This window comes from Prionailurus viverrinus, chromosome C1 (genome assembly GCF_022837055.1).
Source record: "Prionailurus viverrinus isolate Anna chromosome C1, UM_Priviv_1.0, whole genome shotgun sequence".
In the NCBI taxonomy this organism is placed as follows: Eukaryota; Metazoa; Chordata; class Mammalia; order Carnivora; family Felidae; genus Prionailurus; species Prionailurus viverrinus.
This window is the reverse complement of record NC_062568.1, coordinates 83,485,223-83,629,401: the sequence shown is the minus strand read 5'-3', so window position 1 is coordinate 83,629,401 and position 144,179 is coordinate 83,485,223. Positions and strand designations below refer to the sequence as shown.

The 144,179-nt window shown below is 35.1% G+C and overlaps 1 long non-coding RNA gene across 1 annotated transcript; it reads left to right on the top strand.

Annotated features, from left to right (window-relative positions):
• The first annotated feature begins 34,039 nt into the window (after positions 1 to 34,039).
• Positions 34,040 to 81,882, top strand: LOC125173209 (uncharacterized). The gene is made up of 2 exons (XR_007154966.1): positions 34,040 to 34,133; positions 81,739 to 81,882. It is a non-coding gene; the product is annotated as an uncharacterized LOC125173209 (long non-coding RNA).
• Positions 81,883 to 144,179: the final 62,297 nt, after the last annotated feature.

Here is a 144,179-nt window from a genome sequence, read left to right as displayed (position 1 = left end):
GATAGTTTTCTTCTCATGGATAATTGAAAGTGATATGTACAACTCATTATGACTATTTTTACAGTTTTTAAAGAGAAAGTACTTAAATAAACCCTAAAAATAGATGAGGCATAACACTTCAGCCTTTCCCTTTAACTGACAGTTTCACATACATGTGAATGGTGACTTTTTTAACACAAAATTACATGACTAATTCTTTCTCACCACTTCATTAGTTAGTGATGCTAGCCCTAGCCTTAGAACTAAAATCAACCCATTTAATGAAATGCTTACTTAAACACCAAAATCATTATTACATATGTAGCAGTTTGGAAATACTGCACTACACTTGGAAAATGCCCAGCACCAGTGAATCAATTTTCTATCTGCTGTGTAAAAACAACTTCTGCTTTATTGCTTTTTGGAAACAGAACTGAAGCAATACTTCACAAAAGCCATTAAACAGAACTTGTGACATAAAATATAAGACTTCCGACTAAACTACATCATTTTTCGATTCCTTTTGAACACCTAATGGCATAATGAAAACTGATTACACTATTCATATGTTCACATTCTGAGCTATGATATCTGATAGCCTCATATTAAAAAGTTGATTTGTAAAAGGAGATGATGATACAGTTGAACAATCAACCTCATAAACAGTCTACTGCTGAGTAATGAAAAATTTTAATTGGTCAAATAAAGTAGCATTTAGTGCTGGAAAATATGGAAGATAGTCTATAATTGGAATAATTAACACAAAGATGATTCTTATATAGCAGCAACCCATTAAATATTTAACCATGAGGAAAGAAAACAATTTCAAACTGGTGAAGGAAAGGAAAATTCTTTGAGAGTTCTTTAGGGTTTTTCTTTTAATAGTTCATTTGAGACCTACTTGACAATTTTATACTGTTAATATTGCAAAAGTTATAGTAGGGAGGAAAATGAGCAGTATCCTTGGATTTTATACCGTGTTCCAAAAGAGCAAAATAGATATTGGGAAAGAATGGGTTTGTTAAAAACACATTGCTCCTAGTTGTTTTTTTTTCTAATATCTCTGTGGTTGAAAAAATATTTTAATTTTAAAGATCTGTATTATGTTTAGTTGCATCCAGAATTAAGTTGATATGAATATGTGATAGATTGTAATATGTGAAAATGCACATTATAATCTCTAAATCAATTACAAAAATCAAAAGTATACTAAAAAATCAGTAGAGTAACTAAAAATGTGTACTATTTAACACAAAAGAAGACAGAATCAGAAGAGTAAAGACAGTAGATATATAAAAACAAATGAAAATGGTAGGTGTAAAAAATAATATTGTCATAATATTAATTAGTGACAATACTAGTTAATGACAGTATTAATATTGTTGGTGACAAAGAGTTAATATATCAAGAAGGTATTGCAGTTATAAAGATCTTTGTACTAAAAGACAGAAACCTGAAATACATGGGGGAAAAAAATGACAGAATTGAAAGGAGAAATAGATAATTCAACAATAATATCTGGAGAGTCAGTATCCATTCTCAATTATTAATAAAACAACTAGAGAGAAAATCAGGAATTTAGAAGACTTGAACAACACTACCAAGGAACTTGAGCTAACTGATTCCACCCAACAACTCCAGAATCCTCCTTGTCAAGAAAGTTCTCCATGATTAACCATATGCTGGGTCACAAGAATAGTCTCAATAAATTTAATGTAAAGCATGTTCTTCGCCCACAAAAAATTCACTTAGAAAGCAACAGCATGTAAATCTTGGCAATCACCAAATATTTGAAAATTAAACAAGATACTTTTAAATAATACATTGATCAAAGAAAAAAATCATAGAAGCGGAAAATATTTTCACTGAATTAAAATGAAAACATACCAGAATTTATGAGAAACAGTTAAATAAGTGCTTAGAGGGGCGCCTGGGTGGCTCAGTTGGTTAAGCATCTTGGGCCTTTAAACATCTACATCAGAAAGCATGAAAGTCTCAGTCAAGCACCTAAGTTCTTACCTTTTTAGAAACTAGAAAAAGGGAGCAAATTAAACCTATAGCAAGCAGAAGGAAATAAATAGGTAAAAAATAGAAGAAATCACTGAAAATAGAAAAACAGTAAAGTAATAGAAAGAATTCTTGAAACCAAGATTTGATTCTTTGAGAAAATAAAATTGACAAACCTTTAGCTAGACTGAAAGAATTCTTGAAACCAAGATTTGATTCTTTGAGAAAATAAAATTGACAAACCTTTAGCTAGACTGAAGAAAAGCAAAAAGCACAAATTACCAAAATCAGTAATAAAGGAGAAGATAGCATCAAACATACTACGATATACATCATGGGAGTCCCAGGTGAAGTGGGAGAGAAAAGAACAGAGAGAATATACAAAGAAATAATGACTGAAAACTTCCTAAATTCCATGGAAATCCATGTATGTAAACATCCAAGAATCTTAACTTCAAATAAGATGAACTCCAAGATCCACACTGAGACACATTATAATCAAACTTTCAAACGCTGAAGAAATGGAATCCTGAAAGCAGCAAAAGAGAAGAAAATTGTCACATACAAGGGATTCTCAATAAGATTATTAAACTTCTCATCAAGAACTTTGGGTTCTTATAAGAAAAAATGTAACTATATGTGGTTATGGATGTTAACTAAATTTGTGGTAATAATTTATCAATATATGCATATATGAAATTATTTTGTACATCTTAAACTTATACAATGTAATATGTCAGTTATATCTTCATAAAACTGGAGGGTCACCTGCGTGGCTCAGTCAGTTAAGCGTCCAACTCTCCTGATTTTGGCTCAGGTCATGATTTCACGGTTTTTGCAATCAAGACCCACATTGGACTCCTTGCCAACAGTGCGGAGCCTGCTTGGGATTTTCATTTCTCTCTCTCTCTCTCTCTCTCCCCCCCCCCCCCACCTCTCTCTCTCTCTCTCCCTCTCTCCCTCTCTCTCCCTCTCTCTCTCTCTCTCTCTCTTTCTCTCTCTCTCCCCCCCACCTCTCTCTCTCTCTCTCTCTCTCTCTCTCTCTCTCTTCCTCTCCCCCATTTGTCTATACTCACATTCTCTCAAAAATAAATAAAACATGAATAAGAATCTAAAATTCGGAGTCCAGAAGATAGTGGGCTATTGTAATAAAAGGAAAAAAACAAACAGTGAACCAAGAATCCATTCATTATCTAGCAAAATTGTCCTTCTGGGAGAAATTTAGGGAATCCATGGTAACCAAAAGCTGAGGGAGTTTAGGACCAGTAGACCTGCCCTGCGAGAAATGCTCAAGAGAGTCTTCCATGGTAAAATGAAAGGACATTAGACAGTAACTCAAGGCTGTGTGGAGAAATAAAGGTCTCAATAAGGTAAATACGTGAACAATTATAGAAGTTATAGAAGTCAGTTAATATTGTAATAATGGTTTATAACTGTACTTTTTGTTTTCTACATGACTTAGGAGACAAATACATTTAAAGAAAACCGTTATTAGGGTAAAAGCTAGTATTACTGTAACTTTGTTTTATAACTTTAAATCCTGTCTTCTATATAATTTAAGAGACTAATGCACTTAAAAGAATTAATAGTTTATGGTTTAGGGGCACACAGCATATAAAGATTTAATTTTGTGACATCAACAACTGAAAGGGGTGGTATAGAGCTGTAAAAGAGCAGAAAATGTGTACATTATTGAAGTTAAGTTGATCTTAATTTAAATTACACTGTTATAAAGGTAGGATGTTAATATGATCTCCATATTTTACCGCTTTTAAAAGTCACAACGAGATTCCACTACACACCCACAAGAATGACTTTAATAGAAGAAAACAAAATGTCAGATGTTACAAGGACTTGGAAACACTCTAATATTTATGCCTTAGAGATGGAATATAAAATGGCATCAACCCTAAGGAAAACAGTTGGATGGTTGCTTGAAAAGTTAAATATAATATTATCCTGTGATCCAGTATTTACTCCTAGGTATCAAATCAGGAGAAACAAAAACCGTATTTCCAGAAAATAATGTGTACAGCAATATTCATAGAAACATTGTTAATAATACCCTGTAACTGGGAACAATCCAAATATCAAATCACTGGTGAATATAACCAAATATGGTCTTATCAGTGGACTCCTATTTGGCAATTAAATAGAAATTTTTCTCCCAAGAAGACATAAAAATGACCAACAAGCATGTGTAGAAGACTACTTACTGCATTATTCCATCTATATGAAACACCTAGCAAAGGCAATTGTAGAGACCAATAGCAGCTCCTCAGTGGAGCTTGTATCCTAAAGATACAAGTATGAATGGAGATTAACCATAAATGGGTATGAGGGAACTTTCTTGAATTATGAAACTGTTCTAAAACTGGATTATAGTGATGGTTACGTAATTCTATTAACGCAAAATGATTTAATTGTATACTTGGCAATTGCTATAGTTTATGGTTTGTAGTTATACTTTAAACTGTTATAATATAGAGGGACATATTGAAGAGGACAGAAGTTTGTCTTAAAGGGTTAAACAATAGGACATTCCTGTAAGGAAGTTATTTGTGACATATTTAAAAGAAATAAAGTAGATTAGAAGTTAAATATATCTTAAATTACAGTTTTCATATCAAAATAAAATAAGACCAATTGGTTTTTATAAATGTGTATATCTGGTTGTTCATAAATGTGAGAGAGGGGCGCCTGGGTGGCTCAGTTGGTTAAGCATCCAACTTCAGCTCAGGTCATGATCTCACGGTTTGTGAGTTTGAGGCCCGCGTCAGGCTCTGTGCTGACAGCTTGGAGCCTGGAGCCTGCCTCGGATTCTGTGTCTCCTCTCTCGGCCCCTCCCCAACTTGTGCTCTGTCTCTCTATGTCTCTCAAAAAATAAATAAATGTAAAAAAAAAAATTTAAATAAATGTTGAGAGAAAAATTTTTGGGTTTGGGTTTTTTTGAACCATAATGAAGGAATAATCTCTTGCCCTAGCTCTGAAAAGTAAATCATTTAACAAAGCAAGGAAGATTGTTTGAGAATACATTATGCCAAACATTTCCACTTCCAGAAAATGACAGTGACATTTAATCTTTGGATATTTATGTTGAAATTTCTTTCAATCATTTTAAGAAATCTTCTGAAATTCTGAAATTCTTCAATATGGAATGATAATGAGTAAGCAACAAATGGGAAACTAACACTATAGTGATAGGACTGAACAAATGATTGCAGTATAAGGAAATGTTTTCATTCACACATGGATTACTGTATTCAGCACCATGTATCACAAATCCCAGTTTACTTTTTTGTAACCTAAATTCTTTAAAATCAACTTTTATGCTACATTTTCCTCTTTCTCTTGGGGTATGGGGGAAGTTGTGACCATCCTTTCAACAAAACAAATCCCCAGAGGAGTTCTTTAGTCCTCTCTAATTTGCAAACATCCAGGGAACTCCAAAGCTGCAATCCACTCTCCTAAGAGATCACTCTAGTCACAGCCACTGGCAGTTCTCCAAGCCATACAGGCCAGCACAGGGCAGAAGGCTATGTCTCTGAGGATCTGAGAACTTAAGAACTGAGTGTTTTGGCTGCACAATCATTATCTGGAAAGTTCAGGCAGGGCCCATGCAGTCCCCTGAGATTTCACTCCCAGTCATCACTTACAGTACTCAAACACATCCCACAGGCAAGGATGCCAATGTTCCAGGATCCAAAAACAAGCAAAGGGAATCTGGCCACGATTTGTAGAGAGTCACTATTTTAAATATTCCTTTTTTTTTTTTTTCCCCATAGCATTTGGGAATCTCTGTGATAAAATGGACACTTTTCCTACATGTGGAATTTAAATGTGTGTACAATGTCTCAATATTGCAGGAGGGTAATATGCATTTTGAAATTTCATCCATATCATCCTTGTGTATTTACCAAGTCATGTCTTTGTTTTTTTTTAACAAGAGAAGATTTACCTTTGAAAGTGACCTGAGGCAGTGAAAATTAATCATTTGGGGGACAATATAAATTGCAATAATGAATTTCATAGTTGTTATTTCAAGTCAGCTCAGTTTCAAATTAAACTAGGAAAAAAAAACATCAGAAAGGTTTCTTTTGGTCTCTTTCTGTGCTTTAAAAAAAAAAACTAGTTTAAGGGAATGGGTTTTGTATTTTAATAAACACTGTTAGCATTTTCTGCTTTTTTATAGAAATGCATGAGGTTAAGGAACTCATTTGTTCTTACACTATTCAAAAGCAAAAATAAATAAATAAAATTATTCAAACTCATAGCTAATTTCAAAATGATTGCAAACTGAATGCCAAAATAAGGAGGTAACTCTTCACATAAAAAGGCTAATCATGGTTAATTGTTTTCCTATTCCTTTTGATGATAATAGCCATTATAAACTCATTTTAAGTATGTAGATGTAATATGCAATTACCATAAGACTCAGCATTCCAAAACTGAAATGGAAGACTAAGATAACTTTGAGCACTGTTTATTGGTAAGGCTGCCAACCAGTTCATTTTCAAAGGAAAAATAAGTGTGTAGCTGTAGTCCAATCTTGTTTACATGCACATATTTTCTCTTTATGTGTGCTGCTACAATGACTATCTCTAAATCAACCTGTTTACTGTTGTATAAAGCAGTAGGTGGCTGTCACTATTGTCTGGAAATTTTTGAAGTAATAAGACTCAAATCACAAAGCACTTAATTCCAGATCAGTTTTTTTTTTTTTTTTATTCTTATAGGTGAAAAATGTGAACCACTGGGCATTATAAAATACACGTAGCCTTCTTGAGGTCAAGCTTGGGAGACTTGTATATTTGACGCCTTCTAATAGGAATAAATACTTGACTGTATAAGAAATTGAGAATCTCTTTGTATAAGATATGAAATGAAGTTTTGAAGCTAACTTTTGACTTTCGTGTAGGTCATTATCAACAAAAGACCTTGTCTTATATTCAATCTATAGATTCTGTAGCCTTAGATAATATTGGGAGGATAAGTGATTATAGAATTCTATGAAAGGGAGTGTCAACTTTTCCAGAGAGTAGCCATCTTTTCATTAAGGCTTTTCTTAGAAATATCAAGATAGGTCTATGCCACTGTTGCTTTACATTTGTTGCTATTCAAACCTATTCCCTCTCTCTTCATTACTATTTCAATTACTGGATCTTCTTAGGCAATCTTGACTCCTTAGCCATTCATTTCACTCATCTCCCTCTTAGCAAACAAAACTTTCTTTACAGAAAACGCGTGGTTTCCTGTAACCCAATAGAGTTTCCATTGGCCTGCTTCCCTCTCAAACTTCTCTTCTCTTGTTCACCACTAAACTTCTTGAAATGTTGATCTTCAGTTACCACTTCAATGAAAATTAATCTCGGTTTCTTCTGATTTTAGCATTATTTCCAATTGTCTCCTGGAACACACTATTTTTTGTCTCTTTGGAACTATAGACTAAGTAACACCAAAATTCAGCTTATCTTCACCCTCAAATCTCTTCACCCACATAGTTCTATACATACTCTGTGTGATGGAGCCTTAGGGGGAAACACAAGAGAATTGTAGAGGCCTTTTCCCAGAAATACTTGAGTTGCAGAACCAACATAAAAACCCCCCTACATTAATATATGTAGAAGAAATGCTTGTCTAAACTACTGCAGTTAAATGCCAATTACTACTTATCCCCAAACTAAAAATAATTTTAAGAAAAGCAACTATTTAACACAAAGCAAACATAAAAATAATCAGTGAACTGAAAGTATATCCTGTTTTATAAAATAGTCACTTGGCATATATTGAGCTTTGTGATAGTAAGTTGGAAATAAATGAAAAATATTTGCTTTCTGAGAGAATGAATATAACATTTCATGTCATCTAAAGAAAACCCAATAGTTCATATGTACAATTAGGATTGTTCAAGTATTCTCCTCTACTGGGAAAAATGTCTTGGTTTAATGTAACATTTTCATTAAAAATTTCTAAATATTTTAGATCTGCTAAATGTAACCCATTAGAAACCTAAGTGTGAAATAAGCCATATTTCGATGTTTGTCTAGATGTAAGATTAAATTATTTTAATTTTTTTTTTTTTTTTTTTTTAGAGTCTGATCCAAATTTTATTTAAAAATCACATGTTTGTTTGGGAAGACTTTTATCTCTCCTTCTAGTCTAAATGACAGACTTGTTGGATGAAGGATTCTCGGCTGCATTTTTTTTTCTGTTCATCATATTGAAGATCTCCTGCCTTTCCTTTCTGGCCTGCCAAGTTTCAGTAGACAGATCCGTCACGAGTCTTATCGGTCTCCCTTTATATGTTAGAGCACGTTTATCCCTAGCTGCTTTCAGAATTCTCTCTTTATCCTTGTATTTTGCCAGTTTCACTATGATATGTTGAGGAGAAGATCGATTCAAGTTACGTCTGAAGGGATTTCTCTGTGCCTCTTGGATTTCAATGCCTTTTTCCTTCCCCAGATCAGGGAAGTTCTCAGCTATTATTTCTTCAAGTACCCCTTCAGCACCTTTCCCTCTCTCTTCCTCCTCTGGAATCCCTATTATACGGATATTGTTGCGTTTCACTGCATCACTTGGTTCTCTAATTCTCCCCTCACGCTCCTGGATTTTTTTATCTCTCTTTTTCTCAGCTTTCTCTTTTTCCATAATTTTATCTTCTGATTCACCTATTCTCTCCCCTGCCTTTTTAATCCAAACTGTGGTTGCCTCCATTTTATTTTGCAGCTCATTTATAGCATTTTTTAGCTCCTCCTGACCCTTTCTTAGTCCCTTAATCTCTGTAGTAATAGATTCTCTGCTGTCCTCTATACGTTTCTCAAGATCAGCGATTAATTTTATAAATATTATTTTAAATTCTTGTGCCGTTATATTGCTTAAATCGTTTTTGATTAGTTCATTAGCTGTCGCTACTTCCTGGAGTTTCTTTTGAGGAGAATTCTTCCATTTCGTCATTTTGGATAGTCCCTGGGGTGGCGCGGAACTGCAGGGCTCTTCCCCTGTGCCGTCAGGAGTAACTTGCATTGGTGGGCGGGGCCGCAGTCAGACCCGATGTCTGCCCCCAGCCCACCGCTGGGGCCACAGTCACACTGGTGTATACCTCCTCTTCCCCTCTCCCGGGGGCAGGACTCACCGTGGAGCGGGGTGGCCTCTGTCTGGGCTACTTGCACACTGCCAGGCTCGTGGCACTGCTTCGATGGGATCTGGCGTATTAGCCGGGGTGGACCCGCAAGGTGCATGGGGGCGGGAGGGGCAGGCTCAGCTCGCCTTGCCTTCAGTGGTCCGCTTCGGGAGGGGCCCCTCTTCCGTGGGCCTCTCGTCTATGCTTGGCTCCAGAGAGTCCGTTCTGCTAGTCTTCTGGTGGTTTTCTGGGTTATTTAGGCAGATGTGGGTGGAATCTAAGTGATCAGCAGGACGAGCAGAGCCCAGCGTCCTCCTATGCCGCCATCTTCCCCTCGAACACTTTTTAAAATTCCACTTTGAAACACTGGAAACAGTGAAAGAGGCCTTCCTGAGAATCAAAGGCTCACTGGGGCACCTGGCTGGCTCAGTTGGTTAAGCGGTTGAGCGTTCCACTCTGGATTTCGGCTGAGGTCATCATCTAGCGGCTCACGGGACTCAGGCTTGTGTCGCATTCTGCGCTGATAGCCTGAAGCCTCCTTGGAATTCTCTCTCCCTCTTCCTCTGTCCTCCCCACCTAGTGCACGTGTGCAATCTCTTTCTCCCTCTCGAGAAACCGTGAAATTCCGGACACCTCCGCGCCCAGAGACAGCAACTGCACACCTCCCTAAATTATTTTAATTTTTAAAATTATTTCTCTTGAAGAGAGGCATGGCATAAAGGAGATACACTATATGTGATAAGTTTACTAGGAAAATTTTAATTTCTCCATCTGGTTATGTTAATTTGTGTATGTGTGTATTTTGTTGTTTAGTGTTTTTGTTGTTTAGTGTGTATTTTGTTGTTTAGTCTGAAAGTTCACCCATATACTTGACTGCAGTAGTTTTCTTTAGTTCTTTGGTACAGCCATCACCTCACCTGTGACATACAATTATTGACCTTGTACTTTTACTTTTGGATGTATACATCCATGGAAGTTTTGTCTTTCATCTCAAGTTGTACAAATCTAGGCTTATATTACATTTATTCTCATCCATAGATTTATCTCTTAGTTTCAGATTCTGAGATTTTATTTATTTATTTATTTACTTATGTATTTTAATTTATATCCAAGTTAGTTAGCATATAGTGCAATAATGATTTCAAGAGAAGAATCCAGTGATTCATCCCCTACATGTAACACCCAATGTTCATCCCAACAAGTGTCTTCCTTAATTCTCCTTGCCCATTTGGCCCATCTCCCCACCTACAACCCCTCCAGCAACCTGCAGTTTGTTCTTTATAATTAAGAGTCAGATTCTGAGATTGTTTGTACTTTGCCTATATAGTCTTTGTAACAACAGGAACCTTACCTCCAGAAAGATAATACTGCAACTTTAGATAGCTGTGGCTTTTGTGGAATCCTTAATAAATAGAAAGAGATTTCATACATTCACCAGGTCAGCATGTGTGCTAATTTGCTCTAGCATGATCATGGAAATAAGGCTATGAAGGACTGTATGACTTAATTGCACTCAAGTTAAATAGGACATTATGTTATCTACAGCCTCTCCTTGGTGACTAACCAAGCTGTTTCTGATTGTATACCTTTAAGAATGACTCCCTATTCATCCTGTAGTATATGCTTATTTAGATTATGCTTTTATGCAAACTCAGTAGTTCCAAAATATTCTGTGTCTGATAGGGATTTACCTAAGACAAGGATCATTAAATGTTTTCTGTACAGGGTCAAGTAGCAAAATTTAAGACTCTGTGGGCCATACAGTCTCAGTAGCAACTGAATTCTGCCATTGTAGCAAGAAAGTAGCCATAAATAATATGTAAATGAATGGGTGTGGCTGTATATAAATAAATTTTTTTTTACAAAACCAACCAGTGGGTCAGATTTTACCAGTGGGCTCTAGTGTGCAGAACTCTGGCCTAGGAGAAGCTATTGATATGATACTTGTCTTTAATTCAGAAATTTACTCCCTGGGTATTATAGTTAGTTAAATTTCCTGAGGTGATTATTATTTTATTTCTTTGAATTTTTCCCCCTAATAATTCAAGATGGCTTATTTCTTTATATATTTGCTAGGAATAGGTATTGTTCATTCAGCTATTAAGCCCAATTTAAAAGTTTTAAAGTTTACATAACAAATTTTTAACATCATAAATTAATCATTTACAAGAACTCTTCTAATCTGAAATCTTTATACCTTCAAATATGATTAGGTCCCTCTGCTTCTTCTCTGACCGAAATGTGAGGGTGCTTCAATAGAAGTCTCCAATTAAAAAGTTAAAGAAAATAAGCATTTTATCTTAAACAGTTTGCAATGTGTATATTTGTAGGTTTCAAAATGAAAAGTGTCTAGCATGCCATATGGAAGATAGGGTAAAAGGTGAGCAGAACAGCATGGTTAAAAGAATAGGTTAAATGATTTGGATGCTAAAGTATGAGAAAGGAACGGGGTAGGCATATGCCCCAGGCACTGGAAATAAGTTTAGACTTTGCTATTATTTTCTTTACAATTAATAACGTAAGGTGAATTCATCCAAACAAACAAACAAACAAAATAAAATGAAAGCCACAGGGTAGAGAAGGGTCAAAATTATTCTTCATCTGAGAAGTTTCCTTGTTTTATGGAACAAAACTCTAGAGGAGACTTAAGATCATAGGAAAACTTTCATGCTTATAGGCATAACTTGCAAAATTCGCTTCACCTAAACCCCAAGGAGATCACTGAAGATTCACAAATAAGAAATGAAACCCATGGGAGATCATTAACAGCTTAACACAGTTTATGTGTTCAAATTCATTGCATTTATAAAAACAATAGAGTAGAGATGCCATTATTTTTATAATGACTTCATAACATTAAAAATGTAAAAATGTGAATTGTATAATATAAGAATGAAATGCAGATACTACATAGAGGGTGTGATTATTTGGGTCAGAGTCTCCTTTAGATCAAAGATGGAGGAGTCTCACATGACTTACTAACAGCTTCTCTAAACCTCATAAAAATAAAAACATAAAATTAGAATTTGCACAATTATCACACTTGCAAATGATGAAAAATTAACATGTTTTACAGTAGAAATAGAAAAATGTTCATGAGATAGTCTGACAAGATGGTCAGCAAATTTAAACACGTATCTAGACTTCTTTGGGTATAATTAAGTTGGTAGAAGGCATGAGGTCTGACTTACCATAAAACGTGGGAACGAAATTTCCAGCTATGAAAAAAAATGACAAATGCAAATATCACTTCAGTAAAGTTACAATATGGTGAGGTTTATTTGTTTTGTTACATGTGATAGAAATGCTGTTATAACAAGTATAGGCAAAACGAAACCTTTGTAAGTTCATGGAATTCAATAAAGTATAAAAAAACAACAACTTTTATAATATTGTGGAATGAAAATAAATGCAACTGTACTTCAGGATGAGTTGGAACTAGTAAAAGTTACCAAGTCATTCTGTATCTGTTGTAATTACATTCTGTTTCAACACACATAAGCTTTCTCTACATAAAAGGATTAACTTAGAGTTTTAATAATCTACCACAAACTTATTTTCTTGCTTCCTTGTTAACAGATCCTGGGTGTGATGATGTATGTGGCAGTGAATATCGTGAGAAGAATCTGTACTCTCAACCCTAGTGAGTTAATTCGGATTGCCTTAAGCCAATTATGTTAGTATTAATTCCTTTCATAGTGGATAGTTTAGGTATGGAATTAGGATCTAATTCTTGCCAATATGATGAAAAATTGGCTAGGTGGTTCTAAAAGTGTTTCCCTTGACTTTAAATTTTAAACACAATGGAGGGAATTTCTGTTTCTGAATAGCAGAAGTTCTTAACCAGTATAGCCATTTTACTGCAAACTCGAAGATGAAGCCAACCCAAGAGTGACAGAATGGAATAATAGAAAGAATTATGATGATATCGTTGAGTTACTGAATTAATATATAGTATAGCTGCACAGTTTTTTGAACTTCTATGTATAATAATAATTTCTTTGAAAGTTTTTAAATTGAATTTTCTGTTATTATCAGCTGAAAATATCCTCAATGATACTGGGGAAAACATTGCCATTGACAAAACTTAGGCCGTAACTTTAAAAATATTCTTTTCTTACTTGAAGAAGACTAAAAGAATACTGAATCTCAAGTTCAAAAGTCTGGCATTGGGTTTCAGTTAATCTAGATGAAAAATCCTGTGCCAATCGTTTGTGAGTTTCTTGTTGACTGGAATTAAGTGAGAACATGGTGTTCTTTGAGGGAATCAAATATGTAGAGCTGGGAAGAAAGCCATTCCAAAATAAAAGATGATTTTTCTAGGTGAAGAGTAGGAAAAGCTTCTACTATACAATGTATAAGCAGTGAGGTATATCCAGTAGGAAGAAATGATGAATTCAAAAAACAAGACTAATATGTAGTAAAAAGGAAAGGCGTAAGTAATGAGTTTAATTCATGAATTTTGTACAAAAATGTAACAGGTATGCTAGACCTTATGGAAAAAAAGAGCTAACAAGAAAACAACCACACAAAATCCATATTCTTTTATAAATGATATTTGAAGGTCTCTTTCAAGTTGGACTACTCATTACCCTGGTAATTAGGCTTCCATATTATGCTAATCACATTATATTTTAAGTGGAAATTGATCAGTAATTAGAAAGCCTACAGGATTCTAAATATTCCCTCTTTTGGAGAAGAACTAAGATAAAGTTTTGAAAGTTGTGTGCCTCATTGAAAGAATGATGTCATTGAACTTACTGTAAAGGGTGAATCAGTGTTTAGGAGAGAGATTTCTGAGTCTGCTAAGCTGCTGCTTCTTCCCTGGCCACAGTGTATACAATTGTTATGGATTGAATTGTGTCCCCCAAAAAAGATATATTGGAAGTTCTAACCCAAGTAACTCAAAATGTGACTTTATTTGGAAATGAGTTCTTCAGTCAAGTAAATGAAGTCCTTAGGGTGGGACGTAAAAACGGAGAGGAAATTTGGACACAGACACACAGGGAAAGTTGATGTGAACATGAAGGCAGAGAATGACATAATGCTTCTAAAGCCAAGGAAAGTCAAAGATTGCCACTGTCGAGAAGCAAGAATTTCTGTCCCCTTCCAGGGTTCTTTTATCTGGACTAAGAATCAAATTAACATGAGATGGATTAACAAGAGAAAAATAAAACTTCATATCATACATACAGGGAATCCTGTACAGACATGGAAATCCCAAAGACAGGCAGAAAGAGATACACGTGTCATCCTGAACTAAAGTGATAAAATGAAGGGGATCGAGGTCTGAGACTTAAGAGGAAAGAAATACAATCCACAGGGCAGTAAGAAGAGCAGATGTTTGATAATTAGATGTTTGCCCTGCCATATCAATGGGTCACTCAGATAAAATTTATCTCTGAGAATGACTCTTATTCTGAGAAAGACCCCAAATAAAATTTGTCTGTATATTAAGGGAGGGGAGAAGTTTCTCTTGAGGGTGTAAGGTTTTGCTTACCTTCAGCTCAAAATAATCTTAATGAGATAGTGGCCCATTGTGGAGTGACCTGCCCTCAGCCCCTGTATCACTAAACCACCATAAACTACAAGGGAGTCATGGAACTGATTTTCCCTCAGTCATCAAAGGAACCAGCTCTCCTGACACTTAGATCTTGGATTTCTAGCCTTTACAAGTGTGAGTCAATAATATCTGTTATTTCAGACACCCAGTTTGTGATACTTTGTTACTGCAGCCCTGGCAAACTAATAGATGTAGTTACATGTGAGTGTGTTATGTTGCCTATTCTGGCCATTAACATCATTTCCTGGAAGGATCCATGGATTGGGAAAAGATTGATGTTCACTCTGCTGGTAGCCTTGATTAGAGATTGCTCTACCTGTCCTTTACCTCATGGATAACAGAGGGAGTCAGCCTCTGTTTGATTTTAGTCCTACTTTTCACTAGCTCTTTAACACTGAGTAAATCCTTTAAAGTTCTGGGTATTCGTTTTCCCATTTATAAATTATACATTGGAAGGATAAAAAGATACTTAAAAAAATACACATGCCTAGGCCTTAGCTATCAAAAATATGTCAATAGTTGGAACATAGACACCTATATTTTTAAAAGTCTAGAATTAAATCTAGTGCCAAATCTTCAATGATAACCATAGGATTCAATATCAAAAGTTTCTCTGAACTCTGATTTCATTCATTCTATAATTATGCTACTATGTCATGAGTGATATAGGCGATGCTGTAACCATAAAAAATATCCACTGTACTTATTTACAATAAATATTTTAGTAAATGGGGATTGTAAGCAGCTCTACACAGAAAAGCATACTAGTACAATGACCTAGGAAACTATAGCCTGAGTTTGTCACAGTAGCTTAAATTCATAATTCTTGTATTTCATAATATTTTTATTTCATAATCCACTAGCAAGAGGACCTTTGTTACTCTGTGACAGTGATCATTTAATGTGGCATTCACATTATCTTCTAATTGCTCTAATTTCTTTTGTACAATGATATATTAAAACCAGCAAGTTTATAAAAATCTTAGCTTGACAAATATCATATGAATTCTTTCTTTAAATGCTGAGGGCTACAAAATTAAAGTTAGTACATATGAGCTTCTAGAAGCTATTTACCACTTTAACATTTAACAAGCCATACATTAACATTTAAAAAGTCATAAAAATTTTACATCTATAAGCGATTTTACTTAATAGGTTAGCAATATGCATTCTATGCAATAGAAGGGGAACAGCACTATAAAATGTATACTGAACTCAGTAAAAGTAATTTATACAGCTTGAGTTTAGTTGATGATTAGAGGGCAAGGTATAAGTTACATGTGATGGTTTTATCTGTCCCTTACAAATGATTCTTGCCACGTTGCTCCCAATAATTAGGAGTGACACTCTGCTTGGGGGCAAAGGAATGAGCAGAGTGACCTTTCAAAATTCCCTTTGAGAGGACCACAATAAATTTCAAAGCAACATCTAGTAAATGGTAGAATAAGCCACAGATCTCAGAGGTGAAACCATTTCAAGTTGAAATAATTGGGATATATACACACATATGTATATACATATATACATATGTATGTGCGTATACACACACACACACATACACTTGCATATATTTTCTTGAAATATAAGATAAACAAATCAATAATTATGCAGTGACAACAGTACATAGAGGAAAACAAAATCCTTGAATAAATAAGATCATGAGAATAAAACAAATCAGTCCTGCACAATTTACATCCTTCTTTCCTCTTTGAAATTGAAATGTACCCTGGTAAGTCATAGGAAAGTAGAACAATATATAACCGCAAATTTCAGCACATCGCATCCTAGTGTACACATTCTGTTTTCAGTGTGTGAGAATTTTGAGTCATTTCTGTAGAGACTGATTAACAAATGAAAAAAATAGAATTTGAAACAGAAAATGGAGATAAAGCAGATGGCAATAGAGCCGTGAAGATTTTTATAATAAAGTTTAGGAAAGAAGAAAAAAAAGATAAGAGAAAACTATTCTTAAGTTTTAGATATGCTCTCTGTGCTGAAAGAAGCAGAAGTAGGAAGGCAAAAATCAGCACCTGAGGCATTATTAATTAGAATGGCATTCAACCCTCAGTACAGAACCAGACCCAGGAGAACAACTTTGTATAATGTTTATTATCTACAGTAAGACACATTCCTAAGTCTCCTTTATATAGTTCTGGATTGAGTATCAGAAATAAACTAAGGGTGCCTGAGTGGCTTAGTTGGTTGAGCATCTGACCTCGACCCAGGTCATGATCTTGTGGTTCATGAGTTTAAGCCCCATGAGTGTCACTGCTGTCAGCAGAGCCTGCTTGAGATCCTCTGTCCCCCTCTATCTCTGACTTTGCCTCTCCCTTCTTGCATGCTCTCTCAAAAATAAATAAAGCATTAAAAAAAAAAACTATTAAGGATTGGTGAATAGAAATCACTAATATAATTATTATTAATTTAAGATGTTATAAACTGTCCTGATGTTCTTTTGTTGATTTATTATTTTATTTTAGCATATTAAGGATTTAAGCTAATGTTTTTAATATGTTTTCTCTCAACTTGAATCTCCAAAGGTCTCCCCCACCAAATTTTATCACCTAAACAGAAATAGTTTTACTGTACTACCTGGTGATGATAAATATAATCAATCCTTTTTGTTAAACATTCAGAAATAAAGTGTTAGTCTCATGCCTTCTGATGGGAATGCAAAATGGTACAACTCCTTTGAAAAGAATTTTGCAGTTTTTTAAATAAAATTAAATATATACTTATATGATCTAGACATTCTTCTCCTTACTAGGTATTTACCCAAGAGAAATGAAACATTTTTCTAAAACAAAAATCTGTGTGTGACTTTTTAGAGAAGCTTTATTTATAATACCTTCAAGCTGGAAACAACTCAAATGTCCATCCTTTTTTTTTAAAGAATAAACAAATTGTGATACAGCTATATAATGGAATATTATTCAGCAATAAAAGGGGGAATAAACTATTTATACATGCAAAAACATAAATGAATTTCAAAAGCATGGTAAGTGAAAAAAACAAACACAAAAGACTCTGTAGTCTATGATTCCATTTAGGAGACATTCAGGAAAAGACCGTGTAAGTGGAATCATGCTTTCCATTCTACCTTATAATCCTTTAAATGAAAAATGTGTAGTGCACATCATGGTAAAATCAAAAGCACTTTGATAGCGTAGTACTTTATGGATGTACCATAAAATAGCCTATTTATTTAAATAATCTATTAACATATTTAAGTTGCTTCCAGGTTTTGTAACTGTGAATGCATCTTCTCATATATACATTTATAACTATATGCAACATATATACTTTTCTTAGAATAATGTTTTACACATTGACTTCAGAATTTAGGTCTAGACACGTGAAAAGTTTTGATACAATGTACCAAATTGATATTCACAAAGATTGTATGAAATTACATTTCACAATGTCAGAAGTTATTAATTTCTATACCTTCCTCAAAAAATATTAATTATTATAAGTCAAAACATCTTTTAAAAGATAATAAAACACCCAGCCACTAATTCTGCATTTGTGAATAAAAATCTACTTGTGGAAAAGATCTTAACTAAATATTTGAAGAGCTCCCTATTCAGTGAAAAGTAACATTATTCATTTCACATCTGGAATTAGATGTTCAATATTTTAAAAAAGATTTTTCTGTGCTTTTTTAATAGATTTAAGTATTTAAAAAAAATCTTTATTTGGTTGTTTGGAGCTATTTATTCTTCAGATTCACTTTCTACCCTCTGCACTGACCTCCATGAACTTTATCACTTGGGCTCTTTTGCCCTGTGGCTTCCAGATGGTAGTGGAAACACTTGTCCAGAGATCAGGAGAGGGAGATCAGAGTAATTGTTTTCTCAATTCCCTTGCTGCCAAGCCACAGTTTGAGCCATAGTTTGCCTTTGTTCTAAGTGCTCTTCCCACTACAGGCAGACCACCAAACTAGCAGCAGGGTCCTTTTGCATTGCTTCTCTTCCAGGGCTACATTTTTCACTGGATTCTGGCTATACACCATACTTTTCAGGCATGGGAGTATTAACAAACGTTAGTTATTGCTAACAAATTATTGGTAACAAATGTTATTATTAGTCCCTGGGGACTTTGTCATTCGTCTTGGTTCTTTTAACACTGACTGCATTCTCCATAAAAAATCTTTTTATTAAAACTACCTTTATGTAATGATTTTGATCTGTCTCTTTTATGTTGGGACTCTAAGGGTTACAGGAACAAAACAAAGGGCAGTAAGGTACCTAGGGCTTCATTAATTCAGTGCTAGGCCATAAATAAATAGGAGAGTGCTTAGTCAAATTAATTGTATCAGATCAATAGTTTGTTTTCACAGCCATAACCTACAGAGTTATTTAAGAAGTACTAAACACATAAACAGAATGGGAAAAATTCATAGGAAGTAAATCTGATAGTTGAATACAGAATTGAATACAACAGAATCTAAGGAAGAATGAAGGAAAATTAAGTAATGTTATTATATTGAGATAAAAATTCTCTGTGTAGGGTTGCCAGATCAATAAATAAAAGTACATACCCTAGTCATATTTGAATTTCAGATAAGCAATAAATCATTTTCAGTATATTTACCTGAAAAGCAAATTGAACCGACTGTTCTATATTTCACCTGGCAACCCTATTTCTCTATCTTTTCACAGCATTTTCTGGTGTTAACTTTGTTCTTGGTTTTCGTGGGGTGGTGCATCTGCAATATCAAGTCCCTTTCTCACTTTATGGGTATCAAAATGAATATATTTGCTTGAGACCTTATATTTTTAGGCCATTCTAACTGGAAAGAAAGGGAAATGTAAAAGAGAAGCTTTGCTTCATAAAAGTCCTAGGAAATACTCTTTTGCATTTCATTGAGTCTGACCTGTTATGCCTACCTCTGGAAGTAAAAATAGGGCCAGTAACATTAAATAAAGACAAATAAGTAAGGGTAGGAAAGTTCCTCAATATCAGAAAGGTGGGAAGTGAGTGCTGACAGAAGAAATGTTACTATTGAAAAGAAATAATTTATTGCTTTTCATTCTAAACTCAAAACATTAGTTTTAAATTTTAACATGTCTAACAGATCAGCATTTGAATGTAACTAAGGTGTGACTTAAAATTCAAGTAACATTTTGGAGTGCCTGGGTGGTTCAATCCGTTGGGCAGCTGACGCTCAGGTCATGATCTCACAGCTTGTGAGTTTGAGCCCCACGTCGGGCTCTGTGCTGACAGCTGAGTCTGGAGCCTGCTTTGGATTCTGTGTCCCTCTCTCTCTGCCCCTACCCTGCTCACACTCTGTCTCTCTCTCTCTCAAAAATAAATAAACATTTAAAAAATTAAAAAAAAAATTCAAGTAACATGTTGACCCAATTAGGTAGTAAATATTGGACTCATGTTAAACCTTACAAAGCAGGTGGGTAGCAAACAAGAAGCTATTAAATTATCTTAATTGCTCTATATGTTGGCAATGGATTAATAATGTGATGATTGTCAGGTCAGGTCATTTTCCATTTTTGAAAGTAGGTACATTATAATCCTTAAAATAATTGGAAGAGATTAAATCAATGTTAAAATGAATGTCTGAATGTAAAAATTTGTCATATTTATGAATTGATTTCACCATGAGAGTTATGAAACCAATACAGAATCCTGCCATTTTAACATAATTTTACCTCCTGTGCATTTGCATTATACCTACACAAATGAAATTAAACTATGGTCAAACAACTGGAAGTCCAGCAAATCTGAATCATTTTATTTTTTGCTATAACTTCCGTCAGCATAAGCAATATATCCTTACCAATTTTCCTAGGGAATTTAAAGGAGAATACTGAAATAATTATTTATTCTTATTGCAATGTAAGAGAAAACTTTTAAAATAGTAAATATCAGGGATGCCTGGGTGGTTCAGTCGGTTGAGCCTCCAACTCCTGATTTTGGCTCAGGTCATGATCTCACAGTTTCTGGGATCAAGCCCTGCCTCAGGCTCCATGCTGACAGCACAGAGCCTGCTTGGGATTCTCTGTCTTCCTCTGTCTCTGCCCCTCCCCACTTGTGCACACTTTCTCACGTGCTCTAGTGCTCTCTCTTCCTCTCTCTGTCTCTCTCAAAATAAATAAACTTTTAAGAATTTTAAAAATAGTAGATATCAGTCAGGTTTTTCTATGAAAGAATTTGGATGCCATTGTATTTCATACCATAGTGAAGGGTCATATAAAATGTAATTCAAATAACAAGGCAAAATATTGGGTTTAAATGTGGAAGTAGAAGCAAAGTACTTGGAATAGTTTATTGGAGAAGCAGAATGGGGGTATATTTTCATGAATCAGAAACTAAATTGTTTAATTGAAAATAGAAGACATCAAAATTTCTTTCATAAAGAGAAAAGGAACCACAAGATCATAATCAACTGTTTTATAATATGATGCTAATATCCTGGTTAATTTTCAAGTCAAAGCCGTTAGTTTTTTTTAAAAAACACGCTAAATAGCCTCAAAATGACTAAACTATTTGTGATTTCCTGTCATATGCTATTCTAATAAAAGCTGAATACAACTTAGTATTCTGTATAAAACGTTGATGTCACCTAAAACTCCATTTGGCCTCTGTACTGTTTCAAAGCTCCTCAGTGGCAAAATATACAAATGGCAGCATAAATTACCTTCGTACTTTCTTCCACGTATGCCAGACCTTGCTTTTATATTCCTTGCTATGATTCTGCCTACTCTAACTTCTGAAAATCTGAATTTGGAAAAAAAAAATAAAAAGTCTGTAGATGCTGTAGTGGGGCAGCATATTTTGTTGTCTCCCTGGCATCCATTTCCTGTTTTCCTTTTCTAAAAAGTCACCCACATTGCCAATCCTCCTAGGCACTATGGTCCATTTAGTGGTGTAACATTAGCTAAGTCCTGACAATCAAAATCCATGGAATTTAATTATGTGTAAGTGCATTTGTGATTGTATGTGTGAGGTATGAGGATTGTGAACTTCTTCCCTGTGGGATGGGACATTGTCTCAGTCCATTTGGGCTCCTATCCCAAAATATCATAGACTGGGTAGCTTATAAACAGCAGGAGGCAGGAGTTCCAATCACAAGGTTGTGTGATGCTACCTCTTCTGGGTTTCAGATCATTTTTTCATCATATAATAGAAGGACCTAGGAGCTGTGTGGGAATTTCTTTTATAAGAATACTAATCCTATTCCTGAAGGCTCCACCCTCATGATCTAATCCCCCCAAAGTCCCTATGTGCTATAATCACCTTTGGAGGCTAAGATTTCAACATATAAAGGGGGTGGGGGGGACACAAACATTCAGACCCTAACAGAAATCTCTACAAATTTCTGTTACTCAAAGAGGAAATTTGGGGGGGGGTGGGTGTTAACAAAGTTAAGACATGAAGAAAGTGACACTAAGTCATGGATATATCAGTTGTTAGATAATGATTAGCATGAAACTTTATTCTTGGGCTGTGGGAGTACATGAGCAAATTAGATCTCCAACCCTCTTACCTCCTTTTCTTTTTGGCCACATCAGTGTAAGTTAGATTTTCAACTACTTGCAACTAAATGGATTCAGATGCTTATATTTTTTATAAATAAGTGTTTTATCATCTTATAGCTAATTTTTGTCTGTTCTCTTAGGGATTTTTTTTTAACCACAAAATTTTCAATTTAATGTTCTGGAATTTGATGTTTCACTGAACTGTTCACAAGTTCGGGAATAAATGCTTTTATGCAGGATATTTAACTGCCTTGTTACAATATCCCAGTTGAAAAGATAGGATGTTAGAGGTGGTAGGGGTCCTATGAATAATTCATTCAAGCCCTGTTTATACTGGTTAGGGAAAAATTAAGTGAATTGTGCAGGATCAAACAGCTATGGAGCTAGGAACCCATGCCCTGCTAACCTTGAGTTAGTGTGTGGTACCTCCCCAAAGCTGAAGACAAAACTTACCTAATTGCAATGAGTCATTTGCACCTAAATTAAGAAGCTGGTCTTTTTTCACTGGATAGAAGACTCAAAATCAGCCTAAGTTATAATAACCTTGGGAAACTTAAGAACCTAATCAATTCCTGACCAATTTGATCATATGCAAGGAAAGAGGTTTTGAATGAGCAGATTTTTGTCCTTTTCCTTCATAGCTAATAGAATAAGAATCTTTTTATCAATCAGAAATTCTCTTGACCATGGTCTTGTTTCTTATACCAGCTGCTAACAGTCCTAAATTTAGGCCTTTTGAGATTTGATCACTAAAATATCCAAGAGGAATGAATGTGAAAGATCATGATAAACAAAATGATCAGGAGAAGATAAGAATTGGATCTCTAAGGGAATAAAAATAAAGATGACAGCCATTTTTTGTCTTCTGAAAATATTTTCTTCACCCCACGCCCTAACTATACCCATCCTCCCTTGGTATAAGAATTTTGGTATTCAGTGAGAATAATGGAAACAGATTTGAAAGGGTTTTTTTTTTTTTTTTTTGAAATTTACAAAATCATGTTTCAAGCGTGTTTCTTTGAGCCTGCTTAACATGGAAAAACATCTTGGATCATGTTTAAATAATGCTATGTCTGAAAACTAAAACTAGAAGGAAAGCAGGGCAGTTTAGCCATTTGTATTCCTTTAGAAAAAAAATTATGGACATATACAGTATTATTTGGTTGATAATATTAAATTTTACATGCAACTTTATCAGAATGGAGAAAAATAAACACGTTATGATCTATCAGAACAATTAGATTTTTCCCCCTCTCAACTATATGTATATAAAATATTGTACGTTTTTTTTAAGTGATTTTAATTCAGACACATATTTAATTCAGACACAAATATTTACACATTTGCCCACTGTTCTTTCTGATTACAATGGACTCCTTATACTTTTATTCTGTGCATACCCTCTTTTTATGTCTGCCATCTACAAGTGTTTAACAAGGCTGTGGCCATCTCATTGTTCTCATCCCCTTCCACTTTGCACCTCATTGGCTTTCTCCAGTAACAACTGTCTCATTGTTGGTCTCAGGCCAACAAACTTCATTCTTATTCATTCTTAGATCCAGAGCCTAACATGGTGACTGTCATATGTTAGTTTCTTAATTAGTATGTGTTAAATGAATGAAAAAAATAAATGAACAGATACTTATTAGGTACTGTACCAGTTTGCCAGGGATTCTATAACAACATATTGCAGAGTAGGTGGCTTATACAATGGAAATTTATTTTCTTACAGACCTGGAGACTAGATGTCTCACATTAAGTTGTTAGCAAGGTTGGTTTCTTCTGAAGCATTTTTCCCTGACTTGTAGATGGCCATCTACTCCTTGTGTCTTCACATGATCTTTACTCTGTGTCAATATTCTAATCTCTTTTTCTTATAAGGACACCAGTCAGATTGAATTAGGGCTCACTCTTATAATCTCATTTCAACTTAATTACCTCTTTAAAGACCGTATCTCAAAATACAGTCACATTCTGGGGTCTTGGGATTAGAATTTCAACATATGAGTTTTGAGGGGGATAAAATTCAGCCTGTAACATACCTTATGTGTTAGATTGTGATAGCTAACAGTGCCACCCCATAACTCTTTGCAAAGTACTTCTTTTCCTCTATTAAATTAACCAAACCGAATCACCTTATCATAACTCTATGAAGAGTCAACAGTGGCCAAAGACACCCACGATTACTATCAAAACCATCTGCTCATCAGTACAGCCATAGTAGATGGTCCAGAGATGGTGACATATGCATGTGACATTGTTACAACAATGAGGAACATCTGAAAACACAACATAAAGCTAACATATAAGAGTAATAGATTCCATTTCCATTTCTAATTTGACCTTATCTGATTTCAGAGAAAAAAATGCAACTAGACTCTGGAAGAGATCACCTCAATTTCCTGGCTTTATAAAAACAAATCATTTTTGGTGTTAATTTAAACTCAAAAGAACCAGATATGTAGTCTACAAAAGTTATTTAAGTTTCTCTTGTTACAAACAGTCTCCAATGTATAAAAATGTCATGTTCCAAAGGTTCCTTTGTAAATCATGGTTTGGAACTCAGATTGCATTTCACTATGGAAACACTGTGCTCACTATAGTAGTCACCTTGCCCCACCCTTCAAAACCAAATATTTAACCTATAATGAAGTAAAAGGAAATATGATACTAGTAAAATCATTACCACCATGAATCCTAATTTTTAAAAGGCAAAATTTAGTCAGAGAACCATTTAAAAAATAGTCCCATTCTTTTGCTTTTCTTTTTTGGGGATACTAAGTGCAGGGATCTTTCCAGTTTCATAACTCTAATGAAGGATCTTCTGGCTGGGGCAGATGCTCTGAGAGGGAGGAAGCACAAACCTATGAAGACCTAGGACTACTTCCTTCTGGAAGGATTCAAAGTCATGTCTTGGTCCCAGACTATTTAAAATTCTTACCAGATATATTCCTAGAATCAATAGTGTGCCAAAGGAAAGGGTGGTACATTTTTTAGTATTATCATGCATATCCTGTTAATTATTATTTTTAAATTCTTTACAGATAAGAATTTAAAAATTCTTCAAGCCTGCACCAGTACACTTCTCTCATCTCCCAATTCAAATTCAGTATAATGGAAACTAGAGCTGGTTTGCTAACTAGTATCTTAGTTCCTAAATAGGTCACCAATTCTAAGGGCTCCTGTTTCTGTTCATTTCTCCTGAAAAGAAACATCCCTAGGTCCTTAACTTTCTCGCCATCCTTTGGGAAAAAATATGTAAAGATACATTATATATTTTTGAGGTATATGAACAACCAAATTAAAATTCAGGAGCCTAGAGCCTGCTTCAGATTCTGTGTTATCCTCGCTCTCTCTGCCCTTCCCCCAGGTTACACTCTCTCTCTCTCAAAAATAAATAAACATTAAAAAATATTTAAGGTTACTCATTTTTTATAAGTAAGGTCAAGTTTTTCAATCTTTTACTGAAAGGAAACATTTAAAGTACAATCTAATTCATATTGTCAACCTTTAAAATAGCAAAGTTATTTTACTAGCAAAATGAGTTTATTTGGGAATAGCAGAGGAATTGCATTTTGGGATGAGCAAATTATGGCAAACCATAGGCAAGTCTGAAGAGAAAGGGGTGATATGCCCCGATTCGAAAGACCCCCCGAAAACAAACCACCAGAGTCCAGAGTCAAAGCCAAGCGGCAAGGGTCGTTTATTGCAGGTTCGAACCCGGTCCTCCGCGCACTCGTTGCTGGTGATGCTGAGAGGCCCTGAGCAAGGATCTTACAGCTTCTTTTATAGACAGGCACAAACAAGTTAGGGATTTTTTTGAGGTTACAGAGCTGTTATTGGTTGACATTTAAATTTGAACACTCAGCAGAACTCGATTGGTTCCCGCCTTTATTTCAAACCATTCAGTAGAACTTGATTGGTTCCCACCTTTATGTCAGACTACAACCTGGTGTGCCCTGGCTGGATTCGGGAAGGGCGGGGGGAGGGGAAAGATCTTTTCTTTGCAGTTGTGAGTACACCTGGTAATTTTTCTCTTAGCCTCTCAGGGGAAATCCGCTTTTATTAGGTTTTAGGAGGAAATTGAGGAGTGTTGTTTTGAACAAAAGTTCATCAGAGAAGAACAAGAGTTTGAGGTTGTGGAGGCTTCTCATTGGCTGCAAGCAGTGGTTAGTAAGTTATTGTTGGGGCAGGGAAAGATCTTCCTTGTTTTTCCTAAAAACAGAAGATAAAATTCTTATATAAAAAGTGTTCTCTTTTGTCAAGATAAGAACTGTCTTCCTTTTCCTGCTGTTCATACGGGCTGCGAGAGTTACACATGTGAGTGCTCCCCCTACAGGGGCTTCCCAACTCCACTTTAAACAAGAATTCTTTAAATCATTTTCACAATATTTTTATCTAATACAAAGAGAATCTTAAAAAAAAATAATAATCTGAGAACTAGTATTGACTTCTCATGCCTCAGATGTTTTTCTGTGTTTTATCACAATGCAGTACAGATTCCACACTATTCTCAATAGGACCTGTTTGCTGGAACACAATTATGACTAAATAATAATAAATAAATAGCTCTACCAGTATCCTTTCCTTCTAAAATTTTGTAAACTTAATATTCGGAAATTTTCTATTTTCTTTCACTTGTTTCCAATTTTATAAACAATGAAAAGTAAGATTCAAAATGAATAAGTCTTTTTAGAATATATCAGTAGACCATCAATATCACAAAGCAAAAGGAAAACTAATATTTTAAGGTCTTTTATGTGCAAACATGGGGATTCTGTTAAGAAATAATTATTCAATGCTGTATAGGTTTTGAAGGAGTTCACTGAAGGAAAACAAATGAAAATTCCACTTATAGAATTTCTCAAGCTTGTATTGTAAGAGAGAGATCTATTTTATATGTGTAACATAAGGATCCCAAGTCTTCTAGGTTTCTAGAATCACACATTGTAACCAGAGCACAGGGGCGCAAGAGCACCTGTCTCTGGGGGTCCCAAACAGACCAGGTTTGGCCACTCACTCCTGACAAAATCCCAAGGCAGAGAGACAAGTGGTGGTGCAAGAAGAAAGGCTGTAATAAAGCAACACCAACACCAGGGAGACAGCTGACTAGCTTTCTGAAGACTTTCTCTCCAAAGTGGTAAAAATACTTCTAAGTTTACATAAGGAAAATGTGGGACAAAGGTCGATGGATATGTGTAGGTGGGCAGAGAAGGTCAAGTCCAATATTGTCTTGGGATCAAGCATGTGAGGTCTTGCTGGCATCAGGGCAGTTGTTACTGCTTGAGGGGTAGTTTCTGCCCCTGTCACAGGATGCTTTGCCCACCCAGTCTTTTGCCTGACTTGAAAGTTAAGCTGGAAAGAACTTAATCAGTTAGAAAGAATAGACTAAGTTCAAAACCCAGGCTTTTTAAGGCATGACTAGGTCCTCTTTCAACTTTTGTTTAATATCCTTAACAATTTACCAAATCATCTATGATGTGGAAAGATAAGCAACGTTACCAGTATTTCTAAAGATTCCAAAATGAAAGAATGGGAGCATAGGTGAGAACATCAATCTCATATTCTACTGGCTTTCCTAAGTACCTCTTTTGAAATTCCAGTTCCTGTTGAATTATTAATCCAATTTACCATTTTGCCACTGATTACCCTCTCATCCTACTCAGTTGTTCTTATCTTTTAGTCCTTGCAGCATTCTTATAAGGCATTTGAGTAAACAAAGGATTTTTCTGAAGGACTGAAAGTAACCAGCATGATTATAATGATTATAACAACACAGGGCAGAAAATAGCTTAATATTCAACCTTATATCCATTGGGCTTAATGTCCTTCAGTCATCTGCTATTGGAGTTTATTACTGAAAATAATTCACTTTGGCATACACTATTGTTGGAATTTAATCTTTAACTTAATCTTCTGTCCTTTTTTTATCCAGACCCTTCTCCCATTGTTTCATTTTTGTTATTTCCAGAATCCTTCACTCAAGTTTCCCTGTTTTTCAAATTCCAAATATTACATCACACCAAGCTAAAATATTACCTGTGTTCATAATCTAGATCATTATCATAAATACCTGTGATGGTACATCCCTTCTTGAAAACAACAACAACAGCAACAAAAAAAAACAAAGACGAAAACATTTTCAATTGTGTTCTCATACTTCCTTAGAACATACAGTCAGCAGCATTCTTAAAAAAAAAAAAATTCTCTGTTACAAATGCCCTAATTCTTTAAATCCTCATAACCACATTATCAAAGAAGTATCATCATTCTATTTTAAAAGTGAGGATGTTACACATCAGAGTATAAATAAATGACCCAAGGTCGTACATTTATTAACTTGCAGAATATGAAATTTATATCATCTTTATTTGATTGTAGAGCCTCTGCCCTTGACTACATAGTATTCAGTTATATTTACTGTGTAAAATTTGGATATACAACTATGTAGTTATAGTTACAGCACATTTAACATTAATATCTCAAGTATTTTCAGGGAGGATAATTGGCTTTGGTGAGAAATGTGCATAAGTTGGTATTATTTTTGAATGTTAATCCTCTTTTTTAAAAATGAAACCTACTTTGATTTTATGTAAAACATTAGTAGCAAATATCTCCTAAAACTTTGATCTGACAATATAATCCTAATTATGCCCAAGAAAACCTAGGATGTTTAAAGGTGTGATAATTGGAATCTTAAGTGGCAGCTTAAGAGAGTTCAAAAGTAACCAACGCACAAAAAGCAAAAAACAAAAAGATCCCTCTGCCCAAATCTGACTCAGCTTCCCCTTATTATTGGCTTGGACACCCTGCAGATTAAACTGCTATTTGTGCAATTTACTGAGCCTGAGGTGAACTCAAACTCCTCTACTTCACACAATTTTGCTTTCAAGTTATCTTGTCAGGGAAGCTGACAGTCTCAATGATGTTACTTTATAGACTTCTTGGCAAAAAATAGGATGTTGAAAATCTACCCATCAAAAACTAAACCCACAAAAGTTTGCTGTCCTTGGGTCAAAGAATATAAAATGCATTTGATCTCATATTGTTTGAGATACATCTGTGCATATAAACTCTTCAGGGACAGTAAATTAGACGCAGTAAGAAATGGAAAAAAAAAAAAGAACCAGTTATTCTAGCTCAAACCAGGGCTTTATGCAAAAAAAAAAAAAAAAAAAAAAAGCTAACATATAATATTCCTCTCAAACCTATTGGTTACATCTTTAATAACACTCACTTATTTAACAACCTTGTTAAATTGATCTGTTTGACGTAGATATTATTAAGAAAACAAAGTAAAATAAATACTACTCCCTAAGTTATATACACATTACTGCCAGATTTCTGAGTATTAGATTGATTTTCAGAAAATAGTAATTGCAAATGTGTGTGTGTGTGTGTGTGTATATGTCAGTGTGTATGTGGGTGGGGGTGAACTATGACATTCATCTCAGTTGAAAATAACCATTATAATTAACCACTATATTGATTGATCTTATCTTTTTTTCATTTGGTGCTCATGCTGTCCAACTTCTATTGGTGGAATCTTATTCTTTACATATTTTAAATTATTAAAAACAATTCACATCTAGTGCTGGGTTATTCATGCACATTGTTGAAAGCTGATTACAGCATTGTAATAGGAGATACAATTAGTACTGTAACATCAATACCACCAGCTTCCATTCTGTTTTTTCACAAGTGAATTAAAATAGTGTTTAATTATGATATTTCATGGTATTCATTTTCTGGTTTAATAAGGATTCTTGATAGATAACTGCACTGATTATGTGTGCATGATAAATGTTTAATAGCAGAAAATGAACTTAGTTATAAGCACATATTTTTTATCTTCTCAATAGGAAACAGTGCATATTTTTCTTGTTACTCTCCCCCTTTGTATTATTTATGTATAGGAACTAAAAATGTGTAAAATGCCTTGGCAGTGCCCTCCTTTTTATATAAAGAGAAGAAATGCATGTGAATGCATCCATTTATATATTATGATGTACATGGTATTCATGGTTTGCAAATCATTACTATTATTTGCAAGTGGAGAGAAATTCCTATAGCTCCTTTTCAAAACTTTAAGTATAACAATTGATGTGTCAGAGAGGGTCATGATTACGCAGAGTTAAAGGTGGTAAACCGTAGCCCAAGTTTTCTCTGGAAACATGAATGAGCCCTGGTGATTATCAAGTTAGTAGCAAGCCTCTTCCCAGTAGAGTCTCTTGACAAAAGTAGTTGAAAGGTGTGTGAATAGCAATTAATCACCCTGCAACTTACTTGCCCTTAACAGTTTAATTAAATATAGTTCACACCTCTGTACCTACTTTTATCATGTCTTTAAAAGCTCCAAATGACTTGAGTGGGCAACTTGCCAAGGAGGGAAAATTATGCTGGGGGGAAAAAAGCAAATGGACCTTTATTTTAGAAATGAGACAAAGAATCAGTAGCAGGAACAGTGAGCCAAATAAGTACATTAATATTTTAACACTGGGCAAGCTTAAAGCCCTATTTAAATGGCATCTTTTTGTAGAAATGCAGTGGTGGAATTTCCCCCAAAAGCTTAATACTGTCTTTATAATGAATTTTTAAGGACATTTTCCAACTCTTAATACTGTGAGAAAACAACATCTAAGGTCACCTTATGAGGGTGAGGGAATATACTTACTGGGTACAACAAATTGGATTTTATATATACTATCTGAGAGGATAATACTATAGTTCTTAAACAGTATCTCTCCTATAAATGTATTATTAAAATTGTTAATCCTGTTTCTAGTTAAGCCCTATATTGATATAATGATGGTTTTAAATTAATAAAGTTTCTCCCATTAAAATAACTGAATATTTTTAATATGTGAATTTGAAGAAATTTAACTATTTTTTTTTTTTTAATTTTTTTTTTTAACGTTTATTTATTTTTTTTGGGACAGAGAGAGACAGAGCATGAACGGGGGAGGGGCAGAGAGAGGGAGACACAGAATCGGAAGCAGGCTCCAGGCTCTGAGCCATCAGCCCAGAGCCTGACGCGGGGCTCGAACTCACGGACCGTGAGATCGTGACCTGAGCTGAAGTCGGACGCTTAACCAACTGAGCCACCCAGGTGCCCCAAGAAATTTAACTATTTTTTAAAATGGACAGGTTTCCCATATTTTCCCATGAATAAGTCTTTTTTTTTTTTTTTTTTTAGATTCAGTGGCTATAAAAGAGGATTTAGAGAGATAACACACATTTGTTGTTATATTATCCATTTTTACCATAAATCATCTGTTCTGCCAACCTTTTTTTTTTTTTTAATATTTATTTATGTATTTTGAGAGACAGAGTGAGCAGGGGAAGTTCAGAGAGTAAAGGAGAGAGAGAGTCCCAAACAGGTTCCACGCTGTCAGCTCAGAGCCTGATGTGGGGCTTCAACTCATGAACTGTGAGATCATGACCTGAGCCGAAATCCAGAGTCAGATGCTTAACCAACTGACGTATCCAGCACCCCCGCTAACTTTTTTCTTATGGCAAAAAGTCTAAGCTGTGCTGTAGGTATTCTAAATACATTTGGTCTAAATACATTCAGTATTTCTTCAGAATTGTTATTTATTTAATTCAATACATATTCATTGAACACAAATGCCTTCTTGGATGTTGTGTTGGCTTCTAGAGGGAATTCAAAATAAGTACATGTTTTGCTCTTAATTTAACAGGTCAACAGTTAATGTTAGGAAAGTCCATAAAGCAAGTGCATAGTACATAAAGCATGTGAATGAGAAGGGGAACTCGGAAAAGGAGAAGCCTAATATGGTGTACATTTTTCAAAGAAAAAGAGGAAGTAGGATCTTCAAGCCTCATTGATGGTAATCGTAGACAATACAGTTTACCATTTGTGAATAGAATCAGGTTAATCATTTACAGCATATTGAGAAACAGCTTGGAATTCTGCAACACTTGACCATGATGAAATGTAAACCAAGCAAGCATCCATTTCTACCTAGCCTTCTTTTCATCATCCATCTGCACAGACCTTGCTGCATTTGACACAAAGCAGACATTCTGGTCTTTGACTCATTTTTAGTTTTCCATCACATTCAGCATAGCCATCTATCCCCACTCACTCTCCTGCAACAGCCAAACACAACCACGTATATCATGCCTGTGCCTTCTCAGTGGGACGTATGAGGTTGACTACCCTTTCTCTTCTTGGTCTGCACATCTGTTCGCTAGACCACTTCCAAAGGTTTTACAAGTGTATTTGAGTTTCTTTAGACATTCTACCTCCTGTGATATAATTCTATATAATTTCTCCAACTTTTCAATAAATTTATGTCATAAATTTAACTTTCTATGTCCATTAAGACTTAAGACATTCAACTATCTGATTCCCTGGCTACCTTGTTGGATTCCTTATTCTCTCTCCCAATCTCCCCCATGAGATTTGCCACCCATCTTTGAACAATTGAGAACATTTATCGACACAATACATTTGAATTTTAGTCTGGAATAATGCCCCAATATGTATTTGCATGTGAGGTGGGGAAGACAGAACAATTTGTTGAGGAGAGAGCTATGGAAAAAAGGAGAGGAGAGCTTCAACATGATATTCAGTAATTTCTGTTGGTACCCCTAGTTACCCAGATAGGTTCTATTCGAATCTCTCTATCATCTTGAATTGTGGGGTAATCAGGTGACATTTGCTTTATTTTCAAATCTTTATTGTAGAACTCTTCAACCAAATGTGTGTTTGCACACATTCACATAAACACTCTCCTAAAGAAAAACGCTAATTCTCAAAAATACTGCAGGCTACACTCTGAAGGAGAAACAAATGTTTTCTGTCTCTTAGTTTGCTAGGCATTTATCCTTCACAGAAAAGTTATTATTTTTATGCAGAACACTTACAAATTAGTTCTCTTTGATCTTCTCTTTTCTAATTAGGCTATTTATATTTGAGCTAGGGATGGATGAGATCTTTGCTTACATTTACAAGAATATCCAATTTTATATTTCAGTACTTTTTCCATTTAAGGTCCTCAATTTAGGACTTTTTTTTTCTGAAAATTTATCTTATGTTCTTTTGAATGAAGCTTTTTCTGATTATGCTGGAAAAGACATCCATGGTTTAATTGCCTATCAGGTATTCATTTGTTCCTCACTTTCTCTCTTGCTGAAAGAAACACTGTTTCCTTTATAGTTACCATGTGGAAATCTGCAAGTGATGCATCTTGATGGAGTTCCCCAACTCCCCCAACTTTTATTTTAGTTAGAGGCGGTTCTGACCAGTGAGATAAAAACAAAAGTCTATTGTAATTATTTTGGGAAACTCTTGATTTCCCAATAAATGGAACATATATGATTGATGCCCTTCAAATTCTGGTGTGTCCAGTCAGCAAAATGATTTCCAGAAAAACCTGTTGATTACCCTACAGTGAGAGAGAATACTTCTTTCAGAGATTCCCAGCAGTGTTTTTGAAAGGGGAGGTTAGAAGAAGATATTTTTAGGGTTTTAGGATCTGAAATGGCAAGGCATATGACATGATAGTTCTGCATTGATGACCATTGTGAGGTGAGAGTCTTGAAGTAAGCATTGATAAGCAAGATTCAGTCTCCAAAGGTTATCTTATCAAGGAACAAGTATTTCCTGAAACAAATAGTTAACTTAGTTTTGCCTAATCTCAGTATTATTTAGCACAGAAATGTGAATATATGCTTCATCTTAGAATTGGCTAGCACAAATAAAGGAAAGCATATTTATTCTCAGGATTGTTTAGTATAAGGATAGGAATGCATGTCAACTGAGTTCCCACTACCTTTATGATGTCATATCTGCAACTGCATCAGAATGATGTGATACACAAGGGAAGGGCCACGAGAATCTTAGAGACAACTAATCAAAAATATTCTGCCACTGAACGAATTACACTTCTATATCTGGAGTTCTTATGTGAGAAAGAGAAAGCCTAACTTATTTAAGGTACTAATTAGGGTTTTCTATTACTTGTAATTGAGTATATTCCTCATACTATAAGTAAGACCAAGCATATGACTTTTTTTTAATATTGAGAATGCTGTTTATTGTTATTTTAAGTGACCTTTTAAAAAGAAATCATTTTTTCAGCCACATCTTGAATATTTCCATGATAAATATGTAGAAAGGCTTAAAAATCTCAAATGTAATCTCTTCATTAGTTAGACTCTTCATGAGGTAGTCACACCAATATGAATTTAATGTTTCTGTGTTGGAAAAAAAAAGTGGATTCCTTGAATCAGTCCATTTCAGAAGTGTTGAAATAAATTCAGAAAGATAGGTGTTTTTTAATTTTTTAATGTTTATTTTTGAGAGGTGGGGAGGGTCAGAGAGAGAGAGAGAGAGAGAGAAAGAGAGGGAGACACAGAATCTGAAACAGGCTCCAGTGTCTGAGCTGTCAGTACAGAGCCCAATGTGGGGCTTGAACCTGTAAACTGCAAGATCATGCCAAGTTTTACACTTAACCGACTGAGCCACCAGGTGTCCTGATAGGGTTTATTTTAAGGTTAAGGTTTATTTACATACTACCTATATTTCTGCTTTCACATCCTCACATTTGGTCAATCAAATTTAATATTTTATGTTAAATAAGCATTTGGTTCTATAGGTAAATTTGCCAAGGACTCTAGGGAATATAATATTATTATGTTTAAGAATAAAATTCTCCTCCAAGGAAGAAACTATATATTTTTTGTAGTTGTATCCCCATAAACTAGCATTGAGATCAGTACATTGTAGAATTTTAACAAATACATAAACATGAATAGGTAAAGGAGGAAAAGGAAAACCAAATCTCATATTCATCCCCTACCTTTACTTGTCTTCAGCCTGAAGGAGTTGTCATAATGGGTCATTAGTGGCCCTTCATTCCTACAGAGCTAATCCACCATGGTGGTACAGGTTTTGGTTAGAGGCTGTTTCCCTATGTAAGTAAATGTTTCCCATTCTTCCTTAAGAGTCCTGGCCCTCTGAGTCTCTTGTGTTATCACAGACTCAAGCCCAGGGCCAGCTGCATGGGTCTGTAACCAGTGCAGTCTGCACTGGGTTCTGTACTCAGAAGGGGACGTTGTGCTTGTGTTTAATATTTTATGGTCATTGTCTTGATAGTCTTAAAAAATTCATCTTTGAATTTGGGTTTTGTAAATGAAGTCTGATTGGACAATGTAGCATAGGTCAGGGTAGTTCATATGTAGTTTTGGACCACCACTGTCTGGTGGAGCCTCAGTTCATAGGTAGTTTTGCACTACCACTATCTCCATACTTTTCTGGTATAAGTTCTTGGCCACCTGCTCCCCAACTCTTTAGAGAGGAGAGCAAGGCTTCCCTGAAGAAGAAATTCTGTCTGTGCACAGCAATCTCATCCTGTACTCCAAATTCCCAGCCTGTCCTTCCTGGTGGCCTGCCCTGCAGATTTCAGACTTGCCTTGCCAGTTCCCACAATCTTGTAATATATCTCTCTTAGTATATAGTTCCTACTAATTCTCTTTCTCTGTTTGAAGTCTAAGTGACACAGCACATTAAAGTCTACAGTGTAAGTGCTATGGCCAGAATCAGATCAATGAAAGGGAAAATTCAGCTAAAGAATTCATTTTAGAGCAATATTAACCTTGAACATTTATCATTTGTTTTAAAAATTAAAAATGGCTTTTAGCTTTAAAAAAACCTAATTATTTATTGACTTTATTTTCTCTACCAACAGAATCTGTGCTTTAATTTCTTAAGTTAAATTAATGCATCGGGGTGTGATGCCAGGGTAGCTCAGTCAGTTAAGTGTCTGACTTTGGCTCAGGTCATGATCTCCCAGTTTTTGAGTTTGAGCCCTGCATCAGGCTCTGTGCTGACAGCTAAGAGCCTGGATGGAACCTGCTTCAAATTCTGTCTCCCTCTCTCTCTGCTCCTCCCCTGCTCATTCTCATTCTCTCTCTCTCTCTCTCTCTCTCTCTCTCTCTCTCTCTCTCTCAAAAATAGATAAACATTAAAAGAAGAGAAAAAAAAGAAAAAAATTAATGCATCAGGTGAGAAAATTGTGAAAATTCTCACTTACCAGAGGCCTCCTATTTTGCCAGTCACAGTATTTTGTATTGTCTCCACCTCCAGAAAAAGTGTGCTTTAAAAATATTATTTCTTAGAATAGATTACTATGTGTGTAATTTCTAACTTTGTAAGTTGGAAGTCTTGTATATTAGAAGTCAAGATGTAAAAATTCATCTACCTAAATCACCTAAGATTAAGAAAAACAGTGGTTTAGTAAAAATGATAAATATGTTAGAAAAATATCCAAATCGGAAAAATAATCTCTGGTAATAAATAGGATTAACTAATGTACAGAGAAGAAAAGGCAGGTGGCTTGAATATCACAGGAGAGTAATCCCACTTTAGGCAGATGCTGAAATTTGAAACTGAGTGTTTTAGCTTCTGGTATTTATATTATAGTCACACACACTTGAGTAAATAAAACCTACTTGAGTAAATAAAGCCTTCAGATAAGCCTTTCCAAGATCACACAATCAAAATCAGTCGTGAATTTCTGTAGTCAACTATATTTATCTATGCGAAGATACTGAAGTTTAGAAACTCATCTACAAGAGCAGCCATTTATTTCCAAGTATCAAGAGGCAGTCTAGGCTTTCTTCCTCCACCCATTTCCATCTCCCTTCTCTTCTCAAAGTCAAAAAGGTTAGAGGGAACAATTGGAGATAATGAAAAATGTCAACATTTGTTTTCAAATGCTTCATGATAAACATATCTTTTAGTGAGAAGAATTAATACATTTTAATTATGACTGTAAATGTGTACCTTAGTCCACAAATTCAAATCCTTTAAGGAAACTTGCTGGTAAACTAAATTAGTGAAGCAAATGAGACAGAGGACTAATGGCAAGTAGAACTTGCAATTTATGCATGCATATGCATTTAATTCTGATTATTCTGCTTAGGATTCATTGTACTTACTGAGTCTGAAGAGTCTGTTATTCAAAATTTCTGAAAAATTCTAATTTATTATAATTTCAAATATGGCCTGTCTCTAATCTTATTCTCTACTTCTGGAATGCTGATTAGACATATGTGATACTTCTTCATTTCATCTTATGTTTGTTTTTTTTTTTAATCTTTTTACCTTAGATTTTATATTTTCATCTCTTTCTGAGTGAGGCTTTGTGGTTTATTTCTTCACTGCTTCCTTTCATTTTCTTAATTCTCCCTTTAGCTTTGTCTTATCAGCAGTTTAATTATCAGTTTGATTTTCATATTTTAACAATTATGTTTTCTTGTCAGAAATTCTAATTTGTTTCTCTTTATACTTTTCTGGTTCTTTGTAATACTGTAATTCTTACTTTTCTGGCCTGCTATTTCTCTTGAACCTCATCTTCTATTACTGCCACTGTGGTGTTTCTCTGACTCAGTTTTACTTGGCTTTATGGGTCTTCCTCATTGCTTTTACAGTATTTCAGGGCCTTTGCATTTTTGACTCCCTGTGTCTTCCTCCAGATATCTGTCTGACTTGCTCCCTTATTCCTTTCACATTCAAATATACTTTTCTCAGTGAAGCCTTTCCTGATCTTTAAGGTAAAGTTGAAATCACACCCTTATTTGGGCTCTTGATCTATCTTCCTTATCTTCTTTTAATTTATAGCACATTTCACTATGAAACATATTACTTATTTTGCTTTTTCAGTCTCTCACAATTAAAATATAAATTCCACAAAGATAGTGATAGGGCTAGTTATGGTGATGGTGGTTAAATTTCATATTCCCGGTAACTAGAAAAACACCTGACATAATTGGTCTTCAGTAAATGTTAGTTAAGTGAAATAAATATGTTTTGTTGAGTGAATATCCCTTTTATTTCTTGTTTAATCCTTTAAACATAATTTAAAATCTAGTCTGACAATTATATGAAATTTTTGAAAGTCTAACTAACATTGCTATGTGTGTTTTAAGCTGATTATATTTGGTAGATTGTAACTATGTTTTGTGGGATTTTTGGTGGTCTTGTGATTGATTTTTCAATTATAATTAAATTTGAAAAGCTGTATTTACTGGGGCTAAAGCATTTTCTCTAAAGGAATCTTTCAAGACCTGAGTTGAGGATCTCTTCAGAGGGGTTTTGCTATTGATTCAAAAGTGTCATCCACCTGTGATCACTTGTTATGCTAATTTCTTAGCTTTCTTAGGTAATTACTTCAGTTTAATTCCAGGCCTAGACTCAGGGAAGTTATTAAGTGTGGTTTGCAATTCTCAGGTCACTTTTTCTTTTTCCTTGAAATTTTTGGGAGAAACAGACAAGTATCCTGTCTCCGTCTCTGTAATCTTTGCCACTGGAAAGACAGATCCTACTCCACTCTTTGATGTCCAAGGGTCACCTTTTGGTAGGGGTCATTTTTTCTTTTTTGTATCTTGCATATCCAAGGTTTTATCTTTTATCTATATGTATTAGATAAGTTTTTGTAGATGCATTATTCAGCATTTAATTGATTTTTTGTGGAGAAATTTTAATTGTCTAGTCAACCATATTGTCAGAAATAGCTGTCTGAAAATTCTATCTATATTAGTTTCCTGGGGCAGCCATTATAGAGTACCACAGACTGTGTGGCTTAAGACATCAGAAATACATCCTCTCATAGCTCTACAGGATAAAAATCCAAAATCAATGTGTTGGTAGGTTCATGCACCTTACAAAGCCTCTAGGGGAATGATTCTTACTTGCCTTTTCCAGCTTCTGGTAGCTTCATGAGTTCCTTGGCTTCAAGCTGTTTAATTCCAATCTCTATCTCCGTCTTCATATGGTCTTCTTCTCCCTGTGTTTCTCCATCTCTTCACATGGTATTCTTTTTATAAGGGCACTAGTCATATTTGGTTAGGGGTCTACCCTACTCAAGTATAACATCTTAACTAATTACATCTGCAACAGCCTTATTTTCCAAATAAGGTCACATTCTGAGGTACTGAGGGTTAAGACTTCAGCCAATTTGGAGTGGACACAATGACACCCACAACACTATCTAAAGGAAGAAGCTGCTATTTAGTTCCCACCTATCATTTTCACATTATTATATGTGCCTGGTATTGTCATACTTCCTGTTTTTAAAGAGAATCCAGATATTAAGCTTTATATTTCAAATATTCGGATTTTAACTGTTGGCTACCAAAACTTAAAAAAAAAATCGTTGCCACAGTAATAATTTCTTGGCCAATCAAAACACAACTGCTGGCTAGGTTTGGTTTGTTGGCTACTGATTTTCAACCTCTGCAGTAATGTGAAATGTAATTGATCATTTATCTAGTGGTAACTATGAATTAAACTAGAAAATGTTTAATGTATGAAAGGGCTTCAAGTACCCAGAAGCTGTTCAGAATAGACAACATATGTGTCACAAGGTCTGAAATTAAAATATATGTTCCTTTACTCATAAAATAGTTCCTTGAGCCATGATTTGGAATTTATTCATAATTATTTTATACATGCATCTGGGAAATTAGCCAGATTTTCCTGCTCAGAGTAGACTTAAATTAGATTCAGTTTCTGAGAAATTTGAGGGTTGTTGCTAGAGGAAAGTGTGAGGATAAAAATGAGAAGTGACAACACTGATAGGAAGAGACAGAATAAAAAGATTTTCCAAAGCAGATACAAGAATTCTAAAAATCATAGCAGTCTGGCATCATTTGGTACAGTTTGGAAACCTGGAAGGCATCACTATTATAACTTGCTGCAATAACTCATGTTCTAAACATCCACCTTAAACATTAAAAGAAGTTTTAGTTGTAATTTATTGAAATGAGCATGGCAGAAAAAAAGAATATGTTACTATGTTTAAAAAGATTTCCAACACTCAGGGGAAATATTTAATCAGTATGCACCAGGACAGCTGAACCAGTTGCTAAAAATACTGAATTTCTAACATACTGGTTTTTAATTTTTTTTTTAATTTATTTTTGAAAGAGAGAGAGAGAAAGACACTGCAAGCTGGGGAGGGACTGAGAGAGAGGGAAACACAGAGTCCGAAGCAGGCTCCAAGCTCTGAGCTATCAGCACAGAGCCAGACATGGGGCTTGACCTCGCAAACATGATATCATGACCTGGGCTAAAGTCAGATGCTTAACCAACTGAGCCACCCAGGCACCACTAACATAGTGGTTTTTACGTAGCTGCTACCCTGACCTCCCTCCCACAGGTGAAGCCAGACTGCACCACAATTCAGTAACTAACTGTAGAAATGATGGCTGGTGGAACTGGAGGCTGAAGTACTATCTTTGGGAACTATCCATTCTAGTTCCCATACTATTGCTAAATATGTTGTATATTATTCGTGCTGCTGCAAATATTTACCAAAGGAAATTTCTTCATCTTAATCTACAATATATATGACATTTGGAAAGACAATCAGAGATTAAATCAATACCTGAACAAGTAGCAAATTCTCTGAGCAGAGGACATGGTCACTAAGGAAATGGCTGGCTGCCTCACTTGACACCACTAAGTATTCATAATAAGTAATTTTTTGCTCTTGATTGATTTCAAATTATAGAATCAAGTTTCTGACTATAAATTAATAACTTCACTGTTTTACCTACAAAGAGAATGAACTATCCAAAAGATAGAATGCCTTAGTAGCCTTGGAAATTATATTTCAATTGTAAATTAATAAATTAACTTTCCAATTTTATATATCCTCTGAACTTAGTTCATTTGATTAGGTCTTGAGTATTTCTTAGTAACATGAGAAGGACAAGGATTTGGCAAATCAGTGTTCCAAAGTGGGGATAAATTCACCAAGTTAGTAAGATCCCATGAGGACCTTGGAAGTTAGCCATCTTGTCATCCTACAAAACATCCCTCTGATATATTGCAAAGATTTAATCGTATTCCTATTCGAATAGGTTCCTATTGGAACCTCCTGTTGGAAACTTCACATGATGAATTTGTATATTGGAAAGAACTTCATAAAGTAGTTTATCTTTAAGGATTATCTAAACTAAATTCAGTGATTAAAAATTTGATTAAAAATTTATTGTCAAATAATCACAAATACTGATTTCATTGCATCGATAGTTTTTTAATGTTAGATTTCTTAGAAATTCAAACAAAATCTCAAAATGCACCCTAAATCATATTCATATGTTATGGATAATTTAGACAAGAGAGATTAATTTATATGCATGTATAAATATTAATATATAATAATTAGATACATTATTTATTAAAATAATAAATAAACAATGATATACCTACATGTTCATAAATATAAAATAAATATATAATAAATAGATGTATTTAATCTACCCATTAGAAAAATGTTTAATTTGTAGCTCTTCAGCTAATAGACAAGTATATAAAGTTCCAATGTGTAGAAGTAAGCATTAGATTGAAATAATACTTGAGTTTTATTTTTTTCTTTTCCACTAATTCAATTGAACATCAGACAAGACCCTTTATCCCTTTGGAATGCTGTCTTTTCATCTGTAATATAAATCTTTCTATTTGTAACTGTGGTCCATTTCATCTCTAACATTTTTGAATCCTGTGAGACCATCTAGTCTATATTTTTCCTTTAACAGATGAAAAAAAAAACAAACTGAGAGAGAAAATGACTTGCTTAGGGTCACGCAGCTAGTTATTGTCCAAACTGGAAATAAAATCAGGTTTCATGCTTCTGTTACATAACAAAACTCAGTCAAGTAAATCTGAAGATATAATTGGCTTTATTAAATGATTCATGAATTGGGCAGTGCCCCATCTAGCAAGTAGAGAGGCAGTCCAAAGAGTTATACAAAATGGAAGATTTTAATCATTAGCACTGATTAAAAAATTTCTGACTGACCAGTTGAGACTACATTTCTGAGAGAAATTGAAACTGTATAAAACTGCAGTTAGATTATATATTAAGCACCAGTTTGGAGACTCTGTGTAAGTGACCCCATTTTGGACCTGTTTTGTTTTGTTTTGTTTTGTTTTGCTTTTTAACAACTCTTAGTGCAGTCCACTGTTCTACTATAGCTGATGTTACCACAGATTATATGAATGTTTGTAATCCTTGGAAGAATACTTCTCAACTATCAACAAAGAAATAAAAAACTAGTGATTCCAAGAAGAATGTAATGTTCTTACTTGAGTGTGTCCTCACCTTGAGGAATATATTTCTAGAGTTAAGTCAACTAATTATGCATTATTGCACATTATATAAGAACATTATACAAGTCAGTTAGAACTGACAATAAAATAACTTCCAAGCAAGATCATCTGAATTGCTTTTATTTCTCTTTTAAAAGCACTAAAGCAAAATCACATTCCAGTTCAAATGTTCTGTAAGTCTCCCCAGCCTATCATGCTTTCCCCACAGTATTAACAGTCTCTTCCTAGGTTTTAGCAAAGGAACATTTCTGTTTGTTTCTTTAATTCCTGAGAGGTCACTGAAATTTCAAATGCCATGATTTTTCAGGTAAGAGAATTAAGAAAATGCACTTTAAGAATGCCTTAAGTACAGAACTAGGGCTTCAATTTTTATTTAGAAGGGCATACCTTATTTAAAAGAATTAATAATGCTAATAGCAAATTAGTTTACATAAGTATCCTATTCTCAACAGAAAAATTAAAGATGCAAGAAAAAATCTTTAGCCTCTTCACTCATCTTTTTGAGGTATAATTATTTTAATTCCATAGCCAGCTGACCACTCACTAATTGTTTCAATGAAGATTTGTATCAGATTGCATTGCCTTTATCTCTGATTTACTCAATAAATGTTTGTCTCCATCTCTGTGAAGCTTTCTCACTTCTGCAGAGTAACAGAGGCAAAGAAGGGAATTCCTTTACTCTAAACCTAAAGAATAAACATTGTAAACTTGTTCCTTCTTTAATATGACTAAATGATGGGTATGTTTTACTGTCTAAAAATCGAAGCACATTTTATTTATTTCAAGAATGGTCCTTATCAAAATTTGGAGTCAGTCAGTGTTGAGTCCATTACATGTTATTTCTCAATTAGCTTCCTTTAAAAAAAATTCCTCTAACAAGCTTAATTATTTTTTTTATTTTTCTCATGTAACAGAAAATATGAAGTATATCTTGTATTAGCTAATACAACCTCTTAATTTCAGATTAATCAAATTGGAATCAAACTCCATAACAGTGCTGCAGAATGTCCAAACTTTGGGTTATTTGGGGGGTTTTGGTGGAGAGAGGGGGTAATGGAAGAAAAATGTGGTATACTCAAGAGTATTTTATATTTCATAAGTGCCCATTGTTTTAACATAGTGTCGTGTGTCCTTGGATATTCCTTCTGTGATTTTTTTTTCTTTTTATGCAGATGCGTAACTAGGGATACAAGAAACCATGGCAACACTGTGTTACTGAAAGAAAATAAGTTGAAAGTAGTAATCCCTTGTTCTCTAAGATAAACCAGTCTGTGGTGGGATGTTAAGTTGGGCCTTTCCCTCTACCATATATCAGTATCCCCATGATAGTGGTTTTTGTTGAATATCTACCTCAGATATATTCACAAAATTGGGAAAGTTTTAGAAGTTGTTTACCGAGGCCCATCAGATCTCAAATCACAGAGATAAATTAGAATTCATATGATTTATATAGTGAAGAAGGTACTAAAACATCAGAGATGATTATTATTTGTAAAATCTCATGTAAATACAGGATCAAGTTGTAAAAACAATTTTGCAAGAAAAATGTAACCAATTTCCCCAAAGGGCAAAAATATCACCATTCTTTTTGGAAGCTGTCACAATGTCCTCCTTTATGAAAATTGCTTTTCTATTAGAGGACAGTTACTACAGTGTGTTGGAATAAGAAAAAAAAAAATAAATGGTAAAAAAAAAAAAATAGAGGTGAAGCATACCTACTTTTGTATTTGTCCTCTCCTGATTCTTAATTACTGATGAGCTGTGTGGAAAGGGTAGTCCTAGGCAACATTTCAAACTGAAGCTTGTCTTCATCTCCTCTCTTACATTCTCCTTCTCTGCCTTTTTTGTTTTTATACTCTACTGCATCTGTGGCCAAAACAGCAATAATTCTACATTTCTTTCAAGTCAGGAGGGCAGGTGTCAACAATTGATTATAAAATTTATTAGCTGTATTAGCTTGTATGGCAGTCCAGTGAAATTAAATTAAAATATATGCCTGTCACATTAAGGAAGTGTGAGGACTAATAACGTATGAGCACTTGAGGTGCTTTTCCATCTGGCCTTTACTCATAACACTCACTACCTGTATGGTGGTACTTACCTCATGCTACATGTCCCAGAAGCACTCCCAATTTTTAAACTTTGTCTCTATTCTAATACCATTCCTGTGAGACTATGAGAAAAGTCTCAAACTCTGACCCAGTAAGTCATTAATCAGTGCAAAATCTGATCATGTGTTGTTCCCTTGTTTTTATCTCCTACAGATAAATTGTTACAGATGTCCCAGGGTACTGGTCTATTTTCCTATGATGTCTATTTGCCATAAGATCATTTGTTTAAGATAATAATTTAATGTTCACCCCTCTCTTACCTACAGACAGTGCTTCTCAATAATTTCCAAATTACCATCATGTCAATGTCATAAGTTTTTTTTTTTCTGTTTTAAGTTACTAACATGCCGACCCTACCCAGTTCTACTGAATAAACAGCAATATGAGACTACTCTACAGTCTGTATTTCTAACAGGGTCTCTAATGAATGTGTGAGAGATCTAGAGCATTCTATATTTTGGGTAATGAAACTGCCTTGAAGTCTCACATCATGGTTTGACACTGAATTGTATGACCTTGGGCACGTGAACAAACCTCTCTGAAATTCAATTATCATTGTTATTTTATATCCTAAAGGGAAAGTAATAATAACACTTACCTCATAGCATTGAGAGAATTAAGGGAAACAAACAAAATAAACAAGATGTTTCTTTGCAAAGTGCTTTATACATAATAGATAATAAAATAAATAATCCACATTGAGTACTTGTGTGCTTTAATTCTATTCCAAGCCTTTTTTTATGTATTAGTATTATTTAATCTTCATGAAATTCCTGTGAGGTTACGGAAGTATCTTTAGTCTCCCATGATGGTAGGCCTCTCTTTCCTTGTCTACTTCCAGTGGCCTGATAGTGAACTGTGTCAGTTAGACTGAACTGTGTCATGGAAGGAAAGCAAGATCTCAAACTGATACAATGCCAGTAATTTTACAATTCCCTAGGAGAGTTTGGGGCATCTCAAGAATCCTAGGCCAGGAAGACCCTTTTTTGCAGATACTAGGTGTACTTTACCCACTTTTAGTCTAACCAGTCTAGAAATAGTTAATGTGCAGGGATTCCTTCCACCAGAGGGCTCTCACAGCCACCTCAGCTCTGTGGCCCTACAGACCTTGGAGGAATTCTTTGGTAGGTTAGAGATATTCCTGTTTTTCTCCTCTGCTCTTAAGATACTCTCAAGAAATTTCATCATGCAGTAGGAAGGGCCACTGTGCACCTGTACAACAGAAGCAGGTGCTGGAATTATGATTTTACAGGAGAGAAACTGAGGCACAGAAAGGTCAAATAGCTTCCTGTATTATGACACACCTAGCAAATGATTCTACAAGCAGATGGCCGTTGTCTGTGTGGCTCCAGTTAACATGATTACAATGATTCTTCTTGCCATTATTGAGGCATTATGGGAGGCTTAAGGTTAAAATTTTTGGACATGTAGGGCCTTAAAGCTTCCTTCAAATCATGCTACAATTTTCAAAAAAGGCTCTTATGATTTTTTACATAAGTTAGTACATTTTTGGAGTGTGTTAATTTTGTAAATTTAATGCTAATCTACATTTTAAAGGCATTTAGAGATCATGTCTTTTTTTTTAAGATTGGTTGCTTCAGTAGGAAGAAAAATATTTTCCTCACCTATAAAATAACACAGGTGATTAAAATAGTTTTCCCCCAAAGAAAGTGTTGATCTATGAATTGACAAGAGTGGAAGCTCAGATGGAAGGGAAAAGAAATGAAGTAAGGCAAGGTTACCAGCATTGTTTGTACGTCTAGGTCTGAATCTGTCAGTGCAACTCAGGCATATTCTCTCACACCTACCCCCACTGGAGAGGTAACAGTGCAGGCCAGGGGACCATCTTGATCATTTTCTGAACCAGCAGGTTTACAGATTCTAATAAACTGGCCTTTTAGGCAGTGTCTGATTAGAACTGGATGCGTAACTAAAGCAGGTAGAGAGCAAAACATTCATGAGGAAACAAAATCATACCTTTACCCCTGCTTCTTTCTCACTTTCCTGAGACAGTCAACTCAGTGTTGAAAGAATATTCTATAGTGGACTACATTCTTGGCTTAATCATTGCTAGCTATGTACTTGGGCAGATCACTTCAACTACTTTGAATCGCTTTTCACATTAATTGGAATATGTGAATTTTATAATTTTATAATGTGAACCTCATAAAGCTAGAAATCTGAAAGATATTTTATATAGGACACTGAGTGCATTGTGTCTGTTCTCTTTACCATAGTTGACACAGCACATAGAGCAACTTGAGGGTAGGTCTCTGAATTTTACTTATTTGTTAAATTATTCTAAAGTCATTTTTTTTAATGCTTATTTAGTTTTGAGAGAAAGAGATAGTGAGCATGGGAGGGGCAGAGTTAGAGGGAGACCGAATCCCAAGCAGGCTCCATACTGTCAGCTCAGAGCCCAATCCAGGGCTTGAACCCACGAACGATGAGATCATGACCTGAGCCAAAATCAAGAGTTGGAGCCACCCAGGCACCCCTGTTAAATTATGCTAAAAAATGTCTTTTCAGAAGAACTTAACTATAAATTTACTCACTAACTCACTGAAGGCATGATTGAATATTTTGAAAAAGATATAAATAATATGATTTCAATAAGTTTTTCCTGAAAGAATATGGCAGTGTGAGAGAGAAGAGACCTAGTTTTCCTTCCACATTGCAGACATTAGCAAATGTAGAACAGCTTCTGGAAATTACTTCTGGAGATCTTGAAACTCTGTTGGTTGAACAAAATAGCTTGCAATATAGAAGTAGGAATAAATATTAATCTCTAACCATGTCAAAGAAATTTCTTGGGTCAGTTCTATCCTTTATAACTGCATACACACATGCTTTGGGATTTTCAATGAAAGCAAATATCACAACTGAAAGAATGGATTAATGATGTCAAGTATCTTTTCTATCTTAAGCAATGTGACATTGAGCTGATTGTTCCTTTATTAAGAATGAATCAGGGGCGCCTGGGTGGTGCAGTCGGTTAAGCATCCGACTTCAGCCAGGTCACGATCTCGCGGTCCGTGAGTTCGAGCCCCACGTCAGGCTCTGGGCTGATGGTTCAGAGCCTGGAGCCTGGTTCCGATTCTGTGTCTCCCTCTCTCTCTGCCCCTCTCCCGTTCATGCTCTGTCTCTCTCTGTCCCAAAAATAAACGTTGAAAAAAAATTTTTTTAATAAATAATTAATTAATTAAAAAAAAAGAATGAATCATAAGCAATTTTAAATTCTCATTGAATAATTTATTTTTGCATGTGTGTTTTAAAACTATTTGACTTGGTATCATCTATACTCATTTTCAAAATTAAGTAACATTTAAAATGTATTTTATAGTTACTTTCAATTTAAAATAACATGTTTTTTTTTTCCGTCTACAGGAGTGACATAAATTTTTCTTTGTAAATAAAGATATTAAGGACATAATAATGGAGGTAATGAATGGAAGTGGTTAAACTCATTAGTACTGTATGAACTTGTATAGGCAAGACAGGGCCTGACAATCTTTTTTTTTTTAATTTTTTTATATTTATTTATTTTTGAGAGACAGAGTGAGACAAAGTGAGACTGGGGGAGGGGCAGAGAGAGAGGGAGATACAGGATTGGAAACAGGCTCCAGGCTCTGAGCTGTCAGCACAGAGCCTGATGCGGGGCTCAAACCCACAGACTGTGAGATCATGACCTGAGCCGAAGTTGGATGCTCAACCGACTGAGCCACCCAGGCACCCCAGGACCTGACGATCTTAAAAGTCCTATGCATTTTAATATCCCAAGGATTTTAGAATGAGGACGTTATATGAAACATTGTCACCACACCTAGCTCCCTGATAGTAATTGATAAGACCTTTTCTTGCTCTTTCTCTCTTTTTCTTTTTTAAATTTTAGTTAACATACAGTTCAATATTGGGTTCAGGAGTAGGATTCAGTAATTACTTTCATGTAACACCCAGTGCTCATCACAAGTGCCTTCCTTAGTACCCATCATCGATCTATCCCATCTCCCACGCACCTCCCTCCCTCCCTAGTTTGTTCTCTATTATTAAGAGTCTCTTGTCTTTCATTTCCCTCTCTTTTCTTTTCCACTCCTTCCCATATATTCATCTGTTTTGTTTTGTTTTTAATTCCACATATGAGTGAAATCATATGGTATTTATCTTTCACTGATTGACTTACTTTGCATAATACATTCTAGCTCCATCCACATTATGGCAAATGGCAAAATTTCATTTTTTGATGGCTGAGTAATATTACAGTGTGTGTGTGTGTGTGTGTGTGTGTGTGTGTGTGTGTGTGTGTGTACACCACATCTTCGTTATCCATTTATCAGTTGATGGACATTTGGGCTCTCTCCATAGTGTGGCTATGGTAGATAATGCTGCTATAAACAATGGGGTGCATGTACCCCTCCAACTCTTTATTTTTGTATCCTTTGGGTAAATATCTAATAAGCCAATTGCTGGATCATAGGGTAGTTCTATTTTCAATTTCTTGAGGAACCTCCAGACTGTTTTCCAGAGTGGCTGCACCACTTTGCATCCCCACCAACAGTACAAGGGCATTTCCCTTTCTCAGCATCCTCACCAGCACCTGTTGTTATTTGTGCTGTTAATTTTCTGGCTATTTCTCTTGTGATGACAGTAACAATGATTATGTCAGTGGTTCTTAAAGAGTGACTTCAGAACCAATAGCATCAGCATCACTTTGGTAGACACTTGTTAGAAGTGCAAATTGTCAGGCCCTACCTGGACCCTTTCAATGGTTTTAATGCTTGCCAAAGTTTGATAACCGTTGAATTAGGGAAGCACTTCCATAACACAAATGACCACAGCTTTTACTGGAAAATTAGTCCTGTACTATTAACTCTAGTGACACTAATATTGAACATGATCTTAGCCTAATGAACAACAGTAAATGCTTAGAAAAAGAGAATGAGAAAATTGCACCTAGAAAGGAGTTCATATAGCTAGAGAGGAAATCTTGTCAGCAAAGACTTAATTGTACCAATAACATTGAAATACTTTGTTACCTTTTTTGCTGGAAGGAGATAGCTACATGCAAAGCCAACATGAAGAACATGGAAGCTACTTCTTTCATTGCAAAGAAAACCTGAAGTCTTTCTATAAATGTTACAGACCAAACAGTAGTACTTGTAGTGACACTTGGGCATCTGGTCCTCTTCCCTAGCAGTCTCCTTACATATCCTTGCTGATGAGGCAGATGGCTGACCCAGGGCCACTGCCAGTTGGGCCAGTAGTAAACAAACACCTAAGCCAACATGACTCAATTAGTCTTTCTTCAGAGACTTTGGAATTGGCACTGAGGCGTGCAGTATGTGTTTGTAGAACTAAGAGGATATGAAAGTTGAGGTCGAGGTGGCCATTTGAACTCAAAACTAGAAAAGGTAGGGCTTTTAGAGAAAGAGAAGAATAAATGAAGTAGATACACAGACACCTGGGTATCTGGCTGTGGAGTGGTGTGGGATGTGGAGGATGAAAAGCATCTAATACCTTCTAATTCTTGTTGCATTTTTTCTCCTTAGGTTTCCTATGACAACTCAATACCCATTCAATAAATTTTTGTATTTTGTTTGGATAAATAGGTCAAAAATGTTTTCTGTTACTTGAAACATGATTCTTAAGATTCCTATTTATCAGTGAATATCTGCATTCATTAAATATGAAAATAATTTTCTTATTAGCTATGCTGAAAACAAAGGCTAGGATTTGGTGTTTGAATACCTGATATCTCCTTAAGAATCACCCCAGATATTAACAGGATTAACAGGGTGGCCACTAGTAGAAATAGATACTTTCTTGGTCCCTAGAAGAAGAGAACTTTTACAGCATGAAGAATAGGAAACATTGTACTGTGTGACAGTTGAATTGATTTTCCTTTATTAGCTGAAGGGAAAGGAACACAAGAATTTAAATTTATAGACCAACCAACAGAAACTGAGATATAGATTAATCAAACTAAAAAAAAAAGAAATCAGCCATTCAGAGGATGCATACAATATGGGAAGTCTGGGGGCGCCTGGGTGGCGCAGTCGGTTAAGCGTCCAACTTCAGCCAGGTCACGATCTCACGGCCCGTGAGTTCGAGCCCCGCGTCGGGCTCTGGGCTGATGGCTCAGAGCCTGGAGCCTGTTTCCGATTCTGTGTCTCCTTCTCTCTCTGCCCCTCCCCCGTTCATGCTCTGTCTCTCTCTGGCCCAAAAATAAATAAACGTTGAAAAAAAAATTAAAAAAAAAAATATGGGAAGTCTGATAAAAGTTGGATGGGAAGACAGTGGAACAAGTAGCAATGAAACAAGACAACTGGAGTCCTGCTGAGGCTTTCCATACACAAGTACCAAAGAGAAGACTAAGTATCCATGCAGCTTGAATATAAAGCAAGCACTGGGCCAACACCATTAAAACACAAAACATGCTCTAGGACAAACCTGACTCCAATAAAAAGGCAGCAGAACGTGACACCAGGCTCTAGCTGAGGCCCTTTTTACCTTAAACCAGGGATTATACATCTAACGCTGGGGTTCCCATGTTAATGATAGCAGGGAAAAATTGAGAAAGGCATTTGGGAATAGGAAGGAGAAGGTGTTTTTTTGTTTTGTTTTGTTTTGGTTTTTTTGGCTCCCATTAAATGATTATGCACATGTTCTCTTCTTATGTGCCTAGGAGAACATAGAGAAATAATAGTTTGAACACTGAGGACCCATCTAAGTATTATGAAGAAAGAATCCACCCATTCAGTAGGTGAATTCTTCCCCCCAAATCGCAATAATTTCAATAAATTCATTTCAGTTGGTTTTAAGATTTTTTTTAATCACTTAAAATTAATAGTTAAACTCTGTAGAGTTTATTTACCTCTCCCCTCACCCCATCCTCTTCAATATATGTACTCAGGAGAATGAGTAAGAGTGGCATTCTCATGTTTAGATGGAAATAGTGATTAACTGACTTAATGTATTCATTAAGTGCACCCTTATTTTATCTTAACCATAGAACCCTTAGGATTACAGTTATAATTTAGGCAAATTAGGAGTAATTAATATCTCTGGTTTCGGGTAATTATAGAAAAGAGGAAAACATGAGTTCAAGCCTGGGAGATCCCTTGCTGCATCACTTCTACTACAAAACTAAGAGATTGCTTGGATCTAGAAAGATGGAATGAAAACTGAAATTCTTTAGTCATTTTCAGGGCAAATGATGTGTGTTCCTGGAAGGCTGAAAGTAAACTGAGTTAGTGTGAGAGGGCTTCAAAGAAAGCCCAGATATGCCTAAAAAGTTCCTTTTGTCCTCAAGTGTTCCACCTCTCAACCAATATCTAAAAATCCCTTCCAGTGCTATTCTAAATTTATCATGACTCAGGCATTATACTCTGGGTTTTGAGATGTGGTTAAATAAACTCTGCTTTCTATATTTTAGTCAGTGTTTTGTAGGAACAGCCAGTAGGAATGAGTCTCTTTAAGTCTCTTAAGCAGAGACTTAAATATGTGCATTTGATATGTCCATCAGCTCTCTCGGATTCCAAATGCCCTATAAGATGGGCTCACCCCCCAAGCAGCGATAATTCTGTATCAGTTCTTAGGCAGAACTGTCAGCTTGTCTCCCTTTCTTCTCTTCTTTCGCACAGTTCTTGATGATCATTTTAAAGTCAGTTCACTTGGGGAAAAGAAAAAGAAAAAGTGGACATGAGCATTATAGCTGTCCAGCTATTAAATGCTCCTCCTGAGCATCAGCTTCCTCGTTGGTGGAAGAGATGAAATGCTCAGAAGATAGTATGAAGTACAGTGTAGGCCCAATAATCTTATTGATAAACCAACCAGAAATTTTGGTTTTGCTGACAATGTGGCAATTTCTATTCAGAGATTTTAACATCATAACAATCACCACTTTACTATTTCTTTTTCTAAATAGGCAATTTCATGCATAGTATGATAGCGTGTACTCTGATATCTTCTATTTTTTTATAGTTTTTGCTTGAACTAAAAGCTATAACATTTTATTACCTTGATATATTAACTCTTAACTGGGGAAATTACAACCAAGCAGAGTCATATATAATATCCTATGGATTTTTCATTCTCATCTTGTTGGAATCAGTAGAATGAGGAGTTTAGGGAGATCTATTTTAACAATTACTCCAAGATGAATAATGCACATTTTAAAGGCAAAGAAATAGAAGTCAGACTGGTAAAAAGAGAAAACAATTATTTTGTGTCAGTCTGAAGTAAAGTAGAAACACTCCTGTTATGCAATTACAATAGTGATGATGTAAGGTTCAATGCAAGTGACAAACTCAGTTTTAGGAGTGGTCATGTTAGAATTTAGCTGATATTAGGCATGTCTGTATACTGTCATACCAAGTTTTAATTTATTTATATGTTTACTTATATTTCTAATTTCATTGTATTTTAAGATATTAAAAAAAAAACTTTTAGACTTACAAGGTAGTTGCAAAAGTAGTGCAGAGAGAATTTTCATGTATCCTTCACTCAGCTCCTCCCTTTTTTTTTTTAAATTTTTTTTTCAACGTTTATTTATTTTTGGGACAGAGAGAGACAGAGCATGAACGGGGGAGGGGCCGAGAGAGAGGGAGACACAGAATCAGAAGCAGGCTCCAGGCTCTGAGCCATCAGCCCAGAGCCCGACGCGGGGCTCGAACTCACGGACCGCGAGATCGTGACCTGGCTGAAGTGGGACGCTTAACCGACTGCGCCACCCAGGCGCCCCAGCTTCTCCCTTTTAATATCTAAAAATACAAAGAGTACGTGTTGAAAACTAAGAAATTAATCTTGGCTCAATAGTATAAACTATTATTGTAAACTATTTTATAAACTAAAACCCAAAACTTATTCAGAGTTCACCAGTGCTTGTCTAATAATGTCTTTCCTCTATGCTCCCTGCTCCAATTCCAGAATACAATTCAGAATCCCACATTCCATTAAGTTCTCATATTTCTGCAATCTGTACGAATTACTAGTCTCTTCTCATATTTTATGATCTTGATACTTTTCAAGAGTATTGGTTAATGATTTTGTAGAATGTCCCTCAATTTGTATTTTTCTGGTGTTTTATCATGCTTAAATATAGGTTCTGCATGAAAGTTAGGTTATGTGTAAGGGTACTAAAGAGGTGATGTGCCCTACTCAGGACAGTGTGTTAAGTATTACATGATGTTCATGTGTAATGCTGATTATGTTAATCTTGATCATTTCTCTACCTCCTATGAAGTTACTATTTATTCTTTTGTAATTACTAAAATTTGGGGGAGACATACTTTGAGACTACTCAAATATCCTGTTCTGCTTAAGCTTTTCTTCAGTAATTTACTATCCATTGGAGGAACTTACCTGCTGTGGTTTTCACTGTGGTATTCTAATGGTGATTTTCTATTCTGCTTATTTCTGCTATATATATTGATTGAATTCTTCAGTAAAGAACAGCTTTTCCTTCTTCTTTGTATCTTCCTTCTTTCATTCCTTTGTTCTTTTCTCTTTATTTCTTCATTCATTAATTTTATTAATTTATTATGAATATTAATTTTATTATTTGGTTTATAATCAATACTATTATTATTTGTTTTGTTGATCTAGTTGTTCTAACTTTGGCCATTGGGTATTCTTTCAGATTGGTCCCTTGCCTTTTTGATATATCTTCTTCATTTTATGTCTTCTTCATTTTGTTAGTTGTGGTTTTTGTTTTGTTTTGTTTTGATTTGTTGTCATTTCTTTACTTTGTGGGACAGATCCTCTGGGCTTTTCTTGTATTTTTTTTCCTGCCTCAGACCTGGTACCAACCAGCTCTTCAAAGAACTCTGGTTCCTTTTAAAAGAGTTCTTTTAAAATGATATTTAGAAACCAATATCCAGGTACTATTTATTGCTACTGAGTCAAAATCACTTCATGATAGAGTTTTAATGAAAATTTTGCTGGGTGAAAATCATTCTTAAAAATCTAGAATTTTTGGCAAAAATTCTTCCTAATCTGTTGTTAATAGATCCTATGCTTTTGGTAAAGGATTCCATTTTCTAATTACATACTCTGCCTCAGAGATTCATTATTGAAGATTTCAGTATGCTTAAAAAACTTGTTTGCTTTGTTATCTTTTGTTGACATCCAAAGTTATCTGACTTCAAAATACTTTTGGTTTGGTTTTGTTGCTTTTTGGCTTTTTCCACAACATATCTACCAACATCTAGTAGAGGAGCCAGGATCAGTTGAACACCTGATTAGGTAATATCATTTTAACCAAAAATTCCCTCTCCTAAATGTTGTCACAAGATAACAAGTAACAAAGTAACAGTTACTTTGCCTTTGGCTCTCAGTGGTGATAACCTAGCAAATGATCAAGGCTTCCTTCCCATAAGCCACTGGAAACGGACAGTGGAATTGTCCATATTGTCTTCTTGTTTACTTTTGCATTCCCCCATCAACCACAAAGTAGCACACATGTACTCACCCTCTTTCCTCCCTCCCTCCCTTCCTTCCTTCCTTCTTCCTTCCTTCTTATCTGTTTCTAGCTTAGATGAAACATACTGGCATTTTTTTTTCTGATGATCACCATATAACAATGGCTGAGAAACTGCAGTTTTCCAATATCAGCAAAAACACTATTTCTGAAGCTACTCTATTAGAAGAAAAAGCATGAATGACCTCTTTCATGCTCTTAATGTATTCTCATGCTGGCTGTTGTATTCATGCAGCGTTGGTCCCCTATTCTTTTCTTATCACTCTTGCGTGTAGAATAGTTTTGCCTGATTCTGGTCCTTCGTGGTTTAGTCATGCATTCCTAAGTACTGGCTCTTCATGCTTCTTCTTTTCTATCAAATTAGATTCTTGACTTTGTGTCTAAGATGGTGTAGTTACCTATTCAGAAATCAGAAATCAGCTTCCTGTGTTACCTAGTTTATGTATTGAACAAGAGATTATTGAAGAATAATGATTGAGATATAACTTTCATAGCAACAAATCCTACTCCCATGAAGTGTAGATCATGTGAAAGCGCTGTCAGCAACATTATGTAATCAGCAAAAAACAAATAAGCAAATTATCCTTTTAGAAGGACCCAGAGCTAACATTATGCAAACAAAAACAAAACCCAAAGGAAAACAAAACACCAGAACAAAACTCTTTCGTGATAATAGACCTAGAATTTATATACCACATTACTTATGTAAGCAGCACTTACTAAGCACCTACTGTCCTAAATAACATACTTTGTGATGTGGATACAAGCTAGAATATGATATAGCTCCAGCCCTCAAATATTACTTTTAAGTCATAACAAATATAATGTAAGCCCAATTTTGATATAATGTGAATACAGTAATAATGTTATAAGAAATTTGGGGACCACAGAGAAGGAACATTTTATACATAGCTAATTGGTGTATTAATCACCTTGAGCTGCCATAGCAAAATACTACAGGCTGGGTGGCTTAAACAGCATAAATTTATGTCTGTCATATCTGGAGGCTGGGAGTCCCAGATAAAGGTTGAGAAGGGTTTGGTCTCTGGTGACAGCTCTCTTCCTAAATTACAGATAGCTGCCTTCTCACTGTGCTCTCTGTGTGCATACAGAGATAAAGGCTCTCTCATGTCTATTTTTATAAAACACTAATTCTGTTGGATTAGTTCCACACCCTTATAACTTCATTTAACCTGAATTCCTTCCTTGTGGGCCCTAACTCCGAATAAAGTCACATTGGGGTTAAAGCTTCCACATATGAATTTTGAGGGGACACATTCAGGCTATAACATTCAGAGCTCTTAAAAATTTCATTTTATTTAAGAAAATAAATTAAAGGTAATTATTGTCGTTGAGCATAAAAATGATAAAGAAAAGTTAATTTTTTTCTGAGAATATGTTTATCAGTTATTCATGCCAATAAAAGATATAATTTGTTAAAAAATTTTAATTTGTAAAGCACATTGACTTTTTGTTTTGTTTAGTTCCGCCAGTACGTTGGAGATACCTGGAACAATATTACTTTATTTAATTTTCATATGAAAAACTTGGAGATACTGTAATTTGTCCAAAATTATACCGTACATTGGTAGTAAAACTTACATTATTTAATATATAACAAGTCTGCTGACTCTATCCTGTGATATATCTGAATAATCAGTAAAGCTAAGGTATAAATGATTTTTAATATAGAAAATAATACAAAGTATATTTATATTTTCCTCAGTGATTTAATGCCTTCTCTCAAAAAATAATTGCCATGTGCAGGTATTTTCATTAACATCATAAGGTAGCTGACCATAATGCATTCTAGGGAATATACCAATGGATTATGAAGAAAACAATCTTTTTTTTTTTAAACTTTTTTTTTTTCAACGTTTATTTATTTTTGGGACAGAGAGAGACAGAGCATGAACGGGGGAGGGGCAGAGAGAGAGGGAGACACAGAATCGGAAACAGCCTCCAGGCTCTGAGCCATCAGCCCAGAGCCTGACGCGGGGCTCGAACTCCCGGACCGCGAGATCGTGACCTGGCTGAAGTCGGGCGCTCAACCGACTGCACCACCCAGGCGCCCCAGAATCTTATAACATATTTTAAGTAGTAGTAGGAACCAAGATATTTTCCTGTGCCTAGTGTTTCTATGCAAAAATTCTTTATGACATTTTTCTGGAAATGAAAATATTTTTCCAAATCCTAAATTCTATATTTCCCCCCACAAAAAGTCAGGAAATTAGGAAAACTGTTATAGTATTATAATTATCCTATAAAAAATAAAACCTAGCAAGCAACATAGAGTATTTCAAGGTATTCCACTGATGTCACATAGAAAATAAAAATCAGATGCACTGTCACTGAGTTGAATGTTAAGGCTGGACATTTCTGGGCTCTGGTCATGATCTAATCACTGTCTTGCTTATTATAGCCACCATTGGTGTTAAATGCAAAACTTTTATTTCTCCTATTAATATTAACTCATCTTTATGTGTACAACAATCTACAAAATAAAAGCTGTCGTCTCTGAACCCCCTTTTTCTTCCATTCCACACTTGGCCTTAACTTATAGAGCATCCGTAAAATTTGCTCTTAATGTGTTCGCAGCAAATATCCTCTATAGGTTTGATAGTCTCTGTAGCTGCTGTTACAGCCTTGAAAATCTGTGTTGCCTTCACCCAGAGCTACCATCATATATTCTCTTTCAGAGCCCAATATTAAATGAGGCTGGCCAAAATCACCCTTTGTATCTGCAGTGATTATTAGAGCAGCACGATAGATTGTGATACTTATGCTGGAACTTTTACTGCAAGTGTAGGCCAGTCTTACAAGAAAACCACAACAGAAAGAGGACAAAGATTAAAGTTCAAGCTAATTTGTATTTTTTCTTTTACTACACATGAGAGGGTAACTTCAAGGCCTGAGTCTTATCAGAGTTGCTCTAGGAATTCAGTTCATAGCTGCTCTGCCTTTTTCCTGCCATCAAGTGTGTTCATTTACTCCTGTCTGGATTACATGTAGATCTCTAATTAAGATTATTGCAGAAGGAAATGGTGTGCAATTTAAAGGCTACGTAGTAAAAGGAAACATCTCTGATGGTGGGTGGACTACAGCAGAGAGGCAGAAGTGAGTTGTTGTGGATATTCCACAGAAGAGTTGATATATAAGCTTATGGAACGTTGTCATAAAGTTCCATTATCTGGTCTTAAGGTAATGGTGGCAAGAAGGCAGCTGACACCTGGATCTGCTCAGATCCCTACTGATGCAAGGCCCCCAAAGGAACATCTGTTCATTCCTGAGGAAATCTCTTTCCTGAAGATATTAAGTCCTGGTAGGATAAGCACGTAATGTTTCATAGAGGTTAAGATTAGACTAGCTGATTTGGGATACTTAAGGCAATTGAGAAACAACTCTAGGTGCTGATTGTTCCTATATAAAAACTACCCTGCTGGAATTATTCCTGGTATAGTTCACTCTTTTATTTATGTTTCCAGGCTTGTTTTATTTCTTCTTTCTTCTCTGTTATTCGTGACCATGATTGGTGCCTCTGTGGTGCATTGACTTTGATCAACATATTGTTCAAATCCCACATGACCCACCTTCTTACTACTCTAGTTAACAACTACACAAAAATAAAAATTAGGTTTATCAGTATTCCTGGAGATATATACACATATCTAACTATATTTCTGTATCTATATTTATCTTTGTATAGATGGATATATATCTGCATAGTCCACAATATTATGTATGGTATGTTAAATTCTTCACAGTGACATTTTTCCTAGTAAGTTGTCATTATGCATATGTTTTTTTTTTTCTCAGTGAAAATATCTTCAGCCTATTCCTCTGTGATTTGTTATTCAGTGAATTTCTCGTCACATTTGTACAAAGGTAATTTATTTGGGATCAGCTTTTTATAAAATATTTTTCTAGCCAAAGACCTGTGTGCTTTGATAGACTGAGACTTAACATAAAACTGTTTCTTCTGGGGTTCCTGGTTGGCTCAGTTGGTTAAGCGCCCAATTTAGGCTTAGGTCATAGTTTGTGAGTTCGAGCCCTGTGTCCAGCTTTGCTGTCAGTGCAGAACCTGCTTCAGATTCTCTATACACCTCTCTCTCTCTCTCTCTCTCTCTCTCTCTCTCTCTCTCTCTGTCTCTCTCTCTCTCTCCCCCCCCTTCTCTCTCTGCCCCTAGCCCACTTGCTCTTTCTCTCTCTCCCCCTCTCAAAAATAAATAAACATAAACAAAAAAAAAACATTTTACTTAACTATGAAAGGAGGTAAACAATACTTTGTCTTATTTTAGTGCCTCTACTATACTATAAAACTGTTGCTTTGGCAGGATAATTCACTAAATATTTCAACTGTATTTGAAGTGATTTGGGAACTTTAAGCCACAGGAAACACTTTGTCTCTATGCATAATGTTCTTGAAATGTTAATGCTTATGATTACTTTACTTACTGATTATATCATTTTACTAATTAATATATTGTTTCATTTTATTCTGTGACATCTTCATTATGATCATTGCCATTAAATGATAATTATTAAGTGTTTCCATTTGGAAGTTTAAAAGTATTTAGGCAGAACTATTTGAAAGCTGCCCTTATTCTCAAGAGTTACAGTATTAAAAACAGATGGCATTAATGTCTACAGTTAACAGCAAACAAGATAATCACACAAAGAACATAATAACCGTATTAATGGTACGGTAAAATTAAATGGTAAATTAAATTAAATGGTAAATATTAGGGCTCTTATGCAAGGGTCATACAAATTGGAAATAGGTTATAAGTTAGGTGATAAGTGACAAAATCAGAATTTCTCTAATCCCACCAAGATGTGTGACAAAGTTAATCTTTTCTCATTGACATCAGTTGCCCTGACCTAAATGGTCATGCTGTGATCCACACAGGTCAGATGAGTGAGAAAGCCAAAGTGATCCCATCAACTGTGTCAAGACCCTTTCTTAGAATAGAAAAATATAATCATACAGGGAATGTTACAAAGATATCTTGAGAGAACTTTGAAAACAAGATATTTTAGGCATAGAGGTCATAACTTGCATAGATAACAAAAGAAGGTACAGGAAATCATTTTCTTTCTCTCTCTTCTCTCTCTCTCTCTCTCTCTCTTTTTTTTTTTTTTTTTTTTTTAGTATTCTGTTCAGGGTGGTTCTCAGTTGACCTCAGATCTTAAAACAGAGAAACACAAACCTATGTTTATATTTTATGAGGACCTGATCACATTGCTTGGGCCAAGAGTGGAGGTTTAACTAAAATGAGGAATTTGGTGTTCCTTTTCAAGAAAACTGAACTTAATACTAGACTATCTGTCCTTTCACGTTGACTTAGTGATGTAAACTTGGAACCCTTGAATTACCATCTTCTGCCTGACAGGCGGAACAAATAACAGAGAAATTTCATGGAGTGAGCTAGAATTATACAGAGTGGTAGAGATGAGAGATTAGTACTAATGCAAGTGCCTGACATCTTTACATTTCCAGATTTCATTCTTCTGCTATCTGACCACTTTGCTTCCTTTTTGTTTCCAAAGAAGAGTAACTTAGTATATTTCTGGCAACAAAGAGTCCTAACAGATAAAGTAAATGCATAAGATAGTTAAAGTAAGTAGGCCAGGAATTTGTAGAGAAAGGGGCATACAGGCATAAGATAGCCCAGTTCCAGTTATCATATTTATTTCTCATTTATTTTCTAAACGACTCTTACTTAAAATGCAACTGCAGTGTGATTCTGTCTTTATTACTACATTGGGTATATGCAAATATTAGGTTGAGGAAATCAAAGCTCTCTATATGCTGACAGATATGGCAAAGAAACATTTTACTTGGCATTTCACACTCTGTAGTGTGTACAATTAGACTTTGCAAACAGCAGCAAAGAAAAGATTTGGCAAGGGATGCACGTGCTCATGTGCTTGAGTATTAACATCAGATCCCAGCCTCTTCATCGTCTACTGCTCTGTCAGTACTTCAAATGCATGGAGTTTTTGAGACTAAAATGTTTTGATTGCTTTTCTGTGGATCACATTACCTCTTGATGCACTTTTAGTACTCTGTCCTGCCTGAACTGACAAACAATGTGCAGAACATCAAATATATGGTTTACAAGCACTCAGTGATGAACAAACCCTCTAGTTAGAATGAGAAGTAAACATTTCACAGAAGTCATAGGAAAAGACTAAGTTATGGAATTGAACAGACTTAGATTCCACCCTTACCAGCAATGTGACCCTGTGGGAGTTACTCAGCCTTCTGAGCCTCAGCTTTCTCATCTGTAACTGGGGATAATAATGTTCATATGGTAAGACTATTAGGATTATAATGAAGTAACAGATGTAAAGTGTAGGACAAGGACTCTGTCACATCAGAGACACAAACACAATGAATGCTATTACTGCTTGTTAGAGGGAAATCCCTTAACACCCTGATTCTGAACTTAGTCACGTTATAGATGACCGAGATCCATTTGTACTCCGTATGTACACAGAAGCTTTCACACTTTATTTCCAGCAGTGGAGCTGCACTCAGGTAATAACTCAGCTAAAGAGATTTTTTTCCCCTTGAATGAATTATGCTTCTGGTGTGCTAAATTTTCTCAAGGCAGTCAACCATAAAAATTATATTATGTATTTCTCTTGTGTAACTTGTGTGAAGGTAGAGTTTGTCAAAACTGGCTGCTCAGCATTTAATGAGACCCTCCACTGCATTTGATCCAGAGTCAAGCTGTATATAAAGAGGGTAAGCAGCAAGGTTGGAGAGGGAAGCTAAAATTAACAAAATAAGGCAATAAATAATAAGGGGATTTTTTTTAATCTAATGAAGAAATTGGTAGAGAAAGTCAACTAATTGTTACTTTTTTTTAACATATGAAAGGCTAACTTGCTTTGTGTGTGCCAAGACCTAAAATTCAGGAACTTCATTTCCATTGAAGTCCTCATTGGTGAAATATGAAGCAGATGTCTCCCTGACCTCTACCTAATTGAACAGGAATGCCAGGGGGGGCAAAGTCATCAATCTCTGGATTGTCTAGGAGAAGGTCCTGAGGATTTTCAACAAATGATCCTGTTATATAGAGACTACATAAGATTATATAAAATTGAGAAAAAATATGGTAGCATCCCCGCCTTCTGTGAATCTAGATTTAGATCATATAGGTTTTACATTGAAGATAAAATGATACTATTTGATACTATCAAAGAAGTTTTGCTTTCTTTGACTTTAATCTATTGCAATGTTAAATGGTATTGTGTCTTTACGTTTATTCAAAGGTAGTTCAAGATTCTGAGCTCATCTTACATTCCAGCCTCCTTGATTTGAGTGTGAAATTCTCATCCTGGGTTCCTCTAATTCTTGCTCTGACAGAGTTGCAACGCATACCAGAGTGTTTCTGAGTGGGTCCCAGCCTTTTGCAATCATTGTAACTTATAAGTACCATTAGCACAGTACATGTTGCACCGCAGCAGGATGACCATCTGCTTGTCCACCCGCCTATTAAACAATGAGAAATGATGCTTCTTATTGCCTGTTCTATCCTGAGTGCCCATGACCACCTTCAGTACTACTCTTTAATACATTAACTAACCATCCCTTACCTGGATTGTTAAAACAATCTCCAAAAGGTTGCCTCACCCCTTATCTTGCCCTCCTTCACAGGAAAGTGATCTTTATAATCAGCAAAAAAACATGGTGTCTTTTTTTTTTTTAATGCATTTCTTTTTTTTTTTTTAATTTTTTTTCAACGTTTTTTATTTATTTTTGGGACAAAGAGAGACAGAGCATGAACGGGGGAGGGGCAGAGAGAAAGGGAGACACAGAATCGGAAACAGGCTCCAGGCTCTGAGCCATCAGCCCAGAGCCAGACGCGGGGCTCGAACTCACGGACCGCGAGATCGTGACCTGGCTGAAGTCGGATGCTTAACCGACTGCGCCACCCAGGCGCTCCATTTGGATGCATTTCCATTATGTTTACCTATTATGTAGGAAAAACAGAAACAAATCTGTACTGAATTCTTATATAAACTTTGTTAATAAGAATGGCCATATTCTAAATGTTGCATTTCTTTCAACTATGTTTTAGTTATGTGAGACCTGTATCCCTAGTATCTCTCACAGTTTTGGGCACCTACTAGTTGGATGAATGACGAACTAGCAGGAGAGTAAATCAATGACAATATAGAATCTGTGGAATAGCTCAGGACAGTAGCCCCGAAGGCCATGTTCTTCAGCATATCCAGAGAATTACCATTGTTCACATTACTTGTCAAAATCAAATTTCTAGGTCCTGGCCCATAATCAAGCCCAGAATCCAGGTGTCTATGATGTAACATAATATCACCAAGTTAACACAGTCTCTAATAATGTTTATGTTTGCTATAGTTTGAAACAACAGCCTTAGGCCATAGGATGAGTAATGGCTGTGAGGTGCAGATTGCAGGAATGGAATTCTATGATGTTGAACTTCAGTAGCACCTGAAGGCCCTACATTATGAGGGCATACTATATGAACTGTTCTAAAGGCTAGTAACAAACCCGAAAATGCTCTATGAAACATTTGTAACTGTTATCTATGGTCTGTGTACTGAGTAGCATTATAAATTTTCTTTCTTACTGTGGGTTGTGGTAAAAAATATTTGAAAGTCCTTGTGCTAATGAAATAAAGTAAAACAGTATAATTTTGATATCTATATATGCTTTTAAAAAGGATGAACACAGGAAAATTCAGATGGTTATTACATAGTTGAATCTCTTTTGTACCAAGTCAAGACCTGGACAAGGTGTGCATATTCTTGTAATGCTGAATCACCGTGGAAGCTGTGGATCAAGGTCATGTTCCACATAAATTAGAACCCTCCATGCACACTATTTCCCATCTGCTAAATTTCCAGGCTTCAACAAATAAATATATTGATTGAAGGCAGAGTAGTAGGGTAACCAATTCATCCTCATTTTTTCTGGGACTTTCTCCATTTTAGCACTGAAACTCTTGTGTCCTGACAACCCCCTCATCTAGGCAAACTCAGATGATGGTCACTGAGCATGCAGTAAGTTTTCTAAGTTATTTATATTTTATTCAAACAGGTTTTCACTGGAAATTCCAACATAAATCAGTTGCAGTCAAGCTGTTTTGCTCTAAATGAGGATAGATGCTTAGGTTTTGCCCAGTCACTTTGACCCTGTCATCTCTAGTTCTTATCCAAGAACTCCATGAGACACTGCAATTATAACATAGCCATCCTGCCTTACTTACCTTATTGGTTAGGTGTCCTTGAGTATGAACATTTTTCTGATCCTCAATTTCTTTTTCTGTAATATGGAAATAATATTCTTCCTACAAGTTGATCATGGTATTTAAATTTCTCTACTTGAGGACAATTTGATTTCTAGACTTCTAGAGTAGTATGCCTCATAATGAAATTGCTTTAATACTTTCAGTACTCTCCTATGGAAAGGGATTATTACAAAGGGCAATCACACCTGCTGAGTCACCAGCCTTGCGTGGATAGATTTATACAATAGTATTTAAAGACTGAAATTTAAGTAACAAATGTAGTGGAAATAACAAATGTCAAAGAGTATAGTAAATGCCTGCAATTTAATGTGTGGATGTTGAGCAGACACCAATAGAAAGATCAGAGCTCTTTGTAAGTATCACACAGCTATGGAAATTAAAAGTGACTCAATAAGCAAACTTTTGGCCAAAGCATATTTACTAAAAAGTTTTATTTCACCTGTAAATTTGAAGGTGTATGGTTTTGGTGTTGAGATGTGTATTTGTTACTCATCAGAGTTGGGCTCCCATGAGGGAAATTGTCATTACATTTCTACTTCTTCTTCAAAAATGTAGATATTCTGAATTGGTATGACAAACTTTCCCATTGATACATCATTAGAACTAAAGACTTCCCAATATGTTCAACTTTATGGTAAGACTTCCAAGGTTATTCTTAGTGATAAGTTTAATTTTTTTAAAATGTATCCGAAATAGTGATAATTACAGAATGTACACTCTTATCTTTGCATAGATCAATACTATTTTATTAGCCTTAATATTATATAACGTATGTTCATTTCACACTTAAGTTCTCTCAAAGTTCTTTTTATACACATTAAGATTTCTTTTAGACTAACATAAATTAAAATAAACTCTCAGAAATCTGTAATCCAGAACTGTGGTTCATCTTAACTCTTCAAGGTAGAACGTGAAAATGTTGAGGAAAATATTCACCATGGAACTAGCAGCCATTTTAATCACCCTTCTCTCAGAAACATCTGGCTGAAGCCCAGATACTTTAGGCCTATGTTTAAAATGGGAATTGATTCCTGGAAAGAACCCAACTCCATCCACAATAAAATCCAGTGCTTTGTGGATGAATTCAATTAGTGTCCCCAGTTGAATACAAGGAGAAAAGATAAACCTATGGTTATGGATATGGCTCCACAATCACATAGAATTTTACCCATCGCAATCAAATGGTTTAATAGCCTTCACAATTAAATAAATCGTCAGCTGCAGGAACATGTTGAGGCTTGTTTAAAACTGTTTCTAGGGATGTAGTTTTGGGCCAAATTAATTTTACTTATGATTCTTATAGTTGTGTGGCACTTCCTACATTTCATGGATGCCTTACATATCCTTCTTCAGCTTATTCTCAATGTTGTATCTGAAAATGACTTTCTACAGCTCTCCAGTATTCCACCAGGACTCTGGACAAAGAACAGTTAATCTGTGTCAATTTGCAGACAGTCACTGGGTTACTTTTCTCCCTGCGTGCTCTCTGCTAACAGTTGCTTGGACAGTGAGGCCTGTGGTAATGAGATTTTCCTAGACAACCTGACTTGCTGGCAAGTCTCAAGGGCAGGGGTGGAGAGATTATAATATTTTGGGTCTTCAATGTAGGTCACCCTGATGGATTTTAAAAAGTGATCTCACAAAAGCAAAACATAATTTAAAATTATCTGCCCTTCACTTTGAATATGCCAATGTCTTCTTCTTTAAAAAATTACATCTGGGCTTAGAAATGAGAGCAGTATGTCATTTCCTTGAAAAAGAATAAGGATCTATACAGAGTGAGTAAATTACTACGGTGGTAGGGGTATACTAAAAGGAATATAACAGTGTTAGTGGAAAAAGCAAGCGTGTAGGCAAGGTGATGAATGAGTGCTTTATACATTGAATCACATTTGGCTTTTGACACTGACCAAAATTCATCCTTCAAAGAGTTCACGTTTTTTTCATCAGTTTACCTTTTCCTTTTCTTCCTATAGGACTCCCCCATTTCCCCAGTGCAACCTCCCCCACCAAACACACACACGCGCACACACACACACACACACACACACACGTACACACACATTCACGCACAAGGGAGCTATGGGGTGACTTGAGGGCAAATAAAAACAAATTGAACAAAAGACTTAAAAATAACTAAACAGCCTTCTTGATTTTATTAGAAAAAAAGACTTTTACATAAAAACTTACAGCTCCTTTTTAAATTATTTCTCACAGTATTTAAGAGAACACTACATTCTCTTAAAAGTAACAAAAAAGAAAATGCAAACTACAGTTTATTCTAGGCTACCTAATTCTATCCACACACGACTCTTTCTGTATTTATTTCACTCTGTATAGTACTGGCTTCTCATTCATAGGACCTTCAAAGTTTCACCTTCAGAACCACTAGCCCAAGACAGATTGGCACAGCAGGAAGTGATAGTTGGTCTGTGTGACTCAAGAGGGAAAATATACATTATTTCTTTCTAATCTACTGAAGCACATTTGACTTGATTCCCATGTCGATTTTCATTTTGACAAGATAGATGGCAAAGGAAGCGCAATTGTATAGATTTGCACATTTATTCCCATTTTCAAGGCATGAGTGGAGAAATCTTTCCTGGCTGATGACTTAACGTGTCCTGTCACTCTGTTCTTAAGTCTGAACGTATTCGGAGATCAGGATGCTGTAATTTGCCGTCGCAGTGTCCCATTAACTCAGTGGGCTGAACAGTACTTTGAGGTGTCAAGGGCAAAGAATTCTAATCCAACTGCCGCTGATTTGTTATATCCACCAATGAGGCAAGGCACACTAACGCCGGGGGGTTAATTTTAAAAACTACCTTCAAGCTCAGGAGGAGATGAGCTCATATAGTAGGAGGGATGGATTTGTGAGCCTCCCTTGCCACTGTCTTTACCCACCACAACCAAGACATGTGCTGACAAGCTGGCTGCTGTTAGAACTGAGAAGTCTGGCACTGGGGAAGATTTTGCCTTTATGGAGTCACATAACTTATGTCTTAAAGTCTTACATGATCTGTTCATTTGGTTATCAGGTAAACTTCCATAACCAAAAGAAAGGAATAGAGTCTAAAATTCTTTTTCACAAATCTGCCCCTTATGCAGGCCAAGAAATTGCTTTTAAAATGCCAGTAGACTATGATCCAGTGCATTTTGAAATTTAAAAAAGAAAAAAAAAAGCAAAAGCATCAGAATATGGTTTTGTATTTGAGAAGAAACATCCCATTTTATGAATTCAAAATCTAAATGTCTTAGGTAATGGACATTGCATAATAGTGGATTTCATTCTCCAGAATGTCTGATTTCATCATTCAGGGATGGATTTTTACAAACGTGCCATGTGCCGTGGTTTAGGGCTCACATAACTCACTTAGCTGTTTTACTTAATAGTCACAGACTATAGGTATAAATCTTATTGGCAAACTTTCTACACACCATTGATGAAAAAGAAAGGCAAGAGGATGATTGACTATGTGAAAATCTATCACAACTCCAGAAATTACCTGCAAATTATCAATCTCAAACTGGAATTAATCTAACCTATTTTATTTATACTGTCATTATGTATAAGATACTTTAGCAAAATTTAGGGAGGAATCAAACAATTTATGAGGCATGGTGCCTACCATCCTAAAGTTAACAAAGTTGAAGGAAACAAAAATAAGTAGTCACACACACACACACACACACACACACACACACACATACACACACACAGATATAAACAAGACATTCCATTTAAAGAGGTAAAGATAATATCATGAGGCTACAGAAGAGTAGAAAGTTACATAGGTGAGATGATATAACTAGAACATCAATTATGAGAAGATATAAAAGGTATGACAATATGCAGAGACTTCTTGTATACCCAGCTTGTGCTAATGTCGACATGTTTTATAACAATGGTGCTTTTATCAAAACTAAGAAATTAACCTTGGTTCGTTACTTTTAGCTAAATCAGAGACTTTATTTGGATTTCATTAGTTTCTACTGATGTCCTTCTTCTCTTCTAGAATTCAATCCAGAATATAACACTCTATTTAGGATATAAATAATTTTAATTCATAACTTCCATCATCAATTATAATCTTGATATAGGTTGTATGGTAAGATAAAATTAAGTTCTAAAGTCAAAAATGCCGTTTTTTTGTTCATAAATATTTTGTTTGTTTATAAATATTTTGAAGTTTATGTATTTATTTTGAGACAGGGAGAGTATAAGTGCATGCACACACGAGCGGGATACAGGCAGAGAAAGAATCCCAAGCAGGCTCCATGCTGTTCTCACAAAGTGTGATGCAGGGCTCGATCCCACAAACCATGAGATCATGACCTGAGCTGAAATTAAGAGTTAGATACATAAGCCACTGAGCCACCCAGATGCCCCCAAAATGCCTGGTTTCAAAATATTCTCTTGCTAATTATCTTACAACTGTAACACTGGCTGTGGAACTTAATCTTTCTATGTCTAAGGGTTCTCACTAATGAAATAGGAATAATAACATTTCCAACTTCTAGGTTGTTGTTTTAAGCAAAGAAATGTATTTAAAGTGCTTAACTGTTGTCTGGACCTAACATTGAATGGCTGTTAGTAAATATTATGTTTGATCATACCGATTCACTTAAACAGTGGAAGTGTGCATAACTGAAATGAACCCAGTAATTTAAAAATATCTAATATGATGCAAGAATGGCCATGTAGTTTAAATGTCAAAATAACATTACATGTCCTAAAAGCTGGAATTCAAAATAGAGACAAGGTTTTGTAGGGATCCTATCTTAAGTTGGATAGGAATAATTGAATAGGATTTTGATACACAAGAAAAAAGGGTGAAATATTTTAGATGCCCAATTAAAAGAGCACAGAACAAATCTGAAGAAGGAGAAGGAGATGGGTTGAACAATAACAGTAGATTCATGAATATGGGTAGTTATGGGAAAGCTGGAGATGGAAACTGGGACCAGGCTTGATGGACCTTCAATGTCAGGGTAAAAAGGTTAGACAATTCTGTAGGCAACAAATTGCCATTGGAGATTTGGTTTCATAAAGGCATAGTTTCATAAAGCAGAATTTATTGGTCATGGGATGGGTCCTTTTGGAAGCACATTAACTCTCGTTAATGGCCCATTAGGGAGATATGTGAAGTACCAAAAAAATTTTAGGCTATATAACAGGATTACTAGACATGTGGACAGGTACTGAATTTATACTCAAGTACTTTGGAATAGATATACTTTGGAGCTTTTTAATGTAATTTTAGCTCTTGTGCAATAATCACATGAAACGTTTCTGGATCAATTTTCATTTGGAAACCACCCACTTGGTTAATTGCAGATAAGAGAATTGTTGAAAATCCTCAACAGTTTATTGCAAATGTAAGATATTTTGGTCTACATCCTATTGGGTTGATATGAGAAACATTTATCAAGATTTTTATTGGCATTTTCTCAGTCATAACTTTCATATTTATTGTTTTAGGTGTAACAGGTGTTATTGCACATACTCCAAGATTTATTTGTGAATATTCTCCATAGATCCACAGTATAAAATAGTGATATGAAATACTAAGGATAATTCCTTTGGACTTGGTATCAAAAGGTTCATGTCCTGGCTTTAGGACTTTTAAGTTATCATCCATGTGACTTGGACAAGTCTAGTTCTTTGGGCTATATTTTCTTCAAAGAGAAAATATGATATATAATAACAACTTCTCAAAGTTAGTGGAAGGATCAAATTAAATACTGAATGCAGTAGTACTTTGTCAATTGCAAAAACTTATACAAATATCAGTCATTATTTTATCATACTCTCCAACTGTTTCAGTATGCTACAATTTCCAAGTTTGGGATTAAGAGAGGTGAATAATTCATATCTATGAATTTCATTGTATCAAACTCCTTTTAGCTTTATTTCCCATCAGTTTGTCATTTATGTCATAAAAGAGCCAATGAAATACCATGAATTTTACCATGGATATTGTTTTCTCTGGATCCATTTCCAAATAAAGGTGTCAAGCAGGTGTAAAATAACAAAAGGGGTAAAATACTGGGGAAAATGTGAAATTAAATGACTTATATGTCAAAAGAAGTGAACCATTTATTCTTCCCATTAAGCTGATGATAATCTCTTTCTTTTTACCCTGGGGTTCAAAACATATCCTTCTTTCATTTCTCATAAACATTCCCTAATGATGTTCTCAAATGAGAGAAAGGATTATAAATGAGATAGTCTGACTCATGAAGAGAAATGAAGAGCTCTTAAAAAAAAAAAAAAAAAACATCTTCTAAAGAAATGGATTCCATAGTCAGGCAGTTGTCCCCAATTCCCAGAAGTTCAAGCCCAGTGATTAGCAAGGAAAGCCAGAGGTGATAAATAGATTTGTAGAACCTCTTGGTTTTGGTGAAATTTTTTCAAATGAGTAAATGATTAAAATGGCTCAATGAAAATCACACGCAAAAGGGTGAAATATAATGACTATCTGATCTGTTAAAAGGAAAAAGCTTTTAAACTAATCGATCTTTTCCACAACAATTTATGTCATAGCCTTTTAAGATGATCCCATCTTAAATGGGGAAGTGACAAAGAAATATATATCTAATATAGTTGCTCAATGGATAGATTTTCAGTACCCTAAGAAAATGCCTTTGAGAGCTTTCATTTTTAAAGGAGAATACACATTAGATTCTTGTGGATGATCTTACATTTAGTTTTATCCTTGTTATTGCTAAAGGTTAGAAAGTAGGAAATTGAGACCAAGACTTTTTTCTTTAGACTTGATGGGCAATTGTGTAGCAATCATTTAACCTCCATGTGCTTCATTGCTAGCATCTCTCAAAGGAGTACACTAATGTATGTCACACTAATGCTTGCCATCCATCTACTTCATGGACACATTACAAGGGTTAACTAATAAGGCTGATAAGCACTTTGCAAATTCAAAGTACAAAGTGGAAGTGCTAAGTAAGCTAAATAGAAAGAAAAGACCCACCTGATGGTCAAGTGATTTGAACTTTCAGTGATTAATGGATTTCATGAATACTTTGATCCATTCTTTGCAATAAAGTAAAGCCATTTTAGTATTTTTTAAACTCATTTTGAAGATGTAAGGAATAAACATTGTATGCATTTTCTAATTTGAAAAAAAATGTTTCGTATTACTCAGGTGTTTTAGTTTTCAAGATAAATTACAGTTTTGCATCACTTTTTATATAGGAATCACAAGTTTTTTTTATAACTCTGCTATGATATTTTCTTGAAATCGAATATGTCATAATGACAGAAGAATAAAATACTCTAATTGGTCAGAAAAACCAGAAGGACAAAGAATAAGTTTCCCTGGGCTTCTGAGGAAATCTATCTCAACCGTGAGAAAGAAAGATCAACTCTGAGGGAAAGAACGTTTTTTGTTTCCATCTTGGATTAATATTCAGCCCTAGTCATACCTACTTCAGCTGTCAGGAAGGAGACTAATTAGTGCCAGTGATGATGGGAGTTTTTGTGATGCCAACTTTTGTCTTTTAAGAACTGGATTAAACTCAAAATCATTTCCCACACTCTGCAAAATGAAATGCTTTAACTGTGTCTCAGCAAAGTCACAGATGAAATCATTTCCATCAGACGTTGACATTATGGTTATAACTAGAGGTGGACAGCAAAGTACAAAGTAAGGTAATTATATAGGATAATGCATACCAATCAAACTTTGCGCTGTGTATGAGTCTGCTCGGGCTACCATAACAAAATACCACAGACTAGGTGGTTTAAACAACCAGACATTTATTTTCTCACTGTTATAGAGACTAGAAATCCATGATCAAGGTGCCAGCTAATTCAGCTTCTGATCAGAGCTCTCTTCCTGACTTCTAGATAGTTGCCTTCCTGCTGTATCCTCACATGGCCTTTCCTCTATGATCATGTAGAGACAGACCTTTGGAGTCTCTTTCTCTTCTTATAAGGACTTTGGTTCTATCTAATTCAATGATTTCACTGAACCTTAAATACATCCATAAAGTCCCTATTTTGAAATACAGTCACATTGGTGGTTGGAGCTTCAAAATATGAATTTTAGGGAGACACAATCCAATCCATAACACAATGACATGTTAGATAACTAAGACCTAAATTTTCTTTACTTGCCTATTCTAGATACTTGCAGAACTATAACTATATACTTTATAAGTGTCTAAACTAAGCATGAAACAAAATTCTCCTCTTGTATTAATTTCTGTGTGCAATAATGTATATTTTATTTAAATGACAGTGATGTAGTTAGGAGCAGTATATCAAAATCAGACTGTCTCCAATCTGTAAACAGTTGTTTGAGGGTCAATAAAAATGTCCCTTATCTCTCTAAGGATCAGTCATAGAGCTAGTTGAATCAAGTGAGTAATACGACTTTACAGATGTCACTTTTCTCCCTCCAATAAGCAACACATAGTACCTGGTTTGTTTCAAATTCAACCAGAGAGAAAATAATTTCAGTCCATAATCCTAAGACTAAAACAAGACCTTTTTTTAATGTAAAAGTGACTCCCTAGAAGCCTTAGTATTGAGTTAAATTATGCAAGATTAAATAATACAGAGTCTTCCCAGACTCTGTCATCCCCATTTGAATGCAAATGAAGCAACATACTTGCCCTGCCCCCCCGCTGATCCTAAACTTGAAAGTACTAAGTTTGTTGGTCTTGAACATTAATTGCATGATTTACTTAATAGTTTACACTCTTTCCCAAATTTTTAAGCGTTTATTTATTTTGAGAGAGAGAGCATGCATATGAGTGGGGGAGGGTCAGAGAGAGGGAGAGAGAGAATCCCAAGCTGGCTCTGCACTGTCAGCACAGAGCCTGACATGGTGCTCAATCTCAGGAACCACAAGATCATGACCTAAGCTGAAATCAAGAGTTGTATGCTTAACCAACTGAGCCACCCACATGCCCATCTTTCCCAATTCTTAATTGATTTTTAAAATCATATTAGCATCCAGTAGTACCCCTTTTGTTATTCTAATAAGGAGAAAGGAACAGAGTTTGCATGAAGGAAAGACCAAATGCCAGTATTGCCCAGCATATGAAAAAGATGGGGCACTCATTTGGATGGAGACAATAGTGAGATAATCCCCAACACACAGTTCTCAATATCTTACACCCTGAAGAATCTACATTCACTAATCAACAATCACATTTCTCTCACCAGTGGTGATTTGGTTGCAGAAAATAATCATCTGTCACTTTCAATTTGTGCCAAAATTTGAATTTTTTCTATTTAGCTTTATTATTTAGCTATTTATTTTTTCTATTTAGCTTTAGTTTTATTATGATTTAAATTATGTATGTATTCTGGCTACATAGTAAAATGAAACACCCAAATACAGGAAGCTCATACTAAGTTTTATGTCTGTATACCTAGCAGGCTATAATCTTTCAATATTAAAAAATATACATATGAATGTGTTAAATATCACCACCTTTGACTTATTTTGACTCTCTCTCTTTTTTTTTTTAAATGGGAGAGCAGTTATTCAGCCCTTGACTGAATGTCAACTTCATTGTGTTACTCACAAGGGAGGAGATTCAGAGGAGTTTATTCTGTGACTCTCTAGGCCTCTATTTCTCTAGGGTCGAGTTTTCAATTGCTTATTATTCGGACTCCAAATAAATGCTCTATTGAAACTTTTTCACAAAGGTTACTATGAGGGAAGAGAACAAATACAGCTTTTGGTACAGTGAGGGGAAAGTTGGAACACAGAGCAGCTGTGGAAGAGGGATCCATTGAGGATCCTGAATATTAGTCTTCCCGAATCTGTCAGCTAGTGGGTTCAGTTGTAATCCCCCAAAAGATATGTTTATGACCCAGAATCTGTGAATCTGGCTGTTTTTGGAAAAGAAATTTTTGAAGTTGTAATCATCCTGGATTACAGTGGTCCTTAAATCTAATGACAAAGTATTTATAAGAAGAGAAGGAGATACAGAGGAAAAGGTCATGTAAAGATGTAGGCAGAAATTGTAGTGATGGAGACACAAGCCAAGGACACATGGAACCACCAGTAGCTGAAAGAGGCAGGGGAGAATTCTCCCCAAGAAAGTTCAGAGGGATTGTGACCCTGCTAACCCTTTGATTGTAGATTTTTGGCCTTCAAAACTTACGATGCGATAAATTTCTGTTGTTTTAAGCCATCAAATGTGTGGCAATTCATTATAGTGTCTCTAGGAAATTTATACAGCTAATAAGCCAGGTAAGTGATTTGGTAAGAAAAGATCATGACTAGGAACTATGGGTGAAAGAGTTAAGAGAAAAACTGCATTATTTCCGCACCCAGAAGGCAGGTTGGACCAGAATTCTCATTGGTCAGTTAACTGCACTGGTGTCAAGTCCATGGGAACTCTGACTTCCACCAAGTGGCCTCCATGGATAATCCCAAGGGAACATGTACTTATTCCATCTTTTGAGCTTTGCCCTTTTGCTCTTTATCAGCAATGTAGGAATATTTCAGTGGAAGGATAAGCCCAAAATGTCCTGTCTGTAATGACCACATAATAAGCCAGCTTCACTGAGCTATTTCAGTACTTATTAAAGTAAAACCTAGGCAGTGTAAGAGATAAAAAATTAAAAGAATATGCATGAGAGAAATAACAGAAAAACCATGGTTTGTGAACACAATTCATTCCAAAAAACATGCTTGTAATCCAAAGCACTTGTATATCAAAGTGAATTTCCCCATAAGAAATAATGGAAACTCAGATGATTTGTTCCACAACTCAAAAATATTCATATAAAAATAATTATAATACTGTAATATAATACAAAATAATAAAGAAAATGCAAAATATAAAGAAAAATAAATTAACCTGCATTTACCTTTGAAAACCTTCGTGGCTGGTGTGAGGAAGACAAGAGAGATGAGTGTTATTATGTAGGACAACTTTCACTGTCACTAATGGAATCACTGCTATCTATTGGCTCAATTGAATCTTTTTCTTTTCCTGAAATTATAATAAGAACCTATCCAATAACACTTGCTTTGCCTCCTTTTAAGGATTTTGTGGAAATGTGACATTGCATTGACCATCACCCACAATCCCATAGTGAGAGAGAGAGAGAGAGAGAAGAACCATTGGCTCAGTTGTGATCATGTGATGTTTGGCATCATGTACTACTCATGTTGCAAGAGATTGCTCATTTATCAAATTAAAATTTATTAGAAATGTTTGCTCATCTTGCAGAACACCCACAGAACAAGTTACTCACAATCTAAGGTTTTACTGTATGTGATATGAATAGCTACTAAAAAACTCAATTTAGCAGGGAAGTATTATAAAAACTTGAAAAGTATTGATCCTTTGAGATATCATGACAAGGCAGATGGACTTGACGTTGGTTGTATGAGCTCAGGAATGGCAAAGACAAGAATATCTTTAGATAAATAGGAACATCATTTTGAGGTCAGTGGTAGGGGTATATTCTGCTTATCTCGACTGTTAGCTCACCTTTCTGAATTCTGTGGTTCTGCTTTAAGACAACAGTGGTGAGAGTAATGATCTTAAGGGTAATTTGTTAAAAAGGTCTGGTAATTAGAGGACATTTAGACAAAATACATTTACATTTTACATTTACATAAAATTTACATTTACGAATTCAAAAGAATATTTTTTTTATGCCAGGCCCTTCTTAAGGTCCTGGAGACACCATAAGGAATGACACACACACAGTAGTTTCCCTCATAAAGCGATCACTACAACTATACTTCTAAAAAGCAGTTTTGTTTAAAGCACACAAAGCAAATCAATTTGTGGCCTATGAGCTTTACACTTTGTTTGGTCCTATATAGTTGCTGATCTGGATCCCATTATTTATGTCTCTTGTATGCCTTCAAAAGGCATTAAAAAAGCCACTGAGCTTGTTTTTTCCAGCAATTATGTTAAAGCCTTTTAAAGGTCCATTTTGCGGCTCAGTTGTACTCCCAGCACTATCTTGAAATGCAAGGAAAAGAGGCTCTTTTGTCCCCCAAATTAATTTGACCCAACTATTAATACCTTTCATTTGTCTATAACATTTTAATCTTTTTTAAGGAGTTTCATGCTTGTCTCATTTCATCCTCACAAAGGGGAAGTTCCAAGGCCAAATTGTTCTCTACAGTGCCAGCTGGCTCCTTGAATTTCTGGCTTTGACTTCCCAGTGTGCCACTAAATATTGAACAGGGAAGTTAAACAGGAACTTCCTGACACCGTATTTCTGTCCCAGGCAATGGCAATTCACATTCGCCTACAATTTATTCTTCTCACATGTGAGCAGAGAAACAACTTTTTCTCATCAAGAGAGCCCTGACTTAGGCTTAAGATGTCAGAGGATAAGTCTGATTAGGAAACACAAATAAATGAATAAAATGGCTTTGGAAATGATTCTGCAGTGAGGGACACAGTTTGCAAATTTCTTATTACCATTTCCTTTTTAATGAAAGCGGTGTTCCGGACCTTCATTTGCCATTAGGGTGAATAAAGCCAGGCACCATGTATCACATTTTCGGAAGCAGGTTGTTGTAACATATGGCAACATGCTTGGATGTCCTGGATGTTAACAGACCAACCAGAAGGTCAGAAACTGAAAATTGTTTTGCAGAATGGCTTGAGTGAATGTCTTAAGTTTATGAAGATAAAATGCTTTCAATATATATTTTTGTATACTTCAACCTTTAGGAGCGAAACTATAATGGAAATGAAATTAGAGATAGCATTTAAAGTATGAGTTAGTCTTTGTACTGTCATATTTTAAGGATCCTCTGAAATTTTTAAACCTGACAAACATATTTTATAACACTTCAGATGAAATAAAAGATTTTCAGTTTTCTTTTTTCTTAAAATTAGTGATATACATGAAGATATAAAACTTAGATTTCCCAAGAAGTTGTTTTGTCGAGGCAATTAAAGTATTATTAATTTATGCTGGTGGCAGAAAATCACAAGACTCAGAATAAATGATACATATTCAAGAGCAAGATACATAATAGATAAAATTTTTCATATTTTCATAAGTGGCACAAGAATAACCTTAAAAACAATATTCGAGACAGTATTTTTTCAGAGTTTCTCAATACAAATGCTTTGAAACTTATCTAATACCAAATGTGTATATCTACATTGGATGCTTACTATGTAAACTGCCCAAGATGTAGAATTAAGAAATGGGGCAGTGTGTTGGGAGCATGGGTAGTTCAGTAGGTTAAGCATCCGACTTTGGCTCAGGTCATGATCTTGCAGTTGGTGAGTTTGAGCCCCACCAGGCTCTGTGCTGACAGCTCAGAGCCTGGAGCCTGCTACAGATTCTGTGTTTCCCTCTCTCTCTGCCCCTCCCCCACTTGTGTTCTCTCTCTCTCTCTCTCTCTCTCTCTCTCTCCCTCTCCCTCTCCCCCTCCCCCTCCCTCCCTACTACCCTCCCACTTTTTCTCCCTCCCCTTCTCAGGAATAAATAAATATTTTTAAAAATTATACAAAAAAGAAACATCTGTCTTCTTGGTGAGAAGTGTAAATAATGATACTGGAATGGAATTTACAGTAAATACCAAGAGTTAAAAACATGTCTATTGTCTGACTCCTAGGAGTCATGCTTTCAAGAAACCAATAATAAAATAATCTAAAATATAATTAGTAACTGAAAACCTAAATATCTAACCGGGAATCATTCAGCACTTTATAGTACATATATACATATACTATATATATGTATATATGTGTATATATATATATATACACAATATATATATAATAACTTATATATAGTATATGACAATTATATGATATAATTATACATAAGAGAATATTATATAGTATGAAAGTATCTTTTTGAAACTTCTAACTATATGATCAAATGCTTATAACAAAATATTTACAAAACAATTGAAAATAAAATTGCATGAACAGTATGACTTCAAATACAATACCCTAATAATTTATATTTGTGACAGTGGAATTATGAATGACACTTGAAAACTATTATATTCAACTATATTATTAAAGCTTTCCAATAACTTAATTTGTAAAATACTGTAAAATTGTCTGGAGAAATGGGTTTTCATGTAAAGAAATCCTTGGAGAGTTATGCTTAGGATCAGAGAAGCAGTGAGAGTGAAGATGATTCAATCTAACATACATTAAGTAGACTTCTGAAATATTGCTTTAAATCCTACAGGATGCTTTGGGAATTGTACTCACCAAGGGGATTCTCTCACAAAAAGGAGCAATGGTTCTTAGTGGCCTTTTCTTTCATATCATGTCTTTTTCAGAAATCACAAATGTATCAAAATTTGTGATTGTGCCTTGTCCCTAACTTACCACACAGTGATTATCTCTGAAGAGTATTCTTGGTGGGGATATTCAGGGACTAAGTGCTCTCCACAATGCAGGGAAGAACCAGGTTGACTGTTTTTATTTACAATAATTTCTCAAAAACTATCTTTTAGGCTTTTGAACATGAATTTCTCACCATATAGAAAAAAAATCTCTAATCTGATATTTCAAATGAATCATTTCACATTATTAAATGATTCACAAACAAACAAAATATTCATTAAATTAAGCTAGTTAATATTTGCCTTAATCAGCCAAGATAGGAATGTTGAAGATAGGAAAAGAAGGATGTTTGCAAATGGGAAAAAATGAGAAGCTAGTATTTACAGAGGATCCATACTGAGCTCCTTAGCTGTGATTGTAGGGGCGGGTTCCCCAACTGATCTAGATATTTTTATATTTTTTTCTTTCTAAGGTACTGCCACATTTAAGTCACCATGATAGAGAACAGATTGTATTATCACCCTTGGTAGTAATCGATTCCACATCTAAACAAGGAAATTGAGAAGAGTTTACAAGGAAACCAATAAGAGTTAGTAAAGAACCCTAACATTAGTAACAGTGGAGATCCATTATGGCTTCTAAACTTGAAGGCAAGGAGGAGTAATTACTTGAGAATCAGAGAAAACAGATACAGGAGAAGACCACCTGATAGGTGATAGAAGCTATGCGCTGGGTAGGAGCAATACTGCCAACTGCTCTGATCTGTCTGAGAAGCAGCCAGCAGGATGGATAATCTGATCTTGCATTCCTCCTTGCTTCTCATTGACTAAAAACTTCAAAAGAGAATGTGTTGGTTCAACCCACAAAGGTTAGTCTCAAAGTCACAGACCAAGAAGGAAAAGGGGTGCAGAACAGATCTGAAAAATGCAAATTATTCAGGACACATATATTTAGTGTTGGCATCTTTTTAATTTAATCCTCACTCTCTTTCCTCAGCATAGGTTGCAACTATATATATGAGTAAAAATCAACTGCCTTAACTGTGAAGAAGGAATAGTGGTAGTCTTATGAGAGAGGGTAAAAAATAGCTGATATTCATCTCTTTCAGAAATTCTAAAGAGAAGTTAGATCTCTATGGTTAGAACTGAAAGAGACAGAAACTTATGGGAACTTTTTCATACAGACTTTGTGAAATTCTAGACCAAGCATAGTAACTTTAAGGCCCATGTAACAAAATGTGGGTAAGAGCTGGAGACCATGGCCTTCTCAACATCTCTTCTTAGAGTCCAGATAGTAGTAAATTAGAGACTTTCATAGTGAACATGGATGGTGGGCTTTTCATGGCACCAGCACTGAGGCGTCACCAGTAGCTAGACAAGAGGAAGACAGAACATGGTATAAGGAAAAGGGCAAATAATACTTGGTGACTGATTTTGACAAGAGATACCACCATACAGGGGCAGCAGCCACACTGTGACTTCAAATCAACTTCATTAAAATTATGGTGAGATGGGTGGTTGAGAGGAGATGGGAGAAAATAAAGGGAGATGTGCCCTCAGCCTGATGAGACTACTGCCTTGATCTGAGGTTTTCTGCTCTGTCTACACCAGTGGCCACAGGGCTGGTCCAGGCTGGAGTACCCACGTCGACCAGAGAGGAGTTATGGAGAAGAGATATTTGCAGTAGAATAAAGGGGTTTTCAGCTTTGAACGATCTGTTAAAAATTGTTTAAAATGTTTGTCACCTCTAGATTTCCCTTTCAATGTCGCTTTGGTTGTTTTCCCCATCTGTCTCTGACTAGATGCTAAACCTTTGAAGGCTCACATATGGCAGTCTTTTGGGACTCCCAGTGACAGCATGGGGATATTTTGATGGGTTCTGATTTCCTAAAACCAGGCTGATATTACTGCATGTTCCTGTAATTCATTCGTTTACAATCAAATGACCTCATATTATGGTCCAGGTTGGTGAATCTTGACACAGATGAATCTGGAGGACATTATGCTAAGTGAAATAAGACAAAAAGAGAAAGACAAATACTGGATGGTGTCACATATAGGTGACTCTAAAAATAAAAAAAAAAAAAAAGAAACACTTTTATAGAAACAGAGAAGAGAATGTTTACTAGGGCCTGGAGGGAGGAGGCAATGGAGTAATGTAGGTTAAAAGGCACAAGATTTCAGTTACTTATTTCAGAAAAATATATTTTGAGAATTGAATGTATGGCATGGTGGCTAGAGTTAATACAGTATCGTATACTTGAAAGTTGTTGAAAATAGATCTTACACACTCACCACACACACAAAAATATTACCTACATTAGTTATGTGAGGTGATTTTAGTAATCATTCTACAATTTATATGTGTAACAAGTCACCATGTTATATGCTTTAAATTTATACCATTATAATTGTCAATTATTCCTCAGTAAAGTCAAACAAAATGATTGCTTAGTCTTGGAATATATGGATATTATTTCTGTTATCATCTATCCTAAGGTTAAAGTCTGGATAACATGAAGGTCCTATAAGAGAGCCTACCAGGCAAAGCTATCCCTAACCACCCATTTCTATAAATGATTTTGTAAACTAATGTGTTATTACCTTGGTTGGGATGTGGTAATTCACAATACAACAACTACACTTAATATTTTGGGGATGAGGAAGAAGGGAAAGGGAATAGAGTTCACATTTTTCATATTTTTGTGCACTATAGAGAAAAATGATAGAAATAAAAAGTGGAGTGTCACCATTTGAAAAGTAATCAACTACTTTAATTATAACTTTGATGCTTTTCCCTATTCAAAATTTCTTGGTTGTGTTTTTTCATTGTATTGAGAAGCCAGGGAAGAAAAGAAAAAAAGAAATGAATGATAAGGCAATGGTTGGTAACTTTCTGGAGTTCAGTTAATTCATTGGTGAATATATTTCTTTTATCTCCGACAAGCATATCAGAATCTATGTTTGGGTGTTTAAACTGTAGGAGGTAGATCTGTTCAACACCTTGCTAGCAGGCATCCACTGAACAGCCCAGATGATGGGTGTTATGGTCTCTGCAGTATAATTAATGCTTGGCAGTACTGTATAAATCCATCAGCTCTGTGGTATCTTGGTCCTTGCTTTTAAAAAGGAATCATTTGAGTTCTTAGTATCACATGGTTGTTAAATATAATTTTGAAGTAAATATATTAATCCCTATAGTTTCACCATAATAAGACTGTTTATTCTTTTATTCCTTCTCCATAGGTTCAACAGAGTTCAGCAAGTTCTTGTGTTCACTCTAACACAATATACACTGTGAAACTGCTTTATTTCAAATTAGATGTGACAGAATAATAGGAGTAGAAATGACTCAACTGGCCTTTGTGACATGGTTGGTTACTGGAAAAGGTAATTTATTTCAAATAGTGATTTTAAAGCATTGATTTATGATGGAATATTTACACAATTAATAGTTTTAAAAAGTGATTTTTAAAACACAATTGAAAAACAATGACAAAGATGAAGGATCTTTATTAATGGTGTGTTGATTAGTGAATATGGATTCTAAACTACAAAAAGTTCAAAATTTTTTATAACACTTTTTTTAATGTTTATTTATTTTTGAGAGAGAGAGAGAGAGAAGAGACAGAGCACAAGTGGGGGAGGGGCAGGGAGAGAGCGGGAGAGAGGGTACAAAGCAGGCTCTACACTGACAGCAGAGAGACCAATGTGGGTCTTGAATTCACAAACTATGCAATCATGACCTGAGCCCATGTGAGATGCTTAACCTACTGAGCCACCCAGGTACCCCAAAAAGTTCAACTTTTGAATGTGAAATATATATTGATAGTCAAATCATTGTATCTTTTACCTGAATGAGGAAAAATTATCTTATATGAGAAAAATGAAGTCTAAATGTTATGAATTTACATAACATAATTTAGTGTTATGTATAGGAGCAATTTGGGAGCACAATTTAATTTACTATTTCTTGGAAGTGTGTCTTCAAATGTAACATATTTTATAATTGAATGTTAGGAAATCTTGATTTCCTAGATTTGAAGAATCCAAAATACAAAAATAATTAGCTAATATGCTATTATAAAAACAAATTTATATTTATGATGATGGAAGTTATCCTGAAGGTACACAGAATATAAAAAATATATTGTTACAAATGGATCCTCTAGCTAATTGTGTCTCAAATCAAAGAATTATGTTAATACCATTGAGGCAGTTTTTATACACAATATATGGAGAGATACTGCCAAAATAGTACTGATCAGTTTTTGCTGTCATTGATCTTATTTTTTTCTTCCAAGTCTCCAAAAACTGTTAAGCACCATTTGCAGACTGCCAAAGTTTTGTTTGGTGTGTTTGTATGTATGTGCACCCGCTCTGATTTATGCAGGGGTTATATAGCAGCAATACAGAATCACCTTAAAGAACTGATAATGTCTACATAACATTCAGAGAAAGAGATGAAGAATATTCTGAAATTTTAGTAAACACTGGGATGCTCAAAATTCTAAGAACCAATAAAAATCCTTGCCATAGTTTTTTCATAGTTTAGGTGGAAATGACCTAAAATACAATAAAATAAATTACCATAAATTTTTAAACACAAAGCTGGTTTAATGGAAAATAGCATAATTTTTTAAATTCCTCATTAGAAGTCTGATTTATTTTTATTGTTTAATATATAGGAAAAATCACAAAGCTACAATAAAATTAACTGAATGCTATGAAGAAAATGATGTATCAGCTATTTCCACTGATTTTTTAAAAAACATTTCCTTACAAATGAATAAGCAAACAAACAAAAAGCAGAACCAGGCCTATGAACACAGAGAACAAACTGGTGGTTACCAGAGGAGAGAGGGTGAGGGAATGGGTGAAGGGGAGTGGAAGATACAGTCTTCTAATTATGGAATGAATAAGTCATGGGAATAAAAGTAATACATAGGGAATATAATAGGTTGTATGATGCCAGATGGTAGCAATACTTGTGGTGAATGTAACATAATGTATAAACTTGTTGAATCACTGTTTTACACCTGAAACTAACATAACTTTGTATGTCAATTATACTTAAAATTTCCTTCAGTTTCAAAGACTCCTTTCCCTAAGTTGTTTGTATGTTTTCAAACCAGTATTGTAGCAGAGAACTATTTATACTTCAGAGATAAAAACCTACTTCTTAACCAGAATCCATCTTGTGTGGTACCAATTATTACAACAGCTTAATTTAAATGTTTTTGACAGAACATTCACGCTGTTTGGTAGGTGGCTAGAGTACATGGAAAATTCCTCCAGCAACACTTGGTAGGTCCCTAATGCCATTAAAAAAAGTCTTGATTCTATCTAGTCAGTCATTTGCAATTTGCCCACTAGGAAATCTGTTTTGTGCAGATTGTGTATTTATTTGAACAGTATAACAGATGTAGAGTATATTTTGCCTTGCACTATTTTTCCTTATGTTTAATTGTAAATTACAGCCAGAAAGAAGATGTAAAATACAATCAAGTAGGGGAGAAAAACACATTCAGAAAAGCAATTTTGATCATAAGCATGTGGTATCTATAGAAACTGTTATGTTGGAAAGGGGTTTGCCATTTCAGTGATCAAATTAAGGAAGGTATCATTAGATCTCTATTTTAACATAGTAATTTTGTTACATATTACACTTTAAGCAGCTGAGCTGCTACATTGCTGATTTAGCTTTTCAGAATATCGGAATTAGAAATTCTTTTATTTCATAGGAAACAAAAGGAACACTGAATATTTGAGATGAACAATTTTCTATTTATAAACAAAGCTATGCTGTTGTGGTAAGATATTTTGATGAACAGATCCCTCAATAAGAACTGTGTGTTCTGCCTCTTCCAGGAGATGCAAACACAATCTATGAGTCTATCAGACCTGGCTAGAATCTGGGAGAATATACAGGTGTTATATTAGCTAGAGGAAATATTCTCTAATTCCTGAAAGCTGAGCACCATATGAAGTATTACAGCATTTTTAAATAACAATAAAAAGCTAGGGGTAGAGGGGAAAGGACGAAAAGAGAGAAAAATAAGCTGCATGGTTCAACTCCATGCTGCTTTTTGTTATTCATAAGTTTCTATATACCATGAGAACAAATTAAGCTATGGATTAACCTAGTCCTTTCTTCAATTTGTATACAGAATGTTCTAGACTCTGTTATGAATTACCTGTACTGTTGTTGAGAAGTACTTCCTATGCCACAGGTTCTTTCAAGGTAGTGGCACTTAAGGGCCTGAACTCTGATCTACCTCCCATCCTCTCATCCCTACCCCTGCTAGGACAGGGTAAAAAGATTATGTTTATTGAATTATTTTCTTGTTTTCCTTAGTCTTCCTCAGACCAAACACAGAGAATGATTTTTCTCTAATGCTAAATGTATCCCTGCCTTCAAATTAAGCCCCATTGTACCAATCACCTTTATCATTTTCTAGGAAATTTCTCCAGGTGAACTGCTATTGAAATTTAATGGTGTTATCCACTTAATAAGTTATTTATGGTTATCACCAGCGAGGGGAAAAATGACTTCTTAGGAGTACTGAGAACTATATTTTCCCATCTGTGTCTTCAGTTCAAAGGTCCACTATAATCTTTTATAGAGATACTCGTCTTTATATTTATTTTTCCTCTAGTTGGTACCTCTCTGAAAAAGCCATATTCAGCAAAAGTCATCAAGCTAAAGCATTTACATGAGCACACTACATGATCTAACTCCAGCAATCCAGGCCTCATGTCAATGAGAAACAGAATGGACAAAATAGTATGTTTCAAATTTAAAAGACAATATGTCGATGTCAATTTTTATCCTCCCATTATCTCTCTGTTTGTGCTATGGGTATTGGGTTTTCCTTTCTCTTTCTCACTGTAATATTCAGTTGCTCCCTCTTGGCTTCCTCCATTACACCTTAATATGATGGCAAATCCAATGCTCTAGTTGTATAAGATGAAGCATAGTTCCTCACTCCTCCACAAATTTTATCAACTTTTTATTTAACCCCAAGTGGTCTTCAGGAGACTTTATGTGAGATAAGCACCACAAACAAAGGGCATTGTAATTGTCTGGAGGTTTGGTTTATTGTTCTGACTGTATAATGTATAGCTACTGCACAAAGAGAAAACCAATTCTCCACTCTCACATTTCAAATGAAATTTCAGGATACTCTGACAGACACTGAAATGCTTCTAGTCATTATGTACTGAATCTGTAACAATAACAAAAATAAGTAATGAAGACTGAAATTTAATGTATGGGGAAGTAAAATTATTCATTCAACCTTTCACTGCATCAGGCACTGTGCTAAGCTATGAAATACAAATTTAATTAGGTCATCCTCAGGGAACGTAGTTCTCTAGGTGAAAGGCACATACACAGATATATTTGTTAGATTCCTTATGGAAATCAATGCCACAGTCAAAGGCATAAAGGATGAGAGTTTAATGAAAGGACTGTTTAAAAGGGAATGAGCAGGAGAGAGAAGAGCAGGCACCACCAATAGCAGGAAGCATCTAACACCCATGAACAGGAAGACTAGAGGTTGGATCTGGAGGGGCAAAATGAAAATGCTCAGGAAATAAGAAAATTATATAGTAAGCAAAATAAAAGAATGCCTAGCTAGGTAATCTTAGAATCACAGAGGATTAGTGGGCAGGGACTGAGGAGTGGATGGAAACAGATAGAAGCAATCTCATTCCTTTTTGTGTGATAGGCTCCTCTACTTTCCATAATGCTTTGTAGTGACTCCACTGCTACTTCAGAAGTGAGGTGGTAATAATACTGTTCATAATCATGAATTGTTTTATGCAAAGATGATAGAATAGTGAAGTATTTATATTTTTTTAGAATATATAGGATAGTTATTTACTTTTTTCTTTGTGTAATAAACATACCCAGAATCATAGATGGAACAGCTTTTCACATACCTTCCATCTTATAGAGCTGCTGTTGTTTGCTTCTCTGTATAAGCCTCTTCTTTTGCCACCCAGAGGAGAAATACTTCTTTGGATGATGCTCAGTGAGACCGTGGGGAGTGCTTTTAGTTAAATAATTTGTAGTTTACCTCTTGGTTCTCTGATTCTAAAGAGATTACTTAAATAGCCTGTTATGGACTGAATGTTTGCATCTTCCTCAAATCCATGTTGAAGCCCTAACTCCCAATGTGACTATACTTAGAGATAGGTCTTTATGGTGGTAGGAAGATTAAGTGAGATAGGGCCCTCATTCAATAGCATTAGTGTCCTTTTTAAACCTGTGTGCTGTCCTTCTCTCTCTCTCTTCCTCTCTCCTCCCTTTCTGTTCCCCCTATGTGAGAACCCAATGAGAACAGAGGGGGAGAGCTTTCACCAGGAAACAATTGACCAGTACCTTGTTCTTGGACTTCGTAGCCTCCATAATTGTGAGAAAACAAATTTCTGTAATATAAAATGAGCCACCCAGTCTGTGATATTTTATTATGGCAGCCTGAGCTGTGTAATACAGACCCAGAAAAGTTAATAAAGAAAAAAAAAATCCAAAACCCTTAACTAGAATTTGGACTGAAACCAAACATACTCAGATCAGGAGAACTTTCCTAGAGTAGGTAATGCCCTAACTGAGCTTGAGAGAATAAAAAAAAAAAGACTCAAGACCCTAGTAAAGCAAGAAGAAAGGGAAAGTCATTTCATGAATCAGGTTTACATGAAGAAGATAAAGAGGTAAAAAATAGCATAATGGTGCAGAAATGCAAGGAGTTAGTAAAGGAAAAGGTTTGAAAAAAAATACATGAGGCATGAGATTATTAGGATATACATAAGATGCCTAAAAAATGTTTGTAAATTTGCAACATACATATCTAATAAAAATCCTCCTTTGAAATTAGGTCTGTGGGTGTTTGCTCTCTGGATGTGCTCTTACCATGATTGCTTATTTGGAACTAAGCAGGCACATTAGGGGATACTGTCATATTGTTTATACTATTAAAAGGGGTACACCAAGTTGACCTTTGCCCCATTTTTTATTCATTTTATGAGGCAGTCTTCACACACAAAAGGTAAGGTTTAGACTTTCTCTATGTAGTTGTTTCAGCAGGCATCAAAAACTCTACAGATTAAAACATATAACATGTAGGAAGAAATGCAAGGAGGGAACACACAGCAGTATAAGATAAAGCTCAAATTAATTTAGTCTTAAGCTAGAAAGTTAGCCAAAACCCTGATCTTGAATCTTGTTTCTTAAAAATAATATGTGACAATAATTTCCAGTGATTTAATTACTTTAACAGACCAAAATGTTGTGTTAAGTAGTTAATAAACAAAAGTACTGCATACAAAGATCATCTCTTCCTTAAAACAATTGGTGTACTTTATTTCCTGGTTAAAAATAAATATTAATAATATTTTATTTGCCCTAAGAAGCACGTATTTCCACATTTTGAGATCTCTAAAATAAGGAGGATTCCTAAAATCAATGATAGCCTGCCAGGCAACAGTTATGATGTAATTGATATTACTCAGCAAACCTGAAATGAAATCATAGTTGTTCATATTGTCTTCACATCATTTGAATTATGTGCATTATTTGTACTGCAGGTGTAATACTTAATTGCTGCTTACATGTCTTTTAAAAGATGACTCTATGATTCAGCTTGGAAATAAAAATGTGTGTGAGTAGGAAAGCATGGACACAGCAGATTAATATATGATTCAAAAAGAAATCCATGGCAAGGCAGAACAAGAATCCCTTTGCAATAGGTGTGGTAAACAACTTTCAAGTGATTTTTACAAACAGTATTCTGGAGTTAAGGTGAAGGAGTAGTATGGGGACCCTTAGCTTGTCTTGTCCCTGAAACACAGATCAGCATCAAACCATTTGGAACACCTAGGAAATTGATCTAAGGATTAACACAGAAATTCTGCATAATATAAGCCAGAGAATTTGGCAGTAATTTTGTTTTCTTCTTCCAAAATGACAAGATGGAGGAATTCACCCCAAAATAAGACTAGGAAAAAATGATGGCCAGGAATTTAACACATACAGATATAAATAAGATGTCTGAACTACAATTTAAAACCACAGTTATAAGAATACTAGCTGGGATTGAAAAAAGCATGGAAGACACCTGAGAATCCCATTCTGTAGAAATAAAAGAACTAAAATCTAGGCAAGCCAAAATTAAAAATGCTATAACCAAGATGCAATCTCAAATGGATGCCAGGATGGTGAGGATGGACAAAGCAGAGCAGCAAATAAATGATATAGAAGATAAAATTATGGAAAATAATGAAGCAGATCAAAAGAGGAAAATGAAGGCAATAGATCACGATACATGACTTAGAGAACTCAGTGATATTTTAAAGAGAAATAACATTCGTATCATAGGAGTCCCAGAAGGTTAAGAGAGGAAAAAGGGGCAGAAGGTTTATGTGAGCATATTATACCTGAAAATTTTTCTAATTTGGGGAAGGACACAGATATCAAAATCCAAGGAGAACAGAGAACTCCCATTAGAGTCAACAAAAACCAACCATCACCAAAGCATATCATAGTCAAATTCATAAAATACACAGACAAGGAAAGAATCCTGAAAGCAGCAAGGAACAAAAAGCTTACAGACTTAAGCTACAACAGAAGACAGATCAGGTTCAAAGCAGATCTGTCCACAGAAAATTGGCAGGCCAGAAAGAAGTGGCAAAATCTAGTCAAAGTGCTGAATGGTAAAAATATGCAGCCAAGAATTCTTTATCCAGCAAGACCATCATTAAGAATAGAAGGGGAGATAAAGAGTTTCCCAGACAAACAAAACTAAAGGAATTCATGACCCCTAAACTAGCATTGCAAGAAATTTTAAGGGGGAGTCATCGAGTGGAGAAAAAAACAAGATAAAACAAGACAAAACAAAAGACTGAAAGCAACAAAGACTAGAAAGGACCAGAGAACATCATCAGAGACACCAACTCTACAGGCAATACAATGGCACTAAATTCATATCTTTCAGTAATCACTATGAATGTAAATGAACTAAATGCTCCAATTAAAAGATATAGGGTATCACAATGGATAAAAAAACAGAATCCATCTATATGCTGCCTACAAGAGACTCATTTTAGACATAAAGACACCTATGGATTGAAAGTGAGGAGATGGAGAACCATCTATCATGCTAATGGATGTCAAAAGAAGGCTGGAGTAGCCATACTTATATCAGACAAGCTAGATTTTAAAACAAAGACTGTAACAAGAGATTAAGGACATTGTATCATAATTAAGAGGTCTATTCACCAACAGCATTTAACAATTGTCAAATTTATGACTCAACCTGAGAGCACCCAAATATATAAATCGATCAATCACAAACATAAAGAATCAAATTGGTAATAATACAATAATAGTAGAAGACTTTAACACTCCACTTACAACAATGGACAGATCATCTAAGCAGAAAATCAACAGGGAAATAATGGCTTTGAATGACACGCTGAACCAGATGAACTTAACAGATATATTGAGAGCATTTTATCCTAAAGAAGCAGAATACACATTCTTCTCGAATGCACATGGTACATTCTCCAGAATAGATCACATACTGGGTCACAAATCAGCCATCAACAGTTTCAAAAACATCAAAATCATACCATGCATAATTTCAGATCACAACACTATGAAACTTGAAATCAACCACAAGAAAAAATTTAGAAAGACCACAAATACTTGAAAGTTAAAGAAAATCCTACTAAAGAATGAGTAGATGAATGAAAAAATTAAAAAGAAAATAAAAAAGTACATGGAAGCCAATGAAAATGAAAACATGACAATTCAAAATCTTTGGGATGTAGGAAAAGTAGTCATAAGAGGGAAGTATATAGCAATCCAGGCCTTCTAAAGAAGGAAGTAATGTCTCAAATACACAACCTAACCTTATACCTAAAGGAGCTGGAAAAGAACAGAAAATGAATACTAAAACCAGCAGAATAATGAAAATAATAAAGATCAGAGCAGAAATCAATGATTTCAAATTTAAAAAAATTAAAAAAAAAAAAACAGTAGAACAGATCAGTGAAACTAGCAGCTGGTTCTTTGAAAGAATTTACAAAATTGATAACCCCCTAGCCAGATTTATCAAAAAGAAAAGGAAAGGACCGAAATTAAAAAATAATAATAATTTAAGAATGAAAGAGGAGAGATCACAGCCAACACCACAGAACTACAAACAACTAAATAATATTATGAACAATTATATGCAACTCATTGGTCAATCTGGAAGAAATATTTAAATTCCTAGAAACATATAACTACCAAAACTGAAATAGGAGGAAATAGAAAATTTGAACAGACCCATAACCAGTAAAGAAATTGAATCAGTAATCAAAAATCTCCCAACAATCAAGAGTCCAGAGCCGAATGCCTTCTAGGGTAATTCCACCTAACATTTAAAAAAGAGTCAATAGCTATTCTTTTGAAGCTATCCCAACAAATAAAAATGGAAGGAAAACTTCCAAACTCATTCTATGAGGCCAGCATTACCTTGATTCCAAAATCAAACAAGGTCCCCATTAAAAAGGAGAATTACAGACCAATTTCCCTAATGAGTATGGAGGCAAAAATTCTAAAAAAAGATACTAGCAAATTGAATTCAACAGTACATTAAAAGAATTATTCACCATGATCACATAGATTCATTCCTGGGCAGCAAGGCTGATTCAATATCTGAAAATCAATCAAGATGATACATCACATTAATGAAAGAAAGGATAAAACCACATGATCCTCTCAGTAGATGGCATAAAAAAGCATTTGACAAAATACAACATCCTTTCTTTATAAAAGCCCTCAAGAAAGTAGGTATAGAAGGAACATAACTCAACATCATAAAGGCCATATATGAAAGACCCATAGCTAATATCATCCTCAGTGGGGAGAAATGGAGACCATTCCCCTAAGGTCAGGAACATGATAGGGGTGTCCACTCTTACACTGTTGTTGAACATAGTACTGGAAATCCTAGCCTCAGCAATCAGACAACAAAAAGAAATAAAATTGGCATGGAAGAAGTCAAATTTTCACTCTTAACAGACAACATGATACTCTGTGTGGAAAACCGGAAAGACTCCCTCAAAAAGCTACTAGACCTGATGCTTGAATTTGGCAGTCACAGGATATAAAATTAACGTACTGAAATCAGTTGAATTTCTATACACCAATACTGAAGCAGCAGAAAGAGATGTCAAGGAATTGATACCATTTACAATTGCATCAAAAACCATAAGATACCTAGGAATCAACCTAACCAAAGAGGTAAAAGATTTGTATGCTGAAAACTATAGAAGCCTTATGAAAGAAACTGAAGAAGACACAAAGAAATGGAAAAATATTCCATACTCATGGACTGGAAGAACAAATATTGTTAAAATGCCAACACTTCCCAAAGCAATCTACACATTCAATGCAATCCCTACCAAAATAACACTAACATTCTTCACAGAGCTAGAATAAACAATCCTAAAATTTGTGTGGAATAAGAAAAGACCCCAAATAGCCAAAGTAATGTTGAGAAAGAAAACCTAAGCTGGAGGTATCACAATTCCAGACTTAAAGCTGTCATACAAAGCTGTAATCATCAAGACAGTATGGTACTGGCACACACACACACACACACACACACACGTAGACACATAGATCAATAGAACAGAATAGACTCAGAAATGGACCCATAAATGTATGGCCAACTAATTTCCAACAATGCAGGAAGAAGATCCAATGGAAAAAAAGATAGTCTCTTCAGCAAATAGTGTTGGGAAAACTGGACAGTGACATACAGAAGAGTAAAACTGGATCATGTTCTTAACACCATACACAAAAATAAATTCAAAATGGATGACAGCCCTAAATGTGAGACAGGAAATCATCAAAATCCTAGAGGAGAAAACAGGCAACAACCTCTTTGACCTCAGCCATAGAAACCTCTTTTCTTTTCTTTTTTTTTAATATAAAATTTATTGTCGGGGCGCCTGGGTGGCGCAGTCGGTTAAGCGTCCGACTTCAGCCAGGTCACGATCTCGCAGTCCGGGAGTTCAAGCCCCGCGTCGGGCTCTGGGCTGATGGCTCAGAGCCTGGAGCCTGTTTCTGATTCTGTGTCTCCCTCTCTCTCTGCCTCTCCCCCGTTCATGCTCTGTCTCTCTCTGTCCCAAAAATAAATAAACGTTGAAAAAAAAAATTAAAAAAAAAATTTATTGTCAAATTGGTTTCCATACAACACCCATTGGTCATCCCAACAGGTGCCCTCCTCAATGCTCATCACCTACTTTCCCCTCCCTCCCACCCCCCATCAATGAAACTTCTTATGAGACCTGTCTGCAGAGGCAAGGGAAACAAAAGCAAAAACAAACTTTTGGGACCTCGTCAATATAAAAAGCTTCTGCACAGCAAAGAAACAATCAACAAAACTAAAAGGCAGCCAGTGGAATGAGAGAAGATATTTGTAAATGACCTATGTGTTGAAGGGTTACTATCCAAACCTATAAAGAGCTAATCATACTCAACACCCCCAAAAAGCAAATAATCAGGTGAAAGAATGGGCAGAAAACATGATCAGATGCTTTTCCAAAGAAGACATCGAGATGGCCAACAGGCAAATGAAAAGATACTCAACATCACTCATAATCAGGGAAATACAAATCAAAACCACAATGAGATACAATGTCACACTGGTCAGAATGACTAAAATTAACAACTCAGGAAGCAACAGATGTTGACAAGCTGTGGAGAAAAGGGAACACTTTTGCTTTCTTGGCATAAAAGCCAACTGATGCTGCCACTCTGGAAAACAGTTTGGAAATTCCTCAAACAGTTAAAAATAGAACTACCTTATGACCCAGCAACTGCACCACTAGTTATTTATTCAAAGATACAAAAATGCTGATTCAAAGAGGAACATGCACCCCAATGTTTATAGCAATACTGTCGACAATAGCCAAATTATAGAAAGAGCCCAAATTTCCATCAACTGATGAATGGATAAAGGAGATGTAGTGTGTGTGTGTACACACACACACACATGCACACACAATGGAATATTACTCAGTGATCAAAAAGAATGAAATCTTTCCATTTGCAACAAAATGGATGGAACTAGAGGGAATTGTGCTAAGAAAAATAAGTGCATCAGAGAAAGACAAATATCATATGATTTTACTCATATGTGGAATTTAAGAAACAAAACAGATGAACATAGGGGAAAGGAAGGAAAAATAAGATAAAAACAGAGAGGGAGGCAAGCCATAGAAGACTCTTAAATGCAGAGAACAAACTGAGGGTTGCTGGAAGGGAGTTGGGTGGGATGGATGATGGGCATTAAGGAGGGCACTGGTTGAGATGTGTACTGGGCATTATATGTAAGTGATGAATTGCCAAATTCTACTCCTGAAACCACTACTACACTATATGTTAACTAACCTGGATACAAAATAAAGAAATAAACAGTATTGTGTTTTATGTGAATTAGTTGTATGTCTTAAAACACTGCATCATATAAGTGATGGTGTCTTACATGAATTGAAATATGATTGATTTTTTCTTAAGTCATGTTCATATAAGAAGTATTGTCAACTTTAGTATATTCTGGGTCATGTGTGAAAATTTTAAAATGGGCTTTACTATATGCAGTTGGTCTCAAGAAAGAAAATATAATTTCCAAAATTTATTTTTACATTTTAATACGATTCTGGAACAGCTAACAGAAATATATGAAATCAGCAATCATTTTATAATAAGAAAACTAGTTACGTGGTTTGGTTAATTAATACATCATGATATAATAACGATGAGTAATACTTAGAAAAATAAAGTGATGAAAATTACGAACAGTGCAAGCAATGAAATTATACTTTAACATGTGTATCTATCCCCTTTTCCTTTCCTTGATAGACCAATAGGAATGATTGCATGCCATACTTTGTAGATCACCATGTCTTAGCCCCTATTGTATAATCACATATAGAGCCTGAGTAGGTAAATGCCACATGATCTTTTACTATCTTTTTTCTCGCACTACAAGTATTAGTTAAAATAGGTAGAAGAGAGTTCTGCTTCCAATATGATGGAGTAAATACTAGATCTTCCCACCAATATTATTTACAAACTCTTGACCAATCCTATGCTAATAAGAAATATAAACTCTGAGAAAAATACATAAAACAGCTATCTAAAGTCTCTGGAAAAAATTTTTAAAAAGTCACTAAAATATTGAAAGTAAGTCAAAACTTGGAGCAAGCAAAACAGCATGAAATGAATGCTACAGTTTTATTTTCGTTTTTTTAGGGTAACCATAGTTTATTTTCGTTTTCTATAGGGTAGCCATAGTTTGTGATTACAGTTTAAGGGCAGCAAAACCGGGAAAAAAAGAGCCTCTTCTCTATCATGCTTGAGAAATCAAAGGAAGAAAGTCATGGCAATAAAATCCCACTGGAAATGGAAACAAACCCTTTGAAAGAAGAGAACCAAAGAAGAGGAAAAACTTGGTGGTGTATAGATGCAGCCTAAATTCATAGGTGACCCCTGAATCTGATGGCAGATCTCAACCAAGGATGAAAGCACTGAACTGATATCTGAACTGCTATATGTCACTGTATGACATTTTAAAGTTTGAATCTAAGTGGATTAATTGATCAATAGAACAAAAACATGCATATTTTGGGGAAATATTAGAGAATTCATAACCTACATAACATAATACATAAAATAACCAGGATAACATTGTCATCTTTAACATTTGGGAAACAAGAACATATGACTCAGTCTCAAGAATAGGGAATATATGGATGCCAATATTGAGATGACCTGGGTGTGGAAGTATCAGAGAAACTAATGTAATTATGCTTAGTGGTCAGGTAAAGTAAAAAAAAAAAAATGAAACATTAGAAGAAAATATAACAAAAAAAGTAGAAAATATAAAAAAGGACAAAATGCAAAATCTGAAGTAAATTTTGGGACTGGAAAACACATCTAAAATAAATTCACTAGCTGCACTTTATGGTGGAAGGAGTATAATGGAAGAACAACTGAAACTGAAGGCAGTCATATAGAAATCATCCAATTAGAAGATAAAACACTGAAAAATATATAAAGCTTCAAGAACCTGTAGGTTGATATCACAAAATCTCCTCTTTCAAAAGGGAGATGAGACAGACAATAGGGAAGACAAGATATTTGAAGAAACACTAACAGAAAACTATACAAATTTGCTGCAACATATAAATGTACAGATTTAAGCTCATTGAAACCTAAACAGGATACATTTGAAGAAATCCACACCAATAACAATAAAAATCAAATGCAGAAAACCAGGGTGAAAAGAAAATTTTTGCGGTCTTTAGAGTACCTAGAGAAAAACTGCATATTAAATATGGAGAACGACAACCCAACATCGAAGACTGTTAAACAAAAGCATGAAGATTAGAAGACATTGAAATCCTCTTTTTTTTTAATTTTTTAACGTTTATTTATTTTTGAGACAGAGAGAGACAGAGAATGAATGGGGGAGGGTCAGAGAGAGAGGGAGACACAGAATGTGAAGCAGGCTCCAGGCTCTGAGCTGTCAGCACAGAGCCTGACGCGGGGCTCGAACTCACAGACTGTGAGAGCATGACCTGAGCCGAAGTCGGACGCTTAACCGACTGAGCCACCCAGGCGCCCCGAAATCCTCTTTATAGGACTGAAAGGTAAACAAAACAACAAAGATCAACGAAGAATTTTATATCTGCTAAAAATACCCTCTAAGAATGGAGGCAAAAATAAAAACATTTTTACATAAAGAAAAATTAAGGGAATTTGCCACCACCAGACCCATCCTCTAGTAAATGCTAAAGTAAATTCTTCATTTTGAAGGAAAATGATAGCAGAGGACACTTGTATTTTAAATAATGAATGAAGATCATTAGAAATAGTATGTGGGTAAATAAAATAATGTTAACTCCTAGTTTCTTTAATGTTTGTATAAAGTTAAATTTTTTATGAAGTTTTTAATTTTAACTCGAGTATAGTTACCATAGTGTTATATTAATTTTAGGCATAAAATGTAGTGATTCAACAATTCTATACATTGTTCATTGCTCATCAATACAGGTGACTCCTTAATCTCCATCACCTATTTCACCCATCCCTCCACCCACTCCCCTCAGATTACCATCAGTTTGTTCTCTATAGTTAAGTCTGTTTCTTGGTTTGTCTCTCTCCTTTTTCTTTGCTTGTTTGTTTTGTTAAATTTCACATGAGTGCAATCATATGGTATTTGTCTTTCTTTGACTGGCTGATTTCACTTTGTCTTCTACTCTCTTGCTCCATTCATGTGGTTGTAAATGGTAAGATTTCATTTCTTCTTATTAATAATATTCCATTGTGTGTGTGTGTGTGTGTGTGTGTGTGTGTGTGTGTGTGTGTGTGTGACATCTTCTTTACCCATTCATCTGTAGATGTATGGGCACTTGGGCAACTTCCATAACTTAGCCATTGTAAATAATGCTGCAATAAATGTAGGGGTACATATATCCCTTCAAATTAGTGTTTTTGTATTTTGGGGTAACTAGTAGTGTGATTTCTGAATCATAGGGTAGTTCTATTTTTAACTTTTTTGAGGAACCTCCATATTGTTTTCCACGGTGGCTACATCAGTTTGATTCCCACTAATAGTGCACAAGGTTCTTTTTTTTCCCATATCCTCTCCAACACTTGTTGCTAGTGTTGCTTTTTTTTAAATTTTAGCCATTCTGACAGGTGTGTGGTGATATCTCATGGTAGTTCTGATTTGCATTCCCCTGATGATGAATGATGCTGAGCATCTTTTCATTGTGCCTGTTGGATACCTATATGTTTTCTTTGGAGAAATGTTTGTACATGTCTTCTGCCTGTGTTTTTAATTGGATTATTTGGTTTTGGGGGTACTGAATTGTATAAATTATTTATATTGTTTGGTTACTAACCCTTTATAAGAGATTAAATTTGCAAATATCTTCTCCAATTCAGCAGGTTGTCTTTTTGTTTTGTTGATTGTTTCCCTTTCTGTACAGAAGCTTTTTATTTTGATGTAGTCCCAAAAGTTTCTTTTTGCTTTTGTTTCCCTTGCCTCAGGAGACAGATTACCACCTGTGCTCTTTTCTAGTATTTTTTATAGTTTCAGGTCTCAAATTTAGGTCCTTAATCCATTTTGAAATTATCTTTGTGTATGGTGTAAGCCAGTGGTATAGTTTCATTCTTTTGTATGTATCTGTCCAATTCTCCCAACACCATTTGTTGAAGAAGCTGTCTTTTTCTTATTGCATATTCTTTCCTCCTTTGTTGAAGATTAACCATATACGCATGGATTTATTTCTGGGAGTTCTCTTCTATTAATCTATATGTCTTTTTGTGTGTGTTCCAGTACCATGCTGTTTTGATTAATACAGCTTTGTAGTATAACTTGAAATCCAAAAGTGTGAAACCTCTGGCTCTTATTTTCTTTTTCAAGACTGTTTGGCTATTCAGAATCTTGTGTTGTTCTATACAAATTTTAGGATTGTATGTGCTAGTTCTGTGAAAAATGTTGTTGGTATTTTGATAAGGATTGCATTTATCTGTAGATTGCTTTGGGTAATATGGACAGTTTAACAATATTTGCTTTAACAACTCATGAGTATGGAATATTGTCCACTTGTTGGTATCATCTTCAATATCTTTCATCAATGTTTTATAGTTTTCAGAATACAGACCTTTTATCCCCTTGGTTAAGTTTATTCCTAGGTATTTTATTATCTTTGATGCAGTTGTAACTGGGATTGGTTTCCTAATTTCTCTTTCTATTGCTTCATTATTAGTATATAAAAATGCCACAGATTTCTGTACATTGATTTTGCATTCTGCAACCTTACTTGTAAGTTCTAGTAGTTTTTTGGTGGATTCTTCAGGGTTTTCTGTATAATATATCATGTCATCTGCAGTTAGTGGAAGTTTGCCTTCTTCCTTACCAATTTAAATGTCTTTTATTCCTTCCTCTTGTCTGATTGCTGTGACCTGGACTTCCAGTACTATATTAAATAATAGTGGTGAGAGTGGACATCCCTGTCTTTTTCCTGACATTGGGAAGAATGCTTTCAGGTTTTTTTTTACCATTGAATATGATGTTAGCTGTGGGTTTCTGCTATATGACCTTTATTATGTTGAGGTATGTTCATTCATCCTACTTTGCTGAAGGTTTTTATCATGAGTGCACTTTGTCAAATACTTTTTCTTCATCTACTGAAATGATCATATGGTGTTATTCCTTCTTTTATTGGTGTGATGTGTCAAATCGATGACTTGCAAATATTGAACCACCCCTACATCCTGGGGATAAATCCTACTTGATCATGGTGAATGACTTTTTTAATGTATCTTTGGATTCAGTTTACTAATATTTTGTTGAGGATTTTTGCACCTATATTCATCAGAGATAGTGACCTGCAGTACTCTTTATCTGTAGTGTCTTTATCTGGTCTTGGTATCAGGATAATGCTGGCTTCATAGAATGAATTAGGAAGTTTTCCTTCCTCTTCTATGTTTTGGAATAGTTGAGAAGAATAGGTATAAACTTTTCTTTAAATGTTCAATAGAATTCACCTGTGAAGCCATCTGGTCCTGGACTTTGTTTCCTGGTAATTTTTTGAGTACTGATTAAATTTCATTGCTAGTAATTGATCTGTTCAAATTTTCTTTCTTCCTGATTCAATTTCAGGAGGTTATGTTTTAGGAATTTACACATTTCTTCTAGGTTGTTCAATTTTTTGACATAATTTTTCATAAAATTTTCTTACAATATTTTGTATTTCTGTGGTGTTGTTATTTCTCTTTTCATTTTTTATTTTATTTATTTGAGTCTTCTCTCTTTTTATGTTTGCTTGTTTGTTTTTTAAGACTCTGGCTAAAGATTTATCTATTTTGTTGATCTTTTCAAAGAACCAACTTCTGGTTTCATTGATCTGTTGTTTTATAATTTGTTGCTTTGTCTTGTTTTTAGTTTCTATTTTATTTATTTCTGCTGTAATCTTAATTATTTCCTTCCTTCTACTGGCTTTGGGTTTTGTTTGTTGTTCTTTTCATAGTTCCTTTAGATGTAATGTTAGGTTGTTTACTGGGCATGTTTCTTGCTTCTTGAGGTAGACCCATAATGATATAAACTTCCCTCTTAGAATAGCTTTTGCTGTATCCCAAAGATTCTGGACAATTATGTTTTCATTTTTTTTGTCTCCATGTATTTTTTTTTCAACGTTTATTTATTTTTTGGGACAGAGAGAGACAGAGCATGAACGGGGGAGGGGCAGAGAGAGAGGGAGACACAGAATTGGAAACAGGCTCCAGGCTCTGAGCCATCAGCCCAGAGCCTGACGTGGGGCTCGAACTCACGGACCGCGAGATCGTGACCTGGCTGAAGTCGGACGCTTAACCGACTGCGCCACCCAGGCGCCCCTCCATGTATTTTTTTATTTCATCTTTGACTTCTTGGTTGACTCATTTATTGTTTAGTAGTATGTTATTTAACCTCCATATGTTTGTGTGCTTTGCAAGTTTTTTTCTTGTGGTTAATTTCTGAATTCATAGCATTCTGGTCAGAAATGGTGTGTGGTATGATTTCAGTCTTTCTAAGTTTGTTAAGGCTTGTTTTGTGGCCTAATATGTGATCTATCCTGGAGAATGTTGCAGGTGCATTTGAAAATAATGTGTATTCTGCTGTTTCAGGATGGAATGTTCTGAATGTATCTGTTAGATCCATCTTGTCCAATGTCTCATTCAAAGCCACTGTTTCCTTGTTAATTTTCTGTTTAGATTATCTGTCCATTGATGTAAGTGGAGTGATAATGTCCCCTACCATTATTGTATTACTATTGATTATTTCCTTTATGTTTGTTATTAACTGCTTTATGTATTTGGGTGTTTCCATTTTAGGTACATAAATATTTACAACTGATATATCTTCTTGTTGGATTGTATCATTTATAATTATATAGTGTCCTTCTTTGTCCCTTATAGCCTTTGTTTTAAAGTCATTTTGTCCAATGTAAGTATTGCTACTCTAGCTTTCTTTTCATATCCATTTGCATGATAAATATTTCTCCATCCCCTCACTTTCAATCTGCTGGTGTCTTTAGGTATGGAATAAGTCTCTTGTAGGCAGCATATAAATGAGTCTTATATGTTATTTCTTTAATCTATTTTGTCACTGTATGTCTTTCGATTGGAGCATTTAGTCCATTTGTATTTAAAGTGATTATTGATATGTGTGTATTTACTGCCATTTTGTTACTTGTTTTATGGTTATTTTGTAGTTACTCTTTGTTCCTTTCTTCTCTTGCTCTCTTCTCTCATGATTAGTTAGCTTTCTTTAGTGGAATACTTGGATTCCTTAATCTTTATTTTTTCAGTGTCTGTTTTTGTTTTTTGATTTGTGATTGCCATTCAGTTTATATATAACATCTGTGCATATACAGTCTATATTAAGCTGATGATCATTTAATTTTGAACTCATTCTCTACTCCTTACCTCCACATTTAAGATACTTGGTATCATATTTTACATCCTTTTATTTTGTGCTTCTCTTGAATGATTTTTACAGATATACTTACATTTTTTTTGCTTTTGTGCTTCCTATATTTGTTAGTCTTATTTATGTGTTTGTTTGTTTGTTTGTTTGTTTCTACTCACAGAGTACCCCTAAGCATAGGGATGGTTTGGTGAATTAATTCTTTTGAGCTTTTCTTTGTCTGGGAAACTATTTATCTCCCCTTCTATTCTAAATGATAGGTTTGCTGGATAGAGTATCCTTGGCTGCAGATTTTTCCCTTTCAACACTTTGAACATACCATGCTATTCCCTTCTGGCCTGCAAAGTTTCTGCTGAAAAGTCAGCTAATAGTATTATGGGATTTTCTTTGTATGTCACTGTCTTCTTTTCTCTTGCAATCTTTAAAATTCTTTCTTTATCATTAATTTTTGCCATTTTAATTACTATGTGTCTTGCTGCAGACCTCCTTGGGTTGAATTTGTTGGAGGATCTCTGTGTTTCCTGAATCTGGATCTCTGTTTCCCTGCCTAGATTCAGGAAGTTTTGAGCTATTATTTCTTTAAAATACATTGTATGACCACCTCTCTCTTTTCCTTCTGGGATCCCTATAATGTGAATGTTATTTTATTTGATAGTGTTGCTGAGTTCTCTAAGTCTGTTCTCATTATTCAGTATTTGTTTATCTCTCGCCTGTTCAGCTTGATTGCTTTCCATTACTTTACCTCTAAATTACTTACACATTCCTCTGCTTCCTGTAGCCTACTATTTATTCTATCTATTGTATTTTTAATTTCAGTTATTGAGTTCTTTATCTCTGATATGGTATTTTTTATCTCATTGTCAAGGGTCTCACTCATGTTCTCCACCCTTTTCTGAAGTCCAGTGAGTATGTTTATGATCATAATTTTAAGTTCTCTATCAGGCATATTACTTATTTCTGTTTTTCTCCTGATGTGATTTTGTCCTGTCCTATCATTTGGGACATATTCCTGTCTCCTCATTGTTTCTACCTCTCTGTGTCTATTTCTGCGTGTTAGGAAAGTCAGCTATGTCTTCTCTTGAAAGTAGTGGCTTTATGAAGAAGAGATCCTATAGTGTCCTGCATTTCAGTTTTCCCTGTTCACCAGAATCTGGCACTTCAGGGGAGTCTAATATATATGTTGCTTGCATCCAGCTATTGTGTCTGAGTCACTTTTTCTTTCTTTCCAGATGTCTGCATTGATGCTCTGCCTATTGTGCACTGTGCCTGCTCCCTGTGGTGTTAGTGAGACTGAGGCAGGCTGGCTCTGAGGGGGCATTATAGCAGGAGGGTTCGAGGCAAGGCAGCAGTTAGCAAAATTTGCCCAAAGCTGCTAGTCCTTGGCTGAATCCCCCCAAGAATGCACAGTGGACACTAGGGGCTTGGAGCATGACATCCATCTGCAGTGGCTCTGCAGGGCACATGTGCATGGCATCAGCCAAATTTGCACTTTGCCCAGGACCCAGGTCAGCAGACTTGGAGTGGGCAGGTTCTCAGAAAAATGTGTGAGCAGGGCATAGTGCTAACAGGTTAGGCAAATCTCTGCATACCACCGCCTCCCATGTGTGGCCCTGTTTTTATGCTGGGGGCAGGGGAAGAAAATGGTGCCTGCCAGCTCCTTTGTTCCTGGAGAAGTCCTGCAACACACTCTGAAATCAGTATAAACAACTCTTCCTCCCATTTTCTCCAGGTGTTGTGCAAACTGCTGTTCCTATGTTGATTCTCATGCTGCTGTCTCTCTAAGGGTGGGACTCCGCTATCCCTTGCCCTCCAGGCTTTCCTAGTGCGGCAGTAGCTTACTTTTAAAGCTCCAAGTTTGAAGTCTCTGCTAGTTATACAAACTCCAGGAATTCAGCTCCTCTGGTTTTCAAAGCCAGACATTATGGGGATTTGTCTTCCCCGTGTGGGCTCCCTGGTGCAAGGGAATATTTCTTTCTGCTCCCTGTTCCTGCAACTCCTTCCTTTCTACAAGCAGCTCTCCACCCCAATTTCCATCCTTCCTAACTTCTCACATGCCACTTCTTCTGTATATTTAGTGTAGAACTTGTTCTGTCATTCTTCTCATCCCTGTCTGGTTTACTTACACAGATGTCAGTCATATCTTACTGTAAACATGAGAGGGGGTGAGTTTGGGGTTGTCCTAATCCACCATCTTCCCAAGACCTCTAAAACAAAAATTTTAACACTATAATTTGGGCTTGATAATATATGGAAGTATAATACAAATGAAAACAGTAAAAGAATGGCAAGGGAATGTTAAATGGGCTGAGGTTGAAATGAATGATTCTACATTTAAGTAAAATGAAAAAAATATTAACTGTGAGTAGGCTGTGAAATAAATTAAAGATGTCTATAATAATAATTTTAATGATCAATTAATAACATCAAGATGAATAGCCAAAACAAGCCCCCCCAAAAAATAAAATTTAAAAGGGAAAATTCAAAAGAAGAAAGGAAGGAAGGAAAAGAAAAATATCAAAGAGCCATACATAAAACAAATTTTAGACTTGAATCATAACAATAATTATATTGCTAAACATTCCAACTTAAACTTAGAAATTACCAGAAGAGAGTAAGTACAAGACATACCTGTCTGTCATGTAAAGGAGACAGACTTTAATTATAAACAGATAGGTTCCAGGTAAATAGATAGAAAACACATATACCTGCATATAGTAAGCAGAAGAAGGCTGGAATGACTGTAATAACATAAGATAAAATGGAATTCAGGATAAAGAGTATTATCAGAGATAAAGAGGAACATTTCAGAATCATAAAACTGGGTTAATGGATCAAATTTGACAAAATTGGAGAGAAATAAACAACTTCTAAATCACAGAATATTTTAATGCCCCATCTCTGCACTTGATGATACAATTAGTCCAAAAAATGAAGACATAGAACATTTGAGTAACACTCGTAAACACTTGACCTAATTGATATTTGTAAAATATAATATATAAAAACCTTAGAATACATACTTCTTCTCAAGTTCACTAAAACCATGTTGTTGTTCCATAAAACAAGTTTCAAATAATTTAAAATTATTGAAATCACCCAAAATATATTTTTATGTTACAATGTTACTACATTAGGAATGAATAACAATAAGATGTTTGGGAAACCACCAAATTTTTGGAAATTGAACCATATAATTCTAAATAATGTATTGGTCTAAAAATATATCACACATGAAAGTAGAAAATTTTTCAAAATAAGTGATAGTAAAAACATAGCATATCAAAGTTTGTGGGATACAGATAAAATAGTACTTAGAAGAAATGAGTAGAAACAAACCAACTAGAATAAAAATAGACAGTAAAGAAAATTAACTAATTAAAAGTTAGTTCTTTGAAAACTGTCAATATAATTGATGAACAACTAGCTGGACCAATCAATAAAAATCAGAGAACACAAATCATCAATATCAGAAATGAAATAAAGGTTGTCACTAAATGATCCTATAGATCACTAAAGATCCTAAAGGATAATAAGAGAAAGTTATCAACTTTATGCCAACAAATTAACAACTTCTATGAAACTTTTTTATAGATACCCCAGATAGTTCTGTCTACTAAAGAAATTTAATTCAAAGCTAAAAACCTTCTTTCCCCCGCAAACCCCCCCTAAACAAACAAACAAACAAACAAACAAACACTCTAAATTCAAATGATTTTACTGGCAAATTCTATCAAATATTTAAGGAAGAAATAATATTAATTCTATACCAATTGTTACAAAACATAGAAAGGCCAAGAAATATATTTCAATTAATTTTATAAGAACATTTCTAAAACCAAAGATCTTGCAAATAAATAAATCTATAGACTAATAATATCCTTCATAAACATACACACAACTATTGATAACAATGTAGTTGAATATCAGATAGAAATGCATATGCATTATTACAAAAGGCTGATACATAATGACCGAGTGAAATCCACCCAGGGAATGCAAATATTAGGTCAATTTGAAAATCAATCAATCTAATTTATCATAATTACAGAATAAAAGATAAAAGTCTTAGAGTCAATGTAATAGAAGCAGTAAAACCTTTTGAAAAATGCATTAAAATAACTCTCAGAAAAGTAGTAATTAAAAAGAACTTCCTCATTCTGATAAAAGGAATCTAAAAAAACAAAACAAAACAAAAAACAGGCACACAAATATCATCATAGTAATTGCTATAGTAACATCATTTTGAATTCAAATGACTAATGATAGAACACTTGAAATAAATTCACTGTGTCACATAACTTTGCTTTGTGCACTATATTGTTAGTCTACTCTTAAGCTAACAATTCAACTAACAAATAACTATACTTCTAGTTTTCTTGACTTCAGATATCTTGACTCAGACTTTCTTTTCCTCATCTGCCAAATGGGAATCATGATCATTGTTGTCATCATTTCATGGAATTTTTGTAGGATGAAGTGATTTAATTTATGTAAGATGCTAAGAACAGTACTTGGCATTTTGCAATGCCCTTTGTGTGTTATTTATTATTAAAAATATAATTAGTATATGAAATTTCTAATTACTTTTATATCACAGTGCTTGGATAAGAGTCCCACATATTATCTCTTAGTCAGATTGCTGACAATTTAATGTCTCCAAACTGTGCTTATTTTGTGGGGATTTTTCTCTACTCATACTGATTTTATTTAAAATGACAAATTTTATTTATTATACTGTGGGGATATCCTAAATAAAACTTCAATGTCACCAGTTCATATACTCATAATATTTACATTTATTTAGTTATAATTTGTCTGAGCTCTAACATTTTGTGGAGCCCAGCATCATGTAATCATACTTTCCACAGCAGTTGACTGAGATTTTATAATGGCAACAAACCAATGTTGAATACAGAAACATAAATGAAGTTTCACTTTATTTACCAAAATATGGGTTTTTAGATAACAGAAGAGAATTGAGCAATTGTAAGGAGTGTTTATCTTTACAATAAGTATATGTTGTAACGGTTTTTGTCAACAGTTTGTAGATAAAAAAAATAGAAAGTAGCATAGCATGAGTAATGTGTCCAAGGCTTCACTGCTAGTGAAAAAATGCATTCAAACTCAGATCTGCCTGATTCCAAATGCATTAATATGTTGTGTCTCATACTAATGTGTCAGACATATTGCTTAGTAAGTCTATGACTAAAACACATTGCCTGCACAGGACCTTACAATAACTGCATTCCCCAGGTACTTGTGTCACATAGTTTGAGAACTGGTGCTTTTCAACACTGAGCACTGCTTGCTTTATCTGACTATAAATTATCCATCATAGCTTTACAGTAACACACATGGCTCTCACTCTACTTGCTTCCTGTGGCCTGGTAAAAGTGATCCCTTGAAAGCCTGCTTACTTAAATTCTTGAGAAAACCAGAATATGTCCCTCTGAGCTAGTGTACTTCTTATTTGCTGTTTCATCACAGCAGCTTTCATAACATATATTGTAGTGCCCCGGTTCATTAAGTCTTTGCTTAGAAATTAATTGTATCTGAGCACTGGGTCCTTCCCTCACCATTGATTATTTTCCTCCCTCTACATTATGATTTATTCCAGTCATGCTTGTCTTTAACTAAGATTTTTGCATTTGTTTTTAAAATTTCTCTTCTCTAGACACACTCTGACAATCAGAGATGTACATTTACTCCCTCATGCTGACAGTACGCAGTATATGCTTCTAGTATGGGACATTTTTTTTTTCTTTTCAAATTGGAAATGCTTTGTTTTACTTGTAAAAGTAATTCAAGTAACCAATACATATTTAAGCTAGAAAAATGCAAGCCTTCTAACCTCTCATTCATACTTCCACAATAAGTAAATGCACATTGAAAATTAGAGTAAGACTAAATTTCTGTCTAAAAGTTTATACCTATTTCACTAACGCTCATCAAAAATGAATGCCAGATACCACAAAATACTGACTGTATCAGTCAGGGTTCAAAGAGAAAAACTGGAACTTCTAAGGTTAAAATGGAAAATTCCTGACAGATAATGGAAGAGTTGAGAAACCAGATGGGACGGTGAGGCAGCCCTGAGATTAGTGATAGCAGGAAGCTGTTGTTATCACTCCTCACTGGGTGGGTAGAATACCAAGTGGGAGGCAGGGAGAGGAGTATATTAGGAGTGGTGGCCTTGATGGAAGAGTGTTTCTTTAATGTCATTGACATTGCTTAGAATTGATAGCACATGGTGTATACCAGACTTTTAGTTGGTTTCAGTATGGTTTAGAAATTCTCTTCACACAATGTACCCCCTAAATGCCTGCACCGAGTGGACTGTTTCCACTGCTTTGCCAGCTAGTGTGTTGCTGGCAGAAGGATAATGGGAGTAGTAGGTGTTACCAGAATCTGGAAGCTGGAGTTATCAGCTAGAAGGATAGCCAAGGAGGCTGTCATTCAGCCAAAGGCACTGCCCTAAAAAGAAAGGCGGAGAAGAAATAAACCTGACATTTCTTTTAGCCAATTTTGAGTCTCCTACCAGTACTTTCCTTTAGCACATTCAGCTGGAAGGCAGCTAACATGAGTGTCCTGGGAATGCAGCCCATAGGAGTCATCCTTCCTATAATGAAGAACAAATCAGAGAAAGAGCAAGGAATTGACTTAACAGAAAATAGGCAAATGGCCAGTACACTTCAGATGCTAGATATCACCAAGGCTTCTAATATTTGCCACTCTAGCAGGAAAATGTATGTGGTTTTCCTTTAATTCATAGTTGGGTCAAACGATTTTAAATATTTATTGATGATGTATTTTTTTTCTGAATTGTCTGCTTATATTATTTGTGAATTTGGGAGAATGGTATTGTTACTGAAATCTTTTAAAACTTTTTTGGTAGAATTTCTTTATCTACTTTTTAATAACTCTTTGTCTTATATATATGACAGTTTTCCTCATTTTGCCTTTCAACTTTGTGTCATTTCCATTCAGAAATTTTAAATTTTATTTTGTCACATATGTCAATCTTTGCTATTATGTCATTCTTTGAAAGGTCTTCTGCACCCCAATATTATAAAAGCTATCTTGATTTATTCTCTTTGTACTTTGATGGTTTCATTGTTCCTGCTTAATTCCTTACTCCTTCTGGGATGAATTTGGGAATAGTGTCAGTTAAAGATTGAAATTTTTTTTTTCAAATCAGTATCTGATTTTTTCAACACTGTTTATTAAACACTATCCTTTCTTCACTCATTTTAAATGTTACCACTGACATATTTAAATTATATTTTAAATAATAACCTTAAACTGCTCATTGCTTTCATTTTATAAAGGTAGGAGCATTAACCTTTGCAGGATTAAAAATAATTCCAAATAAACCCACAAGTCTTGAATATAATAATGTTAACTTTAGATTCATATTTCTAATTTGGGTAAACTGGCAAGCACTTTTGTCATTAGCCCTGGATTGCTTTGACTTTTCATTCTTTATCTTTTTATTCTCCCATAACTGGACAAGATGTATAACTAGTGATGACTTATGGCTTAAATATAAGTACAATATAAGTCATGAAAATGACATACTAATTAAAATATTAAAAGTTGTTATGGTAATTTAAAAGATTTTCACAACAGTGGACATTGTACTTCATGGTGAAAGACTGAAAGCTTTCCTGTTAGATCAAGAATAAGACAGGATGCTAACTTTCACCACTTCTATTCAATGTAGTATTGGAGGTCTTAGCCAGAATAATTAGGAAAAATGAAATAAAATGCATCCAAATTGGAAGGAAAAGCAAAATTATTCCTGTTCACAGATGGTATGATTTTTCTTATATGTAGAAAACCCTAAAGATTACACACACACACACACACACACACACACACACACACACACGTTGGAACAAATAAATGAATTCAGTAAAAAATAAGTTGTGTTTCTATGCACTAATAAATGAACAATCTGAAAAGGAAGTTAAGAAAACAATCTCATTTATATTGCAAAAATAAAAAAAAAGAAGTCCTAATTGAATCTACAGACTCAGTGTAATCCTTGTCAAAACCCCAATGACATTCCTTGCAGAAATAAAAAGCACATCCTAAAACTCTTAGAGAAATTAAGGGATCCCAAACAGCCAAACAATTTTGAAAAAGACAGATTTGGAGGGCTCAACATTTCTTGCTTTCAAAACTTACTACAAAGCTATAGTAATTTAAAAAAACGTGTTGTACTAGTATAAAGACAGACATGTAACCAATAGGAGAGAACACAGAGTCCAGAAATAAGCCTTGCATATATGAGCAAATGACCTTTAATATAGTGCCAAGACCACTCAATGGGGGCAGGATAGTCTCTTCAGCAAATTGTGCATGATCAGTAAAATGAAAAGGCAACCCATAGAATAGGAGAAAATATTTACACATCACATATCTGATGTGGAAAACATTCAGAATATATTAAGAACTCCTAAAATACAACAACAAAAAGACAGCCTGATTTCAAAATGAACAAGGGACTTGAATAGATACTTCTCAAAAAAAAAGATACACAAGTTGCTAATAAACGCACAAAAACATGCTCAACATCACTAATTGTTAGAGTAATGCAAATCAAAACTATGGTGAGGTAACCCCTCACACCCAGTAGGAAGGCAAACAAAACAGAAACAGAAACTTAAAATAACAAGTTTCGGTGAGGATGAGGAGAAATTAGAAGACTTGTGCACTGTTGATGCAAGTTTATGTGGTACATATGCTTTAGAAAACAGTACAGCAGTTGAAAAAAATAGAATTACCATATGACCTAGCAATTCCACTTCTTGAAGGGCTATTTATACGTACTGTTTATGGTACCATTATTCACCATAGCCAAAAGGTGGAAGAACACAAATGTCCACTGACAGATTAATGTATAAAGAAAATGTGGTACATACACACAATGGGATATTCCTGAAAAAGGAAGGAAATTGTGACACATGCTGCATACAACATGGATAAACCTTGAGGATATTATGCTAAGTGAAATAAGCCATAGCAAAAGGACAAATGCTGTTATGTTTCCATTTACATCAGGTACCTAAAGTAGTCAGAATCATACAGACAGAAAGTAGAATGGTAGTTCTACCCCCCAGGAGCTGGGGGTAACGGAATGGCGAGTTGTTTTTAAGGGGTAAGAATTTCCATTTTGCAAGAAAAAAAAAGTTCTGTAGATGGATAGTGGCAGTGGTTGCACAAAAATGTGAAAGTTGTTAATGCCACTGAATTTTACACTTAAAAGTGGCTAAGATGGCAAACTTTATGTTCCATGTGTTGTACCACAATTTTTAAAAATCATTATTAATGAAAAGATGTTCACAAATTCTTTGACATGAATCCTATTAAGAAATGAAACATCTTCTCCATTTGAGAATATGCTGTTCTTATTGAGTGACTTCTAATATATAGCATGCTGCTGAAGTGATGCAGCAATGGTTTAAGGGCTGGTTTAGAAAAGACAATAAAGCTTTCCTCAGGCTCTACATTTGAAGACAGTCAACCTCGGAACTCGGTTGCCGTGCTCTGAGAAAGCCTACGCTGCGAGAAGCGATCATGTGTAAATGCCCTGGACAACAGCTGGGCTTGTGAGAAATCTGTGCTAACAGCAGCCTTGGCCACTGTGTGAGTGCAGGCATTTGAGAGACCCATAGAGAACCACTTGCTTTGGCCCAGTCAGTCCCCAGAACCATGAACAATAACTTAATAAATGATTGTTGTTGTTTTGCACCATTATGTTAGCAGAGAGTACTATACAACATTATAAAATCACAACAGTTGCCAAGAGCAGAGGTCAGTGAATCAGAGGCACTAGTACCTGAATTTCAACTTTGTCACTCACCAGCTAAATGTGACCTTAGAATTATCACTTAAATTAAATGTAAATTGAGGATAAAAGTACTTCATAAAATTGGTCTGGGTGTAAATAAGATGTAAAATTTCCCTTACAGTATCTCGAAAATAATAAACACTCAACATTTTATAATAGTGGTCAATATTGCTGTTACTACTATTATAATAAAATCCAGTGTTCATCCTCAGTAAAATAATTTACATGTGCATTTATGTTAAAACTTCCTTTTGTTAATCAAAGGAATTCATTATTTCTAATAATCAATCTTAACTCCTTAATTTAGGTTACATCCCATTCCCAGTTGAAGACAGAATTTTCAAACAATGTAATTTTTCTGCATTTGGAAGTCACAGAACTAAGTTAGGTTTTATAGATTCAGTCTCTTTCTTACAGAATGTTTAGCAATTCTTAGATGTCTGAATTTCCCAAGAAAGCAATGCATTGCTCTTTGTGGCTACCCAGACTTCATTAGCAAAATCTTATTCCTTTTAGCATTAAACTTTAATATATAATCAGAGCTTCATTCATCAAAAAAATATCCATTGACCATCAATTTAAATTAGGAGCAGGGAGAAAAGAAAGTTTTTTTCTGGAGCAGTTGCATCATTGTATGCTTGGAACCTTATCAATCTCATGTTTTTTTGAAGACTTGTAAACTACAGAGCTACTGAAGTTATTGCCAAGTATATAGAAACTATCTTTGTAAACAAAATCTCTGGAGATTGACGAGTCTCTTTCTGAAACCCAATACAGTGCAATGTGATGCAAATGATCTATTTCTTTCTACTTCTTCCGTTAAAATATGAGATGGTTACTACCACTTTCTTTACAAGTGGAGAAAATCATTTATAAGGAGCTCAACTATAAAAAGTGTAATCACCAGCAAATTTTTCTTTAGCATAGGAAGCACTATTTTCTAGTTTCCTGCTGATGATAAAAGACTAGAATTGAAACACTACTGTTTCTGTGCAGTTATGTAAGATGTTATGCTTAAAAATCCTATTAAATATGCCTGGGGACTGTATACATTAAATGAGTTTGCATTGTTCCTTATACCTCTCAGACTTGTGTGTCAAAATTTTAGCACACAAAGGATTCTTTATTAAATGATCTCAAATGAGGGACCTCAACTTCATTGCATGATAATTTTATTTTTGTTTCAGTATTAGAGTTGAGAGTATATGCCATATTAAGAGAACAAGGAAGTTCCATTTACATCTCAAAGGTAATATTTGCAAACTCAAAGACAGTGAAAAGAGAAAAATGGCTTAGAAGGTGTATTCATCCTAATAGCGTTTATGTAAGTCTGGTGGCACACATTTACCTTTAAGAGCCACATAAATGCATTGCAAACATCTGTAAAGTTCAGTAGAAACTCTGGAAGTTCTTGTTATTTTTATGACAGTGATATGTGAATGATAAACCTCTTTGCTATGTAAGGAATTTTGAGGCTGGAATAAAGTCTCAACCTTTAGAAAGCCGTCCTTTGTAGATATCCTTTGCTGTCACTGATGTGCAGGCTATTACATGGGCTAAAGTTCTCCTCAAGATTTGGCAGTCCTGTGTTATCCCAGCTCAACTCATTCACCAGCATCTAATTAACAGCGATTCTTCACTTTTCAGGCCTTTTCTTACTGTATGTTGGTTTCTATAGTACAGCCCCACACAGTCAGCAACGTTGTAGCAATGATCAAGAGAAGGGCTCCAATAGCTGGTGTGAAAATCCTGAGGCCAATTAGCTCACTTTTGGTCTTTCCCACACTCTCCACCGTAGCGCAGGATGGAGACTGCCCCCTTCAGCGTTTATTTGACAGTGCTGGTCATGCTTCTGGTCTTTTAGGAACACAAACCACTAGTCCCTTTCCATTTTGCCCTTGAACTTAGGAAGGGGATATCTGAGAAAGGGGAGGGAAAGGCTGTGATCAAAGGATACACAAGGTAAGAGATAACCGCTTTCTCAAATCCATAGCAATTATAATCTTTAGCATTGTCTTAAAACATGTAGCTTGCTACAATGATTATTATTCAAATAAGTTTTCAGAAGAATGATTTCTAATATCTTGGCTTGCTGTAGAAGAATGCCATCCTTTTCAGTCTTGTTTTTAAATAACAAATTTTGAAATATTCCTGAAAACATTGTAAATTCTAAGAGAACAAACAAAAATATAGTCAATATTGTGCTTAACATTTTTGGTGATTAGTAGGTTAGTTCCATATGGTTTAACTTTATTGAAGGATTATATTTTTATATATACTAATGTTTTCATAAGTGAAGACTTCTTGTATAATTAACATTTTTAGTATAGTATATTTTGTTTTTGTCTCAAACAGAGCTAGAAAAGTCTCTGTTAATACTACAGAGAGTCCAATGCACCTGCATAGCCTCTGAAATTCAGTAGATTTTTCCTTTTTCTATAGGAGTGCCTAGTCACAGAAACTATTTCATTACATATGTAGGCTTTCACAAGACTATATTCAGTGTGACCAAAAGGCACAAGGCCAGATGTTCATCTTTATTTCTCAAAACAGCAAACCTTAATTCCACATAAATCTACTAAAGCTGGGGTGGGAGGTGGAGGGTAGGGAATGACCAAAATCAACCTCTGTTAACATTTTGGTATATTCTCTGCAATGTTTTTTCCCCCACATGTTTACATATCTAATATTAGGGATAAGATGTTAAAATGGATTTTCCTAGGTCTTAACTGAGGACATGTCAGCTGTTTTCAAGCTGACAACAGGGTACCAATTAACAAAACATTGCAAGTTAAACTATTAGGCCGTTTCCGAGAGCATCATCTTTTAGGTATATGTAAGCAGGTATCAAAAGGCATATAAAAATGAACCAAGTTTTTTGGTTTATTTACTTCAAAAAAGCAATAAAAACAATTATAAGATATTATGAAATTATAATGCCATCCTTAGGACCCAGCTCCTGCAGTTTGCCAGTGTGGAGTCATCAGCAAAGCTATATCAAGCTAAGTGAATGATTTGTTTTCAGTTAGGTGGCAGGTTATGTCCCTTCTCCTTTCCCCAAGAGCAGAGAACAGGGAACATTTCACAGCACACCAAATCCCCCTATAAAGAAATTCTTGTTTTTCAGTTTCTTTAGCAACCTAATGGATTCTAAACATTCTTTTATGTTTGAAGGTAAATGGTAGGTTAATTCTGACAGAACTTGAGGTAAACACTTGCAGAACATGGACCTTGTCTTCTGGAGTTTGAGAACACGGATTGATTAGAATTTGGAATTGCAAAATATAAATCCTGATTAGAATTGCTTACGAGAGAGACTCCAAAGAAATATAAGTTTACTACACAAAACAAAGGCGAGGCAAAGATATGTATTTGCCAGGTATGTATCTTGCTGAGGAAGGAAGACATGAATAATCTTAAACAGATTCCTTCTAAGTATACTTCATGTAGCATGAGATGACCCCAACTGAGGAATGGAACTCAGGAACTCAGTGGCTGAGGAAATAGATAAATGGTTAGGTAGAGGACACATTGCCTTTAGAGACAATCAGCCTGAGTCTCTCACTAGAACAAATCCCCCAAAACATATAAATAAGCCCCTTGAGAAAATAAGCCAGCATTTGTCAATAGAATGCACAAACAGACTCAATGCCAGGCTGTACTTTTACAGTAAATTCAGACTATTTCTCTCCCTTATCTCTTCTTCCTTTTCAATTTCTACAGGAGCCAGGGGTAGCATGAGTAAGGGCAGTAGAAGAACAAGGTGATGTAAAGGTGAAGACCTATAGGTTTAACTTTCCTCCTGTAGGCTTATAAAATTAAGGCATGCTCAAATTGGGTTGCATTTAAAATATTTAAATTTAACCAAAGACAGGAACTTTGCCATTAGGTAAGACTAGATATTTTAATAAAGAGATATGGATTATATATGACTCCCTAGAGTTGTTCAGAAACACTATGGGGTTTGCCAAGTTTTATATCCAAGGGAGGGGATAGTAAGATGATAAGTGAGTTTAGTGAGGTAGAGTCAAGTGTGTGTGTGTGTGTGTGTGTGTGTGTGTGTGTGTGTGTGTATATATTTTTTTAATATTCTCTTGATTCCAGAACATTCAATACACCACTTACATACAGAATATGCATATACTTTTAATTTGGGTATTTGGAGCTGAGATCATTAGATATTATATCATTATAGCTATCATAGATAGCTTTATATATATATATATATATATATATATGTATATATATATATATATAATACACTAGATTATATAGTATAACCTAATAATTGTATATAGTAATATATAATTATATAATGATATATATCAATCTAATATATATCTAATGGTGCATAAGATTAAATACATCTGTAAGGTTACATGATATAAATATAATCTTCGCTTTATTTTCTCTTGTGAATAGTTACAATTATTTTTGGAAATAGTTGCTACTCAATAAAAGTTAATTTACCTCATTCATTTTTAGTGCTTGCCAGAACTCAATGGTATTCAGGTCAGAGAGCATGCCTTCAACTTAAGGAAAGTAAGAGAATACCAAATCAAAGTGGGTTAAGTAATAAGACAAAAATGTGTTATGTCGCAGAAGAGGATCCACAGGGAAGGCAACCCTAAAACTGATGTATTTGTCTGCTCACTCACACCCTGAAAGACTCCAGTTCTTTTCATCTGCCCACTGTGCCATGTTAGCACAATGGCCCAAAGGTGTAGCACCCAAACCAGCTCCAGGCATAACACCAGACTTCACAATGCCCACCAGAAAACTGCCCTTTCTTGTGGGTCTTCTTTTTTAAGTTCATGAAAGCTTTTTCTAGAAGCACGTCATTAGACCTCTTGTCATTTCCCAACCACTGCTAAATCAACTGCTGCTACAGAGAATATAATTACTATGTTTAACTCAGAGTAATCAGGACTGATCATTATGTTGAGGAAAGGGATTACCTTCTCTGACCAAAAAGCTGTAAGGAAGAAGGTGGAAGACTGATAAAAAAAAAAAAAAATAGAGCTCTGCCAGCAATGAAGAAAATGAAATACTGTTAAGAATACTGTCAGAAAGGATACTGGCCATAATGTATGCTTCACTCAAACTGGGTGATTTGAAGAGTTAACTATAGGCACTGCTTACAAAGGTATGATAGGACTTAAGAAAACAAACAAGGCACAGTGCAGAGCCTAGTGGCTTATAGTAGTAGGGAGCTGTGCTGTCTCTAGACCTGAAGAAGTGAGGGGTAGGAATGGTTACTAGAAACCAGGGGTGGTGTCTAACTAAAACTGTGGCTTTTATTAGAGGGAAGCATCTAACCCCTAGCGACTTGACAGCGAGGAAGTCAAATACCCCAACCTTATTTCAGTTCATTTTCTGATGGGACTCGAACAGAAGCAAAAGTCCTGAAGGTATGTGGTTGTAGTCCATAGCATTTGTCCTCCCAGGTCCAGAGCAGCCTGGGGATGGGTGAAGAGTGAATCTAGAAGAGAAATGGAAAAAATATTCAGTACTGGTAATTATAGTTAAAGTAAATGCTCACATATAACCTAGTGTGTGTCATATATAATATATGTGTATTACATATGTTCAAAAATGTATTCAATTTTTAACTATTATAAAAATGTAGCAATTATACTCTTTTTACATGTGTGAGTATTTCTCCTGTAGTGGAATTGCTGAAACAAAGAATAGGCAAATTTCACATCCTGCTAGATAGCGCCAAATTGTCATTTAAAAATGCTAAACCAATTTACATTGCCTCCACTTTTAAATCTTGCCGAGATGAAATGAAAAATTATTCCCAAATGTATGTGTAAAACATTATGTACATTGTTTGCTTTTATTTACATTACAATTGAGGTTAATTTTTAAAAATTTTTTTCATATTTTTTTATATAGAGGTTCAACATTTTTTCATTTGGCTATTTCTGATGTTTTTATTTAATGTATTGTCTGCTTCGATATTTTGACCAGATTTTATAGGATTTGTTTTTCTATTTGTTTTTATATGTTTTCTTATATTGTCTATGTTATATATTTTGGTAATTCTCTGTTACTATAGATTTTGATTTAAAAAAAACTTTATTATTTATTAAAGAAAAAAATTATCTTCCTAAGCTTAATTTGCTAAATTGTAGTTCGTTTTATGTAACTATGTCATCAACCATCCCAAACTACAATACTTTTAAGAACAATACAATCACCTCCATTTCTAAACTTCAGTTATCTAGGAGTTTTCTGTTTTAGCATATTCAATCCTTACAACTGCTCCAAAAAATAATAATCTTATTACCTCCATTTTATATATGGGAAACACAAGAACAAGAAGGTAATACTACAAGAAAATGTTAGAGATAGGAAATGGTTTCTGAAATTCGGGTCTACCCACCATACCCACCAATTTATTGCATAGATTCTTAACTAATCAAAAAGTTGAGGATAGAGCTTTTCCCAATTACTTTTTTTTCTGGATATTAAATTGATCAATTATTTTTCTTTGACCAGTACTCAGGAAAGCCTTTTTAAGTAGCCAAGCTAATCATTATCAGAGATTTATTCTACACTGCCTGGATTAGTTTTGTGACTTCCATTTTGGAAAGACTTTTTTAGAATTCAGATGAGAAATATAAAACTTCCCTTCACCTCCAGCTCTGTCAAGTCTCAAAGCAATCAGATAACTTCTGGCCACCTGGAAATCCCTCATAGATTGATGCATGTATAATTTTCTGTATCTGACCATTTTGATGATTAGTTTATGTGAACACATAACCACTTTAAGGTTTAGGAATAAGGTCTTGTAAAAGCCTACTTGATTAAGAAAGGGAAAAAAATCAAGTACTCCACAAATCACCTGTGAAAAAAGATGGCAAACAATGGATCTCAGTTTATACATATAACCAGAAAATCACATTCAGGCTTTTTAGAGGAAAAGGAAAGAAAATAGCCATCATGTATTAGTGCTAATCTGTTGTGGGAGTTGTGATAAGTGCATTTAGAAATATGCCTTGTGTGTGTGTCCTCAAAACTCCATGGAAATACTCATTATCGTCATTTTTCACATGAAAAAATTGAGATTGCAGATATATCTGAAAACACCATAAGTTACACTTGCTATGCCTTCATTCTTAAAATATATCACTCTTAAAACAACTGTATCTAGAAGTCAACTCACATATTCACTTTTGCTTTAGGAGGTTCTTACTTAGTATATCTTCCACTGGATAATCTGACTTTGCAGCCTAAACCTACTACCACTACAAATTCAAATGTTACCACTTTAGGAGAGCCTGTGAATTTAATTCAGTAGCATAAATCTGACAGTCACTAGTTGGTTATTTACAGTATATATTATCAAAAATAAAAATAATGCTCTTGTACATTTTCTTAGTGTTATAATAGTCTATTCAATGGCATACATTAGTGGGTTTTTTTTAACATTTTCTAAATAGTAAGTCTAGGGTCTTGAGACTTTAAAAATGTAGTGCACACCCTGTCTCCTCTAGTACTATTAATATTCAAACTCTGTTCTTGACATCCTTAGCCATGAGAAGCCAATCATCACACAGTATTCAGAGTATTGATATTTCAACCTTAAAGGGTGATAACTAAATCTCACTTGAACCAACCAGCCAACCCTGAGAAATTTCCACTCCAGGGACTGGATGGAAAGAAGTAACTGAAGTACCGAAGTACCTCCATAGAGAAAAATATACACACACACACACACACACACACACACACACACATATATACACATACACACACACACACACACACACACACACACACACACACACATCTCCATATCTCTTCAGGGTCTTTTGTAGAATGATCCAATTTATGAAGACCAGGGTATTTGAAGAACTATTTCCCACTAGAATTTGAAAAGCACATCCTTCCTTGTGTATCTCTCTTTGAATGTTATAGGACTATATAGTAAGATATAGGTATTAGGCCACAGCATCTAGAAACATTCCACATTGAAGACTGAAAAGTAGCTGCCTTTTGAACTCACTGTACTTCCTTCAAATTATTACGTTCTAAAAGCACAATAACATTCAATAAGTAGTCATGGTATTTTACTTATTTATTCATAGGACTGAAACAAATCCTTCCACAAATGTGTATTCTATAAATGTTGGTTGAATAAATGAGTTTAAAAAAATAGAAAGGTTGGAGCACCTGGGTGTCTCAGTCAGTTAAGTGTCTCACTCTGATTTTGGCTCAGGTCATGATCTCACAGTCATGAGATTGAGCCCCATGTTGAGCCCATCGGGCTCTGCACTGGTCGTGGAGACTGCTTAAGATTCTCTCTCTCCCTCCCTTTCTGCCCCTCCCCTTCTTACTCGCTCTCTCTTAAAAAAAAAAATAGAAAGGCAGTTTTGAAAATTCCTAATCGCATCCACTCTAGTGAGAATTGGACATGTAACCCTTAGTCCTCCCCTCCTTTTCTAGTGTAATCTGGAATAAAAGTGGTAAATTCCAGTTCTTTGATGCATCATGCTTATAATTGGCAAGTGGTAAATGTTTCCTACAAAACAAGTCTTATAATCTAGATTAGATAAAATTCCTCTGAAGTATCAGGGCTATGCAGGTACAAGACCCAATAGAACAGCTGCCAGACATGATCTCTCTTCAGATAAACTAAATCACTTATAAATAACTTCATATTTTGGATTTTTGTAATGGAAGTTGGTCTAAAATAAGTAGAATATAATTATACTGGGAGTATAGAAATTTAAAATCTAATCTTATATTTAACACTAACTAGATAGTTAATATTGGTCAAATAATTAAACTGTTCAAATTCCTTCATGTTAAAATTAGGCGACTGGACTCTAATCTTTAGGATATCTGTAGCTTTGAAAAACTATGAAAAACATGTGCCTTCTATTCAAATAATTATACATTTCCAAGATTATAGTGTTTTGATTTTATGGCATATTGTTAATGTATAGCTACTATGAGAACAAATTTTTGATAAAGAGCATAACATCTACATACAACATTGTTTCTGAGGAAATACAGTTGATTTTATGGCCATCTGCTTTCTGATAAATTTTGGGGAATGTGATTTCACATAAAGTATATCTCGCATACCATAGCAAAGTGCCACTGTGTTTGAAAAATAATACCGTCTGCAGTTTTTTGCTTTGCACATTGTGTGGGGTTGAATTATATTTTTGATCAAATTGATAATAAGAGCTATTGAGTAGCTCAAGCCTGCTTATACATTCCAGCCATATGTGTCTACTATTGTCAATGACTCTCTCTGAAGGTAATCAATCAATCAATCAATCAATACAAATAATTACCTAAGTGTGCTATTAAAACTAAATGAGGTCATCTCTCACTTATACTTAACGAGACACATGGCTACACCTTCCTTCTATCCATTGAGGCAATTTGGCAAAAGAACATTTCATTGTGTGGCCATGTTATCAGAGGAACGTTGAAATGGGTAAATAAGTAAGATATTGCTAAAAATTACCATAAGAAAAGTGACCTAGATACTTTGTCTCCTGGCTTTTACAGGAAGTGTATATTACATTTAGCTAACAGAAGATAAGATGCAGCTGACAAACTAAATATGACAAAGGCAAACAAAGTCTCAATAGTCTTTTAAGAGATATCTGCTACCACAGCAAAGCAAGAAGTGTGCCTTTCTAATCAGATTCCAAGCATATTCTGTCATATTACTGTGGTTATGAATCTTTTTATCTCATGAGGAGGGTCTGGTATACTTGAAATCTACTTTGTATCTGAATAGATGATAGTTTTCTAACAGGTTAATTGCTACAAAAAAGGAGAGAAACTGAATCTTAGGTAACCACTACTGTCTCAGTTGTTGCATGAAAATCATTCCATTAAAGGAAGTCAGATTAAACCTTTTACTCTGTTGAAATCAATCCCTTGGTTGATATTTTAAATTCATGTTACACAGTGGGTTTTTCTTTGTTGTATTTATTTTGACCTTCACAACAGTTACGTAGGTGATGTATTAATAAATCTACTTTAAAAGTGAAGAAATTGAATCTATGAGAGTATATGGGACTTGTCAAAGCACAACTTGTTGAAGTTATCACCAAAGTCTTTCATGTTGGCAGAGGAGGAATACAAGTATATTGCAAATCCTCATGAAAAAGTCTTGTAAAATTTCTGTAGGTGCTGTCATGCTGAAATGTATTTGCAGTTAAGCTCCCATAATTCCAGAACTAAAAAACAATGTTTTATTCAGTTTACATAATTTTACTCAGTTGTCAAGTCCTTAAGAATCATGTGCTGTTGGGGCACCTGGGTAGCTCAGTTGGTTAAGCTTCTGACTTCAAGTCAGGTCATCATGTCACTGTTCATGGGTTCGAGCCTCATTTTGGGCTCTATGTTGACAGCTCGGAGTCTGGAGCTTGCTTCTGATTCTGTGTCTGACTCTCTCTGCCCCTCCCCCCCCTCAAAAGTAAACATCAAAAAATTTTTTTTAATTAAAGAATCACATGATGTTTACAGGGTCATATCATAAGGTGTTGTGGTTATAAATATGAACAAAATATCAATCTGCCAATAAGCTAAAATTAAAATCTAAATTTATATTATTTCTACATATGTTGTTTGATTTTATCCTACCAACAACACATTGTGCTCATTGAGAAAATGAGAAAATCAGATTCGGGGAAGATAAATAAATTATCTGCCGTCTTTTAAATGTTAAATATAGAATCAAGAATCATAATTTGAATGTCTTCATTTTTTATGGGTAAATATACTTTCTACTATATAAATCACTTCCCTTAGATTGTTGATGTTACAGATATTTATAGAATATGTTGGTTTTCTGTATAAACTTTCTTTTAGGAAAATGGAACAGGGGCGCCTGGATGGCTCAGTCTGTTAAGTGTCTGACTTTTGATTTTGACTCAGGTCGTGTCTCTCTGTCCCTCCCCTGCTTGTGCTTTCTCTCTCTGTCTCTCTCTCAAAAGAAAAAAGCAAATGCAACAAATGAAATGCCACCCCCCACACACAAAAAGGAGGAGCCAAGATTAAGAATTAATTTTACAAAAGAATTAAGAAGAATTAGTTCTTCCAGAATGAATTAAGTTTTTAAAATATCTATTTAATTAAATTTGACTTGAATTTATCAAGATTTTATTTAAGGAATCAAATTTAATAAATAATATTAATAGTCGAGAAATATTGAATTTTATTGAGTATGTATTATGTCTAATAACTGTGACATTTGTTGGGCAGGATGCAAGGGGATAAAGATAAATAAGATAATAAGAACTTATACTTTAACTTAAAGAAACATTCAGTTGTGCTACATTGATTATTGTTTGTACTATTCAACAATCTTAACTATTATTAGTTGTATTGTTATGGCATTGTATAAATTTCATCAGAAGTAGAAGTAAAATTTCTTAGGAGGCCACTTTGATATGCAAAAATTATTATCAGAGAGCAGTACATATTAAACATTATTTTTTTTAAAGGGAATAGGTGACCTTATCTTTAACTGTGGGCAGAGCTTTCTCTGTACCTTTTTCTGATGATTGAATTTAAATGGCTATTAGAGCAAAGAACATATTGTCTGACCTTCTCAATTCTCTTTCTTGACCTCTTCTTTTCTTTTAAACTTTTCATGTAAAATGCAGTCTAGGCATAGGGTAAAATAGAAATTCCAGTACCTTCATCTTAACTAAAAACTCATATTGTAATGGAAGTTAATAAATCCAATACTGTTGACACTGTCTTTCTAACGACATATATCTCTCCATGTGGAAACTGCCGAGTCTATATTAAGTCACAGTGGTTAGATATGTCAGTAAATTATGTACCATCTATTGGAGTACTGTAGTTACTGCCAGAATTCATCATGCTATTCAGACTAAAAGTTTAATAACACTTTTAGAAACCAAACAACAAACAAATATTATTTATTAATATTACGTGAGGCACTGTGGAGAATATAAAGATCTATAAAGCAAAATCTCATCCCTCAAGAAACTTATAGTCAGTTGTCCAGGGAAAATGAAAATGTCTGTGTAATAATTTCCAAAATTGCTACCACTTCACTCCTATAAGCACATGCCATTCCTCATATCCAGAGGTGGACTTTATTTCTCTTCCCTTTGTTTCTTACCTGTTTTTCATAAAGAGAAAACAGTAGAAATTATATTCTGGGTCTGTGGGGCCCAGGCTTTGAGAGGATCGTCAGCTTCCACTTCTGTCTCTTGGAATCAAGCCCCCTGCTAGAAGAAAGTCTAAGCTAGATTACTGAATGATTCGAGACTGTTGGGTTCTGGGGTATGAGCCAGACCACCCTCACATTTCTCATCTTCTATATTCTCTGGTTCAGCTGAGCTTAAATCTCATCCAAGAGATGAAATGTTTATCTGCATCTTTTCTACTGTTATCCTTTATATGGAAATAAAATCACTAAAATTTGACTTAAAAACCACTCACTTTCATTAATATATGATGATAACATGTGATCCTTCAGTATCACTACATCCTATATCAAAGTCTCAAATGGGTATCTTTTTTTCCATTTTAAAATGAAATTTCTTCCTAATTTTATAATCTAAGAAGCTCCAAATATCAGAGGTTTACATGTAGAGGTCCAAGTCTTTGGAATTAATTTCCAAATATAATAAAAACTCATTTAATAAAAACTCATTTTTAACACTCATATTTTGTCTCCCATTTTTAAGCACAACAAAAATTTGTCTTAAGCAAAGCCAAAATATATCCATTTTAGCTGTCATTTAAGGATACAGTTTATAGTAACACAATTTTTTTTAATGTTTATTTATTTTTGAGACAGAGAGAGACAGAGCATGAACAGGGGAGGGCCAAAGAGAGAGGGAGACACAGAATCCAAAACAGGCTCCAGGCTCTGAGCTGTCAGCAGAGAGCCTGACGCAGGGCTCGAACTCAGGGACCGTGAGATCATGACCTGAGCCGAAGTCGGACACTTAACCGACTGAGCTACCCAGGCGCCCCAGTAACACAATTTAAATATGCAGAAATTCAGGGAGCACAACACTCACACAGCATACTTATTTCCTCAAGAAGAGCACATCATCCAACCAAGGATGACAGGAAAATTCATTGCTATGAGTTAGTAAGTTAATCATAAGATGATATCAAAGATGGGGTAAAAATGGCAGAATATAATGTAAATCTTACAGGTTTTGGACAAGAAGAAATAATATAAGCAAATAAATGGCTTAAAATACCAGGGAAAATTTCGAAGAATAAGCTTTTAAAAGTGTATACAACACAATAGGCTGACATCAAAGGATGTCATTTAAAGCTATTCATTCAAATGATAGGTACTTAAGCGTCTTAATGTCATTATAAAAGATAGCATTATAATGGTAACTACCTAATCATAGGTACAATTCTTTGAAAAGATCTAAATATTTTTTAATCCAATAAAGCAAAAACCAACCACTCAGAGAAATAATAACATAATAAACAGAAAAATACAAAAGAAAATAAGGTAGAATTAAGGATAAAAATCCAATTAAATAAAAAAACATAAATGTGCTTAATTCACATATTAAATTTTTTGAATGCTAAATTAATGTATGAAAATATGATGAAATATAAGATATATATAGTTATAGTATGACTCAAGAATCACTTTTTTTAATGGGAGCGAAAAATACTATCTGTGGAGAAACCTGGAAAATGTTACATTAAACAAATTAATAAAATGGACATTACCAGCTAACGGCCAAACCCAACATCATGTGTCTCTTTACAAGAATAATTGACAGGGAAAAATATCACATCTGTAGTATCTCTGTTAAAAATGCAGGAATCCAATCATAAGGAAGCACTGAACAAACCTAATTGAGGAAAGCATAGAAAACAAAGGGCTACATGTTATATGATCCCATTTCTAGAACAAGATTATAGTAATGAAAACAGATTAATTGTTGCCAGTTTAGGATTAAAGGGAAGGGTGTAACCATCAAGGGATAACACAATGAAGTATCTGTGTAATGATGGAATGATTCTTACATTAAATATTACGTGACAATGGTTACTCAAATCTATACCTGCAATAAAATTTAATAGAACATACAGTGTAATGCAAAAGAAAACATCATCAGAAGAGAAAATAAAGATTTAAATACTTGTGAATAAACTTTATTAGTAAGTTATATAGAAATTTACAAGAAGAAATATTGGAAAACACTAGAAAAAGACACAAAAGCAAATTTATATAATATCTCATGTTCTGATATGACACCAGCACATTATAAAAATTGCAGTTATCTCCAAGTTAATATAAAAATTCAATGAAATAATTTTGGGAGATACATAAGTGATATTCAAATGTCTATGGAATGAACATTCAGGATGAATTAAGATATCCCTAAAAAAGGAACCAGGGAGGGGAAACTAGGCCTACTGAAAATACAACATAGTTTAGAGCCTCAAAAATCATAGTATGAAACTGACACTTTAAGTAGTCAGACCAGTGAAAAATACAAGAAAATTCAAAAATAGATTCTACTAGGTGATAAAATCTCAGTAATACGGAGGAAGTCACAGCTCACATCAGTGGGGGAGGGGAAGAGGAGAGCACTAGGCACAAGTGTTGGGACAACTGGACAGCACTTTGGAGAACATAAACAAGGACCCATACTTCAAATCACTCAACCACAAAGCACCACAGGAATCAAAAATCTAAATGTACAAACAGAAAACCCTCATATAAAAACCTTAAGAAAGGAGGGGGAAACCTCTCATTGTGACTTAAAATCCACTTGTACTAAAAAAAAAAATGTATTTGGGGCGACTGGGTGGCGCAGTCGGTTAAGCGTCCGACTTCAGCCAGGTCACGATCTTGCGGTCCGTGAGTTCGAGCCCCGCGTCAGGCTCGGAGCCTGGAGCCTGTTTCCGATTCTGTGTCTCCCTCTCTCTCTGCCCCTCCCCCGTTCATGCTCTGTCTCTCTCTGTCCCAAAAATAAATAAACGTTGAAAAAAAAATTTAAAAAAAATTTTAAAAATGTATTTATTTCATTGTATATACAATGACAACACGGGCAAAAACAAAACAGATGACAAGTTAGAAGAAAATATTTGTGTTATATATATAAAAAAAAAGTAATCTCCTTAAAGTTCTAAAGAACTCTAAAATTGCAGATGACCATATATCTGATAGAAAAATGGGGAAAGAAGGGCACCTGGGTGGCTCAGTCAGTTAAGTGTCTGACTTTGGCTCAGATCGTGATCTCAAGGTTAGTGGTTTCCAGACCCATGTTGGGCTCTGCTCTGACAGCTCAGATCCTGGAGCCTGCTTCAGATTCTGTGTCTTCCTCCCTCTCTTTCTGCTCCTTCACCACTTATGGGTGGGTGATCTCTCTCTCTCTCTCTCTCTCTCCCTCTCTCTCTCCCTCCCTCCCTCCCTCCCTCAAAAATAAATAAATATAAATAAACATTTTTTAAAATGGGGAAAGAAAAAATGTGAACAGATTTTTTTTCCAAAATGTGCACAAATGGTTCTTAAACATTAAAAAAAAGACAACAAACAACAAAACCCTCAACTTAATGCATAATAAGAGAATTAAAATTCAAACTATGCTATCGGCACCTTGGTGGCTCAATTGGTTGAGCTTCCAGCTTCGGCTCAGATCATGATCTCATGGTTTGTGAGTTTGAGCCTGACATCAGGCTCTCAACTGTCAGTGCAGAACCTGCTTCAAATCCTCTCTCTCTCTCTCTCTCTCTCTCTCTCGCTCGCTCGCTCTCTCTCTCTCTCTCTCTGTCTCTCTTTTTCTCTCTCTCTGCACCTTGCCTGCTCATGTGCTCTCTCTCTCTCAAAAATAAACATTAAAAAAAATCAAGCTATGCTAAATAGTATTCTTACCTATCAGATGTGAAGAAAGTATCAGAACACTCTGTTGGAAAGTCTTATATTTTATCCTTTGCTGATGGAATTCATAATGGAACACATTTTACACAAGTGATTAGGCTATACTCAATAAGGCTGTCTATCCATATATATATACACATATATAATGTATATAATATGTATCTACATACACATATATACATGTGTGTGTATATACATGTGTGTGTGTATATATATACATATATATACACATATATGTATGTGTATATATATATGTATATGTGTATATATATATATATATATATATATATATATACTTTCTAGTTTTATTCACTGAAAGGGATTGGAAACAAAAAACACCAAGAAAAATAAGCACATTTAGATCTAGACTGAAGGGCTTCCCACTAGATAAATTTGTTAAAAAAAATAAAAATCCATGAATGCATAATGATATTTCAAAAGAAAGAAAAGTGAGGAGGGAGGCAGGATGGGCAGTGGGAGGGAAGAAGGAGGCAGGAAGAAAGGAATGAATGAAGGAAGAATGGAAGAGAGGTAGAAAGGAAGGAAAGAAAGATGGAAAGAAGGAAGAAAGGGAAGGAAGGTGGAAAGGAAGACTGACATACCTAAAAAATCACTAATTTAAAGACATCAGTATATCTGATCAGGCAAAGATCAACAGATGCTAAATCATTGAATAAAGGTAATTGTGGAGGAGGTTATTCACAAGATTTCAAAATATTAATTCATATGTTTAATACAAAGGGAAAAACTACCTTTGCAATGAAGATATGCAATCAAGCAAATATCACAATAAACTGAGTCAAATGAATATTTTGGTTCCCTGATGCATATAAAAGTTATGTTTAATTTATACTATAGCCTATTAGGTGTGCAATAGCATTATATGTAAAAAAAACAAGGTAAATACCTTAATTAAAAAATACTTTATTGCTAAAAAAAACTAATCATCTGAGCTTTCAGTGAGTTATAATCTTTTTGCTGATGGAGAGTCTTGCCCCAATGCTCATGACCGCTGACTGATTAGCCTGAAATTTGGGATGGTTGTGGTAATTTCTAAAAACAAGATAACAATGATGTAGGACACGTTGATTGAATCTTCCTTTCATAAATCATTTCTCTCTAGTATGTGATGCTGTTTAATAGCATTTTACCCAAAGTAGAGCTTTTTTTCTTTTTAAATTTTTTTTTCAATGTTTATTTATTTTTGGGACAGAGAGAGACAGAGCATGAACGGGGGAGGGGCAGAGAGAGAGGGAGACACAGAATCGGAAACAGGCTCCAGGCTCTGAGCCATCAGCCCAGAGCCCGACGCGGGGCTCAAACTCACGGACCGCGAGATCGTGACCTGGCTGAAGTCGGACGCCCAACTGACTGCGCCACCCAGGCGCCCCAGTAGAGCTTTTTTTCAACATTAGAGTTCACACACTCTGCCACTGCTGCTTTATCAACTAAGTTTTTTTGTAATATTCTAAATCCCTTGTCATTTCAACAATTTTCATAACATCTTTACCAGGAATAGATTTCATCTCAAGAAACCACTTTATTTGCTCATCTAGAAGAGTCAACTCCTTATCTGTTCAAGTTTTATCATGAGATTTCAAAAATTCAGTCACATCTGCAGCCTTCACTTCTAGTTCAACTTCTCTTGCTTTTTCTGCTGCATCAACAGTTATTTCCTCCACTAAAGTCTTGAACCCTTTGAATCATCTATGAGGGTTGGAATCAACTTCTTCCAAACACCTGTTACATTTTGTTATTTTGACCTCTTTCTGTGAATCACAAATGTTCTTAATGGCATCTAGAATGTTGAATTCTTTCTGGAAGATTTTCAATTTATTTTGCCCAGTTTCAAATCAGAGGAATCACGGGGCACTTGGGTGGCTCAGTCAGTTGAGTGTCCGACTTCAGCTCAGGTCATGATCTCATGGTTTGTGGTTCAGGCCCCGCATCGGGCTCTGTGCTGACAGCTCAGAGCCTGGAACCTGCTTATGATTCTGTGTCTCCCTCTCTCTCTTCCCCTCCCCTTCTTGTGCTGTCTTTCTCTGTCTTTCAAAAATAAATAAATGTAAAAAAATTTGTTTTAATAAAAAAATTGTAAAAAATCAGACGAATCACTATCTGTAGCAGGTATAGACGTATGAAATGTATTCTTTAATAACAAGACTTGAGAGTTGAAATTACTCCTTGATCCATGGGCTGCAGAATGGATTGTGTGTTAGCAGGCATGAAAATGACATTAATCTTGTTGTACATCTTCATTAGAGTTCCTGGTGATCAGGTGCATTATCAATGAGCAGTAATATTTCGAAAGGAATCTTTTTTCTGAACATTAGTGCATACCTGTGAGCTTAATATGTTCTTTAAACCATGTTGCAAATAGGTGTGCTGTCATCCAGGCTTTATGGTTCCATTTATAGAGCACAGGCTCTCTATAGAGTAGATTTAATATAATTCATAAAGGCCCTAGGATTGCAGAATGGTGAATGAGTAATGGCTTCGACTTAGTCATTAAGTCACTGACTGCATCAGCCTCAACAAGAGAGTCAGCCTGTTCTTTGCAGCTTTGAAGCCAGGCATTGACTTTTCCTCTTTAGCTATGAAAGTCCTAGATGGCATCCTTTTCTAATAGAAGGCTATTTTATCTACACTGAAAATTTTTTTGTTTATGGTTGCCACCTTTATTCATTGTCTTAGCTAGATCTTTAGACAACTTGCTGCAGTTTCTACATCAACACCTGCTGCTTCATTTTACACCTTTATGTTATGGAGATGGCTTCTTTCCTTAAGCCTCATGAACTAACCTCTGTAGAATTTTTCTTCTGCAGCTTCCTCACCTCTCTCGGCCTTCATAGAATTGAAGAAATCTAGGGCCTTGCTCTGGATTAGGCTTTGGCTTAAGGGAATATTGTGGCTGGTTTGATCTTCTATCCAGACCACTAAAACTTTCTCCATATAAGCAATAAGGCTGTTTTGCTTTCTTATCAGTTGGGTGTTCACTGGATTGGCCAGCAGTTTTAACTTCCTTCAAGAATTTTCCCTTGCATCCACAACTTGACTAACTGTTTGGCATAAGAGGCCTAGCTTTTGGCCTGTCTCAGCTTTCAGCATGCCTTCCTCACTAAGTTTAATCAGTCTTAGATGTTGATTTAAAATGAGAGACATGCACCTGTTATTTTCACTTGAACACTTAGAGGACTTCATAGAGCATTAATTGGCCTAATTTCAATATTGTTGTGTTTTGGGAATAGAGAGGGAGGGAAACAGGGGAATAGCCAGTTGGTGGGGCAGTCAGAATACACATAACATATACCCATTAATTTTGCCACCTTATATGGATGCGTTTGTTGGCACCCCTAAACAATTACAATAGTAGCATCGAAGATCACTCATCATGTAAGCATAACAAATATACTGATAATGAAAGAGTTTAAAATATCACAAAAATTACCAAGATGTGACACAGAGATAATGAAGTGAGCAAATGCTGTTGTAAAAATGGACCCAGTAGACTTGGTCAATGTAAGGTTTCCACAAACTTTCAATTTGTAAAAACGCAGGACCTGTGAAACACAATAAAATGAAGTGCAATAAAACAAAGTATGCCTGTAAATGTGCTAAAATAACTGACCATCAGCATGGAAAATAATGAATCTTCACCATTTCCTGTTACTATACCTAAAACTTACCTTAAGTGAAAGTTTAACTATAAAATTTGTAGAGGAAACTTTAGAAAATATATGTAACCAAAGATTTCTTAGAACACAAAAAAACTTAAACCATATGAAAAATAAACTGGACAATCTCAAATTTACAACTTTTGTTCTTTGAAAGCAACATTTTAGAATACACATAGACAAATCACAGACTGAGTAAAATTAATTGTGTAACAAAGTTTAACAAAAATTTGTATCCACAATATATTAAGCACTCAACTGAATAAGGAGAAGATAATCCAATGAAAAGAGAGGCAAAGTAGTCAAACAGACGTTTCACAAAATAGATTATGAAGGTGGGCCATAAGTTGATGAAAAGATGTTCAGCACTATTGGTCATTTGGAAAATGCAAAATAAAACTGCACTGAACTGCACTACTCATTTTCTAAAATTTGAAATAATGACAATAGCAGGTATTGTTAAGAAGGTGGAGGAACTGAAGTCGCCCTGCAATGCTGGTGGGAATATAAAATTATACAACCACTTTCAAAAAAAAAAGATTCATACTTCTTTAAATAATGAATCTTTATCATATGATGCAGCAATTTAATTTCTAGCTATATACACAAGAAATAGGAAACACACATCCACAGAGAGACTTTTATATGAATGTTTACAGCAGCATTATACCTCGTAGCCAAAATTTAAAAACAACCAAAATGTCAATCATCATGTGATAGATAAATGTAATGTCTTATATTCATACAAGGAAATACTACCAAGCAGTAAAAAGAAGCAAATTTCTGACTTATGCAACAGCATGGATTACTAACAAAAAATATCATGTTAAATAGAACAATGTAGACATAAACTACTACAAACTGTTTGATTTCATTTGTAGGAAATTTCTAAAAAGAGCAAAATTCATAGATTTAGAAAACATGTGAATGATTGCCTTTTTCCAAGGGTGGCAAAATGACAAGAAGGATATTTTGGGATCATTAAAGTATTCCAAAATTCACTTATGGTATTGACTGAACAACTGTATACATTTTCTGAAGCTCATCCAACTATAAATTTATAACATGTAAGTTTTATGATATGTAACTAGAAATAAGATTTAACTCAATAAAACTGTCATTAATGTCTTCCTCAAATGCCCCAAGTTTTTATAACTAATAAATTTTCTCACATGGCAGCAATCAACACAATTTAATGCAATACCACAAATGTATATATAAAGAAGTTTACCTTGCAAATGTAAAAGAAAATGTATCATGTTATCCTCTACATTCAAGGGACTTAAAATATTATTTTCAATATTAACTTTATTGCTTTGATTCTCTCAAGGTGGAAGAAACTTACATTTAGTGTGCAACCTCTATATGACTAGTACTGGTTTAGATGTTTTACATGCATTATTAACGTAGATAAAAAAGAACATGCAAAATATAATATGCATACTATGTATGGGCTCAGAATATTAATGAATCTGTTGATGGTTAGACACAGAAAACAGAAAAACTGGAATGTGAACTGGGGCTTCAAAGTAAGTGGTTTTACTTTGTTTGGGGTTTATTCCCCTTAAATATGAGAATTGAGATCCCCTTTTTCACTGAGTTTCAGTGTTAGGACTGAAAATTGAGGCTATCTTTGTTGATGACTTAACTGTTTACTTCAGGAAATTACTGTAAACCACATTATCTGAGCAAATTGTTTGCTTCTGGGCAAAAATCTCTCCTGTCAGGACAATATTTTGCTCACCTGGTCAAACAACTCATTTTCACAAACCAATTTATTTATTAGGGTTCACTTCAAGAGTCTTGATGCTATGTACTCAAATACTAAGCAGTTATATCACAGATTTTCCTCAACTGAGTTAACTCCATGCCTAGGATCCATCTTAAACGACAGACCCCCAAACCCTATAAATATTATCCACTGACTACCCAATTCTAAGACACTACAAATGCTCTTTCAATGTAATGTTTTCCCCTGCCACTGTAGGCAATCCTTGTAGGACAAACTTTGGCTTAGAACTTCCATTTAAAATGTATGATAGAGGCGCCTGGGGGGCTCAGTCGGTTGGGCTTCCCACTTCAGCTCAGGTCATGATCTCACAGTCCGTGAGAGTTCGAGCCCCACGTTGAGCTCTGTGCTGACAGCTCAGAGCGTGGAACCTGCTTTGGATTCTGTGTCTCCCCGTCTCTCTGCCCCTCCCCTGCTCATGCTCTGTCTCTCTCTCTGTCTCAAAAATAAATAAAGACATTTAAAAAATTAAAAAACATAAAATGTATGATAATTTTTCTTGTTTTAGATGGTCTGTGAGAGTGTTAATTCAGGGATGGAGCCGATTTCCAAAACTTCCATCCACTGGATTTGTTGGGTCTGCAGTTGCAGACAGCCCACCATTAGAGGGAGATCCTGAGCCATGAGGTACAGCAACAATATTATTTAATCAACTATTGCCATCCTTTCTTGAATTTTTCCTCTTAAAGTCTGTGTCTCCTTTAGGTCATAGTCTAGCTTTTAAAAAAAAATCATTAACATTTTAACTCCAATTTCTGTTTTTCTAAGTGTCAGAATTTTACCAAAGATAATTTAAAATTATATGCAGCCACTGGGAAACTTTCAACAAAAATTGTTCATTTGAGAGGTGTTTTAAAACAAAAAGGGAGCAAAATTCCAAACATTTAGTGATCTCCAATTTTAAAAGTTTGTAGGAGGAAGCTTCTAAAATAATTTAAGATAACAACATTGCGTCCTTAAAATTTCCCTGAACAAAATGAGTTAAATCTGCAAAAATTTTAAACTTGTTCCCTGTCTTAGATTCTTCCACATTGTTATTACTTGAAACTAAAAACCTTTGCACTACTCTTGCTCTTCCCTCATTATATGCCCCTCTATGCATTCTGCCAACACTCCTCTTTCTGATCCACTTCCTTTCGGTTTGGCTGGCCCAAAACTCACAAAAATAAATCATCTCTTAAAGTTAATGCCAATTCAGAACAGAGAGGTCCATTATGATTGACTTTAAGCCCTGGTCTTAGGCTGAGCTGAGAACCATGGTTAAAAAACTCTAAAACTACATAAGATAGAAAAGAAATTTACAGATCAGTGTAGAATAGATCTAGAAATATATAATCAAAGATTTACAGGTCTGTAGCAATTGTTTCATGTTATTAGGAACCGCCTATGCAAAACCTAATATGGCAAAGAAGTAATGAAGGTGATCTAACATACCCCGATTTGTTTGATTTTTATTTTGCACATGATCATCCCATTGTTATGTAACATTGCCTGAAAAAAATATTCCTTTCACCATTGAATTGCCTTTGACCTTTGTAAAAAAAAATAATAATTGGAGCTCCTGGGTGGCTCAGTTGAGTGTCTGACTCTTGATTTCGGCTCAGGTTGTGATCTCCAGTTGGTCAGTTGAAGCATGCCTTGGGCTTTGAGCTTACAGCAAGGAGCCTGCTTGGGATTCTCTCTCTCCCTTTCTCTCTCCCTCTCTTTCTCTGCCCATCCCTTGTTCTCTCTCTCTCTCTCTCTCTCTCTCTCTCCCCCCACCCTCTGTCTCTCAAAGTAAATAAACAAACTTAAAAAAAGAAATTAAAAAAATCAGTTGATGATATTTATGTGGTTGTGTTTCTGGTCTCTATTCTGTTGATCTATGTCTATATTTTCACCAATACAACACTGCCTTGATTAGTATAGATCTATAGTAAAAAAATATACTTGTGAATCTAACTTTCCCTTGGATTAAAACCTAAAAGTTTAGCTTGTTGAAGCTTTTCTAATTAATGCTTACTGATTTCATTTTCCTACGCCTGATTTCCTTATGTGAAAATTAGTTGTTAAGGTTAACCTGTGTTCCCAAAATGTACTGAGTAAAGCTGAACCAAGACGAACCATCCTTTACTTCAGAAGATGAGCAGGAACATATTGAAAACATTTGCAAGCAATGCTAGGACCATATGGTAGGGGGAAGGGAAGAAGAGGAAAGTAGCCGTTGTGGGGCGTTGTGAGAAAAGGAGGTGGGTGTAATTTAGTGTGTGCAATATGGACAAGAAGAGAAATAGTACCATGGTAAAATATTTTACTCCCTTGACATCTTCTCTCTTCCAAGGTTAATCTATTGATGTCTAACCTAGCAAGTTCATAGTGTAGATGCGCATAAGACATATAGGAAGCAACAATTTTTTTAGAGTAACATATTAATCGGTGTTATTTTTCTTATGTAAAAAAGACCCATGAAATAGAAAAGCTGTCTTAGCTTTTAAATGGTGCTTTTTCTACAAACATAGCAAGCAGATTGCAGAGCTAAAGTCCTTCTGTTCCACTGATAAATGTCCCTTTACAGAGATTTGGCTCCCAGATGGCCATTCTATCTCCATCACCTACTCCCCCCAAAGAAATAATACTAGATGTTGATTTTTTTTCTCTAACCTGAATATATTTAGCTGTCTTTTGCAGTACTTCACACGGAGAGTGTAACTCTGAGTCAAGCTAGAACAGTCTCATCTCATTCATTTTGCATGAGTCGCTCCTATTTTTTTTTAAATTAATCTTAAGGCGATTTGGAATTTTTGAAATCACTTCACTCTTGTAATAAAAGATTTTATAATAGTTTTCAAAAAAAAAACATTTACAAATGTTCTCTCTCTCTTTTTAACCCTATTCTCCTAAATTAACATGGCTTCACTCTAATCACAGACTATTTCTGGGTTAATACCTTCAATTTGGACCAATTTAGTCCCAGGACAGATTTTTTCTTATGTTTTGTCTAATTCTTTAAAAAGACATCTGGCTTTTAGGATTCTAGGATTTTCAGATTCCCCTAATGTTAAAATCAATGTATGTCTGGCAGCCACTGGTTATGGACTCTGTTTAAGTGCTGAATCTTAAATGTGCTGTATGTGTATGCATTTCCTAAGTTGCTTGTGTCATGGTAAGCTGAGTACATACCTAATCTCATTGATTTGAAAACTCTATGCAGACATCACAAAATGGCCAAATAAAATACATCACAGGGCTATAAAACTCTAGTAGTCTACAGTTTGTAGTTCTTACAGAGTGGTCCCATTACCATTAGGATTTAAAAGTCATGAAAGGTTCAGCCCACCTGAAATATATAATTGGAACAAGAGATCTTTATTTGTTCAGATGCTCACTCTCTTCAAAAGTTTCCTGTTCCTTTCTTTCTTCTTTTTGTCCCTTTCATTCCTTCCTTCTTTTCTTTTCCTTCCCTCCCTTTCTCGTTTTCATGTATCTTTCTCTACAGAAAAGAAACTACAAAAAGTACATTTGTAGTTCTAAATGGCATGTTACTGGCTCTTTTCTTAAAAGTACATAGAGATGTCACTGTTTGTTCTGTCCTGATGACCTGTTCACAAATTCAGGACTCGATATATTAAGGCAGAGATGAACTTAAAGAGTCAGTTTAGTACATAGGACAAATGGATGAGTATGCACAGCCATACACAGAAATGTTACATTAGACATTCCAACATTGTTTTGAAGATAATCATAAGTGAAATGAAGATATTTACAATCTCTATATCTTCCTGAAATGTTCATTATGTGTCATATATTTGGTCCACAAATAGAAATCACAGTTGGTCCACTACATTGCCTACTGGGAAAGGCTCTTCCAATAGTATTGGACTTAAAAGTAGTGAAAAGTTCTTCCTGGTTTATCATCTCAATGGTTATATCATCTTTCTACTGTAGAGATCTACCTTTATTTCATAACAGTGATACATTTTCCTGGAGCTTCGAAACTATATTTATCAATAAGATGTATCATATCTTTGAGGAATCAGTTACCATAGTACCTACAAAAAAGCCTATGCATAAAACAATAGAGGATTCCTTCTCTAACCAGCGATCAGAATTCCACAAATACTTCTACAAACATGTTAGAGCCATGCCTTTACATTATAATTTGTTTTGATCCTAAGCCAATTTAGAAAATTTTTCTAAGAGTACAAATGCATATTAAGTTAAATTTTTGCATAACATAATTTAGTGCTGAAGTCTTATGCCTTACCTATCATTTTCCCCCAAACCCAAATGAAAATTTTAGAGCCTGTGTCCTGAACTCTCTGATCTTAAATTTTCAAAAGAAATTTAAGTGACTCAAGTAGAGGTTAAAGGATTTATTCAGCTGATGTGAAACGGAGCATCTGAAGATGAAGTAGCTTCCTAATTGAGACAGAGTCAGTGTTTAGATAGGATAATGGACAGTTGAGTAGTTGCCCTCACGGTTTCAATGTAGGCAGCAATTTTTGACTTTAGGGGAAACTCATGTTTGGGGATCATGCTTTTTGCTTGGGGTTACAGAAGCCATCAGAATAGTATATTCATGGTATTATTTTTGCAAGCCTTGTGGTTTATGAGGTAGCCAAGGTTCCTCATGTGGGGAAGAGAGCAGAAAGAAAAAGAAAGTGTGTGTGTGTGTGTGTGTGTGTGTGTGTGTGTGTGTGTATGCACACACATGCATAGGTGCACGTGGGATTGAGGGGCTAGAAAGCAAGAGAGAAAATGCAATTGACCATTGTATTTATCCTGTAAAATATTAAGAATCTATTTTTTTTTATATTTTGTCTTAAATAATGGCAGGTAACATTATGTTTTTATGGAGGGGATGATAGGCCATCTTATTCATAAAACTGACCACCAAGTGACCACTACTTGATATGTACATGTTTTGTGCGTTTTCTTTTTCTGCTAATCTCTCTCAACTAAAATGTGAGGCCCAAGGGGCACCTGGGCGGCTCAGTCGGTTGGGCGTCCGACTTCAGCTCAGGTCATGATCTCGCGGTCCCTGAGTTCGAGCCTGCGTCAGGCTCTGTGCTGACAGCTCAGAGCCTGGAGCCTGTTTCAGATTCTGTGTCTCCCTCTCTCTCTGATCTTCCCCCATTCATGCTCTGTCTCTCTCTGTCTCAAAAATGAATAAACGTTAAATAAATAAATAAATAAATAAATAAATAAATAAATAAATAAAATGTGAGGACCAAGAATCAGAATTTTTGCCTATTTCTTTTACTACCTTATTCCTCAGACACATTAAAGTTGTTCAAATATTTATTGATGTATTGAATAGTAATCATGATATCATGATCATACTACAGGTATCACATCTAGGAGTTTTTTGATAAAAACAAAACTGTTCGCAGGCATTTTCTTGTCTATGAAAAATGTGTAGGTGCCTCAGATAAGGCTCAAAATTGTATTTTCAACATGGATCATTTCAGGAAAAAAATATACTGATTGTGTTGGGACCTCAAAATGTCTCAGAGTGTTGCTTGTATTCTCAAAGTACATCGGAAATCTGCTGCACAATCAGAGCCCTTCTTCAAGTACTGGGAATACAAAGATTCTAAGTTAGTATGAATTTCAAACAATGGTTTTCAAATTGCCTCAAAGGGATTAAAGTAATCTGTGAAAAAAGAACTATAGGTGAGTTGTTACCATATTTTATCACCCTCAAGCCAACATATAGAAAACAAAATATGTATAAGTACTACATATGACCTAAAGCAGATCTTTGTACTACATATGACCTAAATGGCTATCAAAATTCCTCTTCACACAATCAGAAGGAAAGAGATGTCTGATGTCTTTCTTCCTATAAGGATACCAGTCTTATCAGATTGAAGCCTTAGCCTTATGACTCAACATTTATTATCTCTTTATACTTCCTATCCCTAATCCTAATCACATTGAGGGTTAGGACTTTGACATAAGAATGTTGGGAGGCAATTCAGTCCTTAACATTCATTGGTAAAAACAAAAAACAGTTAAATAAATATTTATCCACTTCTTCCCTAACTTACCTCCCATTTTTTTTTCCTGTAGTACAGGAGACTACAACAGTTTTTTTCTGTGATATTTGGGCAACCTAAGATTTTTACATGAGAGGTTTTTCCTATATGAGACCCAATAGGGTAACCTTATAATAAACCCCACCAGGCACAGAGAAAACACATTCATGTTTAATATAACCCAAATTACCAGACTTTTAAGGAAAATTTATTTTTAGTTTGTGAGCCATATGAATATGTTACCTATTCAAAAACATAAAAAACAAAACAAAACTCCATAAAAGGGTTGGAAGCAAGAGCAAACTCTATTTCCTACTAGTTATTATTGAGAAAATGGCTGCCAAAAGATACTCAGGATAAATAGACAGGATATTAGGGTGTGTTGCAGAAACAAAGGGACCTTAAAGCTCAGTGGCTTAACATAGCAAAGATGTGGTTCTCTCTCATAATCTTTTGTGAGTTAGGTAACAATCTCAGTTAAGTATCCATGTAGTTACTCAAGAATTCGGATGCCTTCTGTATTTTGTTGCTGTCATTATGGGGCATCAAAGATTTGCTGGGTCAAGGGAACAAAGAATGTGGAAGGTTCATTCTTCAGTACTTAAAACCAGAAGTGATACACTTCACTTCTCCCCACAGGCCATTATAGAACTAATCCATTGTCCCAATTTAACTATAATGGAGGGTAGAATATATATGGAAGCATACAGAATATTTGGGGCACTCTGTTATCTGTGCCATACTGCAAATGCCATAGTATTTAATTAAATAGGTCATCTCCATGGCAGTTGGGTGGCTCAGTTGGTTAACCATCTGACTTCGGCTCAGGACATAATCTCACAGCTTGTGGGTTGGAGCCCTGCACCAGGCTCTGTGCTGACAGCTCAGAGCCTAGAGCCTGCTTCGGATTCTGTGTCCCTCTCTCCCTGTCTCTTTTTGCCGCTCCCTGCTAGCGCTTTGTCTCTTTCTCTCTCAAAAATAAACTTAAAAAAAATTTTTTTAATAAAAATAAAAATGAATAAATGGTTCATCTCCAATAAATGTTAATGTTAATATAATTAATATTAATAGGGTTTGTTTAGGTTTTCCTCAATCATTTGAGTTAAGAGTATCTAGTCTCTGTCCTCATATCATAATATTCAAAATATATATGGTTAACCCTGAAATCAATTTCAGTTCTTTCAAATAATAGCTGAGGGGCGCCTGGGTGGCTCAGTCAGTTAGGTGTCTGACTTCGGCTCAGGTCGTGATCTCACGGTCTGTGGTTTCAAGCCCCGCATCATGCTCTGTGCCTGTGCCGACAGCTCGGAGCCTGAAGCCTGCTTCAGATTCAGTGTCTCTCTCTCTCTCTCTCTCTCTCTCTCTCTCTCTCTGTCCCTCCCCTGCTCACACTCTATCTCTCTCTCAAAAATAAAAGCATTATTTTTTTAAAATAATAGATGAAAAACAAAGGTTCCCACTCTTCTATGGTTTTTTTCATCATACTAGACTGAACTCATCTCCCACTTTATGCTTTTTCGTGGACTGGAAGTGAATAATCAGCATCTTCATCAAGATAGCTTATCTACTATAAGTTATTAGGATCAACACTTGTATGAGGGAAAGGAAGGAAAAAATATTAGATAGAGAAAGGAGTTGGTGACAATGCAGTCTCAACATAGGTCTTAGCCAAAGCCACAGAGAGCCTTGAACTCTGAATAGTCCTTCAGAGTTTTACCATGATGCATAGAAGGCATCGAGTTCTGTATCAACCTGTCATTAGATTTACTGCTCCTGAGAAGGAAGAGTGCCTTTGTTAAGTCAGCTTTCTCTAGCCAAGGTCAATTTCCAGAGAGCTGGAACTAAGTATATATCTGTGTGTGTATAGACATTTATATAGATAGATAGACATGTGTGTGTAGACATTTATATAGATAGATATAGATACAGATATAGATAGATAATTTTGAATTATCAAATTTGTTATTTAATAATAAAATTTAAAAATGCATAATCAGTAATTAAATTTCAGATATATATCTTAAACTGCTTCATGCCTACATGTTAACTAACTTCAAGAAAGGAAGCATGACTTGTGTCTCTTACCACTGTCGTTGTAAGAAGTATTGTTGACTCACTAGGTAAATATTAAACCTCGATATATTTCACTTCAATGACACAATGAACACTAAGAAACTAATAATGATTTTTAAAGTTATTAAAGCCCACATACATATAGTTAATAAGTGAAACTTAATTTTTTTTTAAATTTTTTTTTCAACGTTTATTTATTTTTGGGACAGAGAGAGACAGAGCATGAACAGGGTAGGAGCAGAGAGAGAGGGAGACACAGAATCAGAAACAGGCTCCAGGCTCCGAGCCATCAGCCCAGAGCCCGACGCGGGGCTCGAACTCACGGACCGCGAGATCGTGACCTGGCTGAAGTCGGACGCTTAACCGACTGCGCCACCCAGGCGCCCCAATAAGTGAAACTTTCTTATACTTATTTGATGTCATATTCTCTGCCAAATCAGTGATTGTTTTATTTGGCACCTGGAGTTACTGTTGGCTGGAGATGGATAGTGATGTTAAACAGGAAGTTTCAGGGGTCCCTGGGTGGCTCAGGTGGTTGAGAGTAGGACTTCAGCTCAGGTCATGATCTCACAGCTTGTGAGTTCAAGCCCTGCATCAGGCTGTCCTGAAAGCTTAGGGCCTGGAACCTGCTTTGGATTCTGTGTCTCTCTCTCTGCTCCTCCCCTGCTAGCGCTCAGTCTCTCTCTCTCTCTCAAAAATAAATAAGCGTTAACAAATTTAAAAAAAGAGAGAAAAACAGGAAAATCCATGTAGACACTGGGAGAATGAGCTTTTTTGGATGCCTACATTAAGTGGACAATATGATGTCCTCATACCAAAAGTAGACTCCAATTTCTCTAGCTTAATCACATTAGATGGAAGAACATGAACCTTTGGTCATTTTAGGGAATAAGAATTATAGAATTAAGAAACCACATTATCAATTCTTAATATAATTACAAAGAGAAAGGGAGTTGCTGGGCATTACATCCTGACTGTTTGGCAGACAGCAGGATTAGATGGACTGTACTTCAGTGTGCTTATTAACATAAATGGGAAGTATCAAAAGAAATGTCTCCATATGGAGGTAGGTGTAAATGTATTCCCTATAGTAACACTTAACTCATTTACTTATCACTCAGACTCCATTCACTTACCAGCATATGGTTATTGGATGTGTACTACCTATTGAAAATATTAGTGATTATACGGAGAAAGTTTTTATACATAGATAAACAGAAATCTCTGGATATAAAAAGAATAATTTGGGTTGTTTTTGATTGCTTTCATACCTGTCTATTTTTGTTGTTCCTAATCTAAAACGTATAAACATTGCGCATCTTCCCAGTTTAAGTTCTCACCTTTCACATGGACTACGATAGCACTCAAAAAATCTGTCTTGTGTATCATGAGCTCCTCACGATTAGGACCATGTCTTACCCATCTGTGGATCCCTTAGACCTATAGTTACAGCTACCATGTAAGCACATTATAGGTGTGTATTGAACTAAGGTCGTGTAGATACTAATGTGATCCAACACATTTGGAACAATTTAGCCTGTACATCTCAATTATGATATTCCTAAGATCTAAAATTATATACTTATTATTCCTTATTAAACAATTCAATATCATATGTGCTTGGGAAAAAGTATATTTCTTTTTTTTTAATTTTTTAAATGCCTATTTATTTTTTGAGAGAGAGACAGAGACAGAGTGTGAGGAGTAGAGGGGCAGAGAGAGAGGGAGACACAGAATCTGAATTATGCTCCAGGCTCTGAGCTGTCAGCACAGAGCCTGACGTGGGGCTCTAACTCAGGAACTGTGAGATCAGGAAGACGAAATTGAAATTAAAAAAAAAAAGGTAGAGGTTGGGTTTCAATAACAACTCAAAAAATATTTCTTTAGCACCTGTTCAGTTCAAGGTATCGTGCTCATTGTGCATAGAACTTAGCCCCTGCCTTCAGGGTATTTGTAAGAGAGCTGATAGGAAGTGAGATTTGGCTTCTCAAATATAAGTATATTTAAAAAGGTCTGACATTGGCAGGAAATGCAAAATGATACAGAAACCATGAAGCAAATAAGCAATCATTTCAATATTTTATAATATTTACCTTGGCTTATGAAATGAGTCTACAGTTAAGTATTTCTAAATGTTAAGTAATTGGTAGTTGTGACAATTTTAAATATAATGATCAAATAAGGTTTTGCATATACATAGAGCAAGAAGATAGCATAGGTTAAATTTAAAAGAAGATTAATTTGTATCAACCTCAGTCATCTTAAATAAAAATATGAAATACTCTCAACCATATTTGTAGATCTAAAAATACGACAGATCATTATTGCATTTAGCATTAATTATTTTATTTTTCAGCAAAACAAAGAAGTAGCAGACAGGCAATTCTAGACATAAGTACACTCTTTCTTTTTTCAATTAATTAAAATTTTTTTAATTATGAGGAGATAACTAGAAGTGTTATGACCTGAATTCAAAATAATATTTGATTAAATTTCACAACACAGCATGCAGCTATAACTGGAATGAACAGTTTGACTAAATTAAAATTACTTAGTAGTAGATATGAAGCCAAGTAACTATTAAACTGCTTATTTCTTAGGATGTAATAGCAGATGCCAGAGGCATAGTATAGATTTTCCACAAACACAACCCTAGTAGACTATCAGAGCTTTGGGTCTGTGTGGACGAGCAATTCTTGAGAATATAAATTCTCAAATAATATTGGGTATAGCTCTTCAGACATCTGATGATGTTTTATAAGTATCTGCAAATCATTAATGGTACGGAAAACACAAGCAGTTAACGTTCCTAATCTACATTTGTAAAGGCCAAAGGGAGGGAAGTTATGTGCTAAAGAAAAACAAGAACAAAAGTATAACCCTAGCATTTGCAAATGTGAAAGAAACAAATGCCTGGGAATCATTTGGAAGAGAAGCATCCTGGGGCAAGGGAAAAAATCCTGATTAGTAGATCATAACAGACATTCTTACAGGAAGATAAAGTTGAGAGGGAGAAAGGAGGCTGGGTTGGTGATTCATTGACAATTAAAATTGTTATGTTCAAGACACTGTGCCAGCTGCTACAAGAATGTAGTCTTCGAACTTCAGTGCTCTTGGACGAGAGTAGATAGGGCAGGCTGCTGAAATGTAAAAGGGAACATGGTGAATGCTATAGCAAAATTACAATTTATAATGCATTTTAAAAATACAGAGAGGTCTCACTCTATGAGCATTTCCCTCCAACCTTCAAGGACGGAATTACCTTTGAGATAGTCTCAACAGCATTGGTTCAGATGTTGGTAGTAATGAATGGGATGGAGACTAGGAACCAGTCTTTGGCTAAAACAAGTAGTTTGGTTGATGAGTGTGGAAGTAGCCCTAAGAACTCATTCTGGAGAGCTAAGTTTTGATCATTGCTCAGCTAACTATCTATTGAATTATGGATGAGTCACTTAGCCCTTCGAGACCTAGTTTTCTCAGCTACACATAAAGGGAATTGAACTAGAAATCATTAAGGTCATGCTTATTCTAAAATGGTCTGATCTAAGAATACATTGGTTCCTGTTTTGAATGGCCTAGAATGCTAAGTCGAAAAGTTTCAAAAATTTGTTGGCACCTGAAAATTTCTGAAAGCTTTCTGAGCAACATAGTAATATGCTTAAAGTTATACATTTAGATGATTAACCTAATGGGGATATAGGATTAACTTTTGTGGAAGATAATGTAGTCTGTAATGTTCCTAGATAAGAGGTATTGAGGGACTGGCAGAGGGAATGTATTATAGAAGCTGAATCTGTAAGACCTGTTGTCATGTTAATCAATGCCAATGAGAGAGAACACAGAGA